The 132,150-nt window shown below is 32.6% G+C and overlaps 12 protein-coding genes and 5 pseudogenes across 15 annotated transcripts; 9 read left to right on the top strand and 8 right to left on the bottom strand.

Annotated features, from left to right (window-relative positions):
• Positions 1–11,764: 11,764 nt before the first annotated feature.
• LOC140815666 (EPIDERMAL PATTERNING FACTOR-like protein 4) lies at positions 11,765–12,192 on the top strand. The gene is made up of 2 exons (XM_073174740.1): positions 11,765–11,876; positions 11,966–12,192. The coding sequence occupies exons 1-2, from the start codon at positions 11,765–11,767 to the stop codon at positions 12,190–12,192; spliced, it is 339 nt and encodes a 112-aa protein (XP_073030841.1).
• Positions 12,193–16,994: 4,802 nt separating this feature from the next.
• On the bottom strand, positions 16,995–21,255 carry LOC140814524 (VAN3-binding protein). Of its 2 annotated transcripts, none has more exons than XM_073173542.1 (7): positions 20,872–21,255; positions 20,016–20,138; positions 18,291–18,711; positions 17,974–18,198; positions 17,823–17,872; positions 17,598–17,655; positions 16,995–17,417 (listed from the first exon to the last, which is right to left on the bottom strand). In XM_073173542.1, exons 1-7 carry the CDS (start codon positions 21,175–21,177, stop codon positions 17,203–17,205), a joined length of 1,398 nt encoding a protein of 465 aa, XP_073029643.1. In that variant the 5' UTR covers positions 21,178–21,255; the 3' UTR covers positions 16,995–17,202. The 2 variants fall into 2 exon arrangements, with proteins under 2 accessions (XP_073029643.1, XP_073029642.1); XM_073173541.1 differs by having other exon boundaries at positions 16,997–17,417; positions 20,016–20,141.
• A 6,790-nt stretch (positions 21,256–28,045) lies between these two features.
• LOC140814504 (uncharacterized) lies at positions 28,046–31,407 on the bottom strand. The gene is made up of 6 exons (XM_073173517.1): positions 31,179–31,407; positions 30,928–31,086; positions 28,804–28,881; positions 28,581–28,706; positions 28,341–28,430; positions 28,046–28,145 (listed from the first exon to the last, which is right to left on the bottom strand). The coding sequence occupies exons 1-6, from the start codon at positions 31,264–31,266 to the stop codon at positions 28,057–28,059; spliced, it is 630 nt and encodes a 209-aa protein (XP_073029618.1). The 5' UTR covers positions 31,267–31,407; the 3' UTR covers positions 28,046–28,056.
• Positions 31,408–33,903: 2,496 nt separating this feature from the next.
• Positions 33,904–37,854, bottom strand: LOC140814908 (uncharacterized). The gene is made up of 8 exons (XM_073174003.1): positions 37,594–37,854; positions 36,294–36,387; positions 36,169–36,219; positions 35,914–36,087; positions 35,428–35,595; positions 35,094–35,213; positions 34,720–34,853; positions 33,904–34,430 (listed from the first exon to the last, which is right to left on the bottom strand). Exons 1-8 carry the CDS (start codon positions 37,734–37,736, stop codon positions 34,373–34,375), a joined length of 942 nt encoding a protein of 313 aa, XP_073030104.1. The 5' UTR covers positions 37,737–37,854; the 3' UTR covers positions 33,904–34,372.
• A 2,513-nt stretch (positions 37,855–40,367) lies between these two features.
• Positions 40,368–42,844, top strand: LOC140813802 (small ribosomal subunit protein eS1-like; annotated as a pseudogene).
• Positions 42,845–44,738: 1,894 nt separating this feature from the next.
• LOC140815667 (protein tesmin/TSO1-like CXC 2) lies at positions 44,739–58,573 on the bottom strand (annotated as a pseudogene).
• Positions 58,574–64,476: 5,903 nt separating this feature from the next.
• On the top strand, positions 64,477–68,000 carry LOC140814995 (protein XRI1-like). Of its 2 annotated transcripts, none has more exons than XM_073174090.1 (9): positions 64,477–64,621; positions 65,493–65,548; positions 65,644–65,766; positions 66,360–66,493; positions 66,589–66,652; positions 66,740–66,842; positions 66,914–66,957; positions 67,080–67,163; positions 67,394–68,000. In XM_073174090.1, exons 1-9 carry the CDS (start codon positions 64,530–64,532, stop codon positions 67,666–67,668), a joined length of 975 nt encoding a protein of 324 aa, XP_073030191.1. In that variant the 5' UTR covers positions 64,477–64,529; the 3' UTR covers positions 67,669–68,000. The 2 variants fall into 2 exon arrangements, with proteins under 2 accessions (XP_073030191.1, XP_073030192.1); XM_073174091.1 differs by lacking the exon at positions 64,477–64,621 and adding an exon at positions 64,630–65,279.
• A 1,641-nt stretch (positions 68,001–69,641) lies between these two features.
• On the top strand, positions 69,642–73,176 carry LOC140814679 (pentatricopeptide repeat-containing protein At3g22690). The gene has a single exon (XM_073173735.1). It carries the CDS (start codon positions 69,744–69,746, stop codon positions 72,300–72,302), a length of 2,559 nt encoding a protein of 852 aa, XP_073029836.1. The 5' UTR covers positions 69,642–69,743; the 3' UTR covers positions 72,303–73,176.
• Positions 73,177–78,120: 4,944 nt separating this feature from the next.
• On the bottom strand, positions 78,121–86,473 carry LOC140813995 (DExH-box ATP-dependent RNA helicase DExH16, mitochondrial). The gene is made up of 16 exons (XM_073172838.1): positions 86,164–86,473; positions 85,227–85,350; positions 85,014–85,135; positions 84,726–84,916; positions 83,793–83,933; positions 83,066–83,188; positions 81,951–82,028; positions 81,579–81,747; positions 80,278–80,390; positions 80,093–80,173; positions 79,854–79,919; positions 79,688–79,752; positions 79,256–79,301; positions 79,057–79,173; positions 78,779–78,870; positions 78,121–78,686 (listed from the first exon to the last, which is right to left on the bottom strand). The coding sequence occupies exons 1-16, from the start codon at positions 86,210–86,212 to the stop codon at positions 78,548–78,550; spliced, it is 1,716 nt and encodes a 571-aa protein (XP_073028939.1). The 5' UTR covers positions 86,213–86,473; the 3' UTR covers positions 78,121–78,547.
• Positions 86,474–92,856: 6,383 nt separating this feature from the next.
• On the top strand, positions 92,857–97,478 carry LOC140814680 (type IV inositol polyphosphate 5-phosphatase 7-like; annotated as a pseudogene).
• A 1,450-nt stretch (positions 97,479–98,928) lies between these two features.
• Positions 98,929–101,786, top strand: LOC140815668 (proteasome subunit beta type-2-A-like; annotated as a pseudogene).
• Positions 101,787–102,931: 1,145 nt separating this feature from the next.
• Positions 102,932–104,237, bottom strand: LOC140814796 (non-specific lipid transfer protein GPI-anchored 20-like). The gene is made up of 3 exons (XM_073173894.1): positions 103,815–104,237; positions 103,410–103,469; positions 102,932–103,210 (listed from the first exon to the last, which is right to left on the bottom strand). Exons 1-3 carry the CDS (start codon positions 104,149–104,151, stop codon positions 103,032–103,034), a joined length of 576 nt encoding a protein of 191 aa, XP_073029995.1. The 5' UTR covers positions 104,152–104,237; the 3' UTR covers positions 102,932–103,031.
• A 1,021-nt stretch (positions 104,238–105,258) lies between these two features.
• Positions 105,259–106,120, bottom strand: LOC140815669 (uncharacterized). Its single transcript, XM_073174741.1, has 3 exons — positions 105,956–106,120; positions 105,609–105,811; positions 105,259–105,430 (listed from the first exon to the last, which is right to left on the bottom strand). The coding sequence occupies exons 1-3, from the start codon at positions 106,118–106,120 to the stop codon at positions 105,259–105,261; spliced, it is 540 nt and encodes a 179-aa protein (XP_073030842.1).
• A 258-nt stretch (positions 106,121–106,378) lies between these two features.
• LOC140814410 (uncharacterized) lies at positions 106,379–107,268 on the top strand (annotated as a pseudogene).
• An 84-nt stretch (positions 107,269–107,352) lies between these two features.
• LOC140814409 (uncharacterized) lies at positions 107,353–108,281 on the bottom strand. Of its 2 annotated transcripts, none has more exons than XM_073173370.1 (2): positions 107,955–108,281; positions 107,353–107,724 (listed from the first exon to the last, which is right to left on the bottom strand). In XM_073173370.1, exons 1-2 carry the CDS (start codon positions 108,223–108,225, stop codon positions 107,447–107,449), a joined length of 549 nt encoding a protein of 182 aa, XP_073029471.1. In that variant the 5' UTR covers positions 108,226–108,281; the 3' UTR covers positions 107,353–107,446. The 2 variants fall into 2 exon arrangements, with proteins under 2 accessions (XP_073029471.1, XP_073029470.1); XM_073173369.1 differs by having other exon boundaries at positions 107,353–107,727; positions 107,955–108,272.
• A 7,550-nt stretch (positions 108,282–115,831) lies between these two features.
• On the top strand, positions 115,832–116,671 carry LOC140814669 (uncharacterized). Its single transcript, XM_073173724.1, has one exon. It carries the CDS (start codon positions 116,076–116,078, stop codon positions 116,445–116,447), a length of 372 nt encoding a protein of 123 aa, XP_073029825.1. The 5' UTR covers positions 115,832–116,075; the 3' UTR covers positions 116,448–116,671.
• A 4,617-nt stretch (positions 116,672–121,288) lies between these two features.
• Positions 121,289–121,959, top strand: LOC140814967 (transcription repressor OFP12-like). Its single transcript, XM_073174063.1, has one exon. The coding sequence runs from the start codon at positions 121,312–121,314 to the stop codon at positions 121,867–121,869; it is 558 nt and encodes a 185-aa protein (XP_073030164.1). The 5' UTR covers positions 121,289–121,311; the 3' UTR covers positions 121,870–121,959.
• Positions 121,960–132,150: the final 10,191 nt, after the last annotated feature.

Genomic DNA, 132,150 nt, shown 5'->3' on the forward strand with positions numbered 1-132,150 from the left:
TGATTTCGTCATGTAGAGTGATTCGAGTTTAGTCCACATAGCTGCCGCTGATACTTCTCTGGAAACTTCACGCAATGGTTTGTCTCCGAGACATAGAATAATTGCGCTTTGTGCCTTCGCAAGATTTTGAGTCTTTTCTTTCGGATCACCTATCATGGCTTCTTCCCCTTTCAATGCATCCTCCAAACCTTGTTGAATCAGTATTGCTCGCATTTTGATTCTCCACAGCCCAAAATCGTTCTTCCCTGTGAACTTTTCGATGTCGTATTTCATAGATCCCATCTTCTTGATTGTTATTCGTGTCGGGTCGTGTCTTCGTTCCCACAGACGGCGCCAATTGTTGGGTATACACGATATAACAATCTCACAGTAATGGTTTCAACGTTCACAAATAACACATGCAATGATTCAAGAGAATTTGGAACACGACGAGAGTTACGTGGTTCAGCCGAAATGGCTTACATCCACGGAGCACAACCTGTAGAATTTTATTGATCACAACAACCGTACAAAGAGGAGATTACACACACTGAAGAAGATTACACACTCACGCCTTAGACTCTCTTATACAAGTCTCTCTTGAGTAATCTATCTCTTTTTTACTCTTCAAGACAGTAGGGATATCTTCTCTTGTGTTCCTCTCGAGAGCCCTCAGATATATTTATATTGACCCAACTAAGTCTTTCCCTTCTTTACTGCTGGTACCCCTTAGTTGGTTTGGGTTGTTGCAACTGTCAACAATTCAATTCTTATCCTCAGCTCATCTCAGTCACCGGTCCCTCACGTGTCTAAGATTTGGGAGACACTTTCTTCAACATCTCCAAACTTTATACATTTCATAGCCATAGGAAGACACTAACGAGCGATGTCCAAGACGAGGTAATCCTCTCACTAGTTGAAATAAAAATGATCCCAAAAAACATGGACATGAACAAAACAGACTCAACCAATCTCGTCGCCGTATTTGTGTGCCTTCATGCCTTCACCTCTCCATGATCGGCAGTTATTGACTATGACTTGAAGCACTTTCTCAACCGACCATTGACCATCCATTTTCTGTGCATTAATTCGGCAGTTGAAGAAATCTAAAACCTGCCACATAAAATAAGAATCAGCATGACGATGTAACTCAATTTTGTCTGCTAAACATAAAAAGGAAACTTAATTCCCAAATGGAAATATTTGCAGAATACATAAAGGCATAGTTTGGTACATGGGATAAGAGAGATCGATAAATAATCCTCCTAATCTCATGTTTGGTACCTTTTTAAAAAGCTCATGATAATATAATGAGTCCTTGATAAATAATTTTTTAGAAGGATAAAATATCCTTAATAGAAGGTGTGATAATTTTAATTTAATGATAAAATACAACACAAATGACTTAATTACCCTCAATTTATAAATGATTTTTTATAAATCTATGCTAGTAGGTAGAAATTAAAATCAAATAAATATTTTATTTATTTTTATATATTATATAATATGATAATTATATAAATGAATTCGAGATAATTTTATAATAATTTTTATAAATATCAATAAAATTATTAGTATCACTCGATTAACCTTAAAAATTAATATTTGACTTGACTGAAAAAATCAAGGGCTCAATTATCATATTATATAATATATAAAATTAGGTAAAAATAAATAAATCATGCAAATACTATCATCACATGAACAGATAAAAAATATGAACTCAAGCAACAACTTTGAAATTATAAAATTTATTATGATAAGGTTAATTTTGTCATTACAATCTAATATATAAATTTAATCACTCTTATTAAAATCATACCAAACATTAAATATAATATCCTACATCTTATTTATCCGTAACTTATCCTTATATTATATATCACATGTTTATCCTATCATTTGTAATGCCAAAGTATATATGTTTTCCAACAGCGCATTAAAACGTGGATGATTCTTGAATGATAGGAAAATCTCCTGCCGGTGCATAATTGCATAAATAATATCAATAAATATTAATAAATTAATATTATAACTAACATTAATAGATAATAATAAGTTTTGATTTCAAAAAATTTTGAATCCGTCACCGTCTTGTCATATCAATATTTTTGAAACGGAGATCAGGACGGGTATGAAGGTGATGATGAAATTCGGGGATGAGAATGGAGATGACAAACCGGTCCCCGTCCCCGCCCAGTCCCTAGACAAATTTGTTCCCAATGCAAGGCTTGAGCTGCAAAGCCTCCCAAAAGTCTATAAATCATATTTTGTCAAATTTAACACCAATTATAAAAAGAAATGGGGAACCGAAAGAATGAATAATAAATAAACAATAAAATAAACACCAGTTTCCCTATTATGGATCATATTTGTATGCCTCAGTCGTTTGGGCCAGAATAAATGGGCTTATAATTGTTTCAACGGATCAAAATTCGTGCAGAGGCTAAATTTGTCGCGAAATGCATGGGCCTACTTCTGCTTTATGGCCATTTGATCTGACTTTTACATTTTTGAAAACACCACGTTTAAATTTGACTCGAACCTTACAAAGTTCAGTCACAGAAACCCCAACAATTCTAACGATGCAGGCATGTCTTTAAACCTAGTTCGTTTTCGCGTCATGTTGGCCTAAGGTCTGAACACTGGATAGTCCATCGGATGAATTTCAAACATGTCGTAAGGGCCCATTATGATTACAAGTATGATTCCAAGGAGTTTCAACAAAATTAATTCCCACCCTCTATATATATATATATATATATATATATATATATATATACTAGAACAGTGCACGTGCGTTGCACGTGGAAACGATTTTATTTGAGATAAAATAAGTTGATATAATAAATAAAATTGAAAATTATATTTTTTATAAATTCATATTAATTACATATATGAAATTTACATGTTTTCACATGTTTATTTTAAATAATTTACTTTTCGTTATGTAATTTTGTTTGTTATTTCTGTGTACATGTCAAGTTTTAATAACAAGAACAGATATCGTCCGAAAAAACTTGATATATTACAAATCTACATTAAAAACAATTCTTTAATTAACTTGAACAAAAACTTGAATAAATTAATAAACTAAATTGAAATTAAAATAAAAGGATAAAACAAACACAATTTAAATAATTTAAATTAAAATAATTAATAAACGACTGTTCAAATATCGATTAATGCACATATCAATTCTTAAGCAATGATTTTGAAGGAATTCATTATTTTATCAATATGTTATGTCAAATTATATTTAACTAATTCAACAACATACAATAACCAAGTGTCCTTTTGTTATTTAATAATTGCAATTGCAACAATGAATGATGGATTTCTCTAGCTTTCGTTTTTTAGGCTATGACTATCAGCATGTACTCAATCTCATATGTTGTTAGGACCGGCTAGATGTTTAGAGGGGGTGAATGAATACCTATTAAAACTTTCGGTATTATTGGTTTGAGCTAACAAAATACAATCGCTTTATCTCAACTCAGTTGAGTTACAAGTCAACAAGGTAAAATATACGCGCAGAAAAAGAATTGTGTTCAAAGTTGAACCAAATAGATACTAACACGATAATCGGTAGATCCAATTATCCCAATGCCAAAAATATTCATGATGTTCAGTAGTTTTTCGTTGATGAAAATATTGTTAAACAACCAATTCAAGCTGATTTTGATGGAGAAAATGGAGAAGAAATGCATCAACCTTTGGAGAATGCATAATATGTAGAGTACAAGCAACAATCAATAATCAATCAACATATTTTAGTCAACGAGACAGAAAATGAACAAAGATCTCAACGATTTAGAAGAAGAGCAACATGGATGACAAATTATGAGGTAACTGGTAATAACCAAATTGAAGATTAATTTGTTCATTTTGCTCTATTTTCATATTGTGATCCAGTAGCTTTTGAAGAAGGTGTCAAAGAATCAAAATAGCAAAAGGCAATGGATGCTGAAATCACATCCATCGATAAAAATAAAACTTGGGAACTCATCGAGCTTCCAAAAGGTCAAAAAACGATGTGTGAAGTAGATTTACATGAGTAAATTGAAAGAAAATGGAAAGTCGACATTCTTACATGGAGACTTGGAAGAACATATATGTATCCATCAACCTCCTTGTTATATTAAGTTGGAAATGAGCATAAAGTGTATAAATTGAAAAAAAAACTTTGTATGAGTTAAAGCAAGCCCCACGAGCTTAGTATAGTCGAATTAAGACTTATTTTTTAAGGTATGTTTTCAAAAAAGTTCATATGAGTATAAACTTTGTACAAAATTGAAGATGATGGAAAAATCTCATTGTTTGTTTATATGTTAATGATCTTATATTCTCTGAAAATGATAGTGTCATGTTTGGAAAATTTAAGAAGTCCATGATGGTTGAGTTTGATATGTAGGATCTTGGCAAGATGCATCATTTTCTTGATATGAAGTAGTTCAATCTACTTATGAGATTTTTATTTCACAAAAGAAATGTGTTCAAAAAGTTTTGTGCAGATTTAATATGAAGAAATGTAATTATGCAAGTACTCCCGTAGACTATGGTTTGAAGATAACAAAAATTTGTTAAGGAAATAAGATTGACAACACATTTTACAAGCAAATTGTTAGAAGCTTAATGTATTTGACAGCAACAATGTCGGATATTATGTATTCTTTCAGTCTCATAAGCAGATACATTGAGAATCCTACAGAAATGCATTTTTAAGTTGTTAAGAAGATTTTATGATGCCGACAACGAACACAAGAACTTGGTCTCTACTATAAGAAAGGAGAACAATCAGATTTGAAGGAGATCGAGATGATAGAAAAAGAACTTAAGGATATGATTTTTTTTCTTAGATCAAGCGGTTGTTCCATGCACTTCGAAGAAACAATCAATTGTTACTTTATCAACCATTGAAGCTAAATTTGTTGCATCAACTTCACGTGCATGTAAAGCTATTTGGTTGAGAAAAATTCTTGAAGAGCTTAAATTCAAGAATCATGATCTTTTTGCAATTTATTATGATAATAGTTCAGCCATAAAACTATCAAAGAATCTAGTCCTCCATGAAAGAAGCAAGCTCATTGATGTGAAATATCAATTTTAAGTGACTGCACAAAGAATGAAACAATTGATCTCATATATTGCAAAAGTGAAAACCAAGTAGCTGACATGTTTACCAAGTCCCTGAAACTACCTGCATTTCATAAACTAAGGGAGCTACTTGGTATTAGCATACTACAAAACAAATTTGAAGGATGATGTTCTTATTAAGCCGATGTTTACCTTATCGGTTTAAGGGAGATATTATTGAATTGTTAAAGGTTTGTCGAAGTACTTAGTTATCTGTCTTGTCAAATAAAATCTGTTAGTCATTGTTTACTATTAACAAAGTATTACAGAAAATAATTATCTTAGCATATTTGTTATTTAGTGGTCAAATATTGTTGCTATTTTTATGGTTTTTTTCATATGTATATTTGCCTATAAAAGGCTCATTGCTGAATAAAAAATATATATAATAGAAAACAAAATTCTTCTCTTTGTTTGATTTATATTTTATTCTCTGAATCACTAACCACAAATCTATATGTTCATTTAACTTGAAGTTTAAAAAATACAATTCGAACCATTTTTGCTTATAAAACGTATATGTTTATTTGATTTGAAGTTTAAAAAATCAAGTTTGAACTATTTTTTGTTATGAAACATAGAAAATATATCTTTAAAAAATATTAATAATAGCCTACTTTTTCATGTGAAAGAATGCATAATAAAAAAATATGTAAGAAATATTAAAAGCATTCAAATTTTTATTTGAAATAATGTATAGTTATGTATCAATTAAATAAATAAATAAACTAAATTAAATTAAAATTATATCAATTATTAACTAATAATAGGAAAAATAATGCATAATGATGTATCAATCTATCAATTAAATAAATTAATTTTATTTAACTTGAAGTTTAAAAAATTAAGTTTGAACCTCTAACTAAAAATTAATATGTTCATTTAGCTTAAATTTTAAAAAATTAAAAACATACATTAATCGTATATAAATCAATCAAATCAACAAACGTTAGAGCAATATTATATGAGTATGTTCATTTTAATAAGTCGGTGAAATCACAATACATTATTATTATTATTACAAAAAATAAAAAACTAAAATTATTCATATCGTGATGTCCTCACAATTATTTCAAAAACAATAAAGCACCAACATCTACAAATATTTATTTATGCTAAATTTATATATCGAAACATATGCAAATCAAATATTAGATCACTAAAAATGTATGGATGAGTGTTATAGATAAATATAAATGAGATAATAACATATTTATATATTGATTTAACTTTAAGTAAAAAAAGTTAAGTATGAAACATTTTTTGTTAAAAAAAATAGAAAATATATTATAGGTTTAAAAAATACTAACCACAAATTTATATGTTTATTTAACTTGAAGTTTAATAAATATATTTTAAATTATTTTTGGTTATAAAACATATATGTTTATTTAATTTGAAGTTTGAAAAATTAAGTCTGAACAGCTAACAAAAAATCTAACAAAAAATTTATATGTTCATGTAATTTGATGTTTAAAAAATTAAGTCCTTACCATTTTTGGTTATAAAACATAGAAAATATATTTAAAAATAGAAAAATTTATTGTAGGTTTAAAAAATACTAACAATAAATTTATATATATGTTCATTTAACTTGAAGTTTAAAAAATAAAGTTTGAACTATTTTTAAGTATAAAACATATATGTTTTTTTAACTTGAAGTTTTAAAAATTAAATCCGAACCGCTAACAAAAAATTTATATGTTTATGCATTTGAAGTTTAAAAAAACATAGAAAATATATTTAAAAATAAAAAATATATTGTAGGTCAAAAAAATACTAACCATATATTTATATGTTCATTTAAATTGAAGTTTAAAAAATAAAGTTTGAACTATTTTTAGTTATCAAACATATATATTTTTTTAATTTGAAGTTTAAAAAATTAAGTCTGAACTATTTTTGGTTATAAAACATAGAAAATATATTAGAAAATAGAAAATATATTTTAGGTTTAAAAAATACTAACCATAAATTTATATGTTCATTTCAGTTGAAGTTTAAAAAATAAAGTTTGAACTATTTTTAGTTATAAAATATATATGATTTTTTTTTAAATTTGAAGTTTTAAAAAATTAAGTTCGAACCGCTAACCAAAAATTTATATGTACATGTAACTTGAAGTTTACTAATCATAAATTTATACGTTCATTTAAATTGAAATTAAAAAAATAAAGTTTGAACTTTTTTTATTTATAAAACATACATGTTTTTTTTAACTTAAAGTTTAAAAAATTAAGTCCGAACCGCTAACCATAAATTTATATGTTCATTTAAATCGAAGTTTAAAAAATAAAGTTTGAACTATTTTTATTTATAAAACATATATGTTTAATCGTATATAAATCAATCAAATCAACAAACGTTAGAGCAATATTATATGAGTATGTTCATTTTAATAAGTCGGTGAAATCACAATACATTATTATTATTATTACAAAAAATAAAAAACTAAAATTATTCATATCGTGATGTCCTCACAATTATTTCAAAAACAATAAAGCACCAACATCTACAAATATTTATTTATGCTAAATTTATATATCGAAACATATGCAAATCAAATATTAGATCACTAAAAATGTATGGATGAGTGTTATAGATAAATATAAATGAGATAATAACATATTTATATATTGATTTAACTTTAAGTAAAAAAAGTTAAGTATGAAACATTTTTTGTTAAAAAAAATAGAAAATATATTATAGGTTTAAAAAATACTAACCACAAATTTATATGTTTATTTAACTTGAAGTTTAATAAATATATTTTAAATTATTTTTGGTTATAAAACATATATGTTTATTTAATTTGAAGTTTGAAAAATTAAGTCTGAACAGCTAACAAAAAATCTAACAAAAAATTTATATGTTCATGTAATTTGATGTTTAAAAAATTAAGTCCTTACCATTTTTGGTTATAAAACATAGAAAATATATTTAAAAATAGAAAAATTTATTGTAGGTTTAAAAAATACTAACAATAAATTTATATATATGTTCATTTAACTTGAAGTTTAAAAAATAAAGTTTGAACTATTTTTAAGTATAAAACATATATGTTTTTTTAACTTGAAGTTTTAAAAATTAAATCCGAACCGCTAACAAAAAATTTATATGTTTATGCATTTGAAGTTTAAAAAAACATAGAAAATATATTTAAAAATAAAAATATATTGTAGGTCAAAAAAATACTAACCATATATTTATATGTTCATTTAAATTGAAGTTTAAAAAATAAAGTTTGAACTATTTTTAGTTATCAAACATATATATTTTTTTAATTTGAAGTTTAAAAAATTAAGTCTGAACTATTTTTGGTTATAAAACATAGAAAATATATTAGAAAATAGAAAATATATTTTAGGTTTAAAAAATACTAACCATAAATTTATATGTTCATTTCAGTTGAAGTTTAAAAAATAAAGTTTGAACTATTTTTAGTTATAAAATATATATGATTTTTTTTTAAATTTGAAGTTTTAAAAAATTAAGTTCGAACCGCTAACCAAAAATTTATATGTACATGTAACTTGAAGTTTACTAATCATAAATTTATACGTTCATTTAAATTGAAATTAAAAAATAAAGTTTGAACTTTTTTTATTTATAAAACATACATGTTTTTTTTAACTTAAAGTTTAAAAAATTAAGTCCGAACCGCTAACCATAAATTTATATGTTCATTTAAATCGAAGTTTAAAAAATAAAGTTTGAACTATTTTTATTTATAAAACATATATGTTTTTTTAAACTTAAAGTTTAAAAAATTAAGTTCGAATCGTTAACAAAAAATTTATAGATATATGTTAATTTAACTTGAAGTTTAAAAAATAAAGTTTGAACTATTTTTAGGTATAAAACATATATGTTTTTTTAAATTGAAGTTTTAAAAATTAAATCTGAACAGCTAACAAAAAATTTATATATTAATGTAACTTGAAGTTTAAAAAAATTAAGTTGAAACCATTTTTTATTATAAAGCTTAGAAAATATATTGATGTGAAATAATGCATAGTAAAATAAAATGTATCAATTAAACAAATTAGGTAATTAGATAAGAAAATTGAAAAGTCACCTAAATAAATAAATAAGACATTAATTAAGTAATAGTTGGAAAAGAGTAACCAAGTAAATTCACAATTCAAACTCATATATTTATAATAGTATATATATATATATATATATATATATATATATATATATATATATATATATATATATATTATCCTACACGTCTACTATCTGAAATTCTCTAGCAAACTGAGAATAGAAAGGTTGACAAGAGTCCCAACATCCTTTCCAATAATTCTTGAATTATACAGAAATTATATATATAGTTACTATTAATTCATTAATTTTGAATTGCACTTGAAGATCACATCGACACTCGTCACATGTTCTTCCAGGACAAGACCGTCAGCCCCATGTTAGGAACCTACCTAGTCCTACCCCAGATATTAATTTCACTTTATCAACGATCACGATTCTTTTGATTTTAACATGCTATGATTCCAATTCCAAAACATACATGCTATTACCGAAGGATACGTGATACTTTTTCTTTACAAATTTTTTTCGCCGGAGACTCGCGAATTTGGTCTTCATATGTGTTGGCATGATCGAGTTTTAGTTCGTATATCTTTCATTTTTTAGTAATTTTCAACACTTTTTCAATGAGTGTGTTTACATATAACTAAACTCATATGTATCAAGTGAAACAGACCTAAAATTGCAAATGAAACAAATTAAAATAAGAGTATGTCTCTTGTAATACGGTTTCACGAATCTTTATCTTTGAGACACATCAACTCTACTAATTTTTTTCCGTTTTTTGAAATTATATATATGTGTGTTTTTTTATATAATTTAATGGAGCGAATGAGAAATGTGTTTGCACATGAAATATGACAGACCAAGACCTCACATATATCAAATCAATTTATGGCCCCATTCCCCTCTTTTCCTACAAATTAGACAGCGGATCAAAACAAAGCAAAATCAATGTAACTCTGCTTTTTATTATATTTTACTATGCGTACGAGTTTGAACATTCCATCATCTTAAAGCCTATACTCATCGATCACTTGATTGTACCTTTACTAACAACATTTTAATATTGAACGCTAAAAAAATATATCAAAATTATATATCTAATATATGAATAATATCTTAACGATATACAAAAAAAATGAACACGATTGATTGAAACTATAACAAAACTGATATATATTTAAATTCAAATAGGATATATACAAGCAATACCAAATTTTTATGGACTCAATTCAATTTAAGAGGGCAGACGTCAAAGTAAGAACATGGTTGAGAGCATCATGCAAATATGGTCCCCTTTGTTTTAAAATTTCCCAATCAATCTACCAATTAAGAAACCAAGTTTTCAACTCGGATTACGTACGCATTGAAAATATAACAAGACAACAAAAAATGATCCCTAAATTTTGACCAAAAAATATGCTTCACCAGTTTGCAAAATACATGGAATCAATCCAACATTAACATTGTATTCTCGGTCAAAAATCATCTACCAACTAATGTATTAAAGAAATGTGTGCTCGCGCGCATGTCTTGTTTTATATTAAATAAATTTATTATATTTTAAATTAAATAAATTAGTAAGCAATGAATATATCTACAACATGAAATATCTACTTAAAAATCAAAATTTTAATAATATTGATTTACATGCTACTATATTAATTTAAAATTTTATCAATTACATATTATCTCCAGTGTTCTAAAAATCCGTTTAAGCTCCGCTTAAGCGCGCTTAAGCTTGAAACTCGACAAAAACATCACACTTCAGAAAAAAGCGGAAGAAAACGGTTAAATTGTAGTTTGACCGAATTAAATATAATTAAGGAGTTTAATTAAGTATACTTAAGCACAATTAATCGTAACTATTTATTTTTAATTTTTTTTTATTTTGAAGGTATGTTTTTTTATTTTAAAATAATAAATTATGTTTATAATTTAGATTTTTATTTTTTAATTTTAATTATGATTAAGTATGTTTAATAATGATTTAACAAATATTTAATATTTTTTAATATGGTCTAGTTTCAAAAACAAATAAAGATTGCAATTTTGAAATTTTTATAAATATGAGAATTAATGCATCACACTTAAATTTATCATATTTATGTATTATTTTATCTATTTATTAGATTGAGATAATTACAATTACACTAAAAAATTTAAAAAAAAAAACGTTTTTTTTAACGCCTAAATCTATGCTAATATCAATTAAATTTAGAGTTCGACATCCACACTTCGGACGTTTTACGTTTTTTAAAACCTTGATTATCTCCAAAAGTAGTTGTAAGACGACCATTATATACACATGAACAGGGGTAGTCGAAGATGGATCTGTCTGTTTGACTTGGACTCATCCACACGCTTGCACGCAACAATAACAGCAATAACATTAACAGCAATGACTCGCAATCAATTTCCCCTTTCTCTAACTTTCCTATTTTCTTGAGCTTTTGCGATCAAACTTCTTACAAAAGTACACATCCACATTTCAATTTCACATATATTATAATCAACCCACAAGTATTTCATTCCCCTCTGTCTGCACCACAGTCAGTAGCTTCACGGTCGCGCGCCACCAGCCACCGCTTGAGCAATGGCCATATTGCACCACCGCCACATCCAATCACATCTGTCTTTGGCCGCCATTACATTTCTTCTTCTTGCCTCCGGCTCAGTTCTTGGTTCCAACCCAGCATTCAAATTCAGTAAGTGCACTCAGAATCACCGTAAATGATGGACTGTACAATATTAATGTCATTTCTCGAGTGTTTAACGTCCAAATGTGCGTATATAGGTGTTGGAGGAAGGAAATTAAGAGAGAACATGGTGGAGCAAGTTGCGTACTCGCGGCGGCGACTCGGCGGCCCCGGATCATCGCCGCCGACTTGCAGATCCAAGTGTGGGAGGTGTTCGCCGTGTACACCGGTGCACGTTTCGATTCAGCCTGGTTTGAGTGTGCCATTGGAGTACTATCCAGAGGCTTGGAGATGCAAGTGTAGAAACAAAATCTTCATGCCTTAGGGAAAATAAATGTAATTTTGGTGAATCAGAATCTTTCGAGCCTGTTCTACTTTAAAAATTACTCAGTTTCATTCACTTAGTTTTTGTTCCATAATGAATGCACGAACACACCGGTGTATAGTAGAAACTGTTAAATTTTCCATTTAGGTGAGTATTTTTTTTCAAATATTCAACTGTCTTGTTAAGAACTTTGCAAAAATTTTAGTTCCTGCCTTTTTGTTTCTTGGTGGTTATCTATTAATTAATTGATGTTGGAGACAGATAAAGAACTTTGGGAACATAATTATTTGGTCATATCAAGGGCGACTCCTATCTTTACTGTCTTTGAAAGTCAATCAATTAATATTTTCGATTTATATAGGTAACTTTTCCGATGGTGGGATTTAATGACTTTCATTAATGCATGTGATAGTGTGAGATTGCATGGAAGTAATCGTCGTGCTTAATATTATTTACTATTTCCGTAACTTGGATCTTGAACACGTATGTTGTATCGTATCGAAAATTATAAATCTCGTATCAATTATCATATCGAAAAATTATTATATAAAAAAAAAATATATATATATATATATATGTCGTATCGCAAATTATATACCGTGGTGTCACGATAATTGAACAAAAAGAAAACAGAAAAAATGGATTGTTATTGCATTCTCAATATAAAGGATGACTTCGTCGTGTAAAATTAGTAGATATGTTGCTGAAATATGTAACATAAATTTTCTGAAGAATTATAAAGTCAGGGCAAAAACTTGTGTGAGACGGTCTCACGGGTCATATTTGTGAGACGGATCTCTTATTTGGGTCACCCATGAAAAAGTATTAGTTTTTATGCTAAGAGTATCACTTTTTATTGTGAATATGGGTAGGGTTGACCCGTCTCACGGATTATGATCCGTGAGACGGTCTCACATGAGACTCACTCTAAAATCAGACCTATTTTCGGGAGAAAAGAAACAACTCTTGTATCGAAAACATCCATCCCGAGAGAAAAAAAAAATTAAAAAAATGGAGACATCTGGACTGGCCGTGCCTATTAAGAGGCAAATGAATCTAATGACTCAGGTCATATTTTTTTTAGAGATCAAAAATTTTAAATTTTTTTTATATATAATACTAGTTGTTAGATAGCCCAAAACCAAATATTTATTAAATGGAACTTGCTTAGCCTGTTATCGATTTATTCCACAATCTTCCTCAATATTCATCTGCAGACAAGCCTTAATCGACTTTGCGTCGTCTCTAGGTTTGATTGAAAGACCTGTGAGAAGCTGTAAGTCTATTTTCTTGTATTTGTTTTGTTCGGGCTTCTAATTTTTTATTGTAGTTTTTTACTTTCTTCGGGGCTTTATGTGGTATTTATAATCTACGCTTTTTGACTGAAATTTTGGTGGATGTAATGCTTATCCGGCTTTCAAATGCTCATATTGCTTATAAAATCTTGTTGATTGTCTCGATCACAGTAACAAGTGCAGAGCGAAGTTTTTCAAATATAAAGCTCATCAAAACTTTTCTCCGATCAACTATTTCACGAGAAAGATTGAATGGATTGGCTATGTTATCGATTGAGAAAAGAAATTACTGAACAACATGATTATACAGACTTGATTAATATTTTTAGCTCTAAAACTGTTAGGCGGTTTGTTTTTTAGTTATCATTTTGGACATGTTTGATATTTTTATTCCTTTAGTTTTTTATATTGTCTTTGACGTATTGATTTAATTTGAAAAATGACTATGGAACTAAAAAAAAAAAATATGAACACACATTATGAATCGGAAATCTCTTTTTAAAAGTTAGACTCAGACCCAAATATTGTTATGATCGACCTGCATCTGGAATCGACGTATTAATTTTTTAAATTTTATTTTTCTACTTCAATGAGTAAGTACTGTTCATATTTCCATTATCAGAATTTAAATCTTATCTTTCTTTTTTCTTAAAGAAAATAGATAATGAATTTATTATGTTTGTTTTGCAATTTTAATCTTTGATGTTATCAATTTCATTTCAATAATGTATCTTTAGAATAATTTTTTTATAGAATTTTAGATATTTGATATGATTTTGACAACAAATAACTAAAATAGCAAATAAAACTGCAAATTTTCAAAGATAAAAATTTGTGTGAGATGGTGTCATGGGTCGTATTTTGTGAGACAGATCTCTTATTTGGGTCATCCATGAAAAAATATTTAAGAGTATTACTTTTTATTGTGAATATCGGTATGATTGACCCGTCTCATAAATAAAGATTCGTGAGACCCTCTCACAAGAAACTTATTCTATTCCAGAATTCTTGCTCTCAGAAATTTGAAATCCAATTTTATCCATCAACAATGATTATAAAATAGAGTGGTCTCATGTGAGACCGTTTCACGGATCATAATCTGTGAGACGGCTCAACCCTACTCATATTCACAATTAAAAATAATACTCTTAGCATAAAAAGTAATATTTTTTCATGGGTGACTCAAATAAGAGATACGTCTCACAAATATGATCCGTGAGACTATCTCACACAAGTTTTTGTCATTAAAATTAATATAATTGAAAACTATATTTTTAAGGGGAAGTTATTGAAAAATCCCCAATCATAAAATTTCTTTGGCTTCACTCCCTACCCACAAAATTGTGGTACTATGTCATACAAAATGTGGTACACTTCATGTGGAAATGTGGTACTAAAAAAATACCTAGGGACTGAACACAAAAAAAAAAGGCGGCTGGGGACTGAACCCAAATTTCCCGTATTTTTTTTAATCCATTTCTGAAATCAAATCTATCAAGTCAGTCCATGGTGAGTTTTGCCACTTGGAGGAATTAATCAGAATCGTTTTTAATTATAATTAATCGTAGGCGATAAAGTGAAAAAACAGACGCGATATTTGATTTGACATTGTGGTTGTCACTCAATTAATGTGTCCGTGTGAAATACAAAAAAGCTTTACCTTTTATTTTATTTAATTAATATTTGTTCTATATATATAGCTAGTGCTGCACCTAAAAAAATATTGACCATATAATCACTGTTTGGATTAAAAGTAGGACTCAACTTTTTCTTGAATTATAAAACAGCCAATAATTTATAAGCATACAACTTTTTTGCATTATCCCTACTTATAGTTAAATATCAAACCAACTCATAATCATAAAATAGACAATAATTTTAGGATATCGTCTTATTTGCAAAAATAGTACTTGCAGTTCAAGCCATTATCATCATCAATACGACACCAAAAAGTTTAATCGACGTTAGTTGACAAGAACTAAACTTGAAGAATAGGATTTATTCGTACCAGTGTTGATGCAATGGTGTAACACCGTATATGATTTTTCATATTGTTTAATATACGCGTTCATATAAAAAATTTCATAAATGTTTCATCGGATATCATTAATTCAACATTTGATAGGATCGAATTTATTAAAACATATTATTGTTAGCTCTCGAAGGTCAATGGTAGATTAGTTATTTTACTATTTTTGTGTTTACCATAACTATATAAACATATTTTTTATATCCTTTATTCAGTTTTACAATATTTTCGCTCACTCTCTATTTTTTCATAATTAACCCAAAGAACAGTTGCTACTTGCTCGTGCCTTTTTCCCTTATCTGTCCTCTTTCTCATCACTCTAATTTGGGCCTTTTTCCTTTGACTCTTCCATATGAAATCCATTTTCGGGCTTTAATTATTCTTAGCTACCCATTCTATTCTCTCTTCTATATGTTTTGGGCTTTCAATTTTTAGACCATTATTTACGAGGCCCGCGTATATGTAACCAAAAACAATTTCAATTTCGAAAATGAATTTCGCAATTCTTAGTAGTGTATTCTGCCGTTTTTAGAAGTATTATGCTCTCCGTTTTAAGTTGACAAAAAATGGTTCATATTTAGGGCTTTGGCTTGTGTTTCCTTTTTGAATTGTGTTTTTTTTTTTTTTACAGAAAAACTTGTAAGATTATTCAAATCGGAGTAAGATCCTCGATTACAAGCTTTACTGACCAAATAGAAAACTCTCTACAAATCCACACCAAAGATGAGGGAGAGGAAATAGCAAAAGAAGCTAACGAGTGCGTAACACCATTTTTTGGTAAAGCGACGAACGCTTGGCAGTACAATTGACCAAATTATCGTGGATATCCAAACTTATAATAGAAAATCCGCCTGTTCTTGTAGGGCTTTTCCCCAATAATATGCTTATTCTTCTGCTAATTTCCAAGTTGTTATTAATAATATTTTACACAATGGGATAAACAATATAGCACAAAATCCAAACAACTCTGTTACTCAAACAACTAATCACATATCAAGACAAACTTTAAGTCCACTAAATCCAAAACCTTAATACTAAGCCCCCAAAAACGTTTGAATGAACAAAAATATCGAAGGCCCACGGGAATCAAATTATCAATTCTTTATTTTAATAATATTCTTTACTTGTTCTTTTTTCAAAAGAAGGATTCTTTCTTCCTTTTTGACCAGATATTAGAGCCCATTTCAAGATTTTCCCTTTTCTGCCCCACAGTATAGAGAAAATTATCCTTTGATCACATGGTTTTCTTGCTTTTCTTTCTTGTCACTTTACTTTCCCAACATTTCAAATTAACACACAATTCCAAAATTTAAAAAAAAAAAAACAAAAAGAAGAAGTTTATATATCTTCTATACTTCGGAATCTTGGATGATTTTCATGTCGAGTTAATATAAATAATAAATAAGTAAATAGTTTGTCCTTAAATAGGTATTAATCTAATCATTAATAAAATAAATAAATACAACACCATGAAATGAAAAATAATCATAGCACACGACCAAAAAAAAGTCGTTTAGATAAACAATTCCTATTTTTACATTAGAAACACAAGGGACAGAAAAAAAAAAAAAAAAAAGGAAAAAACCAATACCACCCAAAATTGAGAACATTTAGTCAGTCCAAGCCCCTAAAGAAAGAGACATATTCTCCTATTTACTAAATCATTAATCAACTAACAAGGGGACATCAAATCTTGTGCCTATTGTTCTTCTCTGCGGCGATTGAGAGTAATCTTGAAACACCTTGAGTCCAAATATCATACTCCCTTTGATTCCTGCACTCGAATTCCACAACTCCTCGTGCAACCGTCTTCAAAGCGAAATATCTTCGATTCTCGCCGCCTTCCAGCAAGTGGCGGCCAGCCCAAGCCGGAATATCCTTCAACACCTCCAACACTACATCTGATAGATCAAAAGAGGAAAAACAAAATAAAGATAAAGATGTCAACTTTTTTTTATGCCTTTCTCCACTAAATTGCATACTCTACTTTCTCAAATCCCCAAATAGAAGAAAACCCACCCACCTTCAATTCTGATTTCATCATGAGTGAAAAGATGAAAGTTAAAAAATAAAAAACTCACTCTTTTTCTTTTTGGTTATGGTCCCAGCAACATGTCTACTCTTCATCTTTAACATCACCTGCAAAATTTGAATGAAATTCTGATTGCAGATCAGGAGATAAAGAGAAAAGCAGATTCATGTTTACAACTTTAACTTCTGTCGTCGAGATGTAAAGTGAACTCTGCGGTAGTCTCGAGTAAATTGAAAGTGGGGGTGATTGTTCAATCATGAAGAAAAAAGCCTACCTGTCCCATTCTGTTGATGTAAACAGACACAATTTTCCAATGAAGATCACCTGCAATTATCATAGGAAATGAACTGTCAAGAAACATGAATGGACATTACCTTAATCAATAGGAATTTCATAAACCTGAAAGATGAGAATTTTGTATTTACCATTTCGGGTTCTCTTAAGAAGTTCGCCGCCCCTGGCGAGCAGTTCTCTACTGCAAATGCCAAGGAAATTTTCTTCGGGAACAAGTTCACCACTAAAACTACCATTCGAACTTCCATTACTCCCATTATTTGTAGCTCCCGTCCCTTTGTCCACCGGGATCACTGCTGCAATATTCCACACCTCCTTCAATGCCCTTGCCTTCAAGGTGGCAGCACCACGCAAAGCTGAAAAAAAAAATCGCAAATCAACATAAACAATATTATCTAAGTTACAAGATTCTGAATAATTTGACCATGAAAGATGAATATAGGAATACCCGTAGCTGCAGCAGCTGTCAAAGTCATGATGTCACCCGCTGACCTAACATTGACTGCTGAATTCACTACTGATGCCAAGTTTTCTCGCTCAGCCCCCATAACCTCAGCCGCTTCGACGCATTGTGCAGCAACCAATGTGGCAGCCGATGCAACAGCCATGTCGGTTTTCGCCATCTGTTCATCTTTTCCTGCAGCAGATGACGCAGCAGTGGCAGCTGCAATTGCAGCAATAGCAGCCGCTACCCCTGCCACAGAAATGGCAGCATGAAGCTGAGCATTGTGTGCCCTCGTTTCCTCTTTCTTTTTCTCCCTACGATCCTTCAGCCACCTCCCCACAGTTTTTCCTCCACCGCCAAGGCCAGTGCCATTAATGGCACTGGCCTTGTACTGGTTGCCCGTGGTAGAGTTTAACTGAGAGTACTGCATGCACATATCCATATCACCACAAACTATAAAGAAATTGATCTTTATATGCAAAAAAACATGATCCAGTGTTAACATGTGGAATCCACGCCATTTTTTTTTTAAAAAAATGCCTAGACTTGTGGCAAACTAAAGGGTTCAGTGCATGATTCAGTTTTCCAAGGTTTCTGTTCAAGGTTCAATTAGTGTATATGCACGAAGGTGTGTAAGGTGAGGTTGATGAACCGGCATATGACTCACGAACCTGTCCGTCCAACCAGTTCGAGTCGATCTCAATCGACTATAACGTTTTCGGCCCTTGTGCTTGGGCTAATATTCTAATAATTTTTTAGTCAAACTCGAGCACACGAAATTTCAAGAGCTTGACTTGAACTTGATTTTTTTACTACCATTCGTATCATATTAAATAATGTTGTGAGTATATTACAAAATGTTTTTAGGGTGGTAGGATACTCTACATTCAATAAATGAAAACATTAGAGCAACCCCACCAAAAGCTGGACCAGTTAATTCTGTTGCCTGACAGTATGGTCCATACTCTGAAATAAAATTGAACCACAAGCCGAAATAGTTGTTGCCCCCTCATCATAAATTCAACAATAACCTTCATTTATTGCTAGATAATTCAAATGTAAGAATTATTAAATTTTATGTCATCTCCTAACAATCAAGGAAAAGGGTATAAATGTACGATAATTCTGCAATTTATTACCTAATGGTTGCTGTGGGAAGATTCCGACATTACCATTTGAAGAACCACGTACGAAGATATTCACGATTTAATTTTCTTGTTATGATGATCAAGTAGACGACAGTAACAAATTGAGTTGAATAACATGGTACCTAAAAATATTTTCCGAATGAATTTTTTTCTCTTTAAAATACCCTTTAATCTGCAGTTAATTCAATAATAATAATATTTTGATGATGCATGAAACAAAAAATTCAAGAAGATTACAAATTACCAAACAACCGATCCAATCTTCATTTTTGTCTTGGTGAGTATAGTTAGGAAAGATTTGAATGAGTTGTTCTTCTCACATATTCGGAGAATGTTTTTTGATTTAAGAGAGAGCTGAAATATGGTGTCCCATTGTCTCAGAAATTTCAGAAACTTGTGTTTTGTGACCATACCATAAAATAACAAATTTTTTATTTATCTTTTTAAGGAAAAGAATCCCCATCTCCAACTCCAACTCCTACATAAAATGGAGAGAAACTACAACGGGATGAGTAAATAGATGCATACTTAGATTTATAATGAAGAAACAGATGAAAAAATACGAGAGAATTTATAAGACCTTGGAGTCATCAATTTCAAAGGGGGAGGCAGGGGGGCTGTCAGTAAGAGAGCCACAGCTCTGGCCTCCATTGAGAGGGCCACTGCTGTGAGATAGCCTTCCTGAAGTGCGTGGTGATACCTCCTGCTGCACATGTAGCACACACATCATATTTCAACAAAAATATTTCAGACTCACTTCAAAAAATACAAATAAAACATCCAGGCACAAAATATACAAGAAAAGGGATACCTGTAGGAATAAATTTATCAGAAAAACAAAAAAAAAAAGGAATCTTGAAATATAAATTCAAATCAAAACACATAAATCAATGTATTGTTTTGATCAAGTTTTCTAAAATTAAAAACATAATGCTGCCAGCCTAATTAATACAAATTTCTAAACAGCTTGAAGTTCCAAGAAACTCTCTGTTTCCCATAAAAACACCTTTAAACAAATATTTCATTATATTAAACTCGTCGTCTTACACAAGAATAGGCTCCAAGAAAAATAACCCAACTCGAACACAATCAAACAAAACGAAAACAAACAAAAGAGCAGCAATAATCCAAAAGAGTTGATGATAATCAAAATTCTCAAAAATCATAGAAGAACCAACAAAAAGGACCGCAAACTTCCAATCCCAAGTCATGAAAGACAATTAGAAAGACATTTTGCAAGTTAAAAACTAAAATATTTTGCAACTCCGTTCACAGAGAGAGAGAGAGAGAGAGAGAGAGAGAGAGAGAGAGAGAGAGAGAGAGAGATGGCATATATCATCAAGTTATTGACATAAAACCACAATCTTCTGCAAACAAAGACAGATTCTAGAAATAACCCACATGCACAAAAAGGCCAAAGCCGCATCTTTACTTACAGAATGAGACATAATGCGCTCCATGACAAGCTGAGACGTCTCCGAAGAAGCAAAGGAAAAAGGGTTCCCAGAAACAGTGGCTGAAACAACCTCCAGCTCGGCGGAGAAATCTTCCTGAATGGCTCCACCACCACCTCTGACGACACCGTCTTGTGGGTTCTTCTTAGGTACAAACTTGGGTGGTGGCGGGGCTAAAACTTTAGAGATTTCAAGAGCTGAAACGCTCCAAGAACGGGATAGAAACTCCATTGGCTCAGTTGGAGTCTCCGGGGGCCTGAAAATGGGCTGAAGTGGAGGCTTCTCCATAAGAAGAAACGGTAGGAAATATGTCGAGTGGAGAAGCAAGAAAAGTTGCAGGAGTTAAAGTGGTGTTGATGGGAATCGCAAATGGATTGGTGATGTTTTTATATAGAATTGTGAATGGTATAATATTTTCTTTATAATTAATTAATTTTGATTTTAAAAGTATATCATTTAAAAAAAATAGATTACTATATATTCTTTTTCAATATGAAATGAAAGTAAACATTTCAAAATTAAATAAATAAAAAATCACTCAGATAATCAAATTACATAATAAACATTATTCATTAAATGTAAAAATATATTTAGTTTAATGTGTGAAGATGAGATATGATAATTTTAGAGTAATTTAAAACGTTTTCGCATTCTATACATATACTAAGTGTATTTTGTGGTACTAATTCACGAGTCAATTTACAAAAATCTATGAATTGGGTGCCCATTGGAAGAATTTGATGGTGATATCTAAAGACCTAAATCTGAATTAATTTTAATATATTAAATTTTACGATATTTAAATATTACATTACACAATACTAAAAAGTATGCTTTGTCATTTCCCAAACGTTAAAAAGCTCAAGAAATCAATTCAGTAAGTCCAAGCTCTGTTCCAGTATTTGACAACGTTTGACAACGAGGAACCTCAAAATAATTTATCTGTTTCCTTATTAAATTCTACGGGATGAATTTTTACATTCGACCCGTTATTGCAGCATCTCCCAAGTTCAAATAGTTGATCTCGTCGAATGAGATGATGCATAGAAAATAAATAAATATAGATAAATAATATAATGATTTACGTACTACTCTAGTCATTCGTAAAACTTGAGTCAAACGTCAGAATGAAAGAAAGATTTGTTATCATATTGTCACATCGTTCACTCCAAATGGCTTATATATTCAAGATGTTTTATTTGACGAAAATCGATTTCCAAATCGTATTTATATCACTAACAGATAACGATTCAAATTTCAAACAATAATTTTCTTAACACAGGCAAGTGAATGGTTCAATCTGCGTGGTAATATATAGGACAGAGGTCAGTTCATTATTTTTCTTGTGATTGTTCATCTATAATGGAGAATAGAAGAGCATGTACATATAACATACTTAACCCGTGAATCAACTACCCAAAATCTAGGCGAGAGATTATTAAGTATAGGGACCATGTGGTGTCTATTTAAGGCCTTAACTAATGAACCATCAATGCACGACCAATCAATTTACTCACTTGTGTTGCATTTTTAAAGTATATATACACTCGTCCATCGCTTAAATGCACCATTTACGTTCGAGTGTGGTGCAATTCTCGATGTGGCCCGGATAGTAAGGTACCCGAGTGCTTGTATGAGAGCCCGGGCTATGGATTACCCGGGAGGAGAAGAAATACTCGGCCAGTGAGCAGAGTACCCAGCATATTGGCTCTGATCTGGACTGTCCAATTAATATCTCGGATTATCCCTGACCCGGATCCTTACGAAAGTATCACATATAGCTTAAGAAAACCCTTGAAAATTAGTGGCGTTGGTATTGGGATTTATAACCTCGGCATATAATGCAAATGCTTCTTCGGACTGAGTAGTACTCGCGTAAGTTCGTGTCCGCCACAATCAAAATTATTTATTTGCCAAATGAAAATGTGCCCGATAAAATTTTGTAGAATATTATTGTTTGGACTTTGGACAACAGGCAAGTAGTCGTACAGTATAACTAAACATCTATCCCAGGCCCCCGCCCCCTTCCCCGACCGACAATCGTTCACTTCTGACCAAATTCACCTCCATTTTCATCAACTTCGACGTAAATATATTAGTTTTCGCCTGATATGTTCGTACCTAGCAAATTCTATGTTGGATTAGCTGCTGGACTCGTTCTTTTCGAGGATAAAACATATTTGTATTTGTTGTCGGATTTCCCATTTAAACAAATTTACGTTATTAAATGATATTATAGCAGATAATGAAGTATGAAGTGTCTCGTGACCCAAGTCTCTCATTTATTTATATGTACATATATTAAATGTTGGTGGTATCAATATCTATCTCTGTACTATACATAAAAAGAACCTGCGAATAGAGACAAATAGTTCACAATCAACGACACCACCTGCATCTTGTTCTCAAACTGTCTTTATACAAAATTTTTTTTTCCAAAATTGCTATTACAATTTATTTTCAATATTACTCTTTTAAAATTAGACTATGCACTCATTACTAATTTTTCTACAAATTTTTAAAAAAACGTAAATGCACACACTAGTTGATATGATAGCGCCCCCACAGTTCGCACGCACATCGTTTGATGATGGCTTTTTATATATCTGATCTGAAATGCTTTAGTAAGTTCTGCATAAAGCGCCTCGTTATTTTTGCGTGGGTGGCAATGTACTGTGTACATCATCATATATCCCCCCCTTCATTTCATCTTATCCATCACCACTTTCCCACTGTTAAAAACTAATCAATGCGCCTGCGACCGGTTTATTTCACCCTACCTTGTGAGGCACTGCCTCCATGAGGTGATCAAAGGCCCAGATTTAAACACACATACACCCCATGAAGTGATCAAAAGCCCAGATTTAATCACCATATAAAATCAATGGCTGAGATCCTGTGAAGGCACTGCCCCCACAGGTAGCATCTACTCTACCCCTGCGACCCATGTTTATTCACTTCATTTGCAATCTCCTTCAACCCCGGTGTCTACTAAGGGGTCGTAATTCGAAGATTTTAATATTTTTTGCTCGATATTCCAAGCTCGACTTTGAGTATTATATCGTGAGATTTTGAGTAAAAGAATTTTTTTATATATAATTTGAATAAAAAAATTTGGTCATCTTAGAGCTAGACATTATATTACTACTTAATTGATTTTTTTATTTTTATTTTTTGGATTTCACCTTACTATTTAACTTTGTGCCTGATGACATTTGTACCGCTTGCCGAGGTGGGGTGGGGTTGAAAAATCCTCAATTCAGCCCAAATTAAGGTATATCGCGCGTTAGTCGGACCAATTTATCAAAAAAAATAGAAAAATATAGAAAAATCATTATAATTCATTGAATTTGATGTTTTATAAATAAATATTTCTAGATATTATTGTGTAATGAGAGGATGAAAAAATTGTAATATAATATCAGTTAGAAAAATTTGAGATAAACGAATAGTGGATATGCTGTGATTTTCTTTCAAAAAGTTGATATAAAAGTATAGAAAAAATTGTGAAAATAATATTTTCAGTTATATTTCTAAATTGTATTTGAAAAGAAATATTTGGATGTGATAATTAAATATAAAACTAAAAATGTATCTAAATCCATCATCAACCGGTGGACCCAGTATTATAACATCTAAATTAAATATAATGTTTGATACATGATCATTAACTCATAATTCTTAATAGCCGACTCTGACCCATTTAGTCTCGTTTTCGGATATGTCCGATAAAATTTTAACCCAACTCACTCAAGTTAATTGACAGATAAAACCAACCCAACAAACACAACCCAAATTGAAGTCTCTACGTTTGGTTCATCCACTCTAAAAAGAGACCTACTTTGAATAACTTTGAATTCTCGAACTTATAACTTTGAATAAATGTTTAAGAAACACAGAAACATGAACATTTAATGTGATTGTGATTTATGTGGGAAAAATTATTTCCACCGATTAATTAATTACAGTGGGGGAGGGGTCCGACTGATTTGAGAAGAAATTTAGACAGATGGTGACAAAACTCTGAGGCTAGAAAATAAAAACCCAATAATGAATAATCGATTAGATATTGAATATATCACCAAATTCCAAGGATTAGGAGACCTACCCATTGCATTTGGCTTGCCCAAAATTGTCGAGTTTTGTAAAACTTGTTGATTTTAGTGGAAGACAAGATAGCCAATTGTTTGTCTAGTGTTTTTTTTTCCTTAGGTAATGGTACTATGTTTTCTGACCTTAAAAATCCATTTTATAATCATCAGAGCTGTTGATTAAAGCCATAATCCAAGTTTTTGTTAAAAGTGTCCAATTCGACTAAGGCCACAGCCCACGCGTTAAAGGCAATAGCTCCTTCCGTTAAACGAACTCGAAGATCCTAGGTTCACAAAAAAAAATAACGACTCTCAAACACTGGGCACTCACTTTGGGTAATATCTTAATGTAAATTGAACGGAACCGACAAAAATCAGCTACAACATTTCACATAATAAATATTGTCAAGTATAAAGTTTTTATTGGTATAAATTATGGAAAATTAATTGCGATGATTTGATGCACATCATGATTGGATTAATATATAATGTTGTAGAAATTACGTAGAAAAATTTCTTTCGAATTGAACCGTTTTTTAGACAAAAACTTGTGTGAGACGATCTTACGGGTCGCATTTTTTGAGACAGATATCTTATTTGGGTTATCAATGAAAAATATTACTTTTTATTATTGTGAATATCGGTATGATTGACTCGTCTCATAAATAAAAATTCGTGAGACCGTCTGTCAAGAGGCATGTTCTCGTTCCTTATATACAATTATCTTTACATACCATACATAATTTATTTCGATTTAAAAACTTTAGTTATACGTTGATCGAAGCGGTATAAATCTTTCATATCCCTTTCTATTCCTTTAAAATCAAATATTTTTTCCAATAATTTTAATGAGTAATCCATGTTAATTTAATATTAATTCAGATGAATTCCTTCAAACCTACCATTCATTTATTGTTTCAATTTAACACAAAATTCCTTTATGGTCAACCCTTTTCAACTTCACAAGAAATGTTCAGTCCACTCTCTCTCTCTTCTTCTTCTTCTTCCGAACTAAACTGTAATAATAAGTTTCGAGCAAATAAATGTAGTAAACTCCATCTATTTCAATATTTTTATTTTATTATAAAAGTAAAAGCGATTTTGACTTAGACAAATGTTAAAAAAATTAATTTGTTTTAAATTTTAAAAAGATTAATAAGAATTCAAAGCCAAAAACCATAACTTTCAGTTTTTTAAAATTATTTTTATAGTAAAAACTACATTTTTAATAAAGATTTTTAAAATATATATATATATATATATATATATATATATATATATATATATATATATATATTTATATTATACCCCATGAGCTTCTCTAATCAGAGCTCATAATGTAGTCTCATGTTTCATGTCAAATTCCCAAGTCAGGAACTGTAGGGTGTCAGTCTGAGTTTTCGTGTCTGTTCTCTCTGATACGTTGCAGTTGCGCCGCGGTGCGCCGCCTATAACGGGAAACGGCCGTGTAGAATGAACGTACTGTCTTTCATCTGAACTCATTCATTTACTCCAGTACGATGTGGTGGTTCAGAAATCACGGGCGAGATTGACAAAAAAACAGAAATAATATTACTAGGGGATTGGGGATTGCATGGGCTAGAGTTACAAGTAGGGATTATATTTGCCAATATCGGTGCCATTCGAATAAAAAACTCAGTCTCAAAATAATTATCTTTTCAAGTCTACGAGAAATTATGGCTCAAACTTTAAAATAGAGTGACTATTATTCGATCATATGCATTCGGAGTTGTTTCAACGCTAATCGTAGCTATGAAATATCAGATTTATGGTCTAACTCCGAACCGAAGATGCCGTAAAAAAATGCAGCCAGCATATATCCAGCAAGCACAATAATGCATCGACTTTTTGTAAGATTTTTTCAGTCAACATATATGGCAATAGTTCAAATCATATTTTTTTAACTTTTTTTGTAACATATTTTTTTCACTATTTTGATAACACAAGGGAGACATGTATTAAATAGTGGATCAGAGTATGAAATGTCCCCTAATTTTTTCGGCCAATTGGGAATTGCTCGTTTGCCCATGAGATGGTTTATTGGTTTTATTTATATAGTTATATAACACTTGATGTATTTTCAGTTGTTTTATTCGGTATCCAGATTCTGTAACTTGTACAGAATTGTTTGACATCAGAAGTGGTTTAGATTACTGCTTGCGTCTTGACCTGATTAATTTATGCATTTACTCGAATTCTATGATTGTAGTTCGAATTATGCTTACCGTAAATTGTCACACATCGTTGGGATAAATAACTTGGGAGTTGTATATATGAACTTGGACCTTGAGCTGGTTGATGGGGTTGAGTTAGGTCCAAGTTCCGATCTTAACATGATATTAGAGCTTAGGTTATACTGTTATGTGTTGGATCCACCCGTTCTGCCCATAATTGGGTTATTTGTAAACTCTACGCTCCAGATGTTCATTCCTGGACATGAGAGAGGTGTGTTAATTGTCCCACATCGGTTGGATAAATAACATGTGAGTTGTATATATGAACTTGGACAATCCTTCCTCCTTGAGCTAGCTTTTGAGCTGAGTTAGGTCCAAGTTCCAATCTTTACATACATCTTCGAAGAGTATGACCTTCCATGTGTTTTGGCTTCAGAAATTCAATCGCTGCTAGAGCTAGATGATTTTAAATCTATCTAAACATAATCGTCGATCTATTAATGGTGCAGCTCATTTACTAGCTCGCAAAACTGTATTTTCTTCTCATTCGACCGAATGACTAGTTGAAAATAGTCCAATATGGTTTATGAACGTTGTAACTTGAAATCTCCCAAATTAATTTATGTCATATTACTTAAAAAAAAAAAAAATTAACTTGTTTGTTAAAATGTAATCTTCATTTTTAAACTTGCAAAAATCTACTATAAATAGACCTTTACACTACAAATATTAGCCATCTTACTCTTCAAAATCACTAGTCCACAGACATATTACAATCGCAATTATGTACATACAAAATCGCACTAGCTGTCGTGAAAATCATATACCCTAAAATTATACAACATTTTAGAGCTTGCTCCAATTATTGCCATGTATTTAAATTAAACAAAGTGGCACACAACCATGGCCAAAAGTGTCATCATGCCACTCGAAGACACAACTCCAGCCCTCCTGATCAAGCTTTCCCCCCCTAACACAGCACATCCATTTATACATCAAGACACATAATGCAATGATACGAACATCATTTAATGGCGTATTATAATTTGAAAACATCCAAAGTATATTAATTTCAACTTAATTAATCACGTTGATCATATACTACTTATCCACAAATAATTAAGTCGAGGTGAGAAAAAAGGATCGAAAGAATCTGTCGTCATACCGTTGCTACTACTGGGGGTTGCAGTGGAAGATGAAGTTGATGTGTTGCCCAAGCTGATTCCAAGACTTGTGCAATCCGCTCCGAATGCACCTGATTCATTTATTCAACACCATTTCCTTTAATTTGCAACTTTGAAACATATTTAATTTACGCACGGTTTCACTCCTAGGATAAAATACTGTGTGTATCGATCATATATATATATGTATTTATTCGGTGTACGTGTGTGTGTGTTCTTACATTGTTTGTAGCATGGGAAATTAGTGGCATTGAACAAATTGTAGTAGCCGTCTCCACATACGCAAGTAGATCTGAACGCAGAGGTTTTCACGCATTTCCCACCTCTACAATCGGTCCAGAAGCATGCTACGAGTGCCAAATTTGTGAAATTGTGTTAAACATGCAAAATTATCTACATGATTAAATATTATGTGAAAGGATCAGTGAAAAGTAGGGTACGTACGATCCAAGAACGATGAAGCAGGCTTGTCGTTGTTAGGCACCGGTGCTGAGGCATTGAAGCAGTCGTCGCTAAATGAACCTGATCATTAACAAATACAAAATTCATCTCGCTGTTCACATGTATATATTTTGAGTAAATATATTGTGAAACGGTTTCACGGATTTTTATTGAAATGTATATTTATAATAAAAAATAATATTTTTTTTATTAGTGACCCAAATAAAATATTCTTCAAACAAAATAGACCAATAAATTTATTAAATGTCTTGAGACCATAACACAATATTACCAAAACAAAATTTATGGATCTCGTATGGACATGCCTATAAAATAAATATTTTGAGAAACAACTTTGATTAAATATCGCAATTTAAATACGTTAAAAATTTGTGTGAGACGATCACTACAAGAAAAATGATTTTCCGCAGCACGTTATTAACAGCGTGCATTAAAAGCATGCTGCGAATAGTGCTTTTAACAGCGTGCATCAATATGTGCGCTGTTAATATATTTGCACTTGACAGAAATAACGGCGTGCATCAAAAGCACGCTGCGGAAAGTAATATCTGCAGCGTGCATTTATGTGTGCTGTAAATATTATATACTTTCCGCAGCGTGCTTTTCATGTGCGCCGTTAATAACATATACATTAACGGCGGGCATTAAAAGCATGCTGCGGAAAGTAATATTATATATTATCCGCAGCGTGCCATAATGTGCGCTGTTCATACCCTATGCATTCACGGCTTGCATTGATAGCACGCTGTAGAAAATGTTGAGAAATTTTAAATTAGCGACGGGTTTAGAGAAACCGTCGCTAATTTAAATATTGCAACTGTTTCGGCCATTTTAAATTGGCGACGGTATAATAAACCACCGTCGCTTTTAGCGACAATTTTTATTATACCGTCGCTAATTGCCGTAAATCAACGACGACTATATCTAGCGACGGTTGTTTGGGAAACCGTCAGTAATAGTCGCAAATTGTCTATAAATATCCTATTTCTGTTCCACTTTCCTACACACTATTTTACAACACTTAAAATTTTTCTTTCTTATACGATTTTAATTTCGATTTAGGTACTTTTTTTTGTTTCTAAGTTTTAGTTAATTTTTTAAGTGTTTTAATTAAGATCATGAGTTTATTTATCATAGGTGTATTGTATTTTTTTAAAAAATTTACTAAATTATAAGTAATTTTTTTTTATTTTTACGCAGATTTTAGCGACGGTTTATAAAACCGTCGCTACATTTAAATACCGTCGTTACAGGTTTGTAAACCGTCGCTACATTTAAATACCGTCGTTATAGGTACAAACTGTCGCTAAATTTAAACACCGTCGCTAACATTTAGCGACGATTGTTTACAAACCGTCGCTAAAATTTAGATATTTTTTTAACATTAACGGCGTAGATTGCACGCTGCAGATAGTGTATTAACGGCGTACATATACACGCTGCCAATAGTTTAACTATCAACAGCATACTCTGCACGCCGTTAATAGACTAAACCGCAGCGTATATCACACGCCGCCAATAGTGTCAAACTTAAGACGGCTTTCAACTTTACAGCGTGCGTCGCAGCGTGCGATACCTTTCCGCGGCGCATATTGCACGCCGCGGAAACCCACTTTTCTTGTAGTGGATCTTACGAGCCATATTTTGTGAAACAGATCTCTTATTTGGGTCGTCCATAAAAAATATTATTTTTTATGCTAAGAGTATTATTTTTTTATTGTGAATATCGGTAAGGTTGACCCGTCTCACATATAAAGATTCGTGAGACTATCTCACAATAGACTTACTCTTTAAATACATGTGTGTAATATAAATATCTTCTCTAAAAAAAACAATATCCCAAATCAACTAAATGTCTCTATTTAAATACATGTATACACAACTTCGAAAATGCGATTTTAAATATATTATTAAAACAACCAATCCTCCAAATCTCACACAAAACATTTAAATATCTCCAGTCCTTCTCGACTTTTAATATATAAAAGATATAGTTCGTTAAATACACTTGAAATATATATATCGTCGCAATAGATTAATTTACCGGAAAAAGAAAAAAAATTCATTCGCAGTTGAAGACATATCGTTGAAAGAAAAAGAACTTACAATTGGGAATCACACAAGGCAAGAACTTGAGAGATTCATCGTCTCGATCACCACTTTGTTTCCAACCAGAATCGCATTCACATGTATAACCAAAAGCGCTATTATTTGAAGCTAAGCAATTTCCCTTCCCGCACAGATTACTTTCTTGGCACAAATTCCCTGCGCGCAGTACCAAAAGACAGTTTACATTTTCACAAAAATCCAGCGATCTCCCAAATAAAAACTAACCAGGAAAGGGTTAAGAGACAAACCAAACAAAGGGGCGGAATTGGTTGTGCTCAAATAAGATTGAAGAACAAGGATAATTGCAAGAACAACAGTGTGACGAACCGCAGCCATGATCAAGACACAAATATTGAAGTAGAAGAGGGGAGGGAGGGGGGAGCGGAGCTAATGGGTATTTAATTGTGTTTAATGATACAGGAAGAGCTCCCGACGGAAATTTGGCATACAGTTGAAAAACCAAACACGTGGGTATGCTCAAACACTGGTTGTCGGGAGTTCATTAATAAATTTATCATTAAAACAATGCCGTTTATCTGCGTTTTATCTCAAGCCACGTGTACTTTCTTTTTGTAGATAAATTTTATCCTCAAGCCACGTGTATTTTGTTTTTTAAATAACGATTTGCAATTTTTATATAATGTGTTAATCAGAATTGAGTAGAGATGGGTAACAGTCGATTCGGTCGGGTTTTACTCTACGATCGTTCGGTTTTTAGGTTTTCGGTTTTGAATATCTCTAGTCCAAAATCGAACCATTTTATTACGGTTCGGTTCGGTTTTTTTGTAGTACGGTTCGGTTTATACGGCTGGTTATATATGGTTAGCTAAAATTTGTTACGAAACAAAATTATACGTCATTTTATGTCTTTAAAATCTAAATCATAGTATTTTTCAAACATTTAATTTGTGAGACTTAATTTTTTATATAAAAAAATAAAGAAACATATACAGAAAAGAAAAGAAAACATCGACTGGTTAGTGGTGAGAAAGAAGAAAAAACGATCGGATTGAAAATTGAGAGTTAATGATACTAAGTTCTTAAATCTTAATAGGCCCATTATACATAAAAAGTCTTATACTAAACAATAATATGACCCATTATACATAAAAACCTTATACTTAACAATAATATGGTCGGTTCGGTTTTTCGGTTTTTTCGGGGATTAAAACCGAAAAACCAAATTTCATAAATTTTGAAACCGTAACCGACCGAAAAACCGAACCATTTAAACCGAATTATTCGGTTCGATCGGTTTTTTCGGTTTTTCGGGTTTTATGTCCATCCCTAGAATTGAGTCTGATTTATATTTAAAATGAAAAAAATTTAGGTGATATTGAACAATGTTACACACAATAGTTATGGAGATCATAATGAGTTGTTAGGGTAAGATTTCATATCCTTTGTCATTATTTTCATTTATTCATCGAGTATTCAATTCATTCTCATCTTTATACTCGGTCGGATGATTAGATATTTATACGTACTCAAATATCATATTATTACATATAATTGTATTTATAAAAATTGAATTATTTCGATTAAGCTATGAATATTTACTAAATTGTTGAGAACGATAAGAAAAAAAATATAAAAATTGACAAATTAAATATTGTTATAAAAAATAACAAATATTATAAACAATTTATCATAATATCATTATTCAAAAAAAAATAACATTAATTTTATACTAATAACTTTTTTCATTTCATCCAATTAATATCATTAAAAAATTAGAATTAACATCATAATATAAAAATCATAGACACACACTTAATCGAGTTTTCGTTCTTTAAGATTCGTCATTATCTACATACCAGAAAATCTCTATATCTAATTATTCATTTATTTGATCGAATAAAAAATCTCTTTAATACCCTTCTTTATTTGAGTCGAATTTCAGATTATTTGTTGAATTTGGAAAATTTGTCATCTAAGTGAGGTACTAACAAATGCAAAACCGGACATATTAGATTAATCTTAAACTAGTTATAATTTCGACCTGTCAAATCAAAATTATAGAAATTCTACTTTTTTTAATATTCTTGAAACCACTCATAAATGGAGAAAACGGACCCACTAGAGGCAAGGAATAACAATACAGGTGTTAAGATTGGACCTCATCTACCAACCTGATATAGGTCTAAAAGAAAAAATAAGTTTCGAGTCCGGGGTTTTCGAGTTTGAGTGGATTTTATGGGAGATCGTATCACGGATTTTAATCTATAAGACGGGTAAACCCTATCTATATTCATAATAAAAAGTAATATTTTTAGCATAAAAAGTAATATTTTTTCATGGATGACTCAAATAAGAGATCCGTCTCACACAAATTTATCGTATATAAATCATATATTTTTATAAATTAATATTTATTTATACATTTTTAAATAAATTTTTATTTGATTTAGTAAATATACTTTAATATTTTACGATTGGACTTAAAATTTAAATTATATACATTGAATATTTTGTTATTATGTATTTAAATTTAAATATTATTATTATGAATTTTATTTAATTTTTTTTAAAAAAATCAAAATCAAGCTTATCGATTTGAGTCCAACTCGGATTGTAAGTTTTCGGGTTTGTTCGGATTGAACAATTTTTAAATGATAGTATACATCAAACAAACTCACCCAAATTGAAACTCCTAAATAACATGAACAGAAGTTCCATGTTCCGGTTGATTGATTTTGGGAAAAAAAAAAAGTGATATAATGAGATGAGTGTAAATTGTGCAATGGATATTTTTATAAGAAAATACATTAATAAATTTATCGTAGCGACCGAACCAAATTTCATTGTTCTAATTTTAGTTTTGCTCCAAATATCAATTAATTATACCATATAATACGATTATCTAGCGATATACGATGCGGTAGCATCAGACACTGTTAATTTTGACCAAAAATAGCTCATCATCCTCGTCATATAACAAAATACCACATCAATTTTAAATGACGTATAGCCAACAAAAACTTATATTTCGATTACTAATTTCAAAACTTCGGGAAAACCCCAATAAAAGTATCATGCTACAGCAAGAGAAGGTTATTATGATAAATAATGAACTGAACGAGAATTTGAGAGATTGATGAAGTAATTTGAGAAGCAATCAAATGGTTTTCCGAACAAACAAGCAGAATTCAAGCCACATGATCAATAATACACACTATTGCTCCGAAATTTTTTATCCTTCTCGAAATGCGATTGCACCCGGATCCACATATATCTTACCCAGTTTGAGAATGAACATCTAGATTAGGATGCTTCTGCATGAATATGGATAGAATGGCTGCGCAAAATTATAACAACAGGATCACAAAGATTGTGGCGATGTCCTAATTTTAATTGCAAGCACCGTAATCGCCTCCAACAGCACAACCAATGAAGTATTATCATCCAGGAAAACGAACATGGCTTGTGCCGTCCAAGATTCTTACTTGAATAATCGAGGGAGAATTTCATGCACGCTGACGTCTAAGGTAACAGGATCCCTGATAAATACAAGGGGATACATCAGAATTTTGGTAATCAACATGCATGCCATATTTCACTACTAATACATGGGTGAACAGTTAATGATGCATCATTGCACACCCTAGCCATTTTCATAGTTGGCATTGTCCAGGTTATTCATAAACTATATACATATACAAGTTTCTTAGGATTTAGAACGAGTTTCGATATTTGTGAGTAATTATGATGGAATCAATTACTGCAATAGCTATAGGCTTATTTAACTCATTAAATGTCGGTGTGTACTACAGAGAGAGAGTGACAGACCTGCACAAGGTTTGCCCCTTCTCACCAGAACTTGGAACAAACCATATTTTTCGCAAAGAAAGTGATTCAAATTGAAAAAAGAAACCATCATTCTGTCCATGCTTCCATTTTCTTGATCCCTGACCCTTCCACACCTACAAAGAAGCAGAACTCAAATTTGATGGTTCTCATTAAAAAAGAGATTAGATTTTGATAATTGGTTTCTGAAATCAGATAGCAAATTAAAGTTCAGAGGAAACGTCATTTGATTTTACAGGGTTACTCCAGACAACAGCATCCAACTCATACTAGCTACTGTTGATGTCGACAACAAAAAAATTAATACTCAATTTTGTTCAAGGTGATATATATGTATATAAACCCAAAGAATTTACCTGAGGATAGGAAATTATGCTTTTGGGTGCCACTAAGCAAGCAGCTCTAGCGAAAGAATCTTCAGCATACTGCCTGAGGAATGAAAAACAGCTGCCATGTGTATGTGGTGATTCAAATGCCTGGCATTGGCGGAAAAAATAATGTTGTTAATATGCAGTCATGATTGTCCAGTTAACGATGATATGCACGAGTTGAGAACAGAATCACACAACTGAGGCCATACTAATTTTACACCATCAGATGAACGAGAATAAAGATTTCAGACAACCATATCAGAAAGCGAATTATGTAAAACAAAATCATTGCAAAATTTTAAATACCAAAGTTCAATACCTTATCAATATTAACAGCTGGCGCATATTTTTCAGTGTCTGTCTTTTCCTTGTCAAGCAGGAAATAAACTCTAGGAGGCACAGTAGAAGTTTCATGCCAAGATTTTATGGCCGTCTCCATTGTTTCAACTAGCAAAGCAAAGATCTCGTCGCAAGAATCATTTCCAGCCTGCAATACAAATATTAATTACTCAAACTTAAAGGGGCAACAAATAATATAATCATATAAATAAAAGTGAAAAAAAAGCACCTAAAGCGGGAAAAATTTATGGTATTTAGGCTCTTCCATATACATTTGGTGACTACGCAGGACTGATTATTCAATCCAAAAATGAATAGAAATACTCAAACTTATTCCTCCAAACAGACTGACGAGTCATGATTTAATAACTCAGAATACAATAGCAGATAAGGATAGAGTTATAAACTAGTTGAGCACAGTAACAAACACAAATAATGACTCATTTCTATTACAAGCCAAACTAACCATTTCTGATTTGACTGAATCCAAATGTTTTGCCATATCAACATTTGATCTCATATTTTCCACTTCTTGAGCTCGTTTCTTATCCCTGGCCAATTGTGTGAGCCTCTTGATTTTTCTTGACACCTCGGAACTTTGTGAGTTGTATTTCAAGGCTAATTGAAATGCATCTAAGGCCTAAAAAAATAAGCTAAAATCGATACCAATGGATGCTGATAGAAATTAGATTTTGAAACAAGCAGAGAAAATAATACATACATCCTCATAGTTTTCCATAGCCTCCAAGACACACCCTTTCCTGAAATAACCCTGCAGGCACGTTCAGCAGCATTTTTTAATGCCAAAGGCTGGCGGTGAGAGATGCATTTCAATCAAATGTGTACCTTTTCCCAATCTGGCTTTAAAGAGATTGTTGTCTCAGCATCAGCAAGTGCTTTGTTAAGTTTTACCAAATTCAGAAATGCTGCAGCGCGATTGCTAGGAGGAGCAAAATAAAAATGTCAAAATATAGTAAAAACTATGAAAACTTTAAATACAACACTAAAAAATAGCATATTACAGAGCACCTCCTCAATTTGACAAATCACCAATTAAACCTTAAGTCCCAATAAGAATCCAATGATTTGGACTCGACAAGATTCAATGTAAGCAGGTGAGAAGTTGCTAAGGTGTAGGGTTCGGGTTTAAGCTAGTGCCAGGTTAGGGGAAAAAAGAAATGACATGCAGCATAAAGTGAAAACAAAGGGAAGCAGGTTGAGATCAATTCTACAGCCTGACATGTTATGCAAGAATATATCTAAATTAAGGATATTGCAGCATTGTCAAACTCATAACACCATCACCAAGAAGATTACTGCTGTTTCCTCAAAAATTAATTCATGAAATAGAGTGAACAATGAATTTTATTTCCCTGATCTCCTTCTTTTAATATTTTTTATGAAAATATTCTAGTGTAAATAGCTTATATGAAGCTGTGCAGCAAAATATGCTAACTCTAGCCTTTTCAGATCTCTGGGTCCAACTAAACCACATACAGTTCAAAATAATTAAAATACTTATCCAAAAGCATCAAATACATTCTTTATTCACAAAAGGAGATAAAATTATAACTTGCCAACTTCCTAAAGTAAACTAACATTCTCGATGGATCTATCAATATCTGTTAGATGTGGCAAATCGGCTGTAAAAGTACCACATATGGACTTGTACAGTTCCCCGAGCTAAGTTTTGGAGTGGAGTTAGGCTCAAATCTATGATAACAATATCGTTCTGTACAAGCAACAAGAAGATAAGGAGACACTTATACGAAAATCTAATGAAAAGTTGGTGAACAAAACATCATTGCTGTTGATGACACACCAAAAAAATCCAATCTTGACAGAGAAACCGGGCATCGAAATAGACAAAGTTTGCAAGGTTGAAACTAGAACCTCTGTATTTCAAAGGTAAACTATTGCAAAGTTGCAGCAGAAAACAGTAGCTCTCATCAAAATAAAAACGACATTATATAGAGTTAAATGTGTATTTGATCCTAAACATTCTTGAAAAAAAGTCGAGAAGGCAAAAAAACAATAATATATTCCATAATTCGATATCGACGCAAAGTTGAAACTACATACCAATACTTAAAACCCCATAAAAGTTATAAGAGAATGAGATATGCATGAAAAAAATTTAAAACACCTATAAAGAGTGGGATTTGAGGCGTCCTGCTTGATAGCCTGAGTATAGAGCGCAGCAGCTTTGAGATAATTCCCGGCTTTAAAAAATTCATTTCCCTGATCTTTCAATGAAATCTTCGCTGCTGTTTCTTCTGATTCACCCATTTTTCGATCTTTTTATCTTGAAATAACTTTATCTGGATCTGGGATTTTGGTTTTGGCTAGGGTTCCTGACAAGTATTTGGGCTTCTCTATTAGTTGCCATTCCATTTAGACGAAGAAAAAGCGCTTTTACTTTCAAAACAAAAAAATCGCTTTGCTTCAAATAAATCGTAATGGTTTTCCTTCTGTTTTCGAACGTTTTTTTTTTTAAAAGAAACTTTTGAAAATCAATTGACGCAATTCACATTAACTAAATTCAGTCTAAACCAGTCAACATAAACTGAAAATCAATCAAAAATTTGTTTCTACATGATTTCATTTTAAATATTTAGCAAAAAATTGAAAAATGTGCAAAAATACCGAACAAAGAACGATTCCAAAAAATGATGAAAGTTTGGTGCTTGTTTACTTGCTAAAATAGTCGGAGAAGAATAGAAGGGAAAACGCAGAGGCATGAGATCGGGGAAAAATAAGGAAGATAAACAAAATTTCATGTATCTTTCCTCTAAGTCTCCAACCAGCATTTTAAATGATTGAATAATATATTTTTTTTTAACAGATGTATACTTTTTGAAATACAACCATGTTAGGTCTGTTGGGATGCAATCAAAGTCTCATATTAGAAGATCTAGAGAAAAATCATGGGTTAATAAAGATGAAATGATATCTCTATTAGTATGAGGTCTTTTGGGTGGTTCCAAAAACAAAATCATGAGGGTTAAAACTCAAAGTGGACAATATCATACCAGTGTCGAGATATCCTAATTCTATTGGTCCTAACAAGTGGTATCAGACCTATGGTCTAGATCGAGCCGTGTAGGTAGAATCCTCGATACCTAAACGAAAGATGTGAGGGCTCCCGGTAAAAATCTTTGATTAAACTCTCGGGGTGGTTTATGTTCCCAGTATTCATGTAAGGCGTGCGCTCCAACGCAGTGAAGTGGAGTAACCTCGATTGGAGGACGAATAAGGCTTGAGGGGAGGCTCGGACCATGAGAAAAATAGTGTAACTTCGTTTGAGGGGAGGATTGTTGGGATGCAACCAAAATCCCACATTAGAAGATCTAGGGAAAGATCATGGGTTAATAAAGATGAAATGATATCTCCATTAATATGAGGCCTTTTGGGTGGTTCTAAAAACAAAATCATGAGGGTTAAAATCCAAAGTGGACAATATCATACCATTGTGAAAATATCCGGATTCCATTGATCCTAACATGGTCTTATATCCCAAATTTCTCATGATTATTTTATATTCCTCATGTTTTTTTTTTTTTTAAATAATCATCTGAAAAGAAAAGTTCACAAATAAACTTCATATTTTGTTCTTATTTAATTCACAAAAACTATAATGAGACCGTTTCACAGATAAATTTTATGAGACGAATCTTCTATCTGATCAGATCCATGAAAATATATTAATTTTTATGTCAAATTATTATTATTATTGCTCCAAATATAAACCGGATTAATCAATCTTACGGATATAAATATATGTGATTGTGTCACGACCATCAATGAAGAGCATCATCCAATTGAAAATCGGCTACTTTTTAGTTTAGAGTTGTCATCGGAACATTCTAAAGCTTCCAACTCTTGATTCATTAATTGCTCCAAAAGGTGAAATCGTTCACTTTAGGCGCCCCTCACCTCCGGCCTAGCAGCTAGACCTTATGCTACGTCGCGCACAAGGAGCTCCCCCTCATTATAAAGAATTTAACTCCCACACTGTCGCTTGCGAGACTCGATCTCTGGTCATTGCTCCAAGATTCACTGCTACTGACCAACTGAGCTAAGCCCATGCGGGCACTCTTGATTCATTCATTAACCACCATAATGCAGCCTCTTCTGGAGATTCTGGCCCAAAAACATTCGGTAGGTCTAATCCAAGAAAATCAATAAATAAATCTTGTCGTCTTACATTCCAAGCCTCCATGGTGTTTTCAAAGCTGAAAAACCCATTACAGGAAATAACAAAGACCAACATATAGCAACTATGCCAAATATAAATGCATAAATTGCCCATCTGCATAATTCATAAATCAGCTTGAACATTCTTGAGGAATAGTGTAGAGAAGAAAAGACAAATATTCAGTTAAAACCAGTAAACAACTTACAAGGTCAAGTCACTTGCAGTAAAAAAAATGCTTGCACATACCCAATAATGAGTGAAAATTGGAGACGGCCAGCTTCGCAGCCTATCGCCCTAATGCATAGTTGGTCTCGTCACGATAGTATACCCAATATTTTGTACAAGTTGAATGTAATATTCGATAAAATTTAAATGTGTAATCAACTAATATCTTACCGTCCACATGAAATGATATTATGATAGAAAAATCATCATAATTAATATAAATACAAAAAATTAAAAGCATTGGATTAAATATTTATATTAAGTGGTTTATCTGAAAATTAATAATTTATTCTAAATTTATTTTACTAATTTAGACAACACAAAAAAAAAAATTAAACAATGTGATTATAAATTATTCCATCACATAGTTAGCACTCATTATTAATAATTAATAGGTGATAGTCCGGCCCAAACTAAAAGCCTAATGAAATTTGAACATTCAAATAATCAGCCCATAAAGCAAGCCCATTATCTATCCACGGATATATAAAACCCAAACAAAAGCCATGGCTCTACTTCTGAGCACATTTCACACAGGAGTTTCCTCTCTTCATCCACCAGAACTCAGCAGCCATGGCCGTCGGGTAGACCTTGGCTCTCCACACATCTGTTATATCGTCACTCTATGAAGTGCAACCGCGATCATACAATACTCTTTTTTTTTTTTTTAAATTTGGATTTCATTATTGTTTACTTTTACAGTAAGAACAAGAGGATTTCGAAGGGGAAGAAGGGATGCAAGAAGAAAGCGTGAGTGATTTTGTTATTAATTGCGTTTTGATGTAACCTAACGAAGTGATTTGCTAATTCTTTTTATGGATTACAGGGCTGATCCATTTGCTAAGAAGGATTGGTACGATGTTAAGGCACCGTCCATCTTCAATACTAGAAATGTTGGCAAAACCCTTGCCACTCGTACTCAGGGTACTAAGATATAATTTAAAAGTATTACTTAATTTTTGGTGTAAATTTAAACTCTTTATGTAATGTGGAGCTGAATGTTATTCTTGCTATCTCATGGTTTTTTCTTATGTAGTTTCATTCGCATTTTGATCTCTGACGACGTTGTCCACGTGTGGATTGTAATTTCAGAATTTGTATCTCATTTGGTTTTAGTGAGTTTTTGTTTTAACGTTGTTGTATTTCAGCTAGGTTGTTTTTTTTTTTTCCGATCTAGATTTGAAGAACATGTATATTTTGTTTTTTCTTTTGGCGAAATTAATTAGAAAGCATAAATCAGCGTCTATCTTGTAATCTGTTGCAAGCCACTTTCTAGGCTTGTTTCCTGTTTTGGTCTTGAAGGTACTAAATTTAATCTTCTCCATCTTTCCTTTTATCTTACGGTTCCTTGCTGGATTTAATACCTGAATAGAGATTAATATCATTGGTTGAATATGAATTTCTTTTAATACCTGAATAGAGATAAATGTTGTTGGTTGAATACGAATTTCTTTTAATACCTGAATAGAGATAAATGTTGTTGGTTGGATACGGATTTCTTTTAATACCTGAATGGGAGATTAAGGTTGTTGGTTGGATATGTATCTCTATTGTTTTGATACTTAACTTCTGTAGTTTGTACGTATATATTTTAATGGTGCATTGGATGCTCAAAAGTGGCATAAGTCTCTGGGCATTTTTCATAGATTGCATCTGAAGGACTCAAGCACCGTGTGTTTGAGGCTTCCTTGGCCGATCTGCAAGGTGATGAAGATCATGCCTTCAGAAAGATCCGCTTGAGAGCTGAGGGGATGTTCAGGGAAAGAATGTTCTCACAAATTTTTGGGTATGAAGATGGAAAAGACAGATTTTATTAGTACGCGCTTGGCGTGTCTCTAATTGTAATACTATATTTGAAATTGCAGGGTATGAACTTTACTAAGGTCACTTGTCAGGAAATGGCAATCACTGATTGAGGCTCATGTTGATGTCAAGACAACGGACAACTATACTTTGAGGATGTTTAGCATTGGCTTCACCAAGAAGCGTGTGAATCAACAGAAGAGGACATGTTATGCCCAGTCCAGCCAGATTCGTCAAGTAAGTACTTTTTTAAAAATTGAAGCGTACATATTTTTCAATAAAACCACATGTTATACGGGGTTATGGAATATAGACCTATGAAGAAATGCAAAGCAATGCAAATGTCGATTTCGGATTTTCATTGTTATTTTACCCCTGTATTACCTTTTTTATAGATTCGAAGGAAGATGCGAGAGATCATGGTTAACCAGGCACAATCTTGTGATCTGAAGGATTTGGTTCAGAAGTTCATTCCTGAATCAATTGGCAAAGAGATCGACAAATCAACTTCAAGCATCTATCCCCTGCAGAATGTGTACATTCGGAAGGTTAAGATTTTGACAGCCCCCAAATTTGACCTCGGCAAGTTGATGGAGGTAAACTTTACTATTCCTTTCACCATAAATATCTGGTATATTGTTAAAAACTTTAACCATCGAACGGTAATTATGGGTTCTTTTGATATTTATTTCTTCTTGTCCAACTAAGTAGGTAATTGTATCTGGATGCCTTTCAACAACACCGGCCCCCTCCCCGAATTTTCTCACTATTGGGTCTATGAGTAGTAGTCCCTCATCGGCATTTTGGTTGTTTAGAGTGTAAAACATCATTCTTTTTGTGATTTTTTATGTTATTTTCGTTTTATCGTGGTAGATTCATGCTGATTATAGCGAAGATGTTGGTGTGAAGTTGGAAAGACCGGCTGAGGAGACAATGGCTGAGGCAACCGAAGTTGTTGGTGCTTAGGTTTGTAATTCCATACCACCTCGGTTCGTTTTTGTGCCTTGCAGCTGGTTTATAGTTATCCTGAGAGCGGGTAACGCACATGTACTGTTTTTTAATTTTTTAGAGTGAATTTGGAAATGGTTTTGTTCCTTTTGAGATGCATTGGTTAAAGCTGTCATAATGCGAATTTTTGTCATTTTATGTTAGTTTTGATCCTTAGATTTAATCTGGTCTCCATTCTCATTTAGTTGTGTTGATTTTTCTGGATTCTATTTGATCTATTGCCATCTCAGATAGTCGGTTCAAATTTCCATTGCATTTCTATGTATAAGTATCGATAACATATGTTATACTCGTGGAGTAATTTCTAGTTGGCAAAAACTTGTGTGAGACGGTCTCACGGGTCGTATTTGTGAGACAGATTTCTTATTTGGATCATCCATGAAAAAATATTATTTTTTATGCTAAGAGTATCATTTTTCATTGTGAATATGGGTAGGGTTGACTCGTCTCACATATTAGTATCCGTGAGACGGTCTCACACGAGATCCACTCTTTCTAGTTTTAGGAGCAATCGGTTATCTATTCTATTAAATAGATCAGAAACTTTCAAGTCGATCGAGGATTTATGATAATATTATAAAAAAGATCTATACCTGAACTTGTTCGAATGCGAACGAGTCCAATGACAGCTTACAAATTAACCATAAAACTCTGATTAAATTCATTTTGAAGGATGTTATTCTGTTTCTAGTGCAATCAAGAAGTCCATGTGATATCTGAAATTTAATAAATTGAAACATCTTGATCTTAAATTGCTAGGGGAGTTTATACAAGATCTATTGTAATTTTAATAGGTTTTTTATTATTGTAAAATGATTTTTTTAAATATTTTTTTTAAAGTGATGAGAAGCAAAAGTAGAGAATGTTTGGAAATAAAATAATAAAATTAATATAAGTTAAATTTGAGTGTTTGGAGAAAAATTGATTAATTAATATTTATTTTTTTAAAATTATATAACTTTTTGTATTAACATAATCAACAATATATTTATATAATTATTATTATATTTTGAATATTTTATATCAAAATTAATTTATTTTTTATAACTTGAAAATTTATATAAGATTTAATAAAATTAAAAAAACAAATGAAAATTTTTTTATAAGTGCACAAAATATGTAAAATAAATAAATAAATTTAGAAATATAAATTATAATTTTTTTTAAATATAAAATGCTTGTAATAAAAATTGATTTTGAATTTTATGAGTTTCTTTTGAAACTCTTAGAAACTCATACATAAATACAATTTAACATTTTTAAAAAATCCAAAAATATTTATAAAAATTAAGAGTAATTGTGGAACATGATAAATTTTTCAATAATTCAAATGTCAAATTAAAATATTAAATTATTAACAAAAAACAGAAGCACGAAAAAAAATCTCAATCTTATTTCTAGTTGTTGGTTAAAAGTTATAGAAGTTAAAAGAAAAAATTGATTTTTATAAACACTCCAAAACATTTTCACTCGGCTATAATCCAAGAAGTGTTTTGAAAACTCTCTAAAACACTCGTAATTTGAAGGATTCCAAAAGATATGTAAATATTAATCATCTTATAGGAAGTTACATAGATAATGCTTCTTTAAATTTTTTTTTAAAATTTTGCCTCTTGATACTATGGACACCAAACAATAAAAAAGATTACTTACGTATGAAACAGAGTAGGTCTCAGTTAGCCAAGAAAATTGATCATAAGCCGATCAAGTATATGTATAATGTGAAATGATATTTCATATTTATATCAATTTCACAGATCGACTCAGTTCATGCTTACACTGAAAAATAATACTTAAAAAAAATATTCTTTCATGGATCGGATTAGATCGAATATTTGTCTCATAAAATTAAATCGTAAAATGATCGTAAAAAAGTTTTGTACATGAAACATCAATCACCAAAAAAAAAACTTTAAAAAATAGCTACTTACTAAAATATGAGTATTTAACTTGGGACCGGGAGAGCATGACCTTGCTCAAATATTTAATCTCCAAGGAACCACGTATGACTTGAAACACATCGAACATTTTATGAATTCAAGTATAAATTAGCCTCTTGAATTATAAACGGTGCATCACAGTCATTATTAAAAAAAAATGAAATAATAATGGTTCTATTATGAAGACAGAAACACTATTATACAAGCAATATGCATATTGAATAAGCAGAACCAAGGCGAACTCAACCTACAAAACTGATAGGATATGGCAAACTTTTACTCTTAAAGAGCTCGGCCCGTGATACTCGGAAAACTCAGTTAGGAGCAAATGATGGAAGAGAGGGAATGGATCGAAGTATCAGTTTTCTACTGCTCCTTAAACCAGAAGATGTCCCGGCATTATGAGGTGGTGAAACTCTTTTACTGTTAGGAGAAGTTGACTTGAGGGCACTGATTGGAGACCCTTCTCGGAGAGACTTGAGGATTTTATCTTCGTCAACAGTTTCTAAATGTCTATCAAACTTTGGTTGAGGTTGAAAGAAGCTTGGCTTGTAAAAACTCGAGCGGGCACTGATGGAGGGAAAGGAACATCTTGGTGGTATTTTATCCGAGAACAGATGTTTAACTGGTAGCCTAATAAAGCAATCACGGAATTTAGATTCGTTCAGGTGGATGTTGATGGGAATTACAATGCAAGAATTTTGTTGGTTACATTACCTTCCAGTCAGCAAAGGTTTTGCAAGAGGTGCAGAATCCATGTTCTGCTCATTATGGAGTGTAGTTTCTTTGAAATCTTTTTCCAGCATACTCTTCTCGGTTGCATCTGTTTCAACTTCATATTCAGCTTCCATTCCTATTATTACAACCAATACTAAGACTCAGACTCGCTATAAAAATTTCGATCTGCCTAAATTATCCAAAAATCTGAAATATAAGCTCACCACCCTTCCTACCAAATGCATTTTTACATCCTTCGCATCTGCAGTTTAAAGAGCATCCAACGCCACCCTTCAAAGAACCGAATTTAATATCAGCTGGCAAGCTTACAGGAAAAGCATATAACACCCAAAAGAGTGGAAGAAACCTGGTAGCATTCACAATACTTCTTCAAGCAACCAGATTTCTTGCAGTTACATCCTCTTTTATGCCGAGCAGAAGCAGGAGTGTTGCTGGAGTCATCCTGTGAGGAACGATTAAACAAATATTATAAACGCCTATGATCACCAAATGACCCAAATATGCCCTCTCAAAGTTCAGCCACTAACCTCAGTTCCAGTTATTGGATCAGAGCCCCCGATCACTTTAGGTGCAAAAGCAAGAGGATTTCTTGATTCAATCTGTCTGCGGGTTGCAAGAACAGTCTCTACATGGACAGGTTAGTTGAAGCAATCTATACAAGCACATGGCTCCACACAGTACACACCAGAGGCAAAACATTCACAGTAGCTGCACACAGTACACAACAGAGGCAAAACATTCACAATGTAATTTTATTATAAACATTACTTCATCAAAAAAACTTAAATCCAAATACATATTTTTCAGTGGAGTCCAACCGTGCTCAAGCATTGAAGTAAGGGTTTAAGGGAAGAGTTGAATTGCAATAGAAAAGGAATAAAAATTGTAGGAAATGTGAGCCAATATTCCAAAAGTATAGCTGATAGTAAAACTCGAATATCTTAATCTGTAGAAAAGCCCACACAAGAAGGTTCAATTGATACACAGATTCTCAAAGTTCACTGAAGCTATAAAGAATAAAGAGATTACAGTTTTAAACATTTTGATTTCTTGCAGTTACATTGCTTGCAGGCTCCATTTTCCCCACCTTGTTCCGATCTATGCCTGGCAACACAAATTAAAAATAAGTTGAAAAGGTCTAATAAATTAAGGAAAACTAGATCTCTAACTTAGATGGACCGGAGAAAGACGAACAAAAGTGCACCTCTTCTTCTTTGGACTACAAGAATTGATTTCTTCCTTTGCAACATATCCATATGGCTGGCAAGCATCTTCCCCAGGTAGAACAAATTCTTTGATGTTTTCAGCTGAAGTTACAGACAAAGTATTGTTTAACAGTTCTTGACCAGTAGGAGGATGAAAATTTAAAGATGAGCTTGGTCCAATCAAATGTCTTCCAGAAGCTAAAGCTTCAGGGTTGACAATATTGTAGTCATCAGGAGTTGTTCCTAGAGCATTTAAATGCAAGCCCATGCTTGGTCTAATACATCGTTGAGATTCATTTATTGCCTTTGTTGGAACTAGTTGTTGGTTGTTGGAAGAAGTGTGGCGATCATATTGTGGAAAAACAGAAGAATAGGGGGCTGAATTCTTTCCCCAATTGTTTCCGAGGGCTCCTGCCATCTCAAAAACAAGACAACGTCTACTCATACCATGGCACAAACCAGAAAGATTCTACAAAAAAAACATAAATTAGATTGCAGTAAAAAAATGAAATAAATATTCATATGAAGAAATGACATTTATATTCAATACCAAAAAAAGAAAAGTTAGCTAATTTCGTGTTTGGATTCTAGGAATTCAGGTGTTAAAAATGGGAGCTTGTGACAACTTCATTTTGAGATGAATGGAACAATGCGTTATTATTATAAGCATTTGTTTCTTTGATCCAAACACCTACTCGATTTAACTAGAATGCGATTTCTACCTCGCAATCCATATTTTTCACAGGGATTTTCCCTTGCAGAACTAGCTGTCATACCACATGTCTCGACATTTTCTATCATATCACTTCCTTTTCCAGGTTGTAGTAGACAAGCTTTCTAGCCCACTTCCTCCAACTTGTTGGCCAGAATACAGTGCACAAATTAACGGTATGTTCTGCACGACATTTCTAGTATTCGCAATGCAAGATCTTGTATCTTGTCTGTCCTATGTGCGACATCTTGAGATACAAATATGAAAATAAAGAATAAAATTAGATGCCGAGATTTACGCGGAAAACCTCCTTAAAAATTAATAGGGAAAAAACCACAGACAAGACGAAAAGATTCTTTTTACGATCAATCTAACACGATACTGAACTAAAGAAGAAAATATTTCATTGAAGTCGATGCTTTTTCTGAGCATACCTTTTTATGATCAATCTAGCACGATATTGCCCAATTGGTTACTATCATCACGCTTAATCTTATAGACCCATATGTTGTCAATGACTTTCCTTACTCGTGGTAGTGTAACAAGATCCCAATTTTTATTCTTGTCTAAGGCCTCCAATTCTTTCAGCATCGTTGTCATCCACACGGATGCATCCAAGCACTGAGTAGTTTCATGGAAACTCGATGGCTCATCATCCTCTATTAATAAACAAGATGCAATATTGTTTTCAGTGACATAATCTGAAAGCCAACCAGGTGGTGTTTTGTATCGAGTTGACTGCCTCACATTCTTGTTCCTTGTGCTCTGGTACTGCTTCACAAGAAATTTGATTATCAGCTATCTTATTTTCCACTTGAATTCAGTGTCTTTTTGACTCCTTTTAGTGTATCCATAACATCCCTGTTGATAACAAGCTTGTGGACAATGGGATCCTACAAGCAAAACTCTTTTACTCCATCAGCATAACCCAAGAAGTACATTTTTTGGATTTTGAATCCAACTTGATATTTCTTGCTCGTTTGAGATAATGTACACATTACACATGACTTCTAAATATATGTAAATGAGAATAGTCATTTGGCTTCTCAGTCCACATCTTCATCGGACTATTCAGATCAATCGTCACTAAAAGAGAATGATTGATGATATAACTAACAGTCTTGACCGCTTCTGCTCAAAATGACTTGGCTAGATCTGCAATGCTCAACATAACTCTTGTTCTGCCCAACAAGGTCGTATTCATCAACTCTGCCACTCCATTCTGCTGAGGTGTGTGAGCCGTCGTGAACTGTTTTTTGATGTTTCATGTTGACAAAATGCATCAAATTCATTACTAGTATATTATCCTCCATTATCAGTTCTCAGACACTTGATTTTCTTTTCAAAATCAAGTTCAACCCGTGTTTTGAAATCTTTGAAGACCTAGAAAAACATCAGATTTCTTTTTGATTAGATACACCCAATATCTCCTAGAGAAATAATCAATGAACAAGAGAAAATATCTCGCTTCTCCTAGGGATACAACTGGTGATTGCCAAACATCAAAATAAATCAGCTTCAATATGTTTTTGTTTTTGGCAATGTAAGTGTCAAACTTTAATCTGTGCAGTTTACTCGTTACACAATTTTCACAAAAAAATAGATATTCCGACAGATATTTCCGTTCTAAGAGAATTTTCAACCCTCGTTCTGACATATGTCTGAGCTTTCTATGCCATAACACTGTTAATTCTTCTCTTACACCAATCGATGCAACCATTAGTTCCGCTTTTTTGTGTATTTCTTTTTAAAGTACGTACAGATTTGCATGAACCTTTTTCGCCTACATAACCACAGATGAGCCTTTCACAATCTTCATGATCTCGTTCTCGATACAAGTTTTGCACTGGATATCATCCAATTGCCCCAAGGACAAAAGATTATTCGTCAACCCCTTTACATTTCGTACATCTTGTATGGTTTGAACAATGTCATCAAACATATTTATTTTGATGGTACCAACCCCAACAATTTCCAAGGCATGATAATTTTCTCATGAATACAGATGCTCCTGAGACTAGTTCATACTGATCGAACCATTCTCTCCGAAACGTCATGTGTCACGTCGTTCTTGAATCCATAATACATGTGTCGCAAAATTTGTGTCGATCTTCTGCAACTGTTGCTGCTTCGCTGAATAATATTTCATCAGAGCCTAAAATACTGACCACATTTCCTTGAGAGTTCTTCTCGATACTCGTACACTTTTTCTTGAGGTACCATTTACAGCCACATTTAAAGCAGAAAATATTTTTCTTCTCACTTCTCGACTTTGATCTACCTCATTTTGGCTCCCACTATCATCGGTAAAGCCTTTGACTGCTTCAAAATCACAAACTTATCTTACTTATTCTAGAGCCGTCTTTCTTCTCCGAGAACAGCAGTTAGACATCGTCGAGTTTTAAAGAGCCCATAAAGATATTGTTGGTTAAGTTGATGATAAGTTGATCATATGAATCTGGCTGACTTTGAAGTTGAAGCTCCGCACATTAATTTTCTTTAGAGCCTTCTCTTTAGGAAAATCTTGTTGTGTAGTGACTTGACATCGTTCATTTTTGTCAGACTATCTCAAATATTTTTTGCCGTCTTTATCTCTAAGATACTTGACAGTACTTCGTCTGCTATGGCCAAATGTAAATTGGCAACAACATTATCATTCATCTCATTCCAATTTTCATCGTCTGTCATTTCCCTCTGTTTATCTCCAATAGCCATCAAGCAATTCCCCTTTCTTAAAATTGATTGTACCTTTATTTTCTACAACATAAAATTCCCTTCATCGAACTTTGTTATCTTGTACATGTCCGTCGTTATGTCTAAAATAATTTAGTAGATTGGAAAAAATAATCTTGTCTTAATAAAAAAATCTCAAAAAAAATTTCCTGATGTGTAAGACCAGTCAAGATTGCAACCACAAAACATATTAAGAATTTTAAGAAATTTTAAATCAAGGTTCTAAAACCACTTGTTGGTCTCAGGTGCGACATCTTGAAATATAAATATGAAAATAAAGAATAAAATTGGACACCGAGATTTACGTAGAAAACTCATAAAAATTATTATGTAAAAATCACGAGCAATATGAAAAAATTTCATTATAATACATTATAGATTATAACTTATAACTGTATTGTCAAAAAGAACACATATTCTTTTAATACATGATATCAAATATCTCAAAACTATTATAAAAACTAAGCACTCGGAGATGAATGTATATAAGATGAGAGAACAATACTTATAGATTGGGATGTAGGAAATGAAGGAATATAGAACATATTTATAGGCGAATTTCTCGTGTCTGAATGCATCAGTTATCTAGTTGTCAACCATAACTCACCAACTACCCATTAATTGCCGTAATATCTAACATGTCAGAAGCATCCACAATCAAACTGTCCCAATCACACGAAGTTGCTTCTTTGTTTCGATCAGTTTGGTGTAGTCCGTCCAAATTCACTTCACTACCATAAACAAGTGCTGTATTTTTTGTTTTATGGCCACAGCTAGGTCTTAAGGGGGAGTTAGGACTACTATGATCAAAATTTAAGTTTTCGGCATTGTCACCTACAACTTTCGTTGATTCATTAAATGTCGTGTAAGAAATATTTGATAAATGTTAACAAATATTAATGTGGCTCATATCAAACAAAAGGAAATAAACGTGTCGACAATGGCGACGGCCATAGCCAACACTTTTGACAAACTTTGCGTAAGCCGCCTCATCTTTAGACTTTGAGACATGCATGCGCTCACTCCTTTTGAATCTCGTGCTCCCGATAAAGCTCATTGATGGTATGAGAAACGCCTATAAATAGAAGCGTTTGAGGTCCCTAAGTATACAACCCACACAGAAACACTACACCATCTAAAGAGGGTTGGAATGCTTAGAAGACTTCAAACCGGAGGAAAATCAGAAATCTTTCAGATGATTCAATGGCTGGAGGTAATACTCGATAAGCTTCCGCATATTTATTTATCATGTTCATATATGTTTAGAAACATGATTTGGTTGATTAGATGAAAATATCTTACATTTGGTATCAGAGCCGTGATACCTCTGCCTTGAAATTTTGTTTTCTGAAAATCCGATATCATGAAATTTTGAAAATTTCTTTCTGAAATTTGTTTAAGAAGCTTGAGGATCGGATATCATAAATTTTAAGAAATTGATTTCTGAAAGTTTACGTAAGAAATTTGAAGTGGGACATAATAATATTCAGAAACTTACCTGAGAATTCTGTTCTTGGTTGCACTTTGGAGTTCTCAGCTGAAATCTTGAAAAATAAAATAAGAATTTTTAGGTGAAATTTTTTTTTTTTCGAAGAAAGTTTCTGAGAATGTTTCGGCTGAAAAAAAAAAAAAGAAGACGATGCTATAAGTTCTTCAATGAAATGGTCTTCATAATTGAGGCAATTTAACATATCACGTGAATGAGAAATAAATTCTCTGCGTAATGAATGTAATTGAATAACAACCTGCAAATGAATGGCAACTGGCTTCAATTATTGTACGAGAACTGAGTTGAAAAATTTTAATTTTTTTTTTTTAACATGGGACCCACACCAATTATCAAATTGGTTTACGTTTGTTTTTATCATGATGATGATTATTATTATTATTAATTTTAAATAATAATAATAATAATTAATGAATAATAAATAAAAAAAAAACGGGACCCACGTCAATTGTGACATTGCCGTTGATGGAGTTTTGTTTTGTTTAATTATTATTATTGTTCTTAAAATAATAATAATAATAATTAACGTGTAATTAAGTTATATGTATAATTGGGTATACATATAGCATTTGGTCAAATAATTTGTACACATTAAAAATAATTTCAAGTTCGATGTAATTTCTAATACATGTTTAGAAATTATTTTTTGCATGTTAGATATAATGTCAAATAATATGGATAAGTGTTTGATGTGTACATGCAAATTTAATATTATGTTTGCATTTATTCTTGAAATTTAAAATGCAAATAATATTGAAAAATATTTTGGTAAATCAATATTCACATTATGTTCATATTAAATTATATTGAGTTGTTTATAATTTAAAATGAACATATCAAGTAAGATGTGAATATAATATTTAAAATATTTCAGATGTTCACAAATGAACAAATAATCCTCACTTTATCACTACTCTGATAAAAGAGAAAAACTGTTGAGGAGCCCACATTTTTATCCTCACTTTATCACTACTCTGATTGAAGAGAAAAACTGATGGGGAATGTATTGTTCATATTAAGTAAAAATGTGAATATAAAGTTATTTAATGAAAAATTTTGGCTTATTAAGATTCACATAAATGTGGAAAATTAAGTTGAATAATAATTATAAGGTGACGTGAGAAAACATGATCTGAGGGAGTTCTTCATAGATCGGTTTAAATTGCCTTGACTAGCCATGGTCTCCCTGAGGAATGTTGCTCTGACTAGGAGTTGGGTATTTAAAGGGCCTTAGCACTACCTATCTATCCTGGGAGCACTCTTGGAAAGTGTTGATTGCGAAATAATTATTATATAAAGCATTAAGTAAAGTCAAAATTTTTGTCTATTGATCCGTATAATTTTAAATAATTAAGGTTTAGCCACAGCACCCTTAATTAAGAGAAATTATACATTAAGTCAGATTTGGATCACATTAAGGACATTTATTAAGTATAATAAATAAATTTGTCCAGTGATCTGTATAATTTTAAATAATTAAGGTTTAGCCACAACATCCTTAATTATGAAAAATTATACATTAAGTCGGTTAAAGATCACATAAAGTGGAATAAAGGACATTTGTAAAATCAAAATTTATGTCTAGTGAACCGTCTAATTTTAAATAATTAAGATTTAGCCATATCACCCTTAATTATGAAAAATTATACTTTAAGTGGGTTGAGGATCACATGAAAGACATTTATTAAGAGCATAAATATTTAAAAATTTGTGATTTAATGTCTTAGTGATTCGTATAATTTTAATTTATTAAAGAATAGCCACAGCATCTTTAATTGAATTAAAATTATACATTAATCACATTTAGTTATAACAGACATAAATTACATAAAATTATTCATCATTTGGTAATACTTGTAGATGAATAATTATGAAGAATAAATATTTTATGCATAAAGAATTCAATATCCTAGTGATTCGTATGATTTTAATTAATTGAAGAGTAGCCACAGCATCCTCAATTGAATTAAAATTATACATTGATTATTAAAAATCACATTTGGTCATAAAGGATATAAATTGTAATTAATTGTATTTAATTAGTGAAATTTATCCCACGGAAAATTTCATTATGTTAAATATAATTAATTAGGATATTATATTGAATTATTTCTTAATTTACCCACAGAGATTAAGAATAAAGTATAATTCAATAGCTATATCATTAAAGTTATATGAATCTAATTGAATTAAAAATTTAGCCCACAGGCAATTTTTATGTCAGTGATTCATATATATCATGCTTTACATGGGGTAAACCATGACATATGGTTTATTGCTTCATTTGATAACATTAGCATGTATTCATTAATTTTGCAGCAAATTTATATACTAATTACTCTAATAATAATTCCTAAGATTCAAGGTTATAATTATAAGGTGTGAAAATGGAAGATTATTCTTCATACAGGTTTAATGAACACTACTATTAGGAAAGATGAACCACCTGTCATTAATGAAACCAGTGATTAAAGTGACGATCTTTATGAAAAGTGGGAGAAATTTAATAGTTTCTCATATAAGTTTCATCATGATCAATATTTCTGCTGGGATCATGGATTAAATCAAACAGAATGATAGTGTTCATACACACCTTAATTATATAGTTTTAATTATTTAAAGCTCATTAATATTTAAGTGCACGACCGTGTCATGTACATGAAGAAATATAATTGGATCGTTTTAAAATATTGAGGTAGAGTTATTTGAGATATTTTAGTTCACAATATTTTGAGCACTCTCGCTCAACATTATTACTCACTTAAGATATTCTAAAACACATAAAGTTAAATGGTCAATAAATGAGTTTTGACCATATGTGTTTAAGAAGAGAGTGAAATGTTATAAAGGAGAGATAAAGTGTGAACATGAATTCTCAACTCTCATTAGGTATAATCCAAAATGGTTATTCATAGCATTTGGTGGATTGATTATGATCTACAATCCATGTTATCAATATCATGAAAAAATTGCAAGACTCGAAGAAATCATTAAGAAGTGATTTAAGTATCATCTATTCAGTAAATTAGATGATTTCACATATGGAGGTTGTCGAGACTTGCATCGTGGTTTTATATTTTAGTTGGAAAAGACTTTTAATTCCAAATTTCATAGAAATTTGATTTCAGTTTCAAACTAGTATCAAAAAGATATTTTTCAGATTTATCATTCAGTTTATTGTGTAAATCTGATAAATTTTGGAAATGATATTTTGTTTGATGGTCTTTTCACATTAATTTATAAAATATGTCCACTATAGCATGTTGCAGAAAATATTGATATTAAGACATTGTGCTATGTATTAATATTATGTGACATCTTGATTTTATTTATTTTGACACTTATTTGGACTACATTAAGAATAAGTAGATCAATGTGTCAAAGAAAGATGTTACTGAATGATTAGACATATTGGAGATCATTAATATGGATATTTATGGTCAGAAATTTTTTTACCATTATGAATGATTACTCACGATATGTATATATCTACTTGCTTCATAATAAATATGAAGTGATAGATGTAAAGAATTGATGCGATAAGCAAATTAAGATCGTGAGATGAGATAAAGGTAAAAAGTATTATAGTAAATACACTGAGGATGGACATTTTGGAGTATGATTAGTACCTCCAAACTTATTAAGTTCTTGTGAATTGAAACTCTTAAGACTAATGTGTTATGTCAAGTCGAATTCCAATTAAAGATATCCATAAGATCAAATTTTAATTATGGAAATATTGGAAATCGAATTTGGGACATATACATGTTTGAAAAAAAAGTTTATAGTTCACAAGAAAATAAGTTACAACTGAGGTCCATTAATGGGTATTTCATTGGATATACCAAAGGGTCCAAAGGATATGTAAATGTCCATCACAAATCATAAAGTTTGTGGAATCAAGAGATGTGAAATTTCTTAAGAATGACTTGATTAGTGGGAGCGATCAAATTCAGAATATTGATCATTATGATGCTCATTCAGCCACGCAAGTTATATTTATTGATTTATATTCGCAACATCTATCAAGTTAAAAGTGTGTTGTGGGACCAGTCATATAAATTCCACAAATTGTTGATCATGATCATATGGATCTTAATGCTCATCAAGATATTGAGTATTCAGTTGAACAACACAATCTATTTTCGCTGGAAAGTGTTGATGCAACATTAAGATGATCTAGTTGAATTAAAGGATCAACAATTTTAAGTGATTATATTGTGTATTTTGAATCTGACTATTTATTTTTGATGTCGAAAATGATCCTGAGGTGTTTTCACAATCCATGAGCATAAGAAATCTAATTTGCGGTATAATGTCATGAATTATAAAGGAATTCAATAGCAAATAATAGAGTATAAAAGTTGGTTCAGTCGTCATTTGTTATAAATGATTCCTTGAGACAAATAAACTCTCATCAGACGACATTGAACAACATAAGGATATACTCGTTGCTATGAAATTCATTCAAATAAAGAGAATTTACTACATAAAAATATTTTCTCATGTATTTAAGAAAATTCTCTTAATGTGATCATGACATTAATAACCCATTTGGTTTAGATTTGCATTAGTTGGTTGTGAAAACAAAATTCTTTAATAGTGATATATAGAGTAAGAATGTTATATCAAATAACATTAAGTATTCTTCTCTAATGACTGTGAGTATTTAATATTACAAGATTAATGAAACTATATAAATTAGAAAAACCTCACATTAAGTGGTATTTTATGTTTCATGATGCTATCTCTTCATTAAGTTTTGTTGAGAACATTATGGGCAATTATGTATACCATAAGGTTAGTGGGAGCTGAATTATTATAGAAATTATCATAATAATCTAAGTATTTGATCAATAAAAGGCTGCAAAATGTTTTGGATACCTTCATGGTACTAAAGTTTTACATGCGTATGTAGAAACGAATTGACAATTTGGAAAGTGATTTGCTACTTCCACTATGGAGTCTAAATTCGTCATTTATGTTGAAGCAATATTATATGGTGTATTTAAAGAGTTTCATTTTGGGCTTAGAATTGTGAATTTTATGTCTGAGCCATTAAGATTATATTACGACAATTCAGTTGTAGTCTTTGTGACTAAAGCAATATTCGAATTAAGTATATCGACATACAGTTTTAGCCATTGGACGTTTATCAATGAATTGGTGATCATTTAACCTAAAGGCATGCAAATTAAGACGTTTAATGATCATGTGGTAATTAATGTTGGACTTGGTTCCTAAAAACTTCTGGTATATACATTTGGTTATGAATTATGAAACTCATTCAGTTATGATATTTCTCATATTCGGTTATGTACACATTCGGTTATCTTGAGAAAATATCAATAAAGTTGGACCTCGAATAAACATAGGGTTTATTCATTAAGTACAGATTGTTTTATGGCCACAGCTAGGTCTTAAGGGGGAGTTAGGACTACTATGATCAAAATTTAAGTTTTCGGCATTGTCACCTACAACTTTCGTTGATTCATTAAATGTCGTGTAAGAAATATTTGATAAATGTTAACAAATATTAATGTGGCTCATATCAAACAAAAGGAAATAAACGTGTCGACAATGGCGACGGCCATAGCCAACACTTTTGACAAACTTTGCGTAAGCCGCCTCATCTTTAGACTTTGAGACATGCATGCGCTCACTCCTTTTGAATCTCGTGCTCCCGATAAAGCTCATTGATGGTATGAGAAACGCCTATAAATAGAAGCGTTTGAGGTCCCTAAGTATACAACCCACACAGAAACACTACACCATCTAAAGAGGGTTGGAATGCTTAGAAGACTTCAAACCGGAGGAAAATCAGAAATCTTTCAGATGATTCAATGGCTGGAGGTAATACTCGATAAGCTTCCGCATATTTATTTATCATGTTCATATATGTTTAGAAACATGATTTGGTTGATTAGATGAAAATATCTTACATGTCGGACCCGTTGCTTCACCATGAGAATTCCAAGGATCCAAATTTTCTTGTTGGTCATCCAATTTCTTAGTGGCATCAATATCCTTACTCTTATCAACGGTGTTTCCATCATATGAAGAAAACTCGGGTTGTGAGGGATCTGGAAACTGGTGCCTGAGTAGGGAAAAGCAGTTAAAAGTATACTCATTTAACAAACTGTTGTAAATCAGAGGACAGTAATTGTCAAAAAGCCCAATAATTACCTTCGAAGAGCTCTAGATTCTCCAGAAGAATCAACATGGGGTGAACTGAAAATAGAAGGGGGAGACACGAAGCTGAGAGGATTGATCGCCTGGGTCATGTGTGTGGATTTAACTGGCTTAATAGGAGAAAGGCAGTTCAGGAAAGCAAAGACAGGGGAATCCTGCAAACAAAGAGGAAAAATGCCTTCTTCATGTAACAATGTAACGGATCAATCACAACGTAAATACCAACAATCTACAACAGACTAACCCATAATTTGAAGTCTACAAAAATCGAACCAAAAGAAACACGAGCGACTCGTCCTTCTACAAGTGTAGGAACATTAGACAATTACAAGGTTAATTAAGTAAAAGGTCTTGCACATTCTTCAACAAAATCACTCAAGTAACCCCATTGTCAAAACAATTCCAGCTAAGCATCAATCGAAGACCACAAAAATACGGACCCCGAAAAAAAATCGACCACAAAAAAAAAAGCAACCAAGAACAAAAAAATTCAAACTTCTTCCAAGAAACCAAACCTCAAATTCGCCAACAGTTGTCGCTATCTGTTTATTATTGCTCCTCTCTGGTGTATCCATAACCGCCTTTTCAACTTCACTGTTACATTTTACAGAACTCTCACACTTTTCTTCCATTTTGTGTTTGTGAGTATATCTGTATCTATCTATCTATCCAACCATATTCTTGTCCCATTACACACCCCAACCCCACCCCACCCCACCTACACGCACAAACAAACAAACGAAACAATTATTTTCCCTGTGGAGAGTTGAAGAAACAAAAGGGGTTAACTGAAACTGTGAAAGCGTAAGAAATTGGAGAAGAAGCGGGAAACGTGGTCAAGTGAGAGTGAAAGGCAAAGAAAATAATGGATTTTTATGGTTGCGGACAAAGAAAAAACAACCAACGCACACAGCTGCTGTTGTTGACGGGACCTTGTTCATGTGTAATTAATGCAAAGTAAAACGCCCACTTGAAAATCTGCCATAATTTAATGAAAACAGATACATTTTTATGTAATTGTCCTCTCCTCTTTCAAAGATTTATTCTTTGACAACCCATTTATTTCTTGGATTTCATAAATCACTACACGGCAACGCTGCTATTTAATGTGTGATTCGAACCAGTCAAAGAGAATTCAATCCAAATTCCTTGTATTTCTATTGATCTGATTTGGTTTTACATTTCAATTATGCGATTTTGTAGGCTTTTTTGTTGATATTTTGACTACTAATAAATTTTGGTTTAATGTCATTGTTGGATAATAATTAGTACTTTTAATTATGTCATTCGAACATTTTTCTTAATAATATATTAATTTTTTATTATGATTATTTTGTTTCATAAATAACTTCATTAGGTACACAATGGTAAAAAATTTGAAAATTTGATTCAGACTAGTCTTAATCGGATCGATTGAGATTTGAATTGAGTTACACTCTTAATTCAGTAATAAATCCGATATAATATAAAATTGGTGTCATTTCATTATCGTGCAGTCTGCTCCAACTTGTCAAATGACATCCCTAGTTCCTTAGTTCAAACTAAGGTGTGAAAATTAGTATGATAATTTGACTAGTGACAAGTCTAACATGATTATTGTAATATGCATGGACTAACAAGTATAGTTAAATACTAAATTTATTTCAGAATATCAAACTAATAACATTTTATGTGATATTTATTTAGGTAAAAATTTGTATGAGACGGTCTCGCGGATCGTATTTTGTGAGACATATATCTTATTTTGATCATCCATGAAAAAGTATTACTTTTTATGATAAGAGTATTACTTTTTATTGTGAATATCGTTAGGGTTGACCCGTCTAACAGATAAAAATTCATGAGACCGTCTCACAAGATATCTACTCATTTATTTAAGTTAAGTTTTTTTTAAAAAAATATATTTTAAAAACAACAATGTGTTATATTTACACAATCATGCATATACTTAATATTTTATTTATATTTAAAGCGATTATTTTACCTTAATTTTTTAAACGGGTCGAATCCAAATATCCAACTAAACGGGAAATCCAATGACCCGTTTGGGTTCCGATCGAATCTCAAATTTTGGCGCGCCGGTGAATTTAAAATAGTGGGCCATACACTAAGCCCGCATTACTTATGTATTCCTTGTCATGGGCCTTCCCTAATTTTTTAATTTTGTACTGCTTTTGTAATTTGTGATCGAACTCAAGTCTCTCCCGACACTGTTTTATAAACGGTTTATGATTCTTAAGGAATGTTTAGAAAATATTGTAGGAAACACTTTTTAGATTCTAACTGTGCGAAAGTCTCTCGGGATGTTTGTGAATATCTGTTTCTACTTGTAATTTTTAGATAGAAATAAGATTCTAATATTTTTTTTTCCATTTGTTGTTTAGTTATATAATTCATTTTCGATACAAAATATTTAAAATATAATAATTATTATATACATATGTTGTTGATAATGTTTGTGCCTAAATTTAGATAATTGAACGAGAATCATGTTATATAAGTTAAAATATTGTTGTCATTTTACTAAAAACTAAGTTTGAAAATAATTTTTCTATAAACAATCTGACTTGAGCTTATATTAACTTTGAGTTTTTATTTTCAAACACTTCATACTTTTATTTTTCACAAAAATGATTTACAATCTCAAAAATAATCACTTAAAACTACGTAGAAAATCTTTCAAACACTCCTTTAGACCTAATCGTTAGATAACTTACATTCTACTTAATTTAATTTAAATTCATAAGATGGTGAGGTGTTGATTATGCTTATACAAAGTGATTGTGGCAAAAAAAAAAATAGTATATTAAAATAACTTATTTATCAAATAATACTCATTTTTTATTTTCAACTTTTTATTTTTATTTTCAAATACTACTCACTTTGATTTCTCTACTTTTTTGTAATCTATAAATTTAACCATTTATATGTGAGCATAATCATTTTCAAACTCTACCTTATTGAATTGATCAAATTTTATAGCTTTGCTATTTATCTTTAGACAAAAATTTGTGTGAGACGGTCTCACGGGTCGTATTTTGTGAGACGGATCTTTATTTGAGTCATCCATGAAAAAATATTACTTTTTATGCTAAGAATATAACTTTTTATTGTGAATATAGGTAGGGTTGATTCGTCTGACAGATTAAGATCTGTGAGACGGTCTCACATGAGACACACTCTAATCTTTATGGTGATTATCATTTTCTCAACTTTGTCCAAGATCAATTCAAATCTGATCTAAACTACGCCATATTCATTGAATAAAATTGAAATTGGACAATCTCCAAACAACGAGATTTTATGGATTTATTTGTTTGGCCCTTGATGACCATTCCCACATTGTGTCATAGATATATATTTCGTTTAATTTCACTATGTCGGAACTATTTCAAACCCAATCAGGGAAGACTCGTCACTAGCTAGTTTTACTTCTTCCCAGTTCTTACCAATGCAACCTCAATCTTAATTATTATTGGAATGTTTTCATGTCCAAATAGGAAGATGAATAAGAATATGAAATTAAATTTTATCAAATCAAAAGTAAATTGTATACAATTTCCTATAGGACATGAAAATATTTTAAAAAATACAATGTATTACGAATAGTTTTAATTGTGCTTTTCACTGTGATTTTAAAATTTCCAAAATCTTATGATTTTTTAATAAGTATTTTGTGAGATGGGTTACAATAAAAAGTAATACTTTTACGAGTGACCCAAATAGAATATTTGTCTTACAAAATTGAGTAGGTCTCATGTGAGACCGTCTCACGGATCTCAATCTGTGAGACGGGTCAACCCTACTCATATTCACCATAAAAAGTAGTACTCTTAGCATAAAAAGCAATACTATTTCATGGATTACCCATATAAAGATCCGTCTCCCAAAATTTGACCCGTGAGTCCGTCTCACACAAGTTTTTGCCTACAAAATTGACCAGTGAGACTGTTTCACATAAATTTTTGTGATTAATTTTTGTTATTATTATTATTATGGCAAAAACTTGTGTGAGACGGTCTCATCGGTCGTATTTGTGAGACGGATCTCTGACTTGGGTCATCCATGAAAAAATATTATTTTTTATGCTAAGAGTATTACTTTTTATTGTGAAAATGGGTAGAGTTGACCCGTCTCACAGATTAAGATCCGTGAGATGGTCTCACATGAGACTCACTCTATTATATATATATATATATATATATATATATATATATATATATATATATATATATATATATATATATTACAGAAAAAACGTGTTTTTAACACAATTCATGCAACAAATCAAGTTAAAATAAATTAATGATTGTACAAAAACAGCCTCGTTGAAAACTAAAAGTGGCAGATATTTCATACCTACCAATTATCGTTTTATTTTTATTTTTTTTCTTTATTTATTTTATATTTTTTGCTTTTACTTTACCGAATTCTTTTAAATAATACGGTCCCCTTTCTCTGTGGGTGAAGAATAGTATTGTCGCTTTTGTCCGTGGTCCTTTGTTAAAAAATCCTTCCATCACGTGACTCCCGCGTACTCTTTTTATAAAGAATCGAGCTACATTTGGAGATATTTTTATTAAATTATACACTAATTATTCAAAGTATTTAAGTGTTATTCCATATTTTTTAAATATTATATGGTATTAATTCGTATCATATAGTTATCTACCATCGAATCCTTGGATCTGTTCACTTTCCCAAATTCCCACAATCTCCGCTAGAAGAAGTTCATGTGGTATGATAATGTCCACGCATGCGTAGTAATGCATGTGACAAATGATTCGTTAGCATAAATTAATTTACGAAGGTATCTGAGATGTTGATACACATATATAGTATGAAAACACTAAGAAGCATGGTCGATAGATATCAAAATCTCATATTTAAGACGAAGTTTCTGATTCAAAATTTAATTATAACAAACATCTCGGTCAATTATTATTATCTTTTTAAAATTATATAAATATGACTAAATACATGACGAGTAGGTCTCTTGTGAGACAATATCACGAATCTTTATCTGTGAGACATATCAATTTTACCGATATTCACAGTAAAAAGTAATACTCTTAGCATAAAAAATAATATTTTTTTCATGAATGACCCAAATAAGAGACTCGTCTCACACATACGATCTATGTCTCACACAAGTTTTTGTCATAAATAACATGGAGTTGTATTTTTGTTGGCTCGTTAACATTTTATTTTAGTCCTCATTAATTGCCTCCACTTGTCAACTTCATGCATATTAAAATTTAATACAATGTTAGGAAAAAAAACGAGATATGTATGGAAGAGAGTTTTTAAGGGTGAACCCCAATCCCGATGGCCTCATACAGAGTCGCCTCAAGCCTCGGCGTGAAGGGAGGTAAATCAGGGTTACACACCGGCAGCAGGTACCTAGAAGAGAGGTTGGCAGGAGAAATTCTTCATGAAAGGAAAGCCGAGACTCGATCCTTCACCAACATGGATTAAAGTATCCTTCACTCCAGGCCCTTACCACACGGCCTATACCCCTGGGGGCTATGAAAGAGAGTTTTTAGAGATAATATATGTTAAATGTCCCACATTGGTTAGATAATTAACCTTTGAGTGGCATATATTGGCTTGGACAATCCTCCCCCCTTGAACTAGCTTTTGGGGTTGAGTTAGGTCTAAGTTTCAATCTTAACATGGTATCAAAGCCCGGGTTTCACCGTTATGTGTTGGACTGCCTATAATTAGACAGAACGATCCAGATGTTTAATCCTGAGCGTGAGAGGGGTGTGTTAAATGTCCCACATCGGTTAGATAATTAACATTTGAGTGGCATATATTGGCTTGGACAATCCTCCCCCCTTGAGCTAGCTTTTGGGGTTGAGTTAGGTCCAAGTTTCAATTTTAATGGTCTGTAATTGTGACTCCTCGTTCAATTTGTTTATTTAATAGACATGATTTTTTTAATGTTATATTTAGAGTGTGTTTTTTCGCTATGATGCGATGAAATTTTAGCAATCGGATAATCAAAAAATGACGTCAGATTAAGTCAAAATACGAGGAACTCCTATAATTTAATGAATAATGACGCTGAGATATGATAGAATTACTCTAGACTGAAGATATACATAAAATTTGATCAGAGCCGCTTATCGTGCCTCCATCGCTCTTTAAATGCGATAACAACTGGACTGAGCGTATTTTGGTTTTGCGTTTATTAATTCTGCCGTTGTGCTGGATGAGTGAAACACGCCACACAATGCACAATTCAATACCCACCCAACTACCACTGATTGCACCCAATACAAGACCACTGCTTAAAAGTTATGCAGGGGGTGTGCCCACTACGCTCGGGGTAGCAAGATTTTTAGACCACTGTGTTTTATTTAATAAATCAGACATCGTCTGTATGTGTCGTCGTTTCATCGATATCTTTGTAAGTATTTTGTAATAGTCGAACCTATATTTTAGTGAAATGAAACATTGAATGATTTGGTGGATCAACTTGTTTGTAAAATATGTACGTTGAGTTACGGTTATATTTATCGCGTTTGTATTTTATTTTATCATTGCTCTATTGTAACATTGGAGTGAAATAATGTCTGATGTCAATGCTGATATGATGTAGTATTTTTCCAAACTCTTATCGTGTTTTGTCACGTTTTTACTCCAAATGTAACATAAACTCTACTTGTATTAATAAGTTCATATTATTTTTCTTTAAAAGAGAGAACCGATGAACAAAAAACATAACCCGTCTAGCGACCCCACTTCACTCCCTCCAGTTTTTTTGGGAAATTTTATTTAAACCAATGATTTTCCTTTGACTTTCGTTTCTTTTCATGCTATATATATTAAAGTTATATCGGACGAGACCTAAACTCACATGTAAAGAAATCCATCAATCCATCCTAATGACCAATAATAACGAAAAGTGAGTTGGTTTGTTTGCCTGCTGATTTTTCTTTTGTTATAGATCACTGGGTTGTGTTTCGGTTTTGCATTTTTTGTTGATTATTGCACCAAATGCCATCTTTATGTGGGCTGTTAAAATTTGGAAATGCTTGTTCTTGGTACTTGTTAAGTTTGATTCTGTGTGATCTTCGGTGTGTTCGGGTTTTATGTTGGTTTAATCATGTGCGAACATTGTGACGATGCTGTGGATTTCGATGGTTTTTTGGGCTCAATCTCTCTTTTCTTTTTTTTTTTTTGTGGGGGTTCTGTTCTTGCAATTTTAGTTTCATACAACTGATATTTGTACGTATAATTTTAATTCATTTTTATAGAAGAATTTCTAAAAGAGCACGCTGATAATTCTGCTTGAAATGTCTGTGAAGGATTTGCTGAGGGAAAATTTTTTCTGTGCCTAAGTTAAACATCGTCTGTTGTTGGATTTAAAGGCTAGGAATAAAGGGATTTGGAGCTGCCTTTTGTTGTCTTTCTTATGTTTACCACTTGAAACTTTGTCGATTTGATGAATGTGGTGCATCTTTTTTGCTCATGCTCCCCTCGACTCAATCCCGGGACCAAGTTACTACATATGAACTGGAATTCCGAGATATGTACTGATACGCTATTAGGCTAACTGGGTGGTAAGATGCCGTGCATTTTGTTTGTTTTTAATCACATAGATGTTCCTTACTGTTCTACTTTGATCATCAGTTCAAACTGTGTAGTTTCATTTTCTTGATTCTACCATATTTGGGATCTTCGTGTCTAATTTTTTCATGATTTATATTTTACTTTGTGATCTTAATCGTCAGCATCTCATGTTGTTGTATGAGATATTTTTTTTTGAATGACAGCGAGTTATGGGATTGGGAGTGTCAGGAGTATAATTTTGAGGACAGTACCAACATAGGTTGGGCTTATTCTCATTTTGAATCCCTCCATCCTCAAGTAAAATGCTCGTTTGAACTTGGGTGATGATTTTTGCTTGTATTCTATGATGATCAGAAATATCAAAATGGCATTTGGGTGGAATGAAGGAAAACGAAGACCATTTCTCTTCTATATTAGATGATGAAACTACTCCAGTCAAGGCCTGTGGGGATTTCACCTGCCATGTAATCGAAAAAGGTGGGGGTGGGGCCTTACTCATCCTGTACTTATACTAAGTGTCACCATTTCTTCTCATTTTGTAATTGCACTTGTGCTCTTTGTTCCGAACGATTCTACTTTCTTCAAATCAGCTATCATCCTTACCCAATGGACTTACAAGCAAAGACAGAGGTACAAATGTATCTCTATTCCGGTAGGCGGTAGCCATGTTAAGATTAAAATATCAATTTTATGCGATGGGTGAGAAACAAGTGACAACAAGTTTATTAATGCGTTCGCTACATGCTTCTTCTTTACATTCTTGGTTTAAAAAACTAAGCATTGCACAAATATGGCCGAATGGTTTATTGATTATTCTACATGTTTCAAATGCACGAAGAAGTTGCATAAAAGGTTGTGTCCCATAAAAGTGCACACTTTTTTATTGCGAATCAGTTTTATATATTGATTCCTTCACACAACAGTTCGCATCTTGTATTTTCGAATTTGAAGAGATGTCATCTGGCAACAGTATCTGGAAACAACAATTAGTTGATATCGGTATTGTCGCTGCACAGAAAACTCGGGATTGGGATATCGTGGTATAAATGCAGGTTGTTTAACTACTGCAGAAGTTACAGGGAAAGCAGAGTCAGAGGAATGCAGGGAGCCTTCCTCTCAAGCAAAAAGGCGTAGGATGCTTCAGTTTGAGTCTGAAGTCTTGAATGCACCTCTTTACAATGATGACATATTTTTAAGATCTAAGGTACATTTGTTTGGTAAAAGAGTTAATTTTGCAGGCACCATCTTATGGTTCCTACCTCCTAGATAGTCAATAATCTGTGGCCGTTCTTTATTTAGGAGACACAGGATTCTCTTGAAGCTAATATACATGATATGTCAGAGTGGGTTTCTGGATTTGCAGGTTTTGTTCCTCTCAAAAAATTATTGCAAGATATATGAAAATCAAATTGACAAACATGGTACTTAGTGATAATTTGTTGTTTCTTAGATGGTGCATCGGCATCCAATAATGAGTGCTTGGATCCATCGTTTGAAGGGTGGATTGCCGATTACTTTAATGAAACCGAGATACGTTGCAGTGCTGAAGATATGTATGTTTGCATATTCTTCGCATTATCAGTTAATTTAAAACAAATTTCTGACCAGCTTTTTGTTTGAATAGGTGTGATCCGTCTGGAGCATCTGACGTTCAAATCAACATTAAAGGTAATTCATGAATAGTTCCAGTTATTGATGGTTAATTAATGTTAAATAATAGCATTATGTTGTTTTTTCGTTGGTTTCCCGCCATTTGTCTCCACTGCATAATTCATAACATGATATTGCAGAGCTTTGTAAGATGTCTCCAGAATATGATGCTAACGCAATAACAAATCACCCCATCAATAGTCGTCGAAGTGGTGCTTTCAAAGGTAATTGTTTACACGGCGTTTTCATTGTTACTTGTGGAAACCAAGTTAGTCAAGCTTGATCTGTGGAAGTATTCCGTTTCTTCTGTTACTTTTGTGGTAAGAATTATGGTGTTGTGGCCCGATGGATATCATCTTAAATATTACTTTATATTTGGATTTCAATTTTACAATCTTCTTCCCTAAACTAAACAAGTCTTATTTTCTATGTTGTTTTTTACCCTGCAATTCAGGTAGAAAATCGTACATGTGTACACTACCTAAACCATCATCATCTGTCGTCTATCCATTTGCCTTCATCAAACCCTGTGGTGCTCATGGAGACATGACTTTGGAGGACATAAACCAAAAATTACACGCTCCACCAAAATCAAAGCAAGACCAAGAAGACGATCCTTCTGTTTCTTATCCTACATCAGCATTTTCAGGGAAGCCTGTGGTGGGGAAAACAAAGATTCCAACAGAAGGCGGTGAAGGGAGCATTACAATTATGAGAACCAAAGGGTAAAAGGATGGGCACTTTTCTGAATATTTTCATGCACTATCATTCTCAGAGTTCACCTGATATCAGATGAAATATCCAGTATTTTCTTGATTTCAGAATGATTTAGCAGTATTTAAGATTTCAACCTCGCATTAATCCCATGATTATCATTGTCTAGTGGGATGTTCCTAGTTGTTATTAAAAGCATCCCTTGCCAATGTGATTTTGTACTTGTTATGGGACTAGAGATCTTTATTAGTTCATTTAAATTCCTGTTCTAATTTCTGTTTTTCTCCTTTGTACTCAAGCTTCTATCTTATGTGCATAGACGATGAGTTAGTCTGCGTATTGAATTATCGGAGTCTTAACTTGGTCTTATCGCAAATGATGCTTCATCCAAGCAATATAAATAAATCATATTTAAAGATTTGGAGACCAAAAATTATTGGTAATCAAATATTTCGTAATGTGACACCCTATTTATTCAGTGTTGCACCTAGTATATTTGACGTGTAATTGTTTTTTGGTGGTGTTTTGCGTGTGCGTTTTTTTAGTTGAGTTGCTCTAATAATTCATGGAAGCTTACCCTTTGTAGTGTGTGCATATTTATTATATTCTAAAGCTCAAATTCCTTAAACCATCCGTAAAATATCATAAGACATTAACTAAATTTTTACATTTGATTTCTTTTCGTTTGGAATTGTCAGATTATAGTGGCTTCACCGCCTACGGATGGAATTGGTTTCGGATTAAATCCTTGTACTCCCCTCTTTCGTTCAAGAAATACTCCACTAGAACTGGCGTGGAACTTTAGTACTTTAGTCCACTAAGATCAGTCAAGTCTTGCTTGTTTCTTCAATCAGTTAAAAACGAAATAGCCCATCTTGATGTCTGAGTTGGTTGATTGTGTGACTTATTGATAAATGGTCAAGAGTTTGATTTATCTTGCCAACATTTTATCAGACTGAGTATATTGTATATTTACCTAATGTGATTTACCCGACTAACGTGTTTTGCAGACTATTATGTTAGTTCGGAGTTTATCTAATGCACATTGAAATATAACAATTGTGAATTTCATTATCATAAACAAAACCAAATAGTTATTTCGCCACTTGAATATATATAATTAGGAAATTATTTAAGTCGCACTTTGTTAAGAGTTTACTTATGCTTTTATAGCAAGTAATCTCAGTTGTATGGACCGACGCAAACAGTATTAAATTAGGTAGTATTTCAGTTGTTGTATTACTTGACTGTTAAGAAAAAACTACGTAGGAAAATGACTATTTTTTTTGTAACGAAGAAAAAGGGCAGATCACTTTTCGGTCTCATGAGATTTATGTCGGTCGTCGGAATCAAACAAAGATCGAATGACTATTCAATTCATTAAGAGGCATAGCAGCAACCTAGCCTTGCGCCATTCCCTGGCCTAGCAATAGATATGCAGGCCATGCCTGACATAGCTCGACTAGGAACCTTGCCCAGCGCTCTTTTATCAAAGAGAGATGGTTGGTTATATATGATCATCACGCAAAGTAAGAGATAATTTTCAATAGTCGAGAACAGGAAATAGAGAAAGAAAAGGAGGCTGAGTCGAGCTAGTCGGTCCTTGTCAACTTGATCCACAAAGTAACCAAGTTCGTTCCCAGAGATTGAACCGCACAAAAAAAAAATGACAGTTACACATATTTTTTGTTTTTACTTTAACCAATAATATGAAGTTTTTTTAAAAGTAAAAATACTTCATTAAACAGAAATTATATGTCACTTTTTATATATGAATGAATAAATCTCTATGATTTTTAAAGATATTAACAAAAAATAATTAGTAAAGAGCGATGAACATATGGATATAATTTATCCAAATAGATATCTATCTATCCTACGTAATAGATACTAATATTATCTTTCCTAATAAGATTTTTAAACAATGGGTAGCATTTTATCAAAGAAAATTATTATAAGATAAAGTATTAGCATTGGCCGCCGGTTATCAAGATGATAGGCGGTAAAGAAAATATTAACCTTAAAGAAAATCAGACAGGAAGTTGATTTCAGTTAGAGTTGGTTAGCTCCGGCCCGGAACAGAGACATACATGGCCTTCACCACTCTTGTATTCTCTCCTCCACTCGCCACCCCCTTCACAGCTGACCCAGTAGCTCCGAGTACCCAAATTCAAATTAAATCAGCGTCCATTTCCAATAACCTCGTTCCCAAACCTGGGTCTCTTCAATCTTGCAAAAATCTTCAAGAAATCAAGCAATTACATGGTTACTTCGCTAAACAGGGGTTGGTACATGATCCCGCTGCTCTAACGAACCTCATTGTCAAGTGCTCACAAATGGGGTCTTCTGAATGCTTAGAGTATGCAGAGAAAGCTTTCGAGATATTCAAGAACAGTAAACAGGATTGCAGCAGCACTAGTGGAGTTTATGTTTATAACTCTTTGATAAAAGGAAACTCATCAGCTGGGTCATTTTCAAATGCCATTTTGCTGTATGTTGGTATGATGATTGAGGGTGTTGCGCCAGATAACTATACATTTCCGTTTGTTTTGAGTGCCTGTGCGAAAAGTTCGAAGCTTTTTGAGGGCATGCAGCTTCATGGATCAGCTGTGAAATTAGGTTTTTATGGTGATATTTTTGTTTTGAATTCTTTGATACATTTCTATGGTGAGTGTGAAGAAATTGATAAAGGGAGAAAAGTGTTTGATGAAATGAGTGAAAGGAATGTAGTGACATGGACTAGTTTGATTTGTGGGTATGCTAGGAAGAATTGGCATAAAGAGGCCATCTCTTTGTTTTTTCAAATGGTTGACGAGGACATTAAGCCAAATGAAGTTACTATGGTCAGTGTGATATCGGCTTGTGCAGAGTTGGGGGATTCGAATTTGGCGGAGAAAATTTCTTCCTATGCGGGGGCATCTGGGATAACTTTCAATACTATTTTGTTAAACGCGCTTGTTGATATGTATTTGAAGTGTGGGGCTCCTAATAAGGCAAAACGACTCTTTGATGAATGTGTGGATAGAAATTTGGTTCTTTACAATACAATCTTGTCAAATTATGTACAGTTTGGAAAAGTGAATGAAGCTCTCAGTGTACTTCGTGAAATGCTTTATATGGGGCCAAAACCAGACAAGGTGACTTTGCTATCTGCTATTTCATCTTCTGCTGAACTGAGTGAATTTCGGTTTGGGAGGCAGTGTCATGCTTATGTTTTAAGGAATGGACTTGAGAACTGGGACAACATTGGAAATTCACTTATTGATATGTACACCAAGTGTGGCATGCAGGAATGGGCTTGCAGAATGTTTGATCAGATGCCCAACAAGACTACTGTGTCGTGGAATTCATTGCTTGCAGGTTTTGCTAGAAATGGTGATATCGAGTCGGCTAAGGAAGTGTTCGAGGACATGCCAGAAAAGGATCTTGTATCTTGGAACTCAATGATTGGTGCGTTGGTACAACAGAATTTATTTCGGGACGCGGTTGAACTATTTAATTCCATGCAGAATGAAGGCATCACACCAGACAAGGTGACAATGGTGAGCATTGCATCTGCCTGTGGTTACTTAGGAGCTCTTGATCTTGCAAAATGGACTTACGATTACATTCAGAAAGCTGGTATTCAGTGTGACATGCGGCTTAATACATCTCTTGTAGACATGCTTGCTAGGTGTGGGGACTCTAATAATGCAATGAAGGTGTTTCAAATGATGAAGGAGCGAGACGTCTCTGCTTGGACTGCAGCAATTGGAGCAATGACAATGGAGGGAAACGGGGAACAAGCAATTGAGCTCTTCAACGAGATGCTTAGTCAAGGAGTCGAACCTGATGAAGTAGTTTATGCTGGAGTACTGACAGCATGTAGCCACTCAGGGTTAGTTGAGCAAGGCAAACATATATTCAAGAGTATGAAGGAACGTGGAATGATTCCACATATTATCCACTATGGGTGTCTTGTTGATTTGTTAGGCCGAGCTGGTTTGCTGGATGAAGTTCTAGATTTCATAAAGAGCATGCCTATGGAACCTAATGATGCGATCTGGAGTGCCTTTTTGGCTGCGTGTAGAATTCACAAGGACCAAGAGATGGTGGCTCTTGCTGCTGACATGTTATCAAATTCTGCTAAGGAAAGAACCGGAATCCAGGTTCTTCTGTCCAACATATATGCTTCTGCAGGCAAATGGGATGACGTTGCTAAAGTTAGGACACACATGAAAGAAAAGGGTATGAAGAAAATTCCTGGTTCAAGCTCAATTGAGGTAAATGGAGTAGTTTATGAATTCACTTCAGGTGATGAATTCCATCCAGAGAATGCTCTCACAGCATCGATGCTTGAGGAGATGAAATGTAGACTTGGAGAAGCCGGCTACCTTCCTGATTTAACAAATGTGTTGCTGGATGTTGATGAACGAGAGAAGGAATTCTTACTTGGAAGGCACAGCGAGAAGCTAGCCATGGCATTTGGGCTCATTTCTTCTGGTCAAGGAATGCCCATACGAGTAGTTAAAAATCTGAGGATGTGCTCGGACTGCCATTCGTTTGCAAAAATCGTGTCAAAAGTATATGCCAGAGAGATTATTATTCGTGATAACAACAGGTTTCACTTTTTCAGGCAAGGTTTATGTTCATGCCGTGATTATTGGTAATAGAACTTGATGGATCTAACGTACATTGACGACATTCAGTTTAATTCTTTTCAACAGCATATGCATTTTACGCAAGTACTCGATTATCCGCATTCCTTTGTGCCTATAAAGACACAAACTGTTGTTACACCTGTCCGGTAAAGAATTACCAGGATGGTATTGAATGACTGGTGACATAACTCGTCGAACATACTATATGCAACCAAGTCAGTAAAATACTGACTGCATTACACCTGATCAATGGGAGAAGCAAACCCCTGGATTCTGTCAAACTTAAAAGAGTTTAATAAAGAAATATCTTCTCCATCGATCTTAAGTTACACTATCAGCTACTTCCAAGAAATAGTTTCCTTCTCCCTGATGTTTGCTTCAGGAGCTGAGATTCGGGAAAATGGCATCAATGAGAACATGATGCCTGGGATTAGTCTCCCAGAGTTTAGCCAGATGACATTGAGATGAAGTGCGGCGATGAACCTGTTTGATGATCCAGATGCTGGCCTCATCTTTACAAGGATGGATGATCATATCCAGGGAAACATTCTCATCATCAGCTCCAATCCACTCTCTTTCTAACTGCTTTAGATGAAAATTGGTAAGGTAGTGCAGAGGCTGCCCATGTATCTCCTTAATTGAGTTGCCTAACCCCATCCACCAGGTATAGGGAATAGCGGTGCCATGCTCAATAGGTATTGTTATCAGCTTCATGTATTCTTGGTAACTTTTTGCACATCTAAATCGTAATTCTGCATTGCGGGGCACAAATGAAGCAGTGTTTGTCTGACTAACAAAATAAACAGCAGAAAATAGACAGTTTTTTGGTTGCGTTGACATGTCAAATGTATTCGGGAAGAAAAGATCCAGGTTTATGTGATATATTTGACAGCATCATTCATTTACAAAAGCTGAAACACTACACTAATATGTGCATTTTAAAGTCCGCAAGTGCACAATCTATTTTAATTTAGGAAATAGATTGCTTATTCCCTCATATCAAACATCGACCACATATGCATGAAAGCATGGGCAAGCACATACCCATGTTTGAGCACACAGTAACAGTTAAAAACATCACCATACAAAAATGGACAAAGTGAATACTCTGTTTTATTTGTCAAAATCTATTCAGTTTCAATTTCATAAATACACATTTAACACGGGAAAAACAAGTTCACTCCTCTGGCTATCACAGAATATTATGAAGATTAGTATGTGAAATATAAGAAGCCCAAACAAAATCTCATTTAAACATGCGGCAACCAATGAAAACATGATCCGAGATGTGTTCCCACAATTCCTCTGGAAAACCAATGCTAGCAACTCTATGTGCACATATGCACACATCCGCACACAATCCAATCGCACATTGCTCGTGTGTCACAAGCTTAAGTAGAGCGACCTCAATGTCCAAATTAAAAAATAAAATAAAATCAACTACCTATTCGGACTCTACTATCCAGTGTTCTAAGAAGCAGTAGGCGCTAGTCGAGCAGCAACCCACCGCCTAGGGAATAAGATGTGTCATTTTATTCCCTTATGCATACTTTACAACCATTGTATACTATTTCATCATTGTACCCTCTTCGAACTGTTAACGGTAGATAAGGATCAACGTAACACAACAACACGAGAAATGTTTTTGGGTCTTGAACATGGTTTGCCGGAACGGGAACGGATGCAACCTTGACGAGGTTCCGGGGTGTGTAGGTTGATGGCTTGTATCCGCATTTCATATACCGAAAACGGGGATTTAACGGCGGAACGGAATGGGACACGCGGAACGGAAGGGATTTGTAGGTTGATGGCTCGTATATAAATGTTTATTTTCATCAACTTATATTTCATTTCTCATTATTATTTTATTATCACATGATATGAGTAATTTAATAAGCTTAATATTAATTTCACTATGAACATTGGAATGCAAAGCACATCGGTTGATATGAGATGGTGAATCTTGAGTCTTCTTCCCGCTGCATCCATCAATGAAAGACTAATAAAGAAGAGACCGCAGGTCAACTATTTCTATTGAGAAATTTTCATTACAAAGTATGAAAAAAACTAAGTTAATTATAAAATATTTCTATTTTAATTGATGTTAAATAATTTGTAATGTCACTTTATATGAGATTTGATGCTTATTATTAGTCCATCACTCTAAATTGATTCAAATTTGCGTGAACTTATATATATCCAATCGAAAATATTTTAAAGTTTTAATTAATTAAATACAAATAATTTTTAATAGTATATTTAATTTTTGATATGGTTGGAAATATTTTAAATATAACGACGATATAAATTGTGTTCAATAAATTGTTAATAAAATTTTAAAAATATTTTAAGTTCTTATTTACATCAAATAATCAATTTAAATGATATTTATTTTAATTTTCATATTTCTAAATATTTTCCAAAATTTTTAATTTTTATATATTTATAATATTTTTTTAAAATATCTGTTCCGAGATCGTTTCGCGAAATTTCATTGTAACTGGAACGATAACATCCGTTCCGATCTCCGCGACCGCGACAGCGAACCATGGTCTTGAATGTAGGCTTTGGTTATAAAAGATGTAGCTAATATAGTTGAAAAAGTTCAATGGATTACGTACGAATCTATAATTTTATCGCAATGGAATGACGATGTTTAATCATTAATTTAATGTGGTGTTAAGATGGTAAGATTTCTTGTGGAATCTGTCATAACCCTATGAGAGTGTAATCTATAGTCTTCATTCCATTACCTGTGAAGAAATTGTCAATGCATGTCGAGCTGAGAACTTCCATGGTGGAACAAATCAACAAACTATTACATGTATTAGTTGATTAATACATTTGTTAAATTCAAGATTTTGGTTGGTCTTTCCCAATATATTCGTCAGTACCTATTTCATATCCTCCCGCATTTGAGCTAGAAATAAGGAAAGCTGGTGCCATCCCTCACTTATGTTACTAGAATGAAAAACAATAAAACTCTATTAACTCTATGGTTCATGCTTCTTCAATCCAGTGTATATTACGCACAGATAACAGTTATACAGAGCATTTTCCCAATAAATCAGTGCAAGTTGAAATTGGATTCCATGACATACTGAAATCGATATAGTGAACAAAAAAAAAACAAAGGTATAGCAAATTGTAATTTTTATTTGACATCAATGTTTTTCTAAATGACTCTTTTGACAAAAATAAAATTTATATTACACACATTAAAATCTATCTAAACAAAAATAAATTAAAATGACAAATTGTTCTTCTATTATTTTGAAGTACTGAGGATTTTTTTGCTTTTCTTTTCTCTTTTTTTTTTTTTGCTTAGATTAGAACAAAAAAAAAAGTTTAGAGCATCAGTATCAATAAACTATATTCGATGGATTTAGTGGTTTTAAGAAAAAAAACTGAAACAAAAAAAAGTTTTTAGATAAAAATCAAAATTTGATAACTTACAGGATTAAATTTCAAAAATATGTCAATTGAAATGACTAAAATTACAATTTTCTTGTTTTTTGTTATATATGTTTGTTTTTGCTATTTTGACCACATGTTATCAAATTTCAGTTTAGTCATATATCATTCTGGTTTTTTTTGAACAATTTCAGTGAGCGAGATCATGTGTTCAAATCTCTCGAGAAACATATTATTATATTTTTTTGGGGAATGGGTTAAACATGCTTACATGCATGAGTTAAAGTAGTATTGAGATGTGATCTTTTGGGAAGTTCTCATGCGTCAAACCGATGTTGTGTCGTTTGATCTGGTAGGTTAAGTGCTGTGAAAGAATGACCTCAAATCTTAACGGATAATAATGTCTATGCCGGAGACATGGTCGACAATAGGGAAAGGGTCAGACCGATCTCTAAGTTATATGAGACAACACCAGCAGATGGACACACATCTTCTCGGACTCATGAGCCTAACATCCCGACCTATTAGCATCCAAGTAGGTGCACTATGTGCTGTTATGAGTATAAAAAAATAAATTTACGTATTAGCTAACAACTATATAAATTTTAGCATTGTAATAAGCGCTTGATTCTAACAATTAGTATCAGAGCTAATTCATGAGTTCAAGTCTCTCAAGAAGTTTATTTACATACTTCTTGTGGGAATGTTGTATTAAACGTGCATTAAGTGAGAGTATCACTAAGATCAGTGAACTTTAAGAAGTTCTCTTGTGTGTCAAGTTGCCGACGTTGCGCCGGTTGATCTAGTTAACTAGGTGGACTGTAAAAAAGTGACGTCAGATCTTAACGTGTAATAATGTTTCTGCTAGGGACAGGGTCGACGGAAGTGAATGGTAATACTGTTATTTAAGGGATATGAAACAATACTACAGATACATACGTACTTTATCGAACTCATAAATTTAAGAGTCCGACCAATTAACACCCAAGTTTGTAAAATTGTGTCTTGAGTAATAGCTATAGCTTTTAACTTAATGATAAACGTTTGATTATAACATTATTGTATTATATGATTACTTGAGTGATATTAATAGTTTAATTGTGATGATTGTAATAGTTTGATATTGATTAATTGTAATAAGAAAGTACTAAAATAATTATTGTTTCTCTTTCTTTTTTAAAACACATATGAATATTATTTCATGTTTTTTTAAAAACAAGAATAAAATGTTAATAAATCAAATCTTGAGTAATTACGCGGAAAATCAGAGTAGGCAAACGAGTAACTCGATCTATGAACAACCTTCCTAGTCAGAGTATGGACAACCTATGACATGATCGACGTTCAAATCTATAAGGCAACTTAACGCCTCTCGAATGCTCAAAGCTATTATTTCGTGTACTTAAATAAGTGAAAGTTGCAAATGAGAATGATATCATCCTTCCAAGAACTAGATAATTATGTATTGTTCGAAAAGTGAATCCGTTCACAAAATTGACATATGAAACCATTTCACATTAATTTTTGTGATATATAAATTCTTTGTCAAATACATGGATGACATTTGAACAAAATAATAGCATGGATTTTTTTCACCCTTTCAAAACATCATAAAAATATATTAGTTTTAGTCGTTCTATTTTTTATTGATGTATTTAAACCAGAAAACCCACGACCCAAATTAAAAATAAGAAATCGAACCAAAAGCCACAATATTTAAATTTTAGATATAAATGTTAAATCAGATCTTATACGATTCAATTTTCAAATTATATATATCGCAATCAAATAGACCTTAAAAAGAAATATAATTAGATTTATAGTTTTTTATTTAGATGGTAGATTTTTTTAAATGATATTCAGTGCATTAAGTATATTTTTGCTATTTTTAATCGATTATTATTTATTTAATTCATTTATATTTTATATTTGTGCTAATTTTTAGTTGATTATTATTTGTCTATATATGTTTTATAAAAAAAATCAAAATATAATATATTATATTTGGATTACTAATTTAAATAATTGTGTCACCAAACCAAACCATTTTCGTAGGAAAACTGAATCACGAATCGGATATTGAATTATAGAGTGGGTCTCATGTGAGACCATCTCACGGATCCTAATCTGTGAGACGAGTCAATCCTACCCATATTCACAATAAAAAATAATACTCAGCATAAAAAAATAATACTCTTTCATGGTTGACTCAAATAAAAGACATGTCTCACAAATAAGACCCGTGAAACCGTCTCACACAAGTTTTTGCTGAATTATATACCTCTATATACACGAATGAATTTTAGCATTAATGGCTCATTGGACTGACAAATATATAACAGATTAAATACTGCTGCGGGGAAGAGAGAAAATCTCAAACAAACAGCACATGGGAGCATAACAGGAGACTCCATCAAAGAGAAATAAAATAGCAATTATACCAATTTCGAAAGCTCAGAATTTCTGAAAGAACTGTAACAAATGAGTTGATCTCAAAGTCGCTAGGGAAGCACCTACATCTGCCACTATAATAACTGTACGTTCAAGTAATTTCTCCACAATATGCGGGTATGATTCAAGAACAGAAGAATTTGCTCACTATATCAAGCCAAAAGCTGTCATTTTGTCCGTCTTTCCGAATGAACCAAAGTCACTCTGGGCCCGAAACACCAAATGGGAAGCCCCAACAGAATGGATAATGTCACTGAATATGGTGAGGAGAGATCTAGAGGGAAGGAAAAAAGGCACATGAAACGCAAAAGAAAAATTGATTTGACGATCAATATCGAAAAGTTCCAACCGCAAGCAGTTGCAGTAAGCTCCAGCAGGTTCGTTCATATTTATGAATGATCGAACATTGAATTTAGTTTTTCAACTGAGGTCATAGTCACAGCAGACGACTCAACTTGACCACGTCGGGGTAATTTTTTAAGACGTGGCTTCTGCAACAGGTTTGTTCCTAAAAACTCCTCGATCAGCCTGGAGAAAAAGGAATGGTGTAAAGTCATCATTACATCCACGTATGAAAGATACCAGGGCATTTAAGTATAAAATATCCGTTGTACGCTCACATGCTACAAATAGCCTTTTGCGATGCTGCAAGCTCGTGATCTGGGAAGCTATCGTGCATATGAAAACTCAACCAGACGTACAGATCCAGAACCTTCAGTTACATGTTAACTTAAGAAAAATAAAAACCAACAAAAGAATCTAAAGGTTTTGATATTGAGAGATAAAAATACTTAAGATGGAGGGATTATGTTGGATATCTTTTCACAAACATTACACAACGAAAAAAATAGAGATTAGCGGAAAGCTGATTCCCGAGAAACTAACAAAACATGATAACCTTGTGAATTGATTCAAGCTCCTTCAGTGCATTATGTGATTTTGGGATCTTGAGCGTTCCAGGAGTAAATATTTCTTTAAGCCGGACAAAGCGGTTCTTGGAATAATTTTGCGCAAACTGTCAACAAATTTATTTTGATAATTTTTTCCCATTTTCTAAAAAAAAGACGATGATAATTAAAAGTGGGAATTATTCTCACCTGAGTGAGTCCCTGAGATGAGATATCATCGTTCATGTCAACTGGACTACAGAGGGAATAGTGTCAAACATGAAAGAATTAATGTTTGTCTTCGTTTTCTTGAAGAACTTAAATCATTAATTAACCAGAATCATCCCACAAAGTTGGTTAACTTTAGGACGTAAAATTGTAAACATCTTGAGGAATGGAGTGCATAAACCTATAACTTTCTTGAGGATCTTGATACATCGTGACTAGCCATGAAATATGTATTTTAGAAAATGAAGATTTATTGAATTCATCTCGAACTCGAATAGGTAGACCACTTCTTTCAGATTCGGATATAGATGTTTGGCAATGTCTTTACATGTATACTTGAATAAAGATAAAGAATAACAGGACAAACTTTTGAGCAAAGGAACATCATTCTTCATATGAGATAAAAATAGTTACCTCACGGTAAAGAGATACTTGTCATTCAGATTAAGAGGCAGCTCATCAATAACAGCAGCGACTTTCTGTTGATAACAAACAAATTAATGGAGTTTAAAACCACGTGAGAATGTTAAACTGCCATTGCATGGAAAAATCGATGGAGAGAGGTCCCATTTTGTCATACCAACATTTCCTCACAATTGACGATGAAATAGTTCGGAGACACCTTCGCATTCTCCACAAAATGTTCCTGGAAGAAGAACCAGAAGGTGAGGAATCAAAGGACTGAATGATTAAGGATTGGGAGATGACTTCCTTCCGCATTTCGGAGGCAGAAACAGAACATCAGTTGTCGAACGATGATTTCTAAAAACAACTATTTATCGCAAGGACAGGAAGAGGAGAGAGAGGAAGGTGAACTACCAATATCTGATGCAGCCCATATCTTGGATGTAAACGCGAATACATTAACAAAAGATCAAAGCTTGGAAAAAGTCCAGCTTGCTGCATGGAAAAACAAACTCCACCGAGATCATTTAACAATCAAGAAAAGACAACACAATCTAGCCAAGACGGAATTTCAGCTCATGTAGTGTAGCTCCAATTACCTCAATAATTGGAGATGGGGAACTCAGAGAAGAATGGAGTAAGGGTATATCCTCAGAATCTAGACAAGTCACTTCACCAACAGGAAATTTTGATCTATACCTGCCAGCTCGTCCTACAAGAAAACACAAGAATGCATATATGCAAGAAAATTGTGTTACTTTTTTAGGGGATGTTAAATACAATCAAGAATGGCAAAAGAAGAAAATAACAAATGCTTGCCACTAGGAATCTATCTAGAAGATTTTATCAGCATGAGTACAATAGTAGAAAATAACTAATATAACGCATGGCTTCTTCTAGAAGTTACAATTGGGTATTTTCACAAAAATATAATAATAAATGAATAAATAAGCTCTGTCACAAAAAGCCAAGGGAGAAAATACATGTATATACATTTTCAAATTGAAAGCAAAACAAGTTATCATTCAATAAGAATAGATAGCTTAATGGAGAGAGGTACCCCACCCCACCCCCACCTAGGGGTGTCAAAATGCGACACGACCCGTCAACCCGACACGACCCAACACGAAAAAATCAGGTTCGGGTTGGGTTGATTCGGGTTAGTGCCATGTTAGGCGGGTTTCGGGTTGGGTTGGGTCGCGGGTTGACCCGCGAACTTTTTTTTTTAAAAAATATTACCTATATTTTTATATATCGTATGTTTGAACCAAATTTATTGTATATTTATATGATAAATTTTCATCATTTAATATTTATTTTGCATATTTTTATTTTTTTAACAATTTTTTATTTGATTTAATAAATATACTTTTAATTTTCTACGATTAAACTTTCAAATTTAAATCGAAAATTTTGTTATTATGTGTGTAAATTAAAATATTATTATTATTTTTTATTTTTTTGAATTTTTTCATTAAATTTTTTATAAAATTTTAAAAAAAAATTAATAAAATTCGGGTTAAGCGGGTACGGGTTGAGTCGGGTTATAAGGGTTCGTGTTTAGGTTGGGGGTTTTCGGGTTGCTTCGGGTTCGGGTTGAAAAAAAAATAAAAAATATTTCGCGGGTTGACCCGAAACCCGACCCAACCCACCCGATTGACACCCCTACCCCCACCCCACTACACAACATGTAGATTTGTCCTTGTTTCTCACATGTCTGAATCCCTAATTTTTTCTTTGTGCAAACAATTTATAATACAAGTCACAGATAACTTAAGTTTGCTCAAACTTCTTCATCCGCTATTTATCTATTTATTCCATTATCACAAAATTTAATATAAATGTTCAACACTGAAGTCCTTTGTGAATTAGTGGTACAAAAGATGACTGGGGGACTTACCAGCAATTTGTTTAATCTCTGAAACTGTAAGCTCCCTGTTTTCCACTCCATCAAATTTTCTCAATGTCGAAAAAATAATCCTTGATATGTTGAGGTTCAGACCCATCCCAATTGCATCACTAGCTACGAGAATGTCAAAGTCGCTGTTTTCATCGTTGAACATTGTTGCCTGCAATCTTAAAGAATGGATTAATTAAGCCAATTGCTGCTTGCTTTGATAAAAGAACCAGAATGATAAAATTTGAGAAAATGAGATATCATAGACTTGGTCCCTCTAAAATCAATGTCATGAAGCCTGAATCTGAATTGGCACCTCTGACTTATTATCAAACTGTAAGTAGAATACAAAACAAAGTTAAAAGCAAAGGAAACCTGTCTAGTTCGAGTCTCTGGAGGAAGTGAACCATAAACAACAGAGCAGAGATGCTTCCTTCCACTTTCAATTTGCCTCTGTCCACAAGAGGTAATATAAGAAGTGTGATCGGCACAAGTTTATTGTTGGAGTAAATATGAATATATTAGAAGAATCAAAACTACTTATATCAACCTCTTCAATATGAATACATAATCAGGTAAAGGAAATACCCATGATTCACGCTAGGGTGCATCAGACCAAATCAATACGATAATATATAGTATATTTGGGTTAATGGGTTTGGATATCTAGAACATTTTTTTCATTGATACGATAGTATATATTATAATCATGAATATACTACTATTAAATTTATAAACTATAATAAAGCCCATGAGCGGCTCGTAAGCTATCAGATAAAATAGCTCTATTTTTTTGAATTTGAGCTAGCTCGATTTGTTTACATCCTTAGTCACATCTTCATCTTGAAGTCACAAGCTATCTATGATTGGTTCTGAATCAAGAATACCCAATCATATCATGCAGCTAGGTAGGTCTTCAACCAGGCCTATCGTGGAACTTTTCAAACAAAAAAGCAGAAAAGTCAACCATCAACGCTGTGCAACCACAACTCTATTTGTAGTTTTCTTTGCCGTAATAGATCCTAGTTAAGTGTGTCTGTATATGTTTGTATTGACTCTAATTTTTTGAGTTTGAACTAACTCAATTCGTTTGCGTCCCTAGCTATCTATGATTGGTTCTGAATCAAAAACCCAATCATCTCATGCAGCTAAGTAGGTAATCAACCAGGCCTATCGTGGAACTTTTCTAACTCGCAGAAATGTAGATTATCAACCCTGTCAACAACAACTCTATTTGTAATTTTATTCGCCATCATAAATCTTAATTATGCGTCTGTGTATGTTTGTATGTGATTAAAGGGGAGAAGAAGCATGCATAAATCCAATTTCATTTTCTATCATTAAACAAATAAAAATACAGAAGAATGATTTGGTCCTCATGCGCATGCAATTATCTCATGTGCTAGTTGAATGAACAAGCTTTACATCCTTTTCGTGATTGTATAACTTTTCTCTTTTCTGAAAATTCATCTTTAAATTTAATTCCTCACCTTTATTTTATATATCTCATAACGTGAAAAGGTGACAATGCAATCACCATTCCGTATGTTGGAAAAGGATCCAAAAGGATATTTCAAAGGAACCAGAGGGGACAGCCTCTCATAGTGCCGAACCTATAACAAACAGACATGAAAAAATTAGGTTCCAAGAGTTAAAACATTAAAAAGGATCCTGCCTAAACATAAGAGGGGCAAACAGAGACTCAATAAAGCTATACTCCATTTACTTCCGTTGAACCAAAAACTTTTCCCAAAGAAAAGAAAAAATTGAACTAACCACTATCATGCACAATCTCTAATTACATAGTAAGGAACAGAAAATAATGTAATCAAGACTTTTCTTTCAACAATAACATAAAGAAAAAATATATAACATTTCTTTGTTAGAAAATACAGCAGAATGTAATATTTCCACTGAACTAATATTATACATGTAGGCCACATGTTTACTTGCGGTTGTTGCAAAGGTTTATGGCCATAGATGCTAAAGCTACGTAGAAAATAAGTCTCTTTCATCATAGTTTCTTGCATCAATGGTCGGTAACTTGTTTAGATTTCTCATCCTACATCAAAACGATAGCATTTTTTACATCTTTGTCCAGTTATAAGATATAGACACACGCACAAGCAAAGCGCAGAATTCAAACACAAGGGATGGATAATGTCTAAGGTGGCAAAAAGAAACTGATCTATGAATGGAAAGCGGAAATGCTAATACCATGACATTGTCCTCAGTCACTTTAAGTATTTCTTGTATAAGAGGAACAGCTGCCGCATCCCCACACAAGTGTAACTCATCAGCAGATATCCCAAGTAGTGCTCGCGTAAATGAAAAACCCCTTGTTTTGCACCCCACCATCTGTTACAAAACAGAGATTAACATAAAGATTAAAGATTAAGTTTTAAAAATTTATTCCCACACAAATGTAACTCATCAGCAGATATTTCTGGCAGTGCTCACGTAAATAAAAAAACCCTGTCTTGCACCACACCATCTGCGACAAAAGAGAGATTAACATAATGATTAAAGATTAAGTTTTTAACATTTCTTTTTATAAGGTCAATGCCGAGTGTCAAATTATTAGGAGTTTGCTGTCTTTTATTTAATTCATTTTATTGTTTAATTAGTTAATAAATCAACTTTGATCCTGGTCTCAGTCAAAGATTTTTGTACATGAGCATACACTCTAATACTACATATACGCTAAGATTACATACATAACAAAAAAGAGCCAACTTTGTTTCGCTGCTCCTTATATAGCTAAAATTATCGGCATTCTGTACTTGCTTTGATGATTCTTTTAGACATTGACCCAACTTGTAAACTTTTTAAGTTGGCAACCTAGTTGTCATTTCTTTCACCAGAAACTATCTCACTTCTTGGAGCCACCAAAACCACAAGGATCCTCTTTCTCAGTTTTACTAAAACGTCCAAGTAAACTGATCGTTTCAAACACAGCTAAGAATCAGTGAAACCAGCTAAGAATCAGCGCTATAAATTGGGAGGTTTCAACATTAACAAGGCAACGAAATTACCACTCAAAGATCGTGTACATTCGATAAAATAAATGTCCACTTCGTGAATTTTAGAACTTCCAACAGAAGCAGTTCATTGTCAGTGAACTATACTGCCATATGGATTTTAGCACACCTGAATTTCATCAACAACTGCACATTTGTAATCAGATGTCACATCAGCCATTTCTACAGTAACAGCCTTATGTTTTGCCCCATCAACTTCCTCCTTCTCTTGCCCAGTGATAAGATCACAAGGAACTTTAGCTCTGTTCATACGCTGTGCAACCTCCCATGCTAAAAGTCTCAATGGTCCACAGTAAATACCTGTTACACAGTCATCAAGCTGATTTCTCGATGTTGCTCAAGCAATTAACACAAAATGAATCAACAACTTACAGCATAGAGAAAAGGTGTCACTTACCTGAAGAACTTGACTCCAGTTGCTTCAGTGCATTATATGTTTTGCCACTATTTGTTGGGCCGACGTGTAAGATAACATTCCGCTTTTTCCTTCGAGCAATAGGATACCATGTATGAGGACGCCTAAATTGGATAGAAAATCAGTAAATTAAAAAACGAGACAGAAATCGGCTTCTCGTGATATCAAACTTCATCAATATCATGTTTGTCTTACGTAAGGTCCGTAAAATCAAATTTTCTGGCCTGTATAGAACTGCTAAGCTGCCTTAAACATTGACAGATACCATTTGAAGTTCCAACATTTGATTCCCAGGCAGACCAATAGAAATTTGTGTTATCTGACCAACAGGGAAAAAACAGCAACCAAACAACTATCAGTCTAAGAATTTTTCCAGAACCGAAGTCATAATATTCTAGCTAAGCGACCCGAGAACATTCGCTGACATTCAAACATGAATTATATTTGTGCCAGAGGCGTTAGAATACCAATATAGTTGAGTATACTTGAGCATTGGAAAAAGATAGATTAACAATATAGTTTCCAACACCAGAGGCGTTAGAATACCATCCTTGTGCAAATCCATGACACAAACTTCTGAGAAAGTCATTTCTGAACACAAGGCATAAACTTAGCATGATTTAATAAATAGTTGCCTGACGATTTTACAATGAAAGTTGCAGATATCTTCATGCTCTTTAGATACTTGAAGTGAAGGAATGTGTAATCTTGTTTCATATTACATTGAGATAAAACAGAAGAAATTCATAGCCAAAAAATCTAAAGTAAAATCTCCAGCTTTAAGATTTATCTGTCAGCAGGAAAGGAAACAGCAGAGGATAAAGCAAGACCTGTATCAAAATATTCAAATTCGATATCTAAAATTCTATAATAAGTGTAAGTTTCACACTCAAAAGGAACAAAGAGGACGAATGCCACTTATGCATCAATGACTAAACTTTGTAAAACCATGAATTCCATGCTTAAAATAACCAAAGCCGCTTCCAGCTAAACTCTTGCCTTCCAGAGGAAACCACCAAAAAGAAAACCATCGGCTTTACAGTTTCTACTACATTTCTCTCACCTAACATATAATTTAAGAATTTTTCCATACTAGGTGTAACAAAACATAAACTTTGCACAAGTACATTACCAAGTAGCAGCGTACGAATATGCCTTATACGGAACAGCAAAGATCCCATTTTTGTTTTTGCCTTATTTACTATAATATTTTTTCAGGTGGTTCAAAGCTCAGTGAATAGGAAAAAAAATGGAAAACCAGAGATGAATAATATAATTAACATTAAAAAGAGAGAGCCAATAATTGAAAACAAAATTTAGCGAAAATAAAGTCGGAATCCAGCGGAGGTGAGGAATTTCGGCGATGGTGGCGGGTCTTCCCACCGTCGACTGCGTTGAACGGTTCGGTTTCTGTAAATTTACGGTCTCTGAATTGTTTTGTACTATATTTGAGAAGGGTATAACCGTAAATACGAAAACATGGATATATAATCAAAGGCCCATTTAGAATTCCATGTTGGACTTCATTCACAAAGCAAGGAAAGGCCCATTTGAAAAAATAACCAAAAGGCCCATTTCCTAAAACAAAGATCGGCTAATCAATATACGAATTTTAGCAGTGATTAAATCATATTAAAATCAAAATTGATTTATCGTAATTATTTTTTCTTATTTTTCTATTTACCAAAGAATATCCCGATAACGTAATTTCCCTTTTTATTCATATGTATAATTTTGACATGTTTGAAATTATTTTTTTTCATATTTCATAATATTTTAGTAGGGAAATTCATATTTAATTAATCTAATAAGTAAAGACATTTATGTATATTTTGTTGATTCAACATATGCCTTTTTTTTTATTAAATTGTTATTTCACTTTATAATGTATCAAATTATTAATTAACACCTTTTTTTCTTTTTCTTTTTTTTTTTATCGTCTTAGTGATTTAAAGTTGTAAAGGTTATACCCTAGATTTGATCTTAAAATTTACATAAATAAATCATGATTTGAAATTGATATTATCTATGTTTTTAAACTTTTTTTAACTTACAAGTGTAATATTATCTATTTTTTATTTCAATTATTGTAAAATTTGAACTAAGTATAATGTAAAAACGTTGAATCTCATCTTTCACATCAAAATAACGTAAAAAGATTTAAGAGTATGTCTCTTGTGAGACTGTCTCACGAATCTTACATCTATGAGACGGGTCAACCCTACCGATATTCATAATAAAAAGTAATACTCTTAGCATTAAAACAATACTTTTTCATAGATGACTCAAATAAGAGATCGTCTCACAAAATACAACCCGTGAAACCGTCTTACACAAGTTTTTGCTACAATTTAAATACACGTGACGATAATGAGATACAATCACGCATAAATGTGCTCAGTCATGTTCCACCCTCCAATGAGCCATGATCGAGGCACAAGAAAATGCATTCGGCAACATGCTTTTAATCATGTTATCATTGAATATATAAAAAAAAACATTACTTAATTCATATATTGAACATCATATCATGCAAATCTGCATAAAAATTTGTCAAAGCTAAAGTAGGGTCACATCTTCTTCCCTTTAAATAAATATTCATCATTCTACCAATTACGGCCCACGCCCTCTTGGTTTTCAGACAATTCCCAACTTTTATTTGTCTCTTTGAACATTTTCACTTTTTCATTTTTTCTATCTCAAAATGATTAAAAGAAATACATTTTCAAAAAAATTAAAAGAGAGTTTTGGTTAGAGTTCCAATATTAATTGTGACATGATATAACATCCGAGTATGCACCATAACAATTAACCAAAAGGGGATAGACAAACATAAATAATCATCCCAATAAATATAATATTTGATGCGAGGGACGAGATTCACGTCTTTGTATCATTTATTGTTTAGCGAAATAATTAAAATTAAAAATAATTATTTCATATATATCTTTTAAATTTTTATCTACATGTTATTGATGATTATCGTCTTGTAACATGAATCGAGTGAAATCTTTTTTTTATTATTATAAGAGAGGATGATCACTTGCCATAGAAATCGAGTGGTATTTTTATGTTGTTATATAAACAATATATTAAGTTGTTATATATTTAAATTTCTGAGCCACCCTGCTGATCACACATGATTAACCATCACATGACTCGTGAATATGTTCCATTTAAATTAAGATAGAGATACACATGTAAACTTATTTGTGCATGCCACTACACCCATAAATTTTTTATAAATACAATTATATATAAAGTCGAACAACTTTGTAACACTCCAGTATTTTGAGGTATTTAGTCAAAATTTAATTACATAATTTGAATAAAAATAATAAAAATATATTAATTAAATAAAATGAAATTTAGTATCCTCAACATAACATTTAAATGATTTTATATTGAATAATAAAAAAAATAAAATATGCTTCTAAAATAATATTAATTAATTAAAAACAATATATATTTATATATATATATATATATATATATATATATATATATATATATATATATATATATATATATATAAGTAAATAACAAGGTAATTTAAGTAGAAATAAGGGAATTGAGAGAAACATAGAAAATCATTTCCAAAAAAATTGAAATTTGTACACAACCTCCCTCTTTTATCCGAAAATCATCAAGACTAGAAGGTGTATAAAGATCATCAATTATTTTTCAAAATCAATAAAAACCAAGAATTTTCCTTGGAGGTGTAACCCTTATTTCACCTTCTATTTGAAATAATTTTCTTTCGTTTTAAAATAAAATTTGTTCAAAATGTGCAAGCCGATCATCCCGATGGTCGTCCGAAAGTACTGTTTTTGGTCGTCCTGAGTGGTTAGACAGTCATTTTATTGATCCGTTACGAATTTGGAAAAGTGTTCAAAATAAAGTTGTATGAAATAACAAGATGCATCTATTGTAAAAATTTCGCTTGTGCATCGCGATCGGAGATCGGCCACAAGCCGGCAAGGCTGCACGTGTGTTACACACATCGACGAGTTTCATGAATTGTCCGACTTCCAAACGGTTCTAAATTATTTTTAGACATTCTGGAAAGTTTGATTATTTTTTACATGTATTTTAATTGTTATGAATTTTTAAAGTGTTCATCAGAACTTATCGATACAAGTTTTGTACAAAAATGAGTTTTAAAATATTACAACACCTAATGTCAGTATTAACCAGTATAAAATCCCTAAAATGATATTTATAAGAATTATCCTAGCTTGAGATCTACAAATAAGGTGAATAGTAAGTTACTGAGGTAAGATTTTTCCTATTATCTATTCAATAATAAAGTTTGACATTTTGTCTGTAATTTACATTAAAGTTTATAAGCTACTAATTTATTCATATATGACATCATGTTGTGTATGTCACAAATTATTGGTCATATTGTATTATATATTTGAAATATGGATTTATTGGTTCTTGAATGGTTAATGATCGACTATTACTGATTGAATAACTGAATGAATAAATGATTTAATGAATTAAGCCTATACAATTGTCTATGTACCAAATTGCTAGTTCACTGGACAACATGACTTCGGTCTGGAGAGTGATTCCAGTGAACAACAAGTTTAAAATTTGGTATATAATTCATCTGAACAACGTGATTTCGGTATGAAAATACGAGTTCACTTTGGCTCGTTATTGATCGATTGTACGGATTCTACTTGAGTGCAGTGATACACTGAATGTTGGTGGCAGCCACCTCCTTAGCATGCGCTATTCACTTCAAAGTCTGAACAAGCACCGCATGTTATCATCTGACAAGATGTTTTTATACCGATACATTACTATTGATATATGTCATCTCATATTGAATTACTACATCGATATATTATTATTTGATTTTTTAACTATACATGAGCCTAATTTATTCCTTAACTAAATCTCAAAAGACTTAACCTATATTTTTTTGTTTATGATGAATTCTAACTAAAGGATTTCAGGATTCCAAATATGATGAAAAATTGAAAAAATAGAAATGTTGACTTAACAATATCGCGACTCTTCAACTAAATTCATATTTTTATTATTTTTTATAAAATCGAAAGTTATACATACTTTTGCTATCACAAATTAAATCTAATGATGTCCGAAGCCAGCACACAAACTCGGTGCAATTTCGTTCAACAATCATTAGTTTTTGTCATTATTAATGTCATTAATAAGTTTTAAATATTTTATATATGTGTGTGTGATGTTTCTACACAGACCTTCCTGAAATACTGAGTCGAATGTACTAGGTTGAATTTGATTCCTAAAACCTAACCATCAAAATATTTATGATTGTTTAAACTAAATTTTAAGAATAGAATAAGATGTTTCATGATTTTTTATTTTGTATGTTCCAGTAATATAATAGAGTTTATTTTCCGAGCATAATATTTTACTTTGATATAACTAATTAAATCCTAAAATTCAAAAATAGTTTTTGTAAAAAATTATTTATAGCAAATTATAAAAATATAGTTCCTGAAATTTTGTTTAATTTTTTTTTTAATGAGTAGGTCTTTTGTAAAAAATTATTTATACCAAATATTGTAAAAAAAATTTTAATGAGTACGTCTCACGGGTCATAATCTGTGAGACGGGTCAACCCTACCCATATTCACAATAAAAAATAATACTCTTAGCATGAAAAAGTAATACTTTTTCATGGGTGATCCAAATAAGAGATCCGTCTCACAAATACGACCCGTGAGACCGTCTCACACAGGTTTTTGCCAATTTTTTAATGAGTAGGTCTTCTGTGATTATGTCTCACAACTCTATTATTGTTAGACGGACTAACTCGATCAATTTAAAATAAAAAACAATGTTTTAATAAAAAATGTAATATTTTTTCATGAATTAGATCAGATTAGAGAGTTGTCTTGTAAAATTGACCCGTTAGACGATGTTGAGTTTTTGTGTTTATTAAATTTTCGTAGCTAGTTATTAACATTATGGCTTTAATTTGTTGATAAGCCAACTCAGCCACCGATAATAATAAAAAAAACACGAGGATAAAAATATGTATGGCTTTATACAAAATCTTAATGATCACAATTTTGGACCCAAAATAAGTTTTAAACTGTAGTAAGTGCTTCACTTATTATGGTTTTGAATATTGTTAAAAGAAATTTATTTGGTCATGCTTTAAGGAAATGGGGCCAAAAATTGCACTTCCGCCGTCAAATCAATTAAATATACATACGACCAAACAAGCTACCAATTTTATTAAATTATATATATATATATATATATATATACACAAAAAGTATAAAACACAACAAAATTTAATATTCCAGATGTTGTCTCGACGATACTTACATAGTTGTGTTTCATGTCTAAATAATTCGATCACACAAGCTTGTCTTGAATATGACAAAGACTACTTTCGGTTTACCGCATCTCCATTGAATTCAAACATAACGTATGTATATTTTGAGCTTAGATCAAACATTTGTCAGTCTCAAATACAAAAGTGACCACTGTAGACTATTACGTTAGAATGAAAGTTTACTCGATACAAATATAAGGATAACAGCTGCGAATTTCCACGTAATAGAAAAATACGACTAGTTTCAAAATCAATTATTTCAATATCATTCAATGGTGGAATTTTATTTCGAATAAAACCCAAATTTCTTTCAATCAAAACTTCCTCATTTAAGTTTCAAAAGAAGGAAAAAAAGAGACTTACCATGTCATAATTAAAGAACATCCAACTAAATAATTGTTTAGTCGATTCTTCCGAACAAAAAAAAAATTATGTCTAGTGATCCAACAATCATACCATAATATGTTTTCTACATAATTTTGATTTTGATTTTGATTTTTTTTTTTCTAATTTTCCAAAATAACTTTGATTTGAGGTCGCCCTAGCTAGTAAGGTAAGACAGATAAACTACTGCATTAAAAAGAATGGCGCTTCTCCCTTAATTGAGACAATTGCCTCTGTCAAACATACCAAAGCCCAGCTTTCAGCATCGCATCCTCCACAACATTCCTCTCATTTCTTCGAATAATTTATCTATCAATCTCGTGAATGGTTTTTAAACCCAACCTCACACTATTCGATCTTATCCCATTAATTTTTTTTTTCACAATTTCGATTTAGATAGAATTTCATGTCCTAATTCCATTAACATTATATCCAAAAAAAGTAGTATTATACGATGAACCAGTAGAGAAGAATGCTTTAATTTACACGCAAACAATTGACAACATCATCCTCAAATGGACAAACCAAGTCTCTAAAGACAACAAACACCACAACCCAAGAAAAGTAATCAAGACATCGTATAAAGCAAAATGGCAGCATTCCAAAACAAACTTGAGACCAAATATAATCTGTTACTATTATTGCTGCACACTAAACTTTAACTTTATTTGGATTCTTTTCTAAGCCGCTTTAACTTTGTTTGTAAGACCAAATGGCCCAAAATATGCATCTGAAAAAGGTTTGTGTTTTAACCTTTAATTTTTACCAATAAATATAAAGTTTTTGTAGGAGCTCATCGATCAAATCCAATCTAAAAATACAACTATTTTAGTCATAACTCATAGCTAACTATTCAAATATACAATAAAACTTAGAAGTTGGTTTGAACTTTCTTGAAATATTTACACTCTTCGATTCACCATTGTGGTGTTCTGATCAGTAAATGACATATTATTTGATATATTAATAATTCACAAATAAAAATGATTTCTTTAGAACAACTCGGGCAGAAAAGCCAATCATATTCATAACCTTAAATCTTGCTTTCAAATGTGTCACCGAGGTAGTTGTAAGAGCGTTCTCCCATAAATCATGCTGGGCCTCCATGGGGCTATGGGTTAAAAAACAAAAACAAAAACAAAAACAAAAACAAAAACACGCTTTTGTGCGTGTGAGAGAGTGCTGCACTCACTTTATTGATTCAGTTCAAATTCGATGCATTGCTGTTACCATTTTGCTACTGAGAACGAAGCAGTGTGTATGGAGAAAAAAAGGCCCCCTCAAAATTCAGTCTCCGTCACTCTCTCTCTTGTAATTGCCTTGTCATGTTCCTAAGTTGGTCCTTGTCTCATTTTCTGTGTTATTTGTTTATGGATTACTGTATATCTGTCAACATAGTGCCTGTACAAGCTGTTGGAATGAACATCGAAGTGACAACTCTGGGAAAAAAATTGAATCTTGATTCACGGATGCATGGTCAGGTTCTTAGAATTCGGTCTGCTTTAAAATTGTGAAGGCCCATTTGCAATTTTTATTTCTTTCTGCCGGAAAGTAGAGAATTTTAAAGGGCTGAACTTGCTTTTGATCTCTGGAATTTCTCTGAGCAAAGATCAGAAATAGGTGCAACAATGAAGGATGTGGATTCCAAGAAAAACAAGGTTGTCAGTTTCTCCCGTATTTTATATTTTTTTGAAATGAAATTTAATATCCAAATCTTGTTTTTTTTTTGTTTGCTGAATGGATTATTGTTTGGGTATCATGTGAAGCTCTCGTGGTCAAAGAAATTGATTAGAAAATGGTTCAATATCAAGTGTAAAAATGGGGAATATCAAGATGATGGAGCTGTTTATGGAGGTGAGCACTGATTTTTGTTGTTACGAGTGGCATTCTCCATTGGATTCAGTATTTTGGAGCCTGCCTTGATCTCTGTTTCGAGATTAAACTATGTTAAACATTGTACCTTTTTTGATTAGTAAATTTTTTATTATTTTTGTTCTCTTGTTCTGTCTTCATGGGTTTGTCGTCTTCTTCACCGTTAATTAAATTTACAATGGTTTTGAGTTAAGTTTTGATCTATCTATCTATCATATACATACTGGTCTTAATTTTTTTGGTTTCTTCGTAAAATTGAAAGGTATGGAGTTTCTTCTGATCAGTTTATTAGCAAGATTTGAATTATGTGAGGTCAATCGAGGTATGTATTTGGAAGTGGGGTTTTAATAACGATATTTTCTTAATTAGGTGGCGAAGGTGAATGGAGGAGTAGGTTCTCTGAAAGGGGACAATTCACAATCAAGAAAGGTAAAACTGGTTTGTAGCATTACACCTCTTAACTTTGAGTTCACACCAACAGAGGTTTGAAAATATATGTTGACATGCTATGTACTTCATAATCAGTTTTTATTTGCATGCAAATTGATTGTTTCTATTTGACGTTGACGTTGACATTGATTTTGAATGCAGAAAAATTACCAAAGAATGTGGAGCGTTCCCTTTCCCATTCACGGTCTCGTTCCAGGCGGGGGAGAGGTTATCTTGATCACCCTCAGATTATAAATATCCAAAACTATAGGTTTGTTTAATCAAAAGATTTATAATCATTTCCAGAATTTATAACCCTTGTTGACGTTCCTCTGTTTTTTAATATTTTTTTTTTCAGTGTCTTTGCATCAACGTGGAATGTAGGAGGAAAATCCCCGCCGAGAAACATGAACTTAGATAATTGGCTACATTCTGCACCACCTGCTGACATTTATGTACTCGGGTATGATCTCAATTCGGGATTCACACGTACAAATATTAACGACTTCGACACTTTTTTTTTTTTAATTTTATTTTATGTTCATCTTATAGATTTCAAGAAATAGTTCCTTTGAACGCTAGTAACATCCTTGGTGCGGAGGACAATTGGTCCTGCCAAAAAGTGGCTTACTCTTATCAAAAGAACACTACATAATGCTCCTGGCACTAGTGGAGGAAGTGGGTGCTATGCACCGTCACCTATCCCTGATCCTATTGCCGAGTGGAATGCAGATTTCGAGGGGCCAGCCAGGCACAAAGCCTCGGCCTTCTTTCATCGTCGATCGTTCCAGGCTCCACAGCATATGGGAATGGAAAATGACTCCTCTACACCACAAACTTACCTCAACAGGCGATCCAGTGTTTGTGAAAGAACAATTTTTGGCCATAGACACAGTGACTTTGACCCAAATATGAGATGGGGTTATAGGCCAAGTGACTGTTCTTCCAGTCAGCGGCCGAGTGATTGTCGCCCGAGTGACTATTCCTCTGGTCATCGACCAAGTGACTATTCTTCAAGTCGGCGGCCTAGTGACTATTCTTGGGGTCAGAGGCCTAGTGATTTCTCGAGATTGGAGTCTGATGAGGATTATTTGCCTGAGGATTCACCTAGTACGGTGTTGAATACTCCAATGTCATACAGTGCTAATCAGGGAGAAGACGCAGCTATGATGCCCGAATGCTCTAGATATTCTTTGGTGGCAAGCAAGCAAATGGTCGGCATTTTTCTTACTGTTTGGGTTCGAAGTGAATTAAGGGAATTTGTACAGAACATAAAGGTTTCTTGTGTTGGTCGAGGATTGATGGGTTACCTGGGCAATAAGGTAGTCGTTTATGTTAATATAGTTATTTTTGCTTGTATTTAGGCAGTTTAAAATAATTAACTGAGGGCAGTATTGTTCTTTGTGGCAGGGATCTATTTCAATCAGCATGTTGCTGCATCAGACCAGCTTTTGTTTCGTGTGCAGTCATTTGACATCTGGTCAGAAGGAAGGTGATGAATTACGAAGAAATGCCGATGTCACAGAAATCTTAAGAAAAACTAGATTCCCACGTGTTAACTGCATCAATGATGAGAAATCCCCAGAGACAAGTCCTCGGACATGAGTAAGATCTTCTTAAACATTTGGTTTGTTTTAAGTAGGTAATTTTTTTTTAATCTTGATCAGCTAAATCAGGGGTATTTTCTCGCTGTCGAGTACCTTTGAGCATAGTCGAATGGAAAATTTTCGTTCAACTATTCTTGTGCTTATCATTGGTTAACAAGGCCTTTTCACTGATAATCTATTTTTGATGTAGTCGAACTATCTGGCTGGGAGATCTGAACTATCGTATAGCACTGCCATACCGGTCTGCTAAAGCACTCGTTGAAATGCAAAACTGGAGAGCCTTGTTAGAAAAGGACCAAGTATGACATCTTACTCTTACAGAGGACATATCTGTTCCGTTTCTTGAAATTATTTGGCTTGATTTTGTTTGTCCATCTGCCGATATTGAACTATACTTTATTTTCCTGACAGCTGCGGATTGAGCATAGACAAGGTCGAGTGTTTGACGGCTGGAAAGAAGGGAAGATATATTTTCCACCAACATATAAATATTCACATAATTCAGACAGATATGCAGGTGATGATATGCATCCAAAGGAGAAACGGAGGACGCCCGCATGGTAAATATCTTTAATACGGCTTAGTTAATTGAAGATTTTTGGCATCTATCTAGCTGGAGCTGATTTCTATATTTCCATATCTAAAGGTGTGACCGGATTTTATGGTACGGTACTGGTCTTCAACAATTATCGTACGTTCGTGGGGAATGTAGGTTTTCGGATCATAGACCGGTCTCCAGTGTTTTTTGGGCCGAAGTCGAATCTGTTGCTAGCCGATTGAGGAAAAGCACGAGTCGTTCGAGCTCCAGAATCGAGGTGGAGGAAATGTTACCATATTCACATGGTTATACAGAACTCTCCTTCTTTTGAAGGAACTCGTATGTTGGTACGCCATTGAGACGCTCCCTTTTTATCAGCTATTGTTTTTGGTATATCACCTAACACTTGATCCTAAACATGTTATGCTCTGCTCCGCCTGTGATTCATGCATCAGCATATAGGCCTTCTTTACAATCCCTTTTTGTACCGACTCCCAGATATTGTCTAGTGATGCATCCAGTTGTCTTATCCCTTGAGTTTTTAATGTTTTCTTTGTATTTCTCTTGTATAATTGGTTCCCTTTTATAGGTCACCAGATGCTTTTGAGTTTTGGCATACACCAATCTGACAATAGACAAGGACATCTCCTCTCATTAACCGATAAAGGCAAGTCTGTCCTTGAATTTTACACATCCTGCAGCGTGCTTATGATTTGAGTCTAATTTTCTTCCTCGTCTTCTGATCAGACGTGATATGCTACACTCCGAAGACTAATTTGACACGGCATGACTTGATTAATGCATACTCCTTAACTGATTACATTCTTCCAACATCCGAGTCTTCAAAACTTCAAGATTCACAATTTCCCAACACGTCGTCTCTAAGTTTTGTTCAAGTAATTTGAGCCTTCGTTACTAGGTATGATCGAACACCTTCGTCAACAAGAGTTACCGAGGAACGAGTCCGTTCTGTGTCAAGGCCATGGGATGAGTGCCAGAGCAGGTGGGAATACAAGAATCTTGTTTGCTTCACCTTGTTAACTTCTGATGATTCTTTGTTTGTTAGGGTAGATATTCTTGTCTACGGGAGAAATACATATGGCCAAAATAATGATGTCCTTTTTTACCTTTTGTTTTAAGCGAAGAAAAGACGTGAGAATCTGATGTAACACTCATTGCTAACGTGACCCAAAGCACAGTATTGAATTCTGTAAAGACGGCCTTGTGCTCAATGTTTTGCTGCTAATGATTTTTACTGAAAAGTCGTTTTCTTGGCTCTCCCATATACGGACACCGACACACGTGCATGCAGCAGTCTGAGCTCGTGTCATAATTTGTTAATAATAATTATATTATTATATCGACAGTTGGTTAAAACATTTTTTTAGTATTCCACTAGGATGTGGAGACAATCGGATCTATAAAAATAATATATTTTCAAAAGTCAAGTCGACAGGAGATCCGTCTCTCAAACATGTTCTATAAGATGTTCTATATGAACATTTTTAAACCGAGGTTGGTTGGGTGAACATATTTTTTTATAGGAGAGATATTTTACAAAACAACCATTTTCATTTATTTTATATTTTGGCTATGTGTAAGTTAGTTCTGTCAAAATATTTCGTGGTTTGACTTGGAAATACTTTTCCAGTTAAGATATAAATGTCATTTGCCTTAATTAATGTCTTACATTAGAAATGTGACATGGTAGTGGTACGGTTGCATTTAATGATCGTTATTTATTTTTATGTTAGAATAATTTTTTCTCCGAAAGTTTGTTTGTAAATATTATATTTTGTTCATAAAAAGATATTATATTTTGAAAACATTGCAACAAAAAAATCACATACTGAAATTAAACATGATCAATTGAAGAGGCAATGTTTTCTCCGAGTATCAATTAAAAATAAATGCTAGCATTGGTGCCATTAATATTGTTAACATATCAATAGATTGGACTTTACAAACTTAAGAGGGTCAAAATCAGAGACGAACTACCAACCCGAGATGGTTTAACTCAAAAAAAATAATGTTTGGTTTTGGGATTTTTGGTTCGGATCAGATCGGATTGGATCAGATAATTGAATCGAAAAAAATTATCGGATTGGGTTTTAATTTTTTTAAAATATATATATAATAATAAATATTACCTACATTGTTTTTTTTATATATTTTATGTTTGAAAAAATATTTATTGTATATTTATATCATAAATTTTCATAATTTAATTTTTATTTTGAACATTTATATTTTTAAAATAATTGTTTATTTTATTTAGTAAATATACTTTATTTTTCTACGATTAGACTTTCAAATTTAAATCATATATATGAGGGACATTTTGTTATTATGTGTTTAAATTAAAATATTATTATTATTATTTTTTAATTTTATTTAATTTTCTTTAAAAAATAAACATTATTGTTAAAAATTTGAACTCGGAAATACTGTTTGATCAAATTAGATGAAAAATTAAAATTAAAATTAATATATATGAAAAATATACTCTAAAATGGAATAAGATCAAGTGCGATTTTTTATTGTAAAAAAAAAAAGAATAATAATACAGTGCGTCTTTTCTTTGCTAACACGCTTTTAGCTTTATTGTTCTCCAGGGCCCCGGTCTTCTTGCCGAAGCTCGAAGTCCCGCATGGCAGAAAGGTGTGAATAAAAAGTGTGGCAACTTGGGATCTAATTCCGTTGCTGAGTATGAACTAAAAATATGGGGAATCAGTTTTTGGACTAGTGGGTAAAGATTTTGCTATAATCGAGGCGGACACATCGGCGGTTCACAGCATCCTTGTGCACAAGTACTGACGAGGACAAAATCGTGCTCTTAGATTCTCACAAGCTCATGGGAGCATCCGGAGAGACGGGCGGCCGGTGAAATCTCTTTTTTACTTGGTTGAGGATTTATTATATTTTTTGGGTAAACTATTGCGTTTTAAATGAAGCGCGTGAAATGCTTGTAGTTTGTGACTTTTGGTTTGATGTTTTGTACATGGGTTTGTTTTGTTGTTGTGTTTGCTGGGGGTTTATGAATCAAGCTTCGGATTTTAACTTATATTTAATTTGATTTTTCCTGTTTCTGATTATACTCTACGAATTTATACATTGTTATCATGATTAAAGTACCATATGCTATATTAGCACCAGTATTCTCAACAGGCGAAGCCTCGTCTGTTCCAGCTCTTCCGTGTGAGAGGTTTGTCACACAAAAGAGATTTTTGAAAGCTCGCTCAAAGCTCTTTGAAGTACCATATTCAAGTATTATATTTATCTCAAGTGATAAGCAATATCATTATTGTGGTTGATTTATTTGTCGTTTTCCATTGGGTGTGTGTTGGTGGTCTGGAGTTCGTAGGAGTTATTTCTTTGAAGTGAGTGTTCCTCGAGCAGGGACTTGCAGGAGCAACTGAATTATGAGCTATCTGTCTATCGTCGGATAAATGTCTTGTTGAGAAAGATTGACTCTTTATGTTTTACAGATTGCTTTCCTATTTAATGGCTCGCACAAAACTCAATGAAATATTATCTTAAGTGATAGACAAGATTACTTAGTTCTATCTTGATGTGGACCATCACGAACTCCCTATTTAGTAAAATACTCTCAATAATCTTTCATTATTTGATCTAGACTTCTTAGCTAGAGACAATCTTATTAATAATAATAATTGCATTTTAATGAAACCATCATTCTAAAAAATATATTTTACTAATTACAGATGTGGAGTATATGTTCCAAAATTTTATGCCATTTTATTGGAATTGATGATAGTTCTTATGGAGATCAATTACCATAAAGATTAAGATTTGGTATTAGAATTTGGTAATACAGTTCAATTAATCAAAGATAACATCATCTGTGAATCCCTGTTGATGGTGTATGCTTCCATTGTAATAAAACACTTTCGTAATTGACATGTTTTGACTTTTGCACGATTCACTGTGTTGTGGCCTCTAGCTAAGGGTGAGTTAATTTTTTTTGTGGATTGATGTGTTGGGCTCAGTTTACTGAGTGCATGCAGAAGAATGTGGACTTGTACCAATTTTGTAATGGCATTCCTCTGACCATTGCAGCCGCTGCAAATTTCACCAGAAGTTTCGTCACAGCCTTGAGAAAGGTATAAAGTTTTCTTTAGAAGGTTTCTGGATAACAAATGATTTTTCCTTTTCACTTTACTGTTTAATCTTGGGTTCAAAAATATAGTTGGTAAATACTAAAAAGCAAGGTAATTTTTTTTCCTAAAATTAAACTATAAGTGCGACCAAATTTGCATACCGAATAACTATATCTAACTACCTATCTATATTTTGTCTTCTACTTTACTGAAATAAAGTATACAATCTGATTATCATTCAGTGTGTACATTAAACGAGAACGTTGTTTGCTACATTAATGATGTCCCTTCTTCTCTGAAAATCTATGTTTCATCACAACCCTTACCTCAAGTTCGGGTATGCAGTTGCCACACTTAGCCCCGGAAGACTAGAATCCGAACACTCAAAATTTATCAATCTAAGCATATCCTCATACACGAAGAAATACTTCATTTCAATTTTCCCTCTTGTGAGAAAGTATTTTTAGTTTCTTGGTGTTACTACATCTGTTTTAGCTGAATGTCTAGCCGATAACCTTTAACAAACACTCCCGTTGTATGTCTGGAGTTATCGTTTTTGCCACCTAATTTACTGCATAACATTTAGTCTCTGTATTTTCGGAGACTCGGGCAAGGCATTTCTTTAACACAATTGTACTCTTCTTCCAAGAATCTATCAAGTCCATTGTCGATGGATCGTACTTGATATTTTAGTAACGTTCACCAGTTAGTGATGTTGTGTACCCTGGAATCTCCCCATTTTACAGGTCAATGTGTATTAGAACAACTGAAACTTAGAAAGGCTTTTTAGTTCTTTTTAGTCAGTCAAAGATGCATCAACTTGAATAATTTATAGTTTATATCACTATGCTCCTTACCTGCATACCTTTAACCTCTGATATACCTGGTTTTTTAACTTTCCAGAATCCATACATCATACATGGTGAATATTTTGAAGAGTTTATAGTTTATATCATTATGCTCCTTACCTGCATACCTTTAACCTCTAATATACCTGGTTTTTTAACTTTCCAGAATCCATGCATGGTGAATATTATGCTTGCTGGTTATGATGAAGAGAGGCCCATCCCTGTTCTTCCTTGACTACATCGCATCTCTTCACAAGCTTGATAAAGCTGCTTTTGGCTATGGAGCGTACTTCGCTCTTTCCATAATGGATATACACTACCGAAGAGACATGACTGTGGAAGAATCCATTGACTTGGTAGATAAGTGTATAATAGAAGTGCGTACCTACAGGCTGATTGTTGCACCACTAAATTTTGTGATCAAAATTGTTGACTAGGATGGGGCGAGAGAATATGCACAGAGTCTATCAAGGATGCCCCTGTTGCTTCAGCTTGAGTGTTTATGAAACTCTATATCTTCATTTATCAACTGGATTGACTGATGGTTCTTAGTATACTGGAACTCCTTTGGGTTTGATTTGTAATATGCCGAAAGCTCGGGTTCCAGGGAATTAAATGTTGTTGTACCTGATGGTGTCCTTCTCGAAATTCTGGGATAAGGAAGCAGCAACGATTCTTTCAGTCGAGGCAAGGATAAATCCTTTATCCGCAAGACGATATTGCCCGTATACAAGTGTTTCACGTTAACGGCAATCGTCTCTAAGATACAACGACTTGTATCAAGAGTAGCAGCACAACAAACTCTCGATTCGGTTGAACAAAAAATGCAGATTTTTCAAGTGAGTATGAACGAAATTTTTGCAGCAATATGTTGGAAGAAATCGATGCAAAAGACGTGCGCAAAAGAATACAGGTAGGGGATATTTATAGAGCACCAAGGCTTGGCTCGAATGGACACAAGCTTTCGTACAAAAGGTGCAACCTTGGTTAACTAGACGTGTTGTTTCGGTGAAAGTATGCAACCTTGGACGTGTATGGTGTTTCGCGCATTCCGAACCAGAGGCGCGCGCGCACCCGCGCGGCCGCGCGCATGGTTCTGTTCTGCGTACACTGAATGTCAGTGTGACGCGCGCGCGACTTCATGCGCGGCCGCGCGCTGGTTTCTGTCCGCGTGCACTCGAATGCGCGCGTCAAAGACCACGCCTCGCCTCGCCGCGCCGAGACACGCCTCGCCTCGCCGCGCCGAGCCGGGCGCGCGCGCGTGTGTTTAATTCACCGAGACCTAGCCTAGCAGCGTCTCCCCCCTTCTAAAAGCTTTGGTACCCCTTGGGGCCCAAACCCTTAGTCCTCTAAGCTTCCAACGTGGGACAACCACATTTCCATTTTATTCATATTTTCTCTAACATTAAATAGTCCTTCAATGGAAGGTTTTATTTTAGTTGGCTCTAGTTAAAAGCGTTTGAGGGTGTTTGCGCGGACAATATTTAAAACTTCATCTGCGTATTTCTTTAATAATTTCAAGAAATGCCATTTGATGTCCTTTTTTTTTCTTTTAGGAATGGCTGAAATTTGATTTTTAAATATATTCTGAGGTTGGAATATACACATGCAAGGTGCTCATCGATATATATTGTTTATTATCAGTCGACGATTCCGCTTGCTCTCATTCGATTCTCTGGTTTGATTTACCGAGCGTATTATAACTGCTATTTGCTAGTTTATTTTCCTGCAATCTTATGCTGGAGTATCTGCCACTCGTGAATTTATTGGAATAATTCAGAAGATATATATGCTGAATTTACAGTAAAAAAATATATTTTACATTCTCGAATTAACACGAATAGAACGAGCAAAATCAACAGAATTTCAAGAAATAGACTCCCAACGCCGCTGCCGTTAGAGAACTGAAAACGTTATGAGCCATCTCAGCGGTCGATGGTACCAGAGTTGGTCGCATTCCTGGCGGCGTCAGCGTCGGAACCAAGTCACTTTCTGGTGCCAAAGAAGGTATTACAGGCTGTGGAATAATTGGAACTGCAATTTTGCATTTGATATCAAAAGTTAACCCTTACCTCATAATTAAATTATACTTTGGATGTAACTCGAACTTCTCAAAGTTTACTGATCGATTTTTTGATATTTAAACTTTTCCAAGGTAGGATAAAGTGCCTCCCTATTGAAATTTTTTGTGTTGCCACTGCGACCTCAAAAACTTAACATGGAAATAGAGTACCTCTAGGACTTGGAGGAGATGATGCAGGAGACAAATCAGGTCCACTCCCACTTGGTTTCTCTGGATTTGACAAATAAAGTATCATTTAATGAAATGACAATCGAGTTTCAACATTTGTTAAAATAATGATTTGAAAGCATAACAGGAGCTGGAACAGGAATGGCAGTGGCTACATGAGAATGCTAGAACATATACATAATACAAGAAGTGAATCTACTTCCAAATCGAGCATTTTCGGGTCGACCATCATCATACAAAAGTTATATGCAGCAATTCATCAAGTAAAAAATTTATAGCATCTATGATAACTGCATGCAAAATGTAACTAAAAGGTGATAAATAGTACTTTACAATTATTAAGTTGTCCTAGAATGTTGGCAAAGCTTCCGAATTATAAACTTTCACCTTTACACTCAACGGGAACGCGAGACATCTTACAAGCACGTGGAAGAGATATAGCAAGAGTTCGATTTACAGGTATCTGTAAAGGGACACCTCCTGTAACAATGAGGCACAAGCAATCTTGTCCATTGCTGACCAGATTCTTGAGTGAACTGCAGCAATCTGGAGTTGGAGACGACGCGTTGGAGCCACCGGTCAGAAAGTTAATGCAAGGGCCAAAGCTTCGAATCATGGCTCCCGTGCAGATAGCACGAGATTGGCCGTAAACTGGCCTAATGATGATCAGTAATGTTGCAACAAAAGCCAGTACTAGAAATGTGAAGCTTTTAAGTTTTTCCATTGGTTCGGTTTGAGGGTTCTTTAGGGGGATTGAAAGGAAATATATGAATCTCCAAGGAGTAAAATGTGAGGGATTTAGTATATGGATACAAAAAAACTTTATATTAATTTTTTAAAATATTTAACTTGAAGCAAGAGAATTTGGGTTTCAGTTTGAGGTTCAACTACTTCAACCAACATTTGTGAGATGTAGAGATTTAGGTGACCACTGCTCATAAAATTCGGCTCGCTTTTTATTGGTTTTGACATTTGTTCTTTCTTCTGAAGAATAGTGAAATATTATGGACCAAGAAAAACAATGTGACAAAAACGGAGGACAATTTCAAAGGTGTTGAAATTTCTTTGCGCCTTGATGACATTACAAACTTTGACATGATGTATTTTAAAAATTAATTTATCAATGCATAAATCATATTATGAGGTCGAGTTTGGTAGATAGCAAATTTTGGTTCGAATATATTCAAAGTTAATAATTTGAAAACAAATTATTTACCGTCACAAACATCGAAAAGTAATTTTAATTTTTTTAAAAATAACCTAAAAAATAAATCAGAACTGAATGAGCATTTCCGAATTAACAAATCATAAACACTCAAATTGAGACAATCTCACATGTCAATTTTATGAGACTCCAACTTGATTGGATTAATGAGAAATATAATTTTTTATGTTAAAAATATCACTTTTCTCTTCAAGTATGAATCGAGTTGACTCAGAAAAAAAAATTCGTAAAATCGTTTCAAACTTACTCTTGATAAATTCCATCCATTTGGTATTTTTTTTTTTACTTTTGTAAAATTTTATTTCATATTTTGATGTTCGAATACAGAATATAATACATAATAGTAAAGAATTTTTTTATTTATTTCTCTCAATCTTTTAACATAAAAGCCATTCTTCAAATGATCTATTTCACGTTCTTTCTTTTGTAAGAATAGGTCTCTTACGAGACAATGTCACATATTTATTTCCGTCATATCGATCCAAATTTAACTTTTCATGAATTAAGAAAGTTGAAGATATTTTCACGAAAATTATCCGTGAGTTTTTGTGTTCTCTCAAAGATTTAACATATAAAATTTATCCAAATTGTTCTTCCTAAAAAACTTCAGGTATCCATTAAATAATAGAGTATGCAAGAGGCTAAACATGACAGCATCTCTTGGCCTTCATCGTGTAGCACTTCCTCAGACACCTCCCTCGTGAACCCGGCCTTCCCCAAAACCCGCTGGGACGCCGGATTTTCCACGTCCACCACCGCCTCCCGTCGCTCCAGATGCCTCCATTCCACGAACACCGCGTTCGCGGCTATTTATCCGCTTGAGTGGCGATCCCTTTTCCCAAAGAAGCAGAACCCACCACGCATCCGATTTCGGCCATCATCGCTCGGGAATGGCGTCACGGATATTGACCCGACGGGCCGGTCCGAGAGGCATGTGGCCTTGTGCCATGGGTCACGTGATCAATGGCAGCTTCTTTGGTAGTGTGGTGTCCCACGTGCAGAATTTGCCGACTCTTTCGTCGGAGTACCATTCCATGAAGGCGTCGGCGTCGGAATATGGATCCAGTATTTCAGTGGCGGGAGTGTGTTGACAATTTGAATTTTGAACTGCTTCCCATTTCGTCTTTTTTTCTGTTTGTAACGATGAAGAAGATAGTAGCTAGAATGGGATGTATGAGTTTTCATAGGATTTTGCGTTTCAATAGTGGGATTTGAGTCGGCCAGCAAAAAAAAAAAAAAAATTGATTACTTTGTCGCAAAGAAGTTAGAAAGTAGACGTGAATTACAATGCGACATAACAAACATAGGAAACAAGCAGAGTTCTTTTGTTGACTCGACTCTGCTTCTTAAAATTCATGGAAATTTCTTCTTGAAGCATTGTCTCTCTTGGTTGAATTTTTGCAACCATAACTGCATCTCTATCAGTTATTCGCTGAAAACATATCTTGTAAATGGATGCATATCTCATTTAGGACACACTGCTTCACGAAGAAACACAACTCTCCATTGCAATCCTACAAGATCTATGAATACATGTTTTGCAACTCAATATGATTGCCACATTATTGTGTTGAAGAGTTCGTTGTATCTTAAGGTAATTAATTTGCCAATAAAACTCATTACCAAACTTTGAGAAGTGAGAAGAAACAAAACTTCACAAATTTGCCTCAAACCCGAGTTTTCATACACAGCTTCCTTTTCTTATTCTCTCTTTCAGATTGTTGATTCTCTACATAACACCAACACCTTATACTCTAACTTTAAGTTTTGGGTCGGTCAAGAGAGGCTGCTGGCTGCCTATGTTCAATAACTGTTACTGCTATATAGCCATTCAATACCCCGATTCTTGACGTTATGTTACGATATCACATTCTGCGCCACAAGTCCGCGTTATCTTGTCAACCATACAATTCTCTCTTTACTAAATTCATCCCCATATCAGACTTGTAGCCCTTTCGGGTCCTGTTGAATTGAGTTCATATGGATTATACCTCAAGGATAACTTTTAGACCCTTCGACCTTTCTGATATTGATGACTTTCTCAAATGGGTGAGTAATGATAAGGTGATACATTACCTAAGATGGGGCACCATAACCTCTAGAGAAGAAGCCTTACGTTATATATCAAGGATGTTGCTATTCCACATCCGTGGCACCAATCCATTTGCATAGACAATCGTTCCACTAGGTATGTATCCATCAAGGCTGAATCTGGGGTGATCAACACCGTGCCCACGTGGGGTTTGCCATTGGGTACGAGTATTGGGGGCAAGGAATTATGACTGAAGCTATGAGAATGACGATTCCATGTGTTTTCAGAAAGTTCCCATTTTCAGTAGGGTTGGAGGATTTGGTGGAGGAGGAGAATGTAGGGTCTCAGAGGGTGTTGGAAAAAGTTGGATTTACAAGGGAAGGTTTTCTGAGAAAGTATGGTTTAACAAAGGTGGAATTAGAGACATGTTTGTTTATAGTTTCTTGTCTACAGATAAAGTTTCCCAATAGAATACCGTTAGCTCATTTTTAGAATAGAAGAGTGACGTGCATAATTTCTTGTGTTGCGCTTTCCTGGTCACCCAAAGTTGTTTCTTGATTTTCATTTCAAATTGTTCGTTGCACTTTCTTTTTCTTTTCTTATAAAATCTAAATATGAGAATGTGAAGTTACTTGAATTTAGAGGGGTGAATGACTATGCATATGGACTGTAATACAGAACCAGTGCAAATCTTAGAAACAAAGTTTAGTTTACATTTCCTTGCAACAAATAACCAGCTTAAAAATACAGAACCAGTGAAAGTCAAGAAACTAAATCGGTAGAGAGAATGCTAAGAATCACCATATCGCTACATCTTCCCTTACTAGTCAGATACTTCCTCAGAACGCCTTCCCTTAAAAATCCAGCCTTTTCCAGCACCCTTTGAGACCCCTTGTTCTCTACATCCACCAAAGCCTGAAGCCTTTTCAACTCCGGCCATTCCTTAAAAATGTTGGATGCCACCATTTTCACAGCTCTTGTTACAATCTCTTTTCCCCAGTGCTCAAAAGCTAGTACATAACCAAGTTCAGCTCTGCACCCTTCTGTTGTATACGCCATAATTCAGAAGGCAAAAATCAAATAGTGTTAACTTGTCATTCTTCTAAGTTCCATTAAAAACGAAACTCTGCCTCAATTACGCTCAATGTGATTTTAGCTGATCTTTTCCCCTTTTTTCTCTCTTCTTTCATTTCTCTACCAGTCCATATATTGTTGTTTTATACAAAGAACCGAAACAAAAACAAACAAACACACGAACGAAGAACCTTACCAGAATCTGGTGTGACGGATATAGAGCCAACTGCCCGATTATTGATGCAGATGACTCGAAACCAAGGATGAGGAATGGCAACATCGTTGATGAATTGGAAAGCTTGGTGTTTGGAAGTGTAAGCATCCCATGTGCAGAAATGGCTTACTCTATCATCTGTTGCCCACACCATGAAATCATCTATGTCGGACAGTGCTATAGGTCTCAGGGTGATCTCGTTGGATTCTTCATCGCGTTCTTCTGATTTTGATTCTGGAGATATTCCAGCCATCGGTCCCTCTCTTTTTCAATTTATTTTTCTTGATTTTTTTAGATTAGGAAACTATCTCAAATATATATATTTAAAAATAATGCATAATCATGTATATAACTCACATTTATATATTTAGTATTCCTAATATATTTTTTTATAAAATTATCTCAAATTTATTTTAAAGTACCATGAGTAATCGTGTATGTCACTTTCGTTTTATGTCTAATGTTTGCACGGCAAGTAAGAAAGTCTTGATCCATTTTTTTTTTTTTTTTTTTTGTTGTGTTACAATAAGCGAAAATGACTCAATCCCAACACATATAAACCAAAGCGTGTTATTCAGAAACAAAATTGGAAAATCGATAAATTATAGTACATAAATAATTTATACTATTTGTTTTCAAAAAAAAAAATAATTTATACTATTTTATTAAGATTGAGCCTTTTAGAGTAATTAACTTTGGTGTCATGGTCCGTTTTAATAATTATATATATATATTAATAAAATGTTAAAATTTTAATACAAATTATATGTAGTTCAGCGGATAGAGTCATTGTTTTTTTGGATTTAGGTTATATGTTCAATTCTTACGAGATAATTTTTTTATTCTTTTATTTTTTAATTTATATATCAAAATTATAGTATGGTCCCTCATTATTTTATAATTATATTTTGATCCTCATTTAAATATAAATCAAATGAATTATAAAAAATATTATACAAGCACGCAACACGTGTGTCGGTGCACTAGTCTAAATGATGTTATAAGTCATTGTATAACAAATTAGGTGGTGTATTCAATTCATAGTTTAGATTATTTTTTTAAATAATAAATTTTTTATAGATTTGAGAGATTTTTATTGACTTTTACATAATCTTATAGATTTATAAAAAAAAAATACGTGGATTCCTGTAAACTTTTTACAAGATTTTTATAACTTTTACAATTTTTTTTATATAATTCTATGTAGATTTTGTATTTAATTATAACATATTATTTTCTATTAGTTTTTTTGAATTAATAATTAATTGACTTATATAACATATTCAAATTAAAATATTTTTCAAAATTATATATTAGTATTTAAAAATGAAATCAATTAATCTTTAAATACATAGTGTATATATATGGATTTTTTATATATATTCGTAAATTTTTAAAAATGCATCACTGTGTATATATAATTGCAAATGTTAAAAAAGAATTTTAAAAATCAATTTTTATCTAAAAAATTAATAAAAAGTTTAAATTTATTTTTTAGAAAAATTAATACTAATTTCAATTCTATGAGCCAATTTTTTTTTTTTTTTACGATTTTCTTGAAACTAGTGTAATAATTTTATTAAAAAATTCATAATAACAATTTTAAACCACGTAAAATTTCAAGATTAACAATCGTAAAATAAAGAAATAAAATGTAATTTTTAAACAACAAATGAAAAAACATACTTTTATCAATTATATCATAAAATTTCTTTACAAATTATAGCTTAAAAATTTTATTTTATTTTTTTATCATGTTTTTTGTGAGGTTATTCAACTATTAAAAATTAGACGACGTTATTTTTTTGGATAATCTTTTGTTATTATTGAATATTACATTTATTTGTATGAATCATAAATTAAAATCATACAAGCAATTATAGAATTCAAAATTTTTTATGATATTAAAATAAAAAATTATTAAATGAGTAATTAACAAAAAATGAAAAATTTGAAAAGAAAAAAAGAAAGTGTATGTAACATAAATTTTGAAAATTAGAGAGTGATAAAGAAAGATGATGTGGGAGAAGATGTGAAGAGAAGAGATGTAATGTGAGAAAGAAAAAAAAAAGAGTTTGTGTAAGAGTTAGAAACTTTAAAAATCCATCAGAATCTTTGGGTTTATACAAAGACAATTTTGATAATTTGTAGTTATACTTTAGGCTTTCATGTTTGTATGTTAATGAATTTTACGGAGTTATTAAAAATCTATTGAAATTTTGAATGAGTGGGTCTCATGTGAGACCGTCTCACGGATCCTAATCTGTGAGACGGGTCAACCCTACTCTTAGCATAAAAAATAATATTTTTTCATGGATGACCTAAATAAGATATATGTCTCACAAATACGACCCGTGAGACCGTCTCACACAAGTTTTTACCATTTTGATCACATCTAAAGTTTTATAGGGTTTTTAAAAGTTAACCTTGAATTTTTTTAAAATTTCATGAAAGTCTATTTTGAATATGATTAAATTTTTATAGAATATATAAAAATCTTGATTCGTCAGTTTGGCTTCGTAAATATGAGTTCATTGAGTATCAAACTTAATTTCAATTCAACAAAAGGTTAACATTAAGAAGAACCTCGAATATTTATTATATCATGCAATTTTGAATATGCGGTGGATAAAAACATTATACAAACAATTAAATGCCGTGATATTTTTATGTTGTTTCTCAACTGATGTCAATTTTCCTACCCATTTTTGTGTGCATATTAATACAAATCACATAAGTATTCGGATATATGGATTTGAAATCCATAAAATTTCGATTAGAATTTTATTATTAATAATGAAACAATAAGCTCAATCTTAAATTCATATCTTACTATTTGTATATTAGTCATACAAAGTAGAATGAATTTCATGTGACATCATTCTCGAGTGAAAAAGTAAAAAAAATACCGATTAATTCGGGTCATAAATATGTCTCATAAAATTGTTTTGTGAAACACTATCACAAATGTTTTATCGCACATGAAAATGCATGTCACGCCCCGAGCCCAGGCCCGCGCCTGCGTGACTGCACAATGAACTCCTATAGCAACTACTTCGTATTCGTCCTCGCTTTACGAAAATGATTAACTGAAGTTGCTATAGAAGTCCATTGTAGCCTATTATAAATTCATTTTACATCTTTAATTTTTCAGATGTGGGACAAGGGTATCACAATACCAACTCCAACATAACCCAATTTAGTAAATTTTATTCACAATATGCGTTAAATCTTTTTTAAAAAAATCAGATATGCATACAACCGGATTAGTTGGATATTTACGTAAAAGTGTCACTAACATATAGCTAATATAATAAGATCCAGCCCACTGATTTCCCAAAAAAAGATATTTGAATGATTAGGGACTACTCGATATGTTTCTAGTCCTCTGGGGGAAGGATGCAAAATATCCATTCTTACAAAATAACGATCACGACATATTAAATTTGAGAATTTTATTTTTTTTGTCTGATAGACAATCGCACGTCTCTACTGTCGCACCGCAATTAATGTAAAAATTAGTTGATGAAAAGGAATAAACGGTTAGGAATGGACAAAATGTATTATTACATGCGGGAAGCCATGTGAAGGACATTAAATAGGCATTTTGGTCTCTACCAAAATAATTGAAAATAGCATATCTGCATCTGATTATATGGAGGAAAAAACAACATCACATGTGAGGAATCATTGGAACCATAGAACAATTAATTTGAAGGATGAACTTTAAATAATTATATATATGTATGTATGTATATAATATCATGTTATAAAAAATAGTTAGCTCTGCTTCTATACAAAAATCCTTGCTCGTCTTTTTTAGTTTTTTATACTATCAAATTTCAATATTAATTCGTTATTTAATTTTTTTTTTGAAAATTTAAGTCATTTTTCTAACATGCGGCTGATTTGACACTAATGCGACGCTGATATATATAGTGTCACATTAACGCTGAAAAAACTAAAATTAACAAAAAAAATGCATGACTAAAACTGAAAGTCGATGGTCATATAAAATATCGAAATCATTCTATCAAAACGAACGGAAAATTAAATATAACGATATAGATATGCAAGACGCACAAAACATGATGAGTAGTATACGTAGGTGATTGCAACTGCTCAAGCTAATATAATTTTTTACACATAATACCGCGAAAAAAGATAATCGACCTTAATAAAACATTCACACATAAGATTTGTTGAATAGCTACTCAATATCATTTTTTGTCATCATTTAATTAACTATGACATATCTGATAATAACGTATATGTGAATTAAATTATTTTGCAATGAAAGAAAATGATGTGTTTGATGGCAACTCTTGCCTGAAACAACTATCTAAATTTGATGAACCGCTATATAGATTAAAAAAATATAAGCTAGACAATCGGAATTTTTTTTAATTGAGAAGATGTTTGCTGCAATGAGATCTCGAATATGAGAACTCGTCTCAAACTTGAAATTAAACATTAGTTTCAAATGAACTATTAGCCGTCGACGGTTTACTATTTTAAAGATACATGAATGAGATTTGCCAGAGGCGCAGGGCATCATCGGTTTCATTTTCTTTCGAAGAAATGAAAGCCGCAAGACAGTTCCAGTGTGGCCATTGGGACTGCCGGCTTCCCACTAGACAAGAAATTTACAAGTTTTGAGAGCGGACAACGACTATCTTTCCGATGCCTTTAAATCTTAACGTGGCATTGTGGATTAGGTCGCCTGAGAGGGGAAAACCACAAATCACAACCCCTATATCCCTGGCTGATTTATATAGCCTGTAAACCACGTTAGTCAGACAAACTGCAGTAGACAAAACATGTGTGACATGAGAAAATTTTAGTAAGAAAAATCGAATTTATGACTACTAGATAAACATTCACCTACTGACCAACTCGATGGAGGTAATTTAATTTATGTGGTTATAAATCGATAGGGGGGCTGGCTGTCTATTTTTAGAGTGAACAAAGTCATGTTACTCTCTTTTTTTTAGTACGTCTAACCATAGCATCATCTTTCTTTTACTATATATTATTTCATCCACGACTTTGATTCACTACATTAAGTAATTATTATTAATTACCGGCCCGCCGATCCATTCGTTTTCTGTGTTGTGCAGACTAGTGATATATATTTTTTTCAACTTGTAAAATTATCGATGGAGCTAGTATTTGTTGTTGTCATGTATTTGAAAATTATATGAAATCGTCTTACATATCTATATTTATGATACGAATTGATTTGATCTATATCTATCATAAAAAAATTGACATAAAAATAATATTTTATCATAAGTTGGGTTGAACTGAATATATGTTTCATGAAATTAACTCGTAATATAGTTTTACAAGAATTTTTATGAAAACTAAGGGTTCGTTATGTTAGTAGGCTGTGATAATTGAATAATTAATAATTTAAATGTTTGATATGATAAGATATGTAATTTGATGGATATATAATATTATGTATTGTACGAATTTAACAAGAGAGATAACATTATGATAAACATATTTATGACCAAAATACCTGCATATTATATTTTCATTTATTTCTCATTCGTTTATTTTTCTCCAAAGTTGTAATCTTTCACGTTTTACCTTCGAATAAGCTTCGAAATTCTTCAGATTTATCCAAAAAACGAGATTTATGGTTGGCCCATTTGAATTTGGAAGTCGCGATTCATCAGCTGTTCCTCTCCACGCTTCTTCTGAAGAAAGAGAATTAGGTTTACAAGACCCGCTTGCTATTTTTTAAATTTCATTGAGAGGCATTTTCGTTATCACGTTGTATCAGTGTTGGTGACTGTAGCCGGATAGATATTGTCCATTTTCAAGGCATGGATTTATTTTCCAAGACAAAAGATGAAAATAGTCAAACATATAATCAATGTAAAGTTTACGAAACAAATTATTAATAAATAATCCGAGCTTAATCATACCTACCAAACTGGGCGACTTCCCAGTCCGAAGACCTGCTATTCATAGATCTATACAACCAAATAATTGGCTTCTATGTTTTTTATAATTTATTTTTTTCATTCATACTTGACACTCCATCACATTTTTTGGAATCAAATTAATGTTTATTATCGAAAAAGCTTCATGTGAACTAACAACTAAAATATGATGTGGAAAATCTAAGAGTATCATGACTAATTAATTACATTTCAAATTTTTAGTCAAATAATATACAGATACACACTCTATTTTAATCAATTAAGCGTGTCACATCATCTGTGCTCATATAAGTATATACGATGAGTGTACAACATATCAAAATTTTTAACATATAACAATTTTTATATTTTGCACTTTCACTGTACATACTTATATAAGCATCAATGATGTAATATTCACCTATTAAACATGATGAAACATAAAAAAAAATTACATATCTAATAAATGAGTGTCACATCATCGATCATCAATTAAATGAGCTCGTGGACAGAGTTTTGATATAATGTATTGTTATAACAAATGTATCAATAGCTTTATAACTTAATGATCATGTCGATAAGCATGACATGCATGTTTTTAACAAAATATCAACATTTCAAGATCAAAGGGATAAGATCTAGAGCCATGTATAATTTTTACCAAATAAATTTTAATTTTAAAAACTAAAATAATGTATTTTTTTCATTGAATGAAATAATGCCGGTATATATGCACATGACACCTTTCACTTGTTCCACCATTATTGGCATAGAAATTGCGACAATACGGCCAGATACTCATCCGAGCTAATTAGGAGGATGAAAAGTTTCGAGAATTTACTACAAGCGATAACGTGTTCTAAAATAATAATACAATTACAGGATTGATTTCATCCTACATATAAGGACATTATCCATATGATAGAATCACTGGCCCAAATTTAGCCACACATACATGGCCCACAAATTTTTTAAAATCAAATATGTTTGTGAATCTTGTTCATTCAAACTATGTGGGGGCACTGTCCCCACATGTAGCATCGACTTAACCCAATTACAGAACAGTTTATTAACAATGTTATTATACATGTATGTCAGTGTCCAAAACAATAAAAATTTGAACCTGGCATAAAAAACAGTTCCAACTATCCATATCCATTTGCTGTCGTGCAGGGGCGGACCGCCCGGTTGGCTCAGATTTTTTTTAAATTTTTTATACATAAAATTTAGTCTAATTCTTTCATAGTCCGGATCGGAGATTCAATTTGTCAATACCAGCTGAACCTAAACTTAGAATATTTTAGTGCGAATAGAAATGAAAATCACATTATCCCACAATACAAAAATGTGGAGTAGCTATAAAATTGTTGGGTAGAGAGTTCCGACATCAACTCCGCTCGTTTGTGAAGAAATTTGGCTTTAAATGTTCAATCACAGCAATTGACATCAATTATTGATTAATAAATTTCATCCATATGAGTTTAATTTAGTCTTTTCACGTTTGACTGTCTCCTACCTCTGATGTCTCACATTAATTGTAAGATTTTTTTAAAAAACCATTGTTTATGATTTTAGTGCAATGCATTGATGTGCAGCTTTGTCTCTATTAGGAACTCGAGTAGAGAAAAATATTATTATTTTTATTTTTATTTCGTTTCATAATTGAGTAAAAAAGTTATTTATAAAACAGTTGATTTAGAGCTCATTAATTAAGCAAGTATATATACGGTTTATTTTCATCAAGATTCAATACAAACAACAACGATATATTTTGTATAGCCAAGAAAAACTTAGGGTCCGCTTTTGAATGCTGATATGATAATATGTCAAAATTTTCAACGTTATATAAATGTCATGTCAATATTTCGACGAAATAAAGTAACAAAAAAAACAAAAGTTATAATACAATAACTTTGCCTAATGTTCCAGTGTCTCCAATATTATAGAGAACAATGGCAACTATAAATTATCTCCTTTCTCATTCCCTTTTCTTACTTCTGCTCACTCTTAACCACATAAAAAAACACTCTCCCACGCCATATATCACACAATTTGATCTCTCCTAATTTTCATGTCCGAAAATATAAATTAGTTTGTCGAAAATTTCCGCGTATATGTATCACTTCTTGAGTTACACTTGAGCCATTCACCCAACTCAAGAAAATTGATGGACATGATTGAATTGGTGAAGTGCGAGTGCTGTGGGTTAAAGGAAGACTGCACGCAAGAATACATAACAGAAGTGAAGTCCAAATTCGATGGTAAATGGCTGTGTGGTCTGTGTTCCGAAGCTGTGAGAGATGAAGCTAGTAGAGGTAAAAAACAGTTCGGGATGGACGAAGCTGTGAAGGCACATATGTCGTTTTGTAGTAAATTTAAGTCGAATCCCGCGATTCGAGTTGCCGATGGCATGAGACAGATGCTGAGGAAAAGATCAGGTGATTTGTCTTCTTCTTCTTCTTCCTCCTCATCGAAGAAATACCCGAAATCATCCAACGCATCACAAGTTGGAGATGATTCCACGTTTTCGAGTTACTAGCTCGAAAAATATATGTAGGGGTCAGTCAGTCAATCTCCCCTCCGCTGAGTTTCTCGTCGGCTGCCGATCGGGATGGGTAGGGTTGAGTTATCTTTGGTTGGAATAAGGAAATATCAGTGTTTCAAGGATGAGATTTTCATCTTGCGTTGTTTGTACAGAGAGGTTATCACAATGGAGGATCGATGGGGTTCATTTGGTTATATGTGTTTTTTTATAAAAAAATATTCTAACATCTATCTTTAAATTGTATTGAAATTATTTTCCTCTTTAGTCAAAAGAGAGCGGAAGTTGAGAGGAAAAGAGATTTTAGGTTTATATATCACGGATTCGATCAATTTGTGTTTGCAGAAATTCTACTAGTCAACTAAAATTCTTACATGGGAAAGTTATATGGTTTTCTGCATGAATTCGATCAATTTGTGTCTGCAGAAATTCTACTAGTCAACTAAAATTCTTACATGGGAAAGTTATATGGTTTTCTATTGCAGAAATTAGTTTCTGTGTAATAAAACATGAACTAAATAATATTATAATTTTTTTAGAAAAAAAGAATAGAATAAAAAGTCAATGGTCCATTTTACCAGAAACTCCGAAAAATAGATCAGCCTGCATTCTTATTTCTCAGTTATTAAATTCTTCTCTGAAAAACATATGACACAATTACGATCCGCTAGACATCATAAAGGAAATGGGACATAGGAATCATACTATGTACGTAATTTAATTTAATTATTTCATATTTCTATTCTCTGCTTTACTTTATTTTATTTTTCCAATACATCTTCATTTGATTTCTAAAAATTTTCTCATTTTTATTTTTAAAAATAATTTTTGTTTCATCAGTACAAGTTTCTGCTATCGCACGTGTGTTGTATTTATAAAAGGATATATCTCATTTCAGATAGTTAAGCTGTGACAAAATATTTTAAGTATTTTCAAGTTTCTAGCTAATTAAATATCTATCATATGTCACAGACTCACAATTATTATTCTCACACGCACAACTTTGAAAAATGGTAGAAAATTTAACATAATAATTAGTTAATGTTGAATTTTAAGACAGTTCATTGAATTAAACACAATATATCAAACCCTAAGCAATATTGATGAGTACTCGAATCCTAATCAGTTATTAACTCGACTTGAACTTGATTTTGACCAAACTCGATTATAATTGCACACTTGTTTTGTGCATCACTGTTGAGTATAATAGAGTTGAGTATAATTGAGTCTATTGTAAAAACGTGTTTACTGTCTTAGCACTTCTTCCATTTACAGTAGCTCTATAAATAGTGGTTGAATAGTAGACCAATGTAATCTTCTTCTCTCAAAAATTCAAAATAACAGAGCTTCATATTTTGGCTCCAAACACAGCTTCAACAATCACAATCAGTAGTGTCGAGGATCAAAATTTGCTGAAAAAATCATTTTTTTTTTATTGGTGTGGTGTTGTGATGATTGGAGCATGGCTACTTAAAGTTCACTAGGTGTGCGCTGAGGCTCAGCCTTGGGCCTGCACGCTAGTTCAGTTCAGGTGCAGCTGTAAGATAAATTGCGGTTCAACCAAAAAGCGCAGACTTGGTGTGCTTTGAAGGTTGATAGCTCCTTCTAAGCACGTCTTAAAGTAGGGATAATGAATTTAAATAAAATGTATGATATTAATAGTTTTTTCTTCATTCATAAATTAATAGCGCATGGTTTATTGTAGTTCAGTAGCTTGTAAATTACATATTCTATGGTATGCATGTATTTTTTTCTTTTATGTTTAGATTCTAGCATGCCTGGTGCCTATCTTTGTGCTTAAGATTAAGTTCGTATCTAAAACTGGAGTCTGATTGTTGGTTAAATCTTGTCAGAAAATATCCCTGACTCTGAGGATGAGTCAAGAGAATAAGCATACTTTTTCGGATATATCAAGGACTCGGAACATCTGTTGAATATAATGTCTGATAAAGGAATTGAAGTTTTAAAGGGCTCGGAGGATGTCTTTGTCGATTTGGTGGACTTTTCCCGTGGCAGTGACATTGAGATGGTTGCAAAAGAAGCCTGATGCCACTGAAAATTCAAGTTCGTTTACCAACTCAACTTCCAGGGATGAAAATACTTCTGTATCAAGTGATGACTCAACAAAACGGTTGCTCAAAGTTTGTACCGGAGAATGATTTAGAAGAACAAATCAATAATGCCACCCAGTATGCGTCAGACCCTCACTCGGTTGCAAAAGCCGTTGCATCAGAGGAGCGTTCGACTCTGAATTACAATGCTTGGTGTTGGAGCTCCATTTCCCCAAGAATAAAAGAAAGCGTGGAGAAAGCAAAGCTGGTTCTGGAAATTGGAGTCGTCGACGACCTGGTGAACCCTGTGGCTGAGGACTTCAGGGCAAAGTGGAATACAATCCAATCGTCTGATTTAGAGTTGATTGGTTAGGTCACTTCGACCAAAGAAATTATGTAGTGTTGTACAAATCATCTCGCCGAATGAGAGTGTAGCTGTGATCATGAATTCGAGTTTTTATTTACCTTCTGATGTTTATGATCGCTCTGTTCTCTAGCCATATGGTCGTGATATCGAGTTATTGTATTGTATTTTTGTCTCTGGGATGATTTTATCCCAAGGAAGTTGGATTTTAGTATCTTTTATGTTTTCTTGTTTCACCAATTTCACGATTTTACAAGTGAATTATCAGATAATTCTATTCAAGTATACCATTATAAATTAATCGTACGAAGTATAAATTTGCGATCTATTTAATAGAAAGGGCCAAGGGGTAAAATTCCACAAGAAGAACAAGTTAGAGAAATTCAAAGCCATGCGTTAATAATTGTATCCATGGAACATGGGAGGAGGGGGACAAAATTCAAACTATTGTTCAGTAAAGTTGAGAAAATAAAACTTGAATATTTTAAGAAAGATCATTTCTTTCTTTCGAGGGGGAACTTGCCAAACCATGATTTCATTGAAACTAATTAGGATTACATATCGAATCAAAGAAAATAAATTCCAATGATTTTTTAAGTTTCGAAAGGAAAACTGAAATTTCTAAATGTGTAAAAGTTCTTGAAGTCTGCTCTCCAATTCCTTCAACCGATCACTCCACTCAGCATTGATGCTCAACGGCCTAACATTACTGAAATCTGGAGAGAGTTCATTCTTTTTCCCAGATTTGTCATATTTTCCAGCATCTGAATTGGCAGTCACTTTCGTCTTCTTGACTTTCTTAGAAGTGGCTCTTTGAAGTGCCATGAGCACATCGGCGCCGCTAAGCTGCTGTTTCTCTTTCGATTCTTGCTTTTGCTGCGGCGACTGCGGTTGTTGTGGTGGTGTTTTGGGCCCGGATTTCTCACTGTCGCCGTGCTCCGGTTCATCTGATTTCAGGGCTGTGATTACTGTGCGACCTAAAATACCCTTTTCTGGGAAATTCTGCACGGCGGTGGAATGACGATGTGGCGGCGGTTTGGTGGTGGGAGCCGGAGGCCATGGTTGAGGTGGAAGCAAGGCCCACATGGATCGGCTGTGGCTGCTGCCCAAAGGAGATGAAATCCAAACTAAGTTATTTTATATTTTTTTTTTGCCAGATTTTTTAGCATAACATAATTGATTAGATACCGTAATCCTACAGGTGAAGAAGTTCTTGCCTCCATCTAGATAAATATTAATATAAAATAAACCGGATAATGTGATTTGCAAAATTTTCCATATGCGTACTGTCTAATTTTCTTGAACTTGTAAGAAGATATGGAAGAAAATATTTTGATCTTTATTTTATTTAAAATAATTTTAAATATTGTCTGCATTAATATAACTTCGTCTCATAATTCTACGGAAGTGAAATGATGGTACATGTAGTTAAAATATTAATTTTTTTTATTTAATTAAAAACAAATAAAAAGTGCACATAATTAAAAAAAAACATAATTTACACATGACTTTAAATATACAAGCTTATAAGGGAAAAATACACGAAATAAAATAATTTTTTTTTTATAAAAATTATTAATCATCCCAACAACTCCTTTACTTTTTGTTTAATTTTCTTTGTTAAATTAATTTTTATAAAAAAAAATGAAAAATATGGACTGGGTACTTGAACGGGCCAAATTTGAAATGGGACAAAGAAGCCCACGCCCCTTGTACATGGCCTTAATGTCCATTTTAAAGGGTTAACATATAATTTCGCTTAGATTTATGACAAAAATTTATGTGTGACGATCTCAGATATCGTATTTTATAAGATATATATTTTATTTAGGAGGTCTCATGTGAGACCGTCTCACGGATACTAATCGTGAGACGGGTCAACCCTATTAATATTCACAATAAAAAGTAATACTCTTAGCATAAAAAATTATACTTTCTCATGGATAACCCAAATAAGAGATTCGTCTCACAAATTCGACCTGTGAAACAGTCTCACACAAGTTTTTACCTATTTTATTTGAGTTATTCATAAGACATATCTCTTATTTGATAACAAACAATCAGTGTACAAAATGAGCACAATCAATTGCTGCTCTTTCGTGGCCTAACCTGGATCTTGTCATTATTATTATTATAAAAGCGGGTCTTTTTAGACATCGTTTGAAGTTAAATATAGAATAATAATATAGAGATAAATAATTTAATATAATAAATAAATAATATAGTATTTGATTTGATTGACAAATTGTTTGATTTGATGGATTAGATGTGAGATTAAAATTTAAAATATATTGATGGAATGCTATTTTTGTGTCGAATCTGTCAACTACAGCTAAAAGTTATTTTTTGACTGTTTATTGCTTTTAAAGTAATTAATTATTACATTAATATATAGACAGCCACCCACACACACTCATTCATGCACCGACTGGCAGGTAAAAGGACAATGTCCAGCATTTTTTGGAAGAGCTTCAACCTCTGCTTCTCAAAGTTCAAATGTCTGCCCAGTACTGTTAAATTTGCAGATCATGAAAGCTTAAATTATCAGAAATCTCTTGGCTCAACCTCCACGCCGGCCTCTGTTGTGGAAGACTTCTTCTCCTCTGACTACATCCCCAATTTCGCCTCCGTCTTCGCCTCCCAGCGCTTCTTCTTTTCCACCCCCGGTAGCTCCAACTCCATCTTCGAGCCAATGAATGTGGAAGTCCCCGGTACATTCCTAATTGGTGGAGTGGCCGTTCAGAAGTACTCCCCGGAACCTTATGCCGACTTCCACGAATCGATGCAGGAGATGATTGAAGCGCACGAACTAATAGACGAAGAGTCCAGTTGGGAGTTTCTGCATGAGCTGCTGTGTTGTTATTTGACCTTAAACCCTAAGCACACTCATGGGTTTATTGTTGATGCTTTCGCCGACGTCATCTTGTCCCTCGCTACCCCGCCGGGAACCTGCCGGAAAGCACATTCCCGGCAGCACTTCACTGCACCACCGGCAGTTGCTTGAGCGCTCGAATATTGTTTCGAGTTACACGATTGGTGTATTTAGATGGAGAAGATTTGTAATTTCTTAAATTTATATCAATACATTAATGTTTTCCCTCAAATTAAGTAAATATTAATTAATCTTCATTAAACAACGATAGTTTGGATTCGACTTTAATGTACGTATTTCGTGAGATGGTTTCGTGGATCTATTTTCATAAAATATGTCGATCGATTCATAATTAAAATGAAAATTAATACTGTTAGCATAAAATATAATATATTTTCTTGAATCCGTCGGATTAAACATTCTCTCACAAAATTGACTCACGAGATGGTATCATATGAGTTTTTGTGCGTTAATTAATGTTTAATTGGTTTGGAGATATAATCAGTTTCCTTGGAAATTAGATCTGAATTTGGTCGTGGTTAAATTGGAATGCTATTAATTAAGTTGTTATAATTTAATTACCTGATCTGAGTTTATGATTATTGTATGGTTTAGAGTTCTGCATGGCACATATATAAAAATCCTTACATTGCTGGCATTAATTTTTTTGGCACTGAAATTCATTAGTTTCCATTTTTGTATTTTCACAAAACAAAATCTATTTCCCGATGTATCTTTCAATCAAACCAAACTCGAACTGATAATTACAACTTGGTTTCAGCTTATAATAATAATATTAGAGAAAATAAATTTAATTTCATTTTTAATTTTGGCCTTTAAACAGTTTTTTAATTAATATTAATGAAAATTAGGGTGGGGATCGATGGACAATGATTTTTTTATTATTATTTGAATGAACATTTGATTTCGATCCAAAAATGACAACACGGAATTGAGATATGCATGCGAAGTCGCTAAATGACAACTCGTATCTTGTTTGCTAAATACGGATTCGTCCTTTCAATCAAATCCAATGTCCCAAAAAAATTTGCAAATTTTGCAGCTTTATTTTTCAAAATTCAATATTGGATTATTTGTATTTATTTGTTACACATCATGAACCTACCACTAACTTTATCACAAAGGTTAATTCTGACGAGAGAGTTTGAGCTCTGAAATCATATCAAAATCATAAATTAAACAGTTTGATATCATGTTAAGATCATGAACTTGATGATTATCAGGACAATTCAATATATAACAGTTGCACCTTAAAAATTAGCTCAAAAAGAAGACTGTTCAAATCTATATATATAACAATAAATAACTTAATTCAGACGATATGATACATCTAACAAACCTCTCATCCATTAAAGAAGTCCAACACATAATTATACGTATGAACTCTAATATCATAGACTTGAGCCTGATTTCGTTCGAAAACTAACTTAATGAGAAAATCTTGTCAAAATCTATATTTATAACTTGAAAAAAATCTAATATTGTTGATGTATGATATCTAACAATAATTTATGTCCGTATTTTCATTTTATAAGAATAAGAAAGTGATAATGTCGCCTTTGGAACTTTGAATCTAACAAAACCCCTAAAATTCGAAGATAAATCCATGTCTATGGTTATTTGCACATAAAAAATATAATAATGAATGATTGAAAAAAAAATTAAAATAAATATACAACTTTAATATTATACATCATAATATTGATGCATATTAAATGTTCGAAAACTTAATTCATCAGGAATTTGATTGACTTTAGAAACAAATAGCTAGGACTCTCGCCACTAAATGCAGGCCCATTTTGCGGGGTAAATCAAGTTAGTTTTTTTTATTATTATAATTATTTTTTTACAAAAAAACATGATCTAATTCATTGCACAAAGTCAAATTTAATTACATCATAAATAAGATAAAGACGATGTAATAACTTGCCTTTCATAACAAGTAATAGAAACAATCACCCCAATTAAAACATGAACAGTTTGATTTGTTGGTCAACTCGTGACTACCATACACCAACTGTGTCTGCGTTCCCGAAAGCACTCCTCTCTTTCAACAAGATTCGCGACATGTCAAGCTTTACTAAGGTTCTTTGCTTTGCATCGAATTAAATCACATGCTCCACTGCTTGTGCGAGCTCCCGTCAATTCTTTTGAATTTTATTCTTGCGAATCTTTCATCTCCCCAACCATTTCAGGTAAAGAAGATATGAAAGAGCATTTATCTCAATAATTTTATTAGGCACTGTACTAAATATATTGAAATATGGGAAAGAAATATCATCCAGCTAATATTTCCAAAGGAATTGCAAATGAATTTGTCGGTTCACCAATCATTAATGGTTCTAGAACCGCTAAGCCTACGTGCAATAGTACTTAGAATTACAACTAGTAATTGGAGCAACAGTTTTTAGAATTACAACTAGAAATATATAAAAAGAACAAGAGTGTAATTCTAAAGTCAAGGATGTACGATCAAACCCAAAGTAAAAAAATTATAGTGGTATTCACGAGAGCACCTATAAACAAACGTGTATCAGATTCAACAAGGAGTTTCATGCCCGTCCTGTCACGCCCCGAGCTCAACAATCACATAATCATCAAATAACAAGCCTCGTAGCACAGTATATACCAAAACCAGTTTATTTCTCATAATCAACCAAAAAACGTCTTTACAACTCAAATACCAAAATAAACTGATTAAATATGTTTTAAATAGTGCGGAAGCGATAAACATAAACTAAAACTTAAAACTTCTGGAATAACTCTGGATCTTCTACCATCCCCAAAATTTCTCTTGCTCATCTTCATCCATTTGCTCTTCGTTCTTATCTGGGTGGAGAGGAAGTAAGGGGTGAGTATTTTGGGAAATACTCAGCAAGTAGGGGCCGTTCGAGACATGAAACAACATATACATATACTTGAATTCAAATTTTACATAGCATATCGTAACTTGAATCATAACGAATACTCATACTTCATAATCATAACATTTCATCACATATCATACTCGTATATCATACTTGTTTAACATACTCGTATAGCACTGAAAGTCATCTCATTTCCATGGTTTCCTGATATCAGTCTCATATATGTTAATCCTCTAAGGAGTGAGGCCATGTCCAATATGTTAATCCTCTATGGAGTGAGGCCGTACAACGGTTACCATCCCACCGTATAAGGGTCATAGTTCGGAAATCCTTTCCCATATCCAATCGAATCCTAACAGTGCCTTGAACATAATAACTTGACAAATCTTGAAGAAAATATATCATGAACAAGAAATTATGCTCGAACGAATTTCAAAACTGAAGGGAGATTCGTACACAAACTATAATTTCTTTAAACACAAGCCCACTTCAAAGAACAAGTGTGGCGAACAAAATCTCAATTACGAAAGAATATATACATAACAAAAGCCCACTTACGAAGAACAAGTGTGCAAATTATAGTATAACAAAAACCCACTTACCTTGAATCTTGATGAGAAAAACGTGTAAACTCCGGTGGCTAGACTGCGGCAGCGCTTCGCTGTGCTCGAAAATCCTAATGAACTAGGGGAGGGGAACTCGAAAATATGGAGTAAAAATGGTGTGATTTTCGAGACACTGAGCTCTCTTATTTATAGGAGTTGGCTGCTATCCTGATCGTGTATCAAATCGCGTTTAAAATCAAATCTCCATCTAAATCGTGATCAAATCTACATTTAATCTTTATCCTAAATTTCGAAATCTATGTATATTTTCCAGGGGTAATTTTCGAAATTATGCCTTGCCCAGTCTGTGAAATTTCGACTTTTATGTCTAATTCCCAATATTCGGTAGATTTTTGACTTCCTAAAATAATAAAAATTATATTTCTTAAATCCCACAAATTTGCCTACTTAAATCCGAAATTTAGTGGTATTTTTCCACAAATAAGATTTGGATTATTTTCCTATAATCTTGGTAGTTGAACTTTTAAATATTTCCCAAGACTGCATTTATCGCGTAGACTGCTCTAAATCTAATGATATTTTCGAAAATCCCTAATAAAATCCTTCCAATATTTCGAAAATCCCATGGTATATTCTCAAGATTTTCAGTTCCAAGATTGGGTTATCTTCTTGCTTAAATCTTTATCCAGGTATTTCTGTACATCTCAAATTCAGAAAAATATACACGATATTATTCAAATTCTTGAGTTTAACATGATATTGTCCAATCTAAAATTTCAAATACTATCACGATCAAGAATTGAAATCTTGGATTTTACACGTCCGCCCATAGGCCGTAGTGTTTGGGAGGTATTGGCTCAGCATGTTCGTTTTGGGAGTGGTGGAATTGTCTACTTACCACTCGAAGCAGTAGTTGTAGTTTTGTCGTGTATTAGGCTTAATAGGAATAATGTGCTATGTAATTTGAAGCATAACTCGGCAGGAGTGATTAATTTGATGGGCCTACTTCATTTATCATTGGGCCCGACTTCGTATGAATTTAGATGGGCCTACTTCGTAAGATCAAATCTTAATAGTCGGCTGATGCTCAAAGGCCCAGTCCAGGATACAAATCCCCCCAACACTCACCTCCTCAAATTCTGTCAAAATTATTCGTTTCATTGAAAGCTAATATTAATGAGTAGTTTTCTTGTGAGACGGTCTCATGAATCTTTATCTGTGACACGGGTCAAACTACCAATATTCACAATAAAAAATAATACTCTTAGCATAAAATGTAATATTTTTTCACGAATAACCCAAATAAAATATTTGTTTCACAAAGTACGACAAAACCGTCTCACACAAATTTTTGTCAATATCAATTCACGAATCCCTTAATTTTTTATTTTTGTTTTTCTTTAAAAAAAAATCAGATTTTACACTAAATACATAGTAAAAGCACGTGTTGGTATATTTATGACTGCTGTCACGAGAGTTTGCATGTTACCTTGTATGTTTATTTATATGGGGAAGGGGGGAGGGGGGAGGGGGGAGACTATACATGGATTGTGTTATCGACTTATCGTCGTTGGGAGTTGACACTTTTAAACAACGTTAAATACATTACCAAATCATCTCACCTTTCATTTTCCTGTCATGCATGACACGCCACCAAAAACCACTATTGCAAAGGAAATAACAAAAATAATAATAAATAAGACTAAAAAATAATACATAAAAACTCCTAAAGATCGTTTAACTAGTCGATTTTATTAGATAATTGTTTCTATCTGCCTCGATTGATAAAAAATAATTTTTTTTTTAATTTCAGAACTGGACTGAAAAATTAAAATTTTAGTGAACAAATATCAAAACAGTGTATAGCCTTCATTTGGTGAAACACTCCTCTAGGCTTTATCATTAGGTATCAGATAGTTTGTCTGCTTTTATATGAATATAAAAATACCCATTTTGAGTCATTTAATATCCAGTTGACAAACAAAAGGACTTGACTAGATTTTTTGCTATTTTTCACTGTTTATTCACTATTTAACCGACAAATTACACAGACATATATAAATTATATCAAATATTTAAATTAATAAAATATAGTCAATCTGTTTCTATTCGTAAAAGATAAAACTAAATGTATAATTATCGAATAATTTAGGAGTTTGTATACGTATCGGCTCAATTATTTTTGAATAATTTATGCATTGGTTTGATAATATATAGATCAATAGATAATGTATCATAATAATATTTTTTCTCGAGAGATATTGATAAATCTATGATTTTGTTCGATTTTAACTTAAAATTTCATGTAATTGTTTTTCAATTTCAGGGTAAAATTTGTGTTAGACAGTCTTAATGGTCGTATTTAATAAGACGGATCTCTTATTTGGGTCATTCATGAAAAAGTATTATTTTTTAAGCTAAGAGAGTATTACTTTTTATTGTGAATATCGGTAGAGTTGACCCGTTTCACATATAAAAATTCGTGAGACCGTCTCACAAGAGACATGCTCTTGATTTAGAGAGAGCGACTTAATTAGGAGAAATATTTGATTGATGGATTTAAAATAAAATTTATATTTGTTTTATTTGAAATACATCATCACAATTACTACCGAAAGTTGCATAAATGGATAGAAATTAATTTGAAATCCACTTGAATTTTGACTATCAAAACTAGTTAAAGAATTTGAAATATACAATAAGTAAAATGTTTGAAAAAAAAAACACACACACATATAGAAGTTGTCATTATTTGGCTCCAACTATTTATATTATGAATTATAATGATTAAACCGTGATATGATTAAGTATTATTAACAAGTCGTGGTGTTTGTGGGGGATATGCATGGTGGGAGGATGGTGTTCAAAAATTTGAAATTATTTGAAATAATTTAATTATTTTAATTTAAATATAGAAATAGGGCAGGTAAGAACGAATCCGACTTTAGTACACTTGGCCACGTGCAATGATCTTTGGTCATAAGACGATTATAAATCAAATAATGTCATGTGTCCATTACCCATTTCCAACTAGATAAGTCTGACTTACATCATATGTACAGGAAAATGGAATGTCACAAGATGAACATTGAATTTTTTTAAAAAAATATATATATATATATTAAGGCTCGGTGGAAAATCCTGCAGGCATGTTTTCGTTTCATTTTGGAAGTTTTAGAGACATGCTTTTTAAAAGTATGTAATTTTGGGAATTGAACCGTATATTATTAACACAGTTAACTTCCTTTTGTTGTGTTTTGGGCATTATTCTAAAAGACCTAGTTTAAAGATTTTGTTCATGCTATCATATATCTAGTATTTTTATTTATTCTGTATATTTTATGTGTTCAATTGATAAATCATGATCTTTCATTCAATCATGATGTATAGATGAATTATCATGATTTATTACTCAGCACACATGTCATTTGCTGGGTGAATAAGGACATTATCTATATGGATAACATCTACCGAGCCTCGTTTAAGGGCGTCTAGGCATTAAGCGGTTTAAGGGCGTCTAGGCATTAAGCGGTTGTTCACCACTCCGATTTTTAAAGAAATGATTGTGCGACATATTTTTCAATCAATTTGTATCGAATAAAAACAATGAATATGTCATTGATTTTGAGTAAATAATTATTGGATAAAAATGGAGATTAAGAAGAAAAATTATATATTTAAGTATGGTTGTATGGATAAATCCACTTGACATTGAATCTGAAACTAGTTATTTTTCTAATCATTGAAGTAAATTTTAAATTCATCTTTAACATGTAGTCATTTCAAATCTCACATTCAAATACTCACACAAATCTAAGGGGGGTGTATTGGTTATAGATTTTTAATGATTTTTATGGAGTTTAAAAGTCTAGAGGTATTCAAACTAGACTTTTTATATACTCCATAAAAGTTTAGTGGTATTCAATGTAAACTTTTGTAGAATTTTAAAAAGTCATGTGGTATTCAAACCTGACTTTTAAAAATCTTACAAAAGTCTATAGGTACTCAAAATGTCAATAGACTTTTAATGACTCTATGGAATTCTATTAAGTACAAGAATTATAGCCTAAAGTACAACAATAAAATGTCAACAAAAATCTTTGATTCAATATAAAGATTTGGATGTACATTGAATACAAACTTTCATTCTTTTCTTATCTATTTATTTTTCCTTTTATTTGTATTTTTTAAAAATAAAATTTAATATTTTTATTAATTATTATATAACATTTTATTTTTAGTTATTTTCTTTAATTTTAGTTAATATATCTTAAATGATTGTATAAGCAAATTCATACCGATACTATACCAAAATTTTCAGTATACCGAACCAAAAAAACCTTACATTTTAAAAAAATTATGATTTATTGTTTTAAAATATTATATATTTTAAAGTTTTTGTATATTTTTCCGATATTTCGGTATACATCAAAATTTTCAAATTGGATATCGTTATCGTACCGAAAAATTCGGTATTGTTACCGTAACGTACCGAAATCTTCGGTATACTTAAAATTCGGTAAATTCAATATTTTTTGTTACGGTAATCTCGGTATAACGAAAATTCGGTATTTTTTCCCACCCCGAACAGGGCTTGTATTGGCATGTGCTATATTACACAATTTTCTTTGAAAGAAGTGTCAATTTGATGAATTTCAAATTGAACTAGATAATGAAGCTCAATTTTCTTAATCAGCACAAGTTTATGAAGGTGACGACTTTGATCAGTTATTTAATACTCAAAAACAACAACGAGCAAATGCTAATGCATGGAGGGATATCATAACCAATGGAATGTAGAATGATGTTGATCAAATTGTCAATAATGATTAGATTTTTTTTATAAAAGACTACTCATTATTTTGAGTGTTTTTTTAATAAAATTTTATTATGAACTTATAAAAATATTATTTATTAATATGTTGACTTGACATAAAGAGTTGAAATTTTGATTTAATTGATTTAATTTTTAAGTAAGTAAAAATCATTTACATTCATAAATAAAAATAATAATTTAAAATTGAAGAGGTTATCTATGTCCAATAATTATTTTAAAAAAATTAATAAAAAATAAATCACAATTATAAACTACAAAATTCATATAATTCTATGAAAAAATTTACAAAAGTCTACAAAAATCTTGAAAAAAGGTCTATAAAAGTCTATGAAATTTGTTTTACAATTCTATGAGATTCCATAAAAGTCAATAAAAATCCATCAACTCCACAAAAATCCATCATGTAAAAAAAAATCATTAAAAGTCTTTGAAAGTATAGAATGAATACACCCCTTAAATCTTCTGATCCAAATGCAACCATAAATTCGTTAATTAGTTTTAATTTGTCAACAACATATTTGCCAATTTATAAACCGAGATTTAATAACATAGAAAAGAAAAATAGTTGATAGACAAAAATATAAATGTTTGATATTATAGTTTTCTTGTATTAATATTGTCTAGCAATCTTTATTATCTAGCTTATAATTTTATTGTCATTAATCCAAAAAGCTATTAGATGTAACACAGTGTTAAATGTCCCACAGCGGTTAGATAATTAACCTTTGAGTGGTATATATTGGCTTGAACAATCCTTCCCCCTTGAGCTAGCTTTTGGGGTTGAGTTAGGTCCAAGTTCCAATCTTAACTGTTAAGATTGGAACTTGGACCTAACTCAACCCCAAAAGCTAGCTCAAGGGGGGAGGATTGTCCAATTCCATATATACCACTAAAAGGTTAATTATCTAACCGATGTGGGACATTTTTAACACACCCCTCTCACGCCCAGGAATGAACATCTGGAGCGTGGAGTTTACAAATGACCCAATTATGAGCAGAACGGGTGGCCTAATTATAGGCAGTCCAACACATAACGGTGGAACTCGGGCTCTGATACCATGTTAAAGATTGGAACTTGGACCTAACTCAACCCCAAAAGCTAGCTCAAGGGGGGAGGATTGCCCAAGACCATATATGCCACTCAAAGGTTATTTATCCAACCGATGTGGGACAATTAACACACCCCTCTCACGCTCAGGAATGAACATCTGGAGCGTGGACTTTACAAATGACCCAATTATGGGCAGAACGGGTGACCTAATTATAGGCAGTCCAACACATAACGGTGAAACCCGGGCTCTGATACCATGTTAAGATTGGAACTTGGACCTAACTCAACCCCAAAAGCTAGCTCAAGTGGGGAGGATTGTCCAAGCCAATATATGCTACTCAAAGGTTATTTATCCAACCGATGTGGGACAATTAACACTTAATCATTTGATTTTAAAAATGTGTTAAGTTTTTACTTTTTAGTCATATATTTTTTACAAACATAATTTAAAAGTATCTATGAATTAAAATTATTATGCTAACACTTATAAAATATTTTGAGTTAACGTTCAAAATCTATCAGCTCGTTTAAATAAACGACGAAGTATCCGATTTTATATTTTTTCATGGATGAACCAAATAAAATATATATTTCATAAAATACGACATGTGAGATTATGTCACACAAAATTTTGACATTATCGGATATGGTAATTCCCATAATATCCCGTCACGGGTGGTGTGATGCTTTCTTTGTTTTTTCTTTATTTTCATCATTACAAATTCGTCCATTGGCGTCTGCAATTTCACTATTGCTACTACTAATGCTTACCATTGGTCTGCTTTGAATCTATACTACACAAAAGTACTCCAACTTATTATATGTTTCAAAACGCCCTTTTTTAATCTACGAGTTTGTAACGAGATATCGAGTTCGAGACTCTGATTTTAATAAATTTTTCTTCAATTTGTAAAAAACAACCCCTTTAAAAAAATAAACAAAAAATACCTGGAAATTTATATGTGGGATTCTCTCCACTCATAAGTCGAAGTAGAAAATCTAATGTTTATGATTTTTGGAGTTAAATATAATGTTCGAATTCTTGTTTTTGGGTTGTAACATTCATAGCTT

The sequence above is a fragment of the Primulina eburnea genome, chromosome 15, assembly GCF_022965805.1.
Source record: "Primulina eburnea isolate SZY01 chromosome 15, ASM2296580v1, whole genome shotgun sequence".
In the NCBI taxonomy this organism is placed as follows: Eukaryota; Viridiplantae; Streptophyta; class Magnoliopsida; order Lamiales; family Gesneriaceae; genus Primulina; species Primulina eburnea.

Bases quoted from the DNA above. Each gene is read 5' to 3' on its own strand.
- LOC140814409 (XM_073173369.1), bottom strand. From the start codon at position 108,225: ATGGCTGGAATATCTCCAGAATCAAAATCAGAAGAACGCGATGAAGAA. The intron at 107,728-107,954 runs GTAAGGTTCTTC...CGTATACAACAG, and splicing joins ATCCGTCACACCAGATTCTG to AAGGGTGCAGAGCTGAACTT.
- LOC140814967 (XM_073174063.1), top strand. From the start codon at position 121,312: ATGTCCAGCATTTTTTGGAAGAGCTTCAACCTCTGCTTCTCAAAGTTC.
- LOC140814679 (XM_073173735.1), top strand. From the start codon at position 69,744: ATGGCCTTCACCACTCTTGTATTCTCTCCTCCACTCGCCACCCCCTTC.
- LOC140815669 (XM_073174741.1), bottom strand. From the start codon at position 106,120: ATGAGATATGCATCCATTTACAAGATATGTTTTCAGCGAATAACTGAT. The intron at 105,812-105,955 runs GTTTGTTATGTC...ATCCCATTCTAG, and splicing joins GAACTCTGCTTGTTTCCTAT to CTACTATCTTCTTCATCGTT. The intron at 105,431-105,608 runs GTGACCCATGGC...CGTGGAATGGAG, and splicing joins AAGAAGCTGCCATTGATCAC to GCATCTGGAGCGACGGGAGG.
- LOC140814524 (XM_073173541.1), bottom strand. From the start codon at position 21,177: ATGGAGAAGCCTCCACTTCAGCCCATTTTCAGGCCCCCGGAGACTCCA. The intron at 20,142-20,871 runs GTAAGTAAAGAT...CTACATGTGCAG, and splicing joins AGCGCATTATGTCTCATTCT to CAGGAGGTATCACCACGCAC. The intron at 17,656-17,822 runs GTAGGCTTTTTT...CAAATTTTGCAG, and splicing joins ACATCAACAGAATGGGACAG to GTGATGTTAAAGATGAAGAG.
- LOC140814504 (XM_073173517.1), bottom strand. From the start codon at position 31,266: ATGGCTGCGGTTCGTCACACTGTTGTTCTTGCAATTATCCTTGTTCTT. The intron at 28,431-28,580 runs GTAAGAACACAC...TAAATGAATCAG, and splicing joins TTTCCCATGCTACAAACAAT to GTGCATTCGGAGCGGATTGC. The intron at 28,146-28,340 runs GTATGACGACAG...GTGCTGTGTTAG, and splicing joins AACCCCCAGTAGTAGCAACG to GGGGGGAAAGCTTGATCAGG.
- LOC140813995 (XM_073172838.1), bottom strand. From the start codon at position 86,212: ATGGGATCTTTGCTGTTCCGTATAAGGCATATTCGTACGCTGCTACTT. The intron at 85,351-86,163 runs GTAATGTACTTG...CCTGTTGGTCAG, and splicing joins TATTCGTACGCTGCTACTTG to ATAACACAAATTTCTATTGG. The intron at 79,302-79,687 runs GTAACTATTTTT...TTCCCTCTGTAG, and splicing joins AAGTATCTCTTTACCGTGAG to TCCAGTTGACATGAACGATG.
- LOC140814995 (XM_073174090.1), top strand. From the start codon at position 64,530: ATGCTATATATATTAAAGTTATATCGGACGAGACCTAAACTCACATGT. The intron at 64,622-65,492 runs GTGAGTTGGTTT...TTTGAATGACAG, and splicing joins ATGACCAATAATAACGAAAA to CGAGTTATGGGATTGGGAGT. The intron at 65,549-65,643 runs GTTGGGCTTATT...TATGATGATCAG, and splicing joins TGAGGACAGTACCAACATAG to AAATATCAAAATGGCATTTG.
- LOC140815666 (XM_073174740.1), top strand. From the start codon at position 11,765: ATGGCCATATTGCACCACCGCCACATCCAATCACATCTGTCTTTGGCC. The intron at 11,877-11,965 runs GTAAGTGCACTC...GTGCGTATATAG, and splicing joins CAACCCAGCATTCAAATTCA to GTGTTGGAGGAAGGAAATTA.
- LOC140814908 (XM_073174003.1), bottom strand. From the start codon at position 37,736: ATGGGTGAATCAGAAGAAACAGCAGCGAAGATTTCATTGAAAGATCAG. The intron at 36,388-37,593 runs GTGTTTTAAATT...TGCTCCTCCTAG, and splicing joins TCAAATCCCACTCTTTATAG to CAATCGCGCTGCAGCATTTC. The intron at 34,854-35,093 runs GTAAATTCTTTG...GCTTCTTTGTAG, and splicing joins GCATAATTTCCTATCCTCAG to GTGTGGAAGGGTCAGGGATC.
- LOC140814669 (XM_073173724.1), top strand. From the start codon at position 116,076: ATGGACATGATTGAATTGGTGAAGTGCGAGTGCTGTGGGTTAAAGGAA.
- LOC140814796 (XM_073173894.1), bottom strand. From the start codon at position 104,151: ATGGAAAAACTTAAAAGCTTCACATTTCTAGTACTGGCTTTTGTTGCA. The intron at 103,470-103,814 runs GTGAAAGTTTAT...TGTCAAATCCAG, and splicing joins CGTTCCCGTTGAGTGTAAAG to AGAAACCAAGTGGGAGTGGA. The intron at 103,211-103,409 runs GTACTCTATTTC...GCAAAATTGCAG, and splicing joins ATCTCCTCCAAGTCCTAGAG to TTCCAATTATTCCACAGCCT.